Source organism: Sus scrofa, chromosome 17, assembly GCF_054392235.1.
Source record: "Sus scrofa isolate SSC_HxYL_T2T_F1_AM1 chromosome 17, Sscrofa_HxYL_maternal_Yorkshire_Landrace_v2.0, whole genome shotgun sequence".
NCBI classification, from domain to species: Eukaryota; Metazoa; Chordata; class Mammalia; order Artiodactyla; family Suidae; genus Sus; species Sus scrofa.
Window position 1 is genome coordinate 54,862,628 of NC_139399.1, and position 113,016 is coordinate 54,975,643.

The window sequence follows — 113,016 nt, forward strand, 5'->3', positions numbered from 1 at the left end:
GTCCCCCTGGTCCCTCGGCCCACAGTCCAGCTCTGTCCTCCCACAGACCACACCTACAGCCACCAGGATTCCTCTCGAGCACAATTATGGTTATGTCACTCTGCTTAAACTCCTCCAGGAATCAGAGGTGCCCTCGGTGTGGGGTCCAGGTTCCTCCCGGGACTCACTGCTCTATCTTCTAGCCTCTTCCAGCTGCACCGGATGCCTTGGGCTCCCCACTCCCGCCCAGGCCTCTCCGCAGGCTGTCCCCTCTGCCTGGGGCTCTCCTTTCCATGTGTCTTTGTAGATGCCCCAGATAATTCTTCATTGGTCACAATTTCTACATCTACCTGAGGCCAACCCTTCCCTGGCTCCCACCCCCTCTCACCTGCTCAGGTGCTGACACCTGCCATTCCCCCCTTGTTACCCCTGCATCTTCCATTTCTCCCTCTCTTCCAGATCATCCCCCTCGCTATACACACATGCTGGTCCTCTGTCCAGCGCTGCAAAGGATGCAGCCCACCAGCCCATCCTGGCTACTCCAGTAACAAAAGGTGGAGTAAGTCCAGCAGCCTCCCGGGGAGGGGATGTGCCTGGGAAAGGTAAGGCTACATATGGCCACCATATTTCATGTGCTACCAGAAAGTCGACCTGCCTCTCCATGGTTTAGGGTGTGACACATTCTTGGCAATGGGGTCGTGGCTCGGCCGATTCTCAAGAGCACATCTTTTTCCTCTTCCACTGTCACTGATGGTAACATCATATCTATAATGTTTCCTTAATAACTGTGGTTCACATACATGGCTGCTCATCAGATGGTTGTTTAAACCCTTCTGTATGTCTTTTTCTTTCTTTCTTTTTTTTTTTTTTTTTTTTGCTTTTTAGGGCCGCAGGTGCAGCATATGGAAGTTCCCAGCTAGGGGTCGAATCGGAACTGCCAACCTACACCAAAGCCACAGCAATGCAGGATCTGAGCCAAGTCTGCAACCTACACCACAGCTCACGGCAACGCCGGATCCTTAACCCACTGAGTGAGGCCAGGGATCGAACCTGCATCCTCTTAGTACTAGTCAGGCTCATTTCCACTGAGCCGCAATAGGAACTCCCCTTCTGTATGTCTTTATTAGCTAGCGCAAACCAGATTCCAGCAGTGAGTAGGCCCCCAATCCAGTAGTATACCAAAGGGCCAGGGTTGATGGTGTAAGCACTCTTTCTGGGGAAGGAAGATTTTTAGACCTTGCTGGCATGTGGTGATAATTAAACAACAGATCGAATTTAGCCAGTTTTATTATTGTTTTAAAAGTCTTTAAAGACAGAGTTCCTGTTGTGGTGCAGTGGAAAAGAATCTGACTAGGAACCATGAGGTTACGGGTTCGATCCCTGGCCTTGCTCAGCAGGTTAAGGATCCAGCATTGCCATGAGCTGTGGTGTAGGTCGAAGACACAGCTGGGATCAGGTATTGCTGTGGCTGTGGTGTAGGCTGGCAGTTGTAGCTCTGATTGGACCCCTAGCCTGGGAACCTCCATGTGCTGCAAATGCAGCCCTAAAAAGAACTGAAAAAAAAAGTCTTTAAAGACAGCATGCCACTTTATCACCTGCACTTGAGGCAGACCACTCTTGCCACCAGGACCAACCCCCTTGGCACACCACTGCTTACTAGCTAAAGCACTAACCTATTTCTCGGTTATGTAACATTCCTAACAGATGTTTCTTGTTAGGCTCCTCCACAAATGATTAAGGGATTTGGGCTGTTTCAGTCTTATGGCTTCACCCCATCCTCGTCTCATCTGCATCCGGGATGACATGAGACAAGAGGGTGAGCCATTCCATGGAAAGACTCAGGACTGTTTCTGTAACAATTGAGAAAGACTCAAGGGGGCAAACTATTAAAAGGTAAGCCTTCAATTGCTGGAGGCTATATTTGCCACCATGAGAGGAGCTGGAAAAGCAAAGTCACTGAGAGTGGAGAAATTAAGAGAAACAGATGCAAGGCAACAAGGTTTGAGCTGCTAGATTCAGCCATGCCTGAAGCTATCAGTCCCTAAACCTCCCAGTGTAGTGAACCAATAAACTTCCTTCATTACTGAAATTAGTTTGAATGGGGTTCCTATCACTTGAACTAAAAGAGTCTCTTGAACAAATATAGTTGTATATGGTAGTATGATTACTTGCCTATTCTTGGCTTTTTTGTTGGGCTTTGCTCCCTAGGAGCCATATATATTTCTGATACATCCCTGTGTCCCCAAGCCCAGCACAGGACCTAATACATGGTAAGTGCTTAATATTGGCCTGCTGAATAGTGATGGAGGCTTGGGTTCTAGCCCTGATTCTGCCTCTAGTTTGTGGCCTTGAGAATCGAATTCTCCTTTTCGAGCTCAGATTCTGACTCTGCACAATGGAGACAGTCACCAGGTCCTGCCTTGCTGGAGCACTACAGGGAGGACCAGAGGAGCCCAGGCTTCTGAAAGTGCTTAGCAAACGCTCCTGCTCTGTGCATATGGGAGATAATACAGCTGTTGCTGTATTTTCAAGGATGTACCTTTTGTCCTAATTTCATCCGCCCCACCCCCCGTAGACAGTGGGTTCTTGGGGCACCAAGCAGACGGCATGCTGGAACCGCAGAAGTAAGATCTGAGAAGGGGAGTTTCAACTGCCCTCAGCGCCACCCCAAGGCAACACTAGACTTGTTGCACCTGCGGATGAGACAAGCAAGATGGTGCCCGGTGCTTAGCCTCTGCCTCCCCCTAGAGGTCGCCAAGACAAAGGGTCCCGCGCTGCCTTGAATTTGAACCATACTCAGAACTTCTGAGCTTCCTCATTTGAGGGGATGTGAAATCCATTCGTTTGTAAAATGAAGAGGATTATAAACAGGGTACGTGTGGAATTTTCCGCCTTGTTGTTACTTTGCAAGTGGAATTGGCAGTGTTATTTGGATTCATAGATATTTTAGGCGATGGGGTGGTTTTCTGAAGACCAAAAAGCAGGAGAGTCAGTGCTTTATGTCACCACAAAAATAGTCATTCTTGGTATCCCTCAAAACTGATAAAGCTTAGAGAGGTTTCAATTGCAGACCTGGCATAACGCTGAAGAAGAAGAAGAATGAATATGCATGGTGGGTTTCGATGTGCCCCAAACTGATCTAAACATGTCACGCGTGGATCTGGCTTATTGAATAATCTGAACTTGGTGAGAGGGCGACACACATAAATGCGTCTAGTTTTTCTTCAGCCATTGCGTTTGCATACATTCAATCACATCTCTCCTTGCCCCATGCCTTTCAGTCCAGACTGAACGCCTAAATATATCCTATTTCATACTTTCTCTTAATCAAGCTTGACCCTTCACCTCAAGAATGCATTCTTTTTCTTTTTTGTCTTTTCTAGGGCTGCACCCATGGCATATAGAGGTTCCCAGGCTAGGGGTCTCATTGGAGCTGTAGCTGCCAGCCTACACCAGAGCCACAGCAACACAGGATCTGAGCCGCGACTGCAACCTACACCACAGCTTACGGCAAACGCCAGATCGTTAACCCACTGAGCAAGGCCAGGGATCAAACCTGCAACCTCATGGTTCCTAGTCAGATTCATTAACCACTGAGCCATGACAGGAACTCCAATAATGCATTCTTATTTAACTTGACAAACTATTAAATAGCCTTCCTGGTGTCCTTTACCATGCTATGAAATACAGACGATGATTAATGGCATCTTACAGATACTAAGGCCCAGAGAAGCGAGGTAACTTGTCCAAGGTCACACAGCTAGTAAGTGAGAGATCCAGAATTCAAACCCAGGCGATCTGACTCCAGAAACGTGCCCTTACTCTCTGCATCATTACAGAGATTGAGTCTCAGTGGCACTGAAAGAGTGTGTGTGTGTCTTTGGGGTGGGGGTCCCTCTAAAACCCTTTCCCATTCCCTCTTTCTGAGTTCTAGCTTCTGTTTATGAGGCCTATAAGGACCAGTGGAGCAAAGGGCAGGGGGGATGTAGCTGATGTTGCTTCGCATCCCCTCAGGGAGATGGATTCCTCGAGTGTAGCAAGAGTTAAAGGCTCGTGTTCCTGGACCACATGAGCAGCTTATTCAGGAGACCCTGTAGCGGTCTCCTGACTCTGGGGGCATATCTGGACCCCCTGACTGCTCTCAGACCCTGTCTTTCTGCCAAGTCACCGTCACACTTCTTTCTGCTGTGGTCCTTTTGCCTGGGAAGCACAAGGATGATCCCTCTGGGGCAGGGCCCTGGTCAAATGGCCCGGCACCCACCCAGCTTATGGGAACCTCATGTGTTCTTGCCCAGCCAAGTGGAGGGTGTACAGATGGCCACCCTGCCATGTCCCTAATCACCTTCTAATCACCTGATGAGAGCCTAGAGAGTCAGATACCACTCCCACCTCTGGTAGGAGCCCCAAGTCTCTTACAAGTGGGACCTCTCAGGATGGGGGGAGGGGGCGGTCCTTTCTTCTCCCAAGAGAGCCAAAAAAGTATATCATTTCTCCCTACCCTAGAAAATCACTCTCAAGTTCTAGCCTTCTGCTTATGGTGGCTGAGAGGGTGGGGATGGCGTGGGAGGGCCTTGGGGCTTTCTGGAATATGCGGTATTCAGGCCTTTGTATCCCTGCAATGGGGCTTTAACCAGAAATATGAAACAATAGGAAAAGTCCCATTTCAAAATATACATGTATATCATCTAATTTAAACCTCACAATAGCCCTATAAGGGAGGTTAATTAGTTAGGGTAATAGTAGTTGCTATAACAAGTGACTCTCAAAATTCAGTGGCTCAATACAGTAGAAATTTATTCCTTACTCACATAATATTCCAAGGCAGGTGCTCCTGATCAGAGAGTAGCTTTCCTTGCTGTGATGAGTCGGGTGACATACGCGTTACAGCTCCACCATGCTCCTGGGCCTTGGGGCCTTCTGCCTCCTTAACTGCAGGCAGCGATGGAGAAGCTCACCTGCTTCCTGAAGACCCCACCTGGAAGCGATGCCACTCCCACTCATATTCCATTGGTTGGGACTAGTCACATGGTCATACTCAGACACCAAGGACCCTGGGAAATGTAGTCTCTGGCTGGGCAGGTTTCTTTGGGGGACAACACCACACTCACCCTTGACAGAGTTAGTGAGGCAAAGACGCTCTCTTTACCAATGTCTGTTTAATCAGTTCACCAGGCTAACTGGTGCTCTCCGTTCCATCTGAACACAACACTCCTGCCCCCAGCATAATGAACACTCAGAGTAGGAGGCCACTCTCTGGCACTCTTGCTCCCTTCTGCTCTCTCCCCTAGAGTGGCGCTAAGAACTGAAAGTTTGTGTCCCCCCCCAAATCCACACATTGAAATCCTCATCCCCAGTGTGATGGTACTAGGAGGCAGGGCTTTGGGGGTTAATTAGGTCATGAGGGTGGAGCCCTTATGAATGGGATTAGTGCCCTTCTAGGAAGAGACATGAGAGAGCTTGCTTGCTCTCTCTACTCTCCACCACTTGTGAGAAGATGGCATTCTGTAAGCCAGGAAAAGGGCTTTCAGCAAGAACTCAATCATACTGGCACCCAGATCTCAGGCTTCCAGCCTCCAGAACTGTGAGAAATAAATGCTTGTTGTACAAGCCCCCAGTCCATGGTCTTCCGCTAGAGCAGCCCAAACTAAGACAAGACCAGCAACATGTTTGCCAAGAATCTGTTGGGTTTGTTCCCAAGCCAGTTTGTGCCAACACAATTGTTACTGCAATGATGCAATTTAATTAGATATTCCATAAGCTGGTGAGAAAGGAGTGCAAAAAAGGGAAGAAATTTGTTTTTAAGAAAACCCCATAGAAATGAGTTGCTAAAACAGACTGTTAAATTAGGCGTGGAGGAGTTCCCATTGTGGCTCAGTGGTTAACGAAATCCAACTAGGAACCATGAGGTTGCAGGTTCGATCCCTGGCCTTATTCAGTGGGTTAAGGATCCGGTGTTGCCGTGAGCTGTCGTGTAGGTTGCAGACGCGGCTCGGATCCGGCGTTGCTTGTGGCTCTGGCGTAGGCCGGCAGCTACAGCTCCGATTAGACCCCTAGCCTGGGAACCTCCATATGCTGCCGGAGCGTCCCTAGAAAAGGCAAAAAGACAAAAAAGAAAAAAAAATTAGGCTTGGAAGAAGCAACTACAAAAGATCTGGAAAAATTTATCATGAGAATCTAGAAGAGTTCTACACTCCAGCTGCTACACACATGTCTTCAGATCCTTGCCCCGCTTCAAAGAAGCTAAAACTAGAAAGCAGAAGATAGATTCTTGTGTGGTTCACGTAAGAAGGACAGTGTGAAAAGCCAAGCTCCCCACTCAAAGAACAGAGTGACAAATGTTCAAGGTGTGTGTTATTCTAGATAATTCCCTGCTTTTTGGATTAGCTAACTACCCCTTGGTCCCAACCGAACTGGACATGTAGTAATAATTCTACATCCAATACACAAGGGATACAATAAAGGAGGGACTATGACCCTCATTTTACAGGTAAAGAATCTGAAGCCCAGGATACCAGCAGGCAAGTGGTGAAGCCAAGATTCGAAACCAGCCAGTCCAGTTGAAAGTCTCACTCTCTATGCCAGCAATGTCCAGTCGAACTTTCTGTGACAACGGAGATGTTCTGGATCTGCCCTGTCCAGTGTAGCAGACACCAGCACCTGTGTTGAATGAGCACTTGAAATGCGTCCAGCACAACTGAAGAATTAAACCTTTTTTTTTTTTTCCTTTTTACAGCCGTACCCGAGGCATATGGAAGTTCCCGGGCTAGGGGTTGAATTGGAGCTACAGCTGCCAGCCTACGCCACAGCTACAGCAACAACGGATCTGAGCTGCATCTGAGACATGCACCGCAGAATCTTGCAGCAATGCCGGATCCCTAACTCACTGAGCGAGGCCAGGGATGGAGCCGGCATCCTCGCAGAGACTACGTGGAGGTCTTAACCGGCTAAGCCATAACGGGAACCCCTGAACTTTTAATTAATTAAATATAAATGGCCACCCTACATGTGCCTTTCTTAGCATCTCAGGCTCTTTTATGTCTCCACCTTGGCCTTTCCAGCCAATGATGCCTTTTGAAATGCAAGCTCTGTCCCCCTTTGATTCAGATGTCTCTTGATTTCAATTATTATTATTTTTTTCTTTCTTTCTTTTTATGGACTCACCTGTGGTATATGGAGGTTCCCAGGCTAGGAGTCAAATCAGAGCTGCAGCTACCAGCCTACACCACAGCCACAGCCACAGCCACTTGGGATCTGAGCCTCATCTGTGATCTACACTGCAGCTCCCGACAACGCCAGATCCTTAACCCACTGAGCAAGGCCAGGGATTGAACTTGCATCCTAATGGATATTAGTTGGGTTCTTAACAATGGGAACGATGAGCCACAATGGGAACTCCTTTGATTCCAATTCTTTCTCTTTTTTAAGGTTTGTATTTTTTATTTATTTATTTTTATTTTTTGCCTTTTCTAGGGCTGCTCCCGCTGCATATGGAGGTTCCCAGGCTAGGGGTCCAATCGGAGCCACAGCTGCCTGCCTACGCCAGAGCCACAGCAACGTGGGATCCGAACTGCGTCTGCGACCTACACCACAGCTCACGGCAACGCTGGATCCCTAACCCACTGAGCAAGGCCAGGGATGGAACCTGCAACCTCATAGTTCCTAGTCGGATTCGTTAACCACTGAGCCACGACGGGAACTCCCTTTGATTCCAATTCTTTATGTTGACTGGAGAACAGGAGGGGTGGGCATTGGTGGCAGGAGAAGGGGTTCATCCTCTGTAAGGTGGGATTGAAATTGCCTAGCAGAGCTCCCAATGTGGCGCAGTGGGTTTGGGATCCAGTAATGCCACAGCTGTGGAGCAGGTTAAAGCTGTGGCTCAGATTTGATCCCTGGCCCAGGAACTTCCACGTGCTGCAGGTGTGGCCGTAAAAAGAAAAAACAAGTGCCTAGTGCTGTGGGATTTTCACAAGGTAATACCTGCCAAGTGCCTAGCCCTGTGCTTGGATCAAAGCAAGTGCTCAGCAAGTATCCTTCTAATTCAGTCCAAGCCTCAGAGTAACCCTCCTCCTCAGACCAAAAGAAGAGCAGGAAAAACGGGGGTGGGGACGGACAGAGAAAAGGCTCTTTCAAAAACACATTTCAGTGAGAACGTTCTCCACTGTACGTGGAAGTGGGGAGAATGTAAATCCCCTTACTTCCATCAGTTTTTAAAAAATCATTGACCAAAGTTAAGGTTTCAGCATCTTCATTAACCCAAAGATATCCAGCCTTAGGAGGGCAAAGAACAAACTCCCATTGGCTTCAACCAAATGGCCACAAAGACATGCCTCTGAGCAGCCCTGGGGGGTCGCAACAGCCAAAGACAAGCGCGTGCTCAGACAGCTGTCACTTATCCGCCACCCTCCCCCTCCCCCACCCAGTAATATCTTCACCAGCCCGGGAGCCATGGTGCCCCAAACAGTGTGGCTATGATATTTCCCTAGCAATAGATTCCACCTCCCTGGTACCCCAAACCATGTGGTTTGTCTTCCAGTGCCTGGAAAATTCTGGAAGAAGCCCCCCCCAAATCCTACCTGTAATGTTCTTTAGATTAGCAAAAGGTACCTTTTAGTTTCTTGCAACCCAGATCCCTAAATGATGCTCAGACTACAGAAAGGCCACAGCTGCCATCTACCTATCATCCTCCAAGGTCAAGATCATCCATTCTTTTGGGAGAGAGGAAGGGAGATCTTATCAGGGAACATGCCCAGGACTTCTGAACTTCTGGAAGATTACTGAACTATATCCTAACTATAAAAGTCAGTCCCTTAAGATCCCAGTAGTTCTGGGGAATAGCACTTTGGAAAAGGGAAAGAAGAAATTAATTGCGTGGAGCAGGTGCTAACATTTGCTGGGCACCTAATCTGTCCTGCATGGCCCTTCATTTAATCCTCCCAAGAACACTGTTAGGCAGATACTTTTACCTGCATGTCACAGATGAAGCAACCGAGGCTCAGAGAGCTAAAGCCACTTACCCAAGATAGAACTGAGGTCTGGCTTTTTCTTAACCACTGTCCTACCATGTGCCACCTTAGACATCAGTCTTCTCTCTCTCCCCCTCTCTCTCTCTGAGCCTGTTTCTCTCCCTGACATGGGAGTGACAGGTTGGCTGGCCTCCCTGGCTCATACAGATTTCAGAAGGATCAAGACTCAACAGGAATGTGAAGTACTTTGAAAGGTTCCAGGGAGTTCCCTGGTGGCTCGGTGGGTTAAGGATCTGGCACTGTCACTGCTATGGTGAGGATCACTGCTGTGACTAAGGTTCAGTCCCTGGCCTGAGAACTTCTGCATGCTGAGGGTGTGGCCAACATTTTTTTTCAAAAGCAAAGGAAAGAGGAGCCCATTGTGGCTCAGCGGGTTAAGAACCTGACTAGGATCCATAAAGATGTAGGTTTGATCCCTAGCCTCGCTCAGTGGGTTAAGGATCCGGTGTTGCCACAAGCTGTAGTGTATGTCGCAGATGCAGCTCAGATCCCTTGGCGCTGTGGCTGTGGTGTAGGCTGGCAGCTGCAGCTCCAATTCCACCCCTAGCCTAGGAACTTCCATATGCCACGAGTGTGGCCCTAAAAAAAAAAAAAAGAAAAGAAAGAAGAAAAAAGAAAAGAAAGGTGTCCAGGGACTCTGGGGACTGGGATTACCTCTCTCACTGTCCCCAAGGCTGGCAACTTTGCTGCTCTGAAAGGAAGATCTAAGGTCTCATTGATGGGTCCTGGGTGTGAGTCTGGCATGAAAGGAGAGAGGAAAATCACTAGGTCCCCTCAGGTTCCCCAAGGAAAAAGAAGAGGGGAAGCAGAGGGCGGGGGAGCTACAGGGGGTGCCTTGGGGTGTTGCTGTTTTTGGTGACTGCTCAGCTGACGGTTCTCCAAGCTGAGAAAGACACATAACAAACGCTAACCTCCTCTGGCTTAAAATAGAGCCGCTGAACCGAAAACGCCAAGCACAGGGCAGAGTCACCTGCCTGGCAGGGCCAGACAGCTCCCCATGGCCCCAATAATACTCACCCCCAGTGGGCCCATCTGACAAAGCACCTCTCAACTGCATCTCAGAGGATGCTTACAATGGTTGGGGGGCAGGCAGCCACCATTGCTCTGCAGACCCACCTTAGAGACAAGGAAAGTGAAGTCCGGAGAGGCCACGGGAGGGTGCTAAAGCCCCCAGCATCTTGCCTGACCAGGCGGTGCAGTGTATCAGAAGGACTGTGACCTTGAGGGCAAGACAGCCCCAAGTTCAAGTCCTGACTCAGCCACTGCCCAGCTGTGAGGACTTGGCAAATGGGGTCTCTTCTCCGCAGCCCGGCTTCCCACACTGAGAAGTGAGGGGTCCCTTAGCAACATCTCTAAGCGTGCATAGTGCGGACAGCACCCCAGAGTCTCGGTCTTGCCTTGCTTCTGGAAAAAGAATTCTTGACACCTGCCGGTGACCGTCTGTTGTAAAAAAGGGAGGGAAGGTAGCTACTGGGTACCTGGAAAGGGACACACGGTGTCTTTTATAATGCTCGACATGGTCCTAGGAGGTGGGCATGACCATCACCCCCATTTCTCAGATGGGAAAACCAAGGCACAGAGAAGCAGATGTTTTCTGTCCACAGGGAATCAGCTAGAAAGGGGACAAGCTGGAATTTGACCTCAGACCTCCTTGGTTCCAGCTGTGTTCACGACCAGGACTCATGAACCGTGTGCTCCAAGCCACCCTCAGCATGCATTTGGATGACAAGAGTCTCCAAATTGCCTCCACTCTCAGCCACTGTCCCTTTTCCACGTGACAGCCAGAGTGCCCTTTTTTTTTTTTTAAATGTCAATCAGATCATTGGTGTTTATTTTCCTGCTTCCAGCCTTTCTGGGGTTTTCTACTATACTGAAGAATAAACCTTCAGGAGGCCCTGTGAAACCCTGTGTGAAATGGACTCTGTCTTCCTTCCACCGCCCCGTCCCCCAGCATCCCAATTACTGTGGCTCCAGACACACTGGCTGCTGTGCTTAAAGGACCCGCACTTGCTGCCTGGACGCTCCAGCTCCAGTCACTCCTCTGGGAGGCTGTCTCCCACCACCTTAGCTGGCGGTGCCCTCCCACCCCAACTCGCGCAAGAAACGATGTGTTCCTTCTTTTTCACACTTGTCTTAAATTATCTTTTTGTTTTGTTTGCTTTCGAGCCAACCCTCCTTCCTAGGATAATCAGCTCTATTTACACCAGGACTCTCTACACCGGTGGGTGCTGGGTAAATATGTGTTGAATGACTGATCAAAGGAAGGAATGACTTGCCCAAGGTCACAGGACGACATAGCGGGGGAGGCAGGGCCCCTGCAGACCTGGGCTTTGGGAGCTTTGCTCCAACTGTCACTATTTGCAGATGTATTAGCACCGGGGCACCACCAGGTCAAGACAGATGCGCAGGAGGCGGCGGGGAGGCCGCACCTGGAGGAGCCGGCTCGCTGCTCCTCGTCCCGCCCTATCGAGGCCCCGCCCCTGGGAGCCCGGGCCCCGCCCCCGAGAGCCGCACCCCAGCCTCCCTCAGCCCTGGCTCCGCCGACGCCAGGCAGCCGTCGGGGCGCATGGACGGGGCGGCGGCGGCGGGCGAGCTGTGGGGCCGGAGAGCGGGGCCCCGGGCTCCGCGATGAGGAAGCAGAGCTTGCGCACCGCCGCGCTCATCCTGTGCATTCTGTCCTACCTGCTGGTGGGCGCTGCCGTCTTCGACGCGCTCGAGTCGGAGGCGGAGAGCGGCCGCAAGCGCCTGCTGGCCCAGAAGCGGAGCGAGTTGCGGAGGAAGTACGGCTTCTCCACGGAAGACTACCGCGAGCTGGAGCGCCTGGCGCTGCAAGCCGAGCCGCACCGCGCCGGCCGCCAGTGGAAGTTCGCCGGCTCCTTCTACTTCGCCATCACCGTCATCACCACCATCGGTGAGCGGCCCCGGCGCCTCCCCTCGGCGCTCGCTCCGTCCCCAGCCGCCCGTGGCGTCCTGGCTTTGAATCCTACCTCTGCCCCTGCCCAGCTGGGTGCCTTTGGACCAGTCATTTCAGTTCGCCGAGCCTCACTTGCCTCCCTCTGTCGAATGGGCTGTTCCACACAGGCAAGGCTGGGAGAAGCCGTTAGGTCCCCTTAGCCAAGAGGCTGGCCGGCAGGAGTATCAGAAATCGCCCCCAGGGGCTGGGAGATGGATGGAGTGGGGCCGGAAGTCCAAGTGGCTGGAGTTGCTTCTTTGCCTGGTTGCCTCGCACTAGCTGTGTGACCCCAGACCAGCTGCTTAACCTCTCTGAGCCTCAGTTTTCTCCTCTGTAAAATAGAGGGGCCAATAGGCCCTTTGTCAAGGCGGTGGTGAGACAGTTATTAAGCAGAAAATAAATGCATAAAGTTTTAGCAGGGGGCCTGACACATAGAAAAGCACTAAAAAAAAAAGATGAATTTTTGTATTATGATGTGAAAGAGAACAGGCACCTAGTGGTTCTTAGTCACTGCTGTATGGCCAGTACCTAGCCTGTAGTAGACACTCAGTAAATATTTGTTGAAGGAATGACTGATTACTACCAGCTTTGGACCTCACCCTCAGGGATCCAGAGCACTTTCTCAGTAGCATCTGGACCGTCAGCCGTTGCCATGGCTACCGCCTGGCTGGTACCTGCAGAGCCTAAGCCTGGGAAAGCAGAATAGGAAAGAAGCAGGCTCTGCAGGACTCCACGCTGGGTGCCAGCCACTCCCCAGGCCCCAGCTGTGGATGTCCAGGCACCTGACCACCACCCTGGAAGCCAGTGCCTTGGAGAAAGTTCCTCCATAATTCTCCTGCAAGTCAATGTGAGTTTGTGGGTTTAGCAGTGGCGTTAAAAGCCTGAGTTCTACAATTACATAGACCAGAGTTCTGGTCTCATCTCTATTGCCTTCTGCCTTCTCTGGCAATTGATTGTACCTCTCTGAGCCCCAGTTTCCTCAAACACAAAATGCAGTGGTTGGAGTTCCCGTCGTGGTGCAGTGGTTAACGAATCCAACTGGGAACCATGAAGTTGCGGGTTCAATCCCTTGCTCAGTGGGTTGGGGATCCGGCGTTGCCGTGAGCTGTGGTGTAGGTTGCAGACGCGGCTCAGATCCCGTGTTGCTGTGGCTCTGGTGTAGGCCGGTGGCTACAGCTCCGATTAGATCCCTAGCCTGGGAACCTCCATATGCCACGGGAGCGGCCCTAGAAAAGGCAAAAAGACCCCCCCCCCAAAAAAAATGCAATTGTTGCTATCTTACTGGCTGATTGCCAGGTTTGAGTGAGGTCACGTGTGTGAAATGTACAGCACAAGGCCTGAGGCTAAGTAGGAGCTCTTAATTAGCAATAATAACAATTCGTTATTTGCCAACTGTGCACCCAGCTCCCCTTCAGCCCATTTGATCCCTCCTGTCAACACGAGCATCCCTACTTCCTTATTTGGGCTCAGCCTAAGACCCTCCCTGTCACTGCACCTAGTGGTATGGGGCATTATCCATCTCTTCTGCTCTCCTGCACATTTTTTTGGAGGCCTCCCAGCTGGGTTTGGCCTCTTCTCTTGGCTGCTCCCCTCGCACCTGCATCTGGGAGAGAGGAAAGGAACTGGGGGAAAAGAGCAGGAGTTGTGCCTTTTCTGGCCACCTGGGGGCGCCAGCACGGCTGTGTGGTCCCCGCTGCCTAAGCCAGCCTTGCAAAGAGCCAGGTGCCAGAACCCAGGAGTTGAGCTCTGCCTGGACAGAGAGAGGAACTGAGCTCAGCCCTGTGACCTTCCGGCAGCTTCCTCCCTCTAGCCTAGTTGCCTTATCTGCAAAGTAAGTTTAATAATAACATCTCACACAGTGATTGGGATGATTAAATAAAATCCCTGTAGAATACCTAGCGTGTTTAGTTATTATCGTTATTCATTTTCCTTTCTTCAAAATCTGACCAAAAATGTCTCCAGACATTGCCCATTGTCCCTTTAGGGGCAAAACAGCCCTCAGTTGGAACCACAGCTGTGTAGTATTCCATCTTTGGGTGGCACCATGGTATATTTAACCAGGCTCCTTTTTTTTTTTAATTTTATTGAAGTCTCATTGATTTACAGTGTTGTGTTAATTTCTGTTGTACAGCAAAGTGATTCTGTTATACATATACACAGATTATTTTTCATTTTCTTTTCCATTATGTTTCATTACAGGATATTGAATATAGTTCCCTTTGCTATACATCAGGACCTTGCTATTTATCCATTCAATATATAATAATTTGCATCTGTTAATCCCAGACTCCCAGTCCATCCCCCCTACCCCCTTCCCCTTGGCAACTCCAAGTCTGTTCTCTATGTCTGTGAGTCAGTTTCTGTTTCACAGATAAGTTCATTTGGGTCATATTTTATCTTCTATGTATAAGCGATATCATGCAGTACTTGTCTTTCTGTATCTGACTTACTGCACTATGATAATCTCCAGGTCCATCCATGTTGCTGCAAATGGCATTATTTCATTCTTTTTTATGGCTGAGTAGCATTCCATTGTGTATATATGTACCACATCTTCTTTATCCATTCATCTGTTGATGGACATTTTAGTTGTTTCCCTGTCTATTATAAGGAGTGCTAACCAGGCTCCTTTTGATGGACACTTAGGCTGAGTCTCAGTTCTGCTGTGACCAACAGTGCTGCAACAACAGCTCACGTGCATACATCACTGCGCATGTGTGTGTATTTTGAAGGACTAACTTGTTACCTGTCGAAGTGCACAGGCTGAAAGTGTTTTACATTTTGGCAGATGGGGCCAACTTGCTAGAGGAGGCATCTCCTGTTGGGAAGATCCACCTGATTTTCCTGGGTTACGGGGCCCTTTGCAAATACCATGAAAGCTTTCACTTCTCAATCCTGGAAGAGGCGGGCAATGGCACAGTGTGCCAAGGCTCAGGGAAGCCTGCTCGTGTTTATATCCCTTACAAGGGCTGAGGGGACGCAGTGAGGAACTCCATCAGACTAGGTGTTGTAAGAGAGCAGGCGCAGAGCAGGATCTGGGGAGGGAGACCTGCACTGGGGCAGGGGGCAAAGGTCATGGGGGGAGGGGAACCATGAGAAAAGGACATTCTGGTTGAGGAAACTGCATGGGGTGAGATCAAAGATGGGAGGGGGATCAGGTCACGGAGGAGCTTGGACACCACCTGAGAACTAGGACTTGGCCCTGGGGGTCCTGGGGAGCCACAGAAGATTTTGTGTTTTGGGGTTTTTTTTCCCTATGAAGACACAATTTACATACATTGAAATTCACTACTTTTTCGGTGCACACTTCTGCAGGTTTTGCCGAATGAAAACCTGTCATGTAACAGCCACGATGAAGACATGGAACCTTTCCATCCCTTCCCCAAATTCTCCGTGCCCCTTTGTAGTTAGTTAACCCCTCCCCAACCCCCAAGGACTGGCACATGGAACTGTTCTCTGTCTCTAGCTTTGCCAGAATGTTTGCAGAATGTCGTTTAAATGGAACCATCAAGTATGTAGCCTTTTGATCTTGGCTTCTTTCACTCAGCACAATTCATTTGAGACCCATCCTTTGTTGCTGAGGAAACAGTTCTATTGCTGAAAAGAATTTCACTGTATGGATGTACCACAGGTGGTTTATCCATTCCCCAGTTGAGGGACATTTGGGTTGTTTACAATTGGGGTGATTGTGAATAACCATGCAAGGTTTTAAAGCCGAGGAATGACCTCGTCTGAACTAGCATTTCAAGTTGTTCTGTAGGCTCTGAGGGATGGGGAGAGAGACCTGGCAGGATGGAGGCGGGTGGAGAGTATGAGATGCAGCTGGTCCCTCACCCACCCTCCCCTCCCCTCTCCCCCCAGGGTACGGCCACGCCGCTCCGGGCACAGACTCAGGCAAGGTCTTCTGCATGTTCTATGCGCTCCTGGGCATCCCCCTGACGCTGGTCACCTTCCAGAGCCTGGGTGAGCGGCTGAATGCGCTGGTGCGGCGCCTCCTGCTGGCAGCCAAGCGCTGCCTGGGCCTGCGGCGGCCGCACGTGTCCACCGAGAACATGGTCGTGGCCGGGCTGCTGGGGTGCGCGGCCACTCTGGCCCTCGGGGCTGCCGCCTTCGCGCACTTCGAGGGCTGGACCTTCTTCCACGCCTACTACTACTGCTTCATCACCCTCACTACCATCGGCTTCGGCGACTTCGTGGCGCTGCAGAGAGACGAGGCGCTACAGAGGAAGCCGCCCTACGTGGCCTTCAGCTTCCTCTACATCCTCCTGGGGCTCACGGTCATCGGCGCCTTCCTCAACCTCGTGGTCCTGCGCTTCCTGGCGGCCAGCGCAGAGGCGCCCGAGCGCAGTGCTCGCCAGCTCCGCCGGGGGGCGCCCGAGAGCTGCGGCCCCGCCCTGCCCCGCCGCCCCGCCCACCCTGCCGGCTCCACCCCCGCCTTCTTCCGCGTCCACCAGCTGGAGTTGTGGGTCCGCGACAATCTGGGCTTCTCGCCCCCGGCGAGCCCTGGGGTACGGAGAGGCGGCAGCGGGGCAGGCAGGGCCCCTGCGCGGCGTAAATCCATCTGACAGCCCAACCCCGGCCAGGGGGCGATTTTAGAACCGAAGGGTCTGGATCCACCTGTCAGTGACCCATCCCCAGTGTTTGGAGAGGGGCGAGGGGCTCTGGCTTCAATGTGGTCCTCTGCCGCCAGCAGTTTTTCATTCCCTTCTACGGCAAGCCCCTCCCTCTGCTCCAAAAATATATTAAAGTCGCATCATAAGCACAAGCACGACTCTAAAGTCGCCCAGTAGGTGCAAATCCCTTTTGGTCCAAATTGTTTTAGGAAGGCATTGACCACATCCGCCACCGGGGAGAGGCTCTCCACAGGACCATGTTACTAGCCAGCCCTGTGGAGAGGAAGCAGGTGCCTGTTTTTCTACTGTGTGAAGAGATGGGTTTTCCGTATTGTAGGGGAAATGCAGGGCTTTCAACACTGGAATCCTACCAGTGAGGCCAGCTGCTCCCACCAGGAGAAGTACAGGCATCAGATGGGCTGAAGGGAAACACTTACAGTCCAGCGTGGACCGGTGGGCAAATCCCTGCACTACTGAAAGGATGACTCATTCTCTTACTGAGCATAGAGAGTGGAACAGGCCCCTCCACCAAATCTAATGGTCTGTGTCCTTGGCCAGCCCCACTTTGGGATGACGGAGGGAGGCTTGTCGACACCAACCATGTCACGGGATCATAATCTCTTCTGGGAACTGTGAGATCCGGATACTGCCAGTCCCCCCAAGGCCACCTTGGGGAGTCTCATCCCTCCCTGGGCCTCAGTTTCCACATCTGTAAAATGGGTTCACACAGAATCCTGTTCCCTCCTGTGCATCTCTGGAAGCGTTTCTGGGACAGACCCCTGAACCACAAGGGGGCACTGACAATGCTGGCATCTTGCAGCACTCCTGAGATCTAACCGCCCTTAGCGTCCCAGCCAGAACCGTGTCGGCATAAAGCAGAGCAAGCCGGGTTAGAAAAGCCAAAAACTTTAATTTTCAACATGAGCTACATGGTCATGAACACAATGCAACGTGACCCGCTCTAAGCCAGGGGCCCCCGAAACCCTCCCTCCCCCAAAGCCCCAGGGGCTCCCGCTCCCAGAGAGGGAAGGGGGGAAAGATGAATGAGTGGAGAGTGGGCCTGAGGACCAGGGGTCCTGCCTTTCTGCCACCCCCTCAGGAGGCAGTGGTAGAGGTGATGCCTGAGGCCCAGGGGTTCCCGAGTCTCCACTTCGCCCTCACAGAAGCTATGAGTCAAATGGACACACTTGGCGCCTCCCTGACAGGGTTTGTGAGTCAGATGAGCTAATGGACATGAAAGCTTCCCATCTACTTGGAGTTGCTGCTGTACAGACATGGGGCCTCCTGGGAACCAAGGGAGCCATTACAGGGGAACAGGGGGTGGAGGTGGGGCACCCCAGTCCCCTGGGCCTGGCACAGAGCTGCTGCTTAATAAATAAATGCAGGTGGCCTTGCCTGATGCAACAGCTGTGCTCCGAGGCAGCAGGGCTCCGAGCTGACTCTGCACACTGAGGTGAGCTCGTGAGCTCCTGGTGTAAGGAACCGGATGGCGAATCAGCTTTTAAAGTGCCTGACGCCACTTTCTGCTTCACCCCGTGTCCAAGAAAGACCTCTGAACTGTTGGAGAACTGAGTTCTCATGCGGGTTCAGCCACCAGCTCACCGTGGGACCTTAGCGGGTGCCTCCCCCTCCCAGGGTCTCAGCTTCCTCTTCTGTTAAATGGGGCTGATAACACAGAGCCCCCCCCCCACCCAGCCAACTGCCCAGGGGCTCTTTTGAGGGTACACTCAAGGTGAAAGCACTTAGAAAACAAAGTTTGAAAAACACTACAGAAGATCAGGTGTCATTACATCTGCAGGTTTGGTGAGAGCTTCCTGAAGACAGGGTGTACCACAGCCACCTGGCTCTCAGCCCCAGGGAGGAAGTGGTGGCTTCTCTCCAGCAGGTTGGTCCTGGAGGGGTTTCTGGCCCCTTGCCGGGAGCCCCACTTAAACATCAAGGCCTGGACCAAATCCTGCACAGCCTCAGCCAGGCCAGATGCCCATGAAGGGGAGGTCTCTATGGCAACTCTTCCCCCTAAAGACCCACCCAGTTAAAGCTACTGGCCCATCAAGATGGAACCAAGCAGGGCTGGGTGGCCGAGGGCTTAAAAGCCAGAAATATTTACCATGGCAGACGCGCCCTGGAGCTAGAGTCTCCTGAACGGTGAAGGAGGAAGCCGAGTGGAGGCCCCATTCTGGCCCCATTGCTCACCTGCTGCCAGGTCTTATCTTGGGTGAGTCACTTGCTGGTTCTGGGCCCTGGTTTCTTCCCCTCTCTGATGGGTTACAATTTGCCCTGCCCAGCTTTCCAAGGTCCCCGAGAAGCTCAAAGGAGAGATGGACAGAGGCAACGTTGGGGGAGATGGTGCCCCTGCCCTGGCTCCAGCTCAGCCTCTGGTGGGAGGTGGCCCAGGTGCCAAAAACTCACAGGTGACCCCAGAGGTGGCGCTTCCTTGCCCTGGGCCTTGGTCTCTTTGTAAAATGGAAATGACTTCACTAATGGTGCCGAAGCCCGTCCTTTAGTATGACAGGCAGATTCTGCAGAAGGAAAGTGGAGATGACTCCCTCTGACCTTTGGCCCAGAGACTGAAAAAAGAATTGTCCCCTAGAGACCCCAGCCCCCCTCTCCTGTAACCCCTCCAACTCCACCCTCTCTGCTCCTCTCCTAATGGGGGCCTCTGAGCTGGCAAAGGATCAGACAGGGGCGGGCCTGCAGGTTCCCCAAAGCTAATTATGAGAAGTCACCCTTCCACAAGCCCCTATCCCTTGGTAAGGACAGACGGTGGTTCCCAGCCAAATAGTCCAAGCCCCCTGGAAGGCGGCCATGTGCTCACAACGATGATACAAAGAAAGAGGGCTCCAGCCCCCACCCCACCCCTCCAGGAGGTGAGCTGAGATTTCACAGAACAAACAAGAAAGTCATTGAGGGGGGCCCTGGGGACCACCCTCTGGATGTTATTGCTTTGGGGAGCGCCCTCTCTCTATATAAAGGCTGTGCAGACACCCTAGAGCGGGCTCAGGCTGGGGCGCAGAGACCACGCCCCCTCTCCCTCTGGGACAGCCAGGCTCCGCCCCGTCTTTGAAAAGCTAGCCCTGAACTGCAGAGCAGTGACAGCTGGAGAGAGAAGGCGCTCTCCTGGCTCAAAATATTCCGAATGGTGAGTAATAAACGAACGGCTGAGAAATCACATTGGTTTAAAAAAAAAACACACGGGGGAGGGGCTGATTCTGGGCCTCCCGAGCCCGGCTGCCTCCCGCTCCCGGCCGCCTCCCGCCCCCGGCCTTGCGACTCCAGCCGCCACAATGCATGGAAAGTCGGAAGGCCTCCGGATCAAAGGGGCACCTCCGTCTCCCCTTCCCAGCGCACGGGGGCGCTCTAACTCATCCAGCACTCTAAAGGATGCCCAGGGCTGGAACAGGCTGGGCTGGGGTTGGATTCCAGGTGTAGGGAATCACCTAGTCCAAAGGTTAGAGGGGGATGGGGGACGAGGTGGGACGGAACCCAGCCAGGCATCCTCATCGGACAACCACCTCCTCGAATGGAGCCCAGGCCCCCTCCACCGAGGGCCACATCCTCCGGAGCGCTTCCTAAATAAAATCAGTACCAAGGGTAATGAATCAGAAGAGCTGAGGATCATGGGCAGCTCCAGCTACGACCCTACATGGGGAAGGGGGAGGAGGGGGAGAAGGGGGACGAGGAGGAGGAGGAGGAGGGGCAGGCTTCCCATGAACTAGGCTCTGGATCCAGGCCCTGGCCCTGGCCCAGGCCAGCGAGAAGGCTCCTGGAATGGACTCCCCCCCGCCCCTCTCCGGTGGGGGAGACTCTGTAAGGACTCTATGGGAGCTAAGACCAGGCCCAGGGCCTGGCACACTAACTCTACCCAGCTAACCAGGCCTATGCCCTACACAGCAGGACTGGGTAATGAGGGGTGGTGGGTAGTGGGGGGGCTGGGTGCCTCCCAGGGGAGGTGGCAGAAATGTGCTTCTACAGAGAGGGGCCAGCCCGCGTCCTCCCCAGCATGCAAAAGGGCTTCCGAAGGCCCTGGGGAGGCCCGGCCGGGAAGGCAGCTTCCCAGGCCCCCTTGAGAAGGAATCTCCCGGTTCTCCTACTCATGCCTCGCCTCACTCTTTCTCTCCTTGAGCCAAGGTCACTGAGGCCGGGGCAGTGGGTTCTGCCCTTACTTTTAGGATGGTTTAAAAAGACTAAAATTGGGGAGCTCTGTTGCCTCCCTAGACCCTTAGCCTGGAGGCAGAGGGCCAGATAAGATGACCTTTGACCTCACCCAAAGAGGAAGGATTCCCCCTGCTTGGGAAATCCTGGCCTTGGCACCGCCAGTCCCATTCCCAGCTTCCCCCAGACTCCCTCTCCAACCCAACATCCCCCAAATTCAGAGGGCAAGCTCTCCAGGGCTGGGGTTCTGGAAAATCAGGGTCCCACAGCGCCTCTGCCAAAACATAGATGACAGCTCTTTTCACTCCCCCAGCGGTTTGCAAATGAGCTTGCTGCAATGCCACAGAGCCAGGCACCCTGGGGGTCTGTGCCAGGCCCCGGGCACTCCTCCCTTACTCTGGTCCCTGCTGGACCCCAAGTCCTAGAGTCACCAGAAGGGGGGCAGGCAGGAGGGGACGGACAGATGGACTCGAACAGGCTGCGGCAAAGCTCCTTCCACGGGCAGGCGGAAGGAGGCCTGAGCTCCTCTTCAAGTGGGGGGCTCAGGGCCCCCCCTGGAGCTGGCTCCGGATCCTTGCAAAGCTGCCCCGTCAGCTTTGGGGCAGGAGTAGCTGCCTGAACCCGGTGCCGCAGGAAAGACACTTGCTGGTAGTTGGCACCATGGAGATGGCCGCTGGGTTCTGGACTTGGCTCCGGGCAGCGAGCTTCCAAGGAGGCAAAAAGAGGGAGCGGTCGGACAGTGTCTGGGTCAGGAGGACGGTCTGCTCTGCCACCTCTTTCCTTTTTCTGGACTGCAGCCACATCCACCAGGTCAAGAACCGGCCAAGTCAAAAGTGCAGCCAATCCCATTGGGAGAAGGAAGGTCGCAGGGGGTAGGAGGTGAAGAAGGGGTGAGGAGGGGCCCTGGGGGGGCAGGTCTCCCCGTTCTGCTTCCCCGCTGTGGGGGAGGACCCCGTCCTCCTCTGTTCAATGTGCCCCTGGGCCTGGGGGGTCCCAGGTCGGGGCTGGGCGGTCTCCAGGCCATCTTGAGGAACCCCTCCCCCTCCCCGGCACTAAGATCGCTCGCCGCAGGGCCCCACGGTGCTCTCGAGGGACAGCTGGGACGCCTGCCGGAGCAGGGGGCCCGTGGCTGGGTCCACCATGGAGGAGGTGGGGAAGAGCTTGTACCAGCCCACGGCCAGGGTGGTCAAGTCCAGCTCCTCCAGCAGAACGCGGGCCACACCCATGAACTGCTTCCGCTCCATCCGCCCGTAGTTCCCCCACACGATCACCTGCAGGGCAAGAGATACAGTGGTTCACATCCTGCCAGTGCCACTCGCAGGCCCAGAACCAGAAGCTGGGGTCACCCCACGCCCGACTCATCTCTGAATCCTGTGAATCCTACGGCCTTGAAATGGCTCCTGGAGCTCCCATCGTGGCTCAGTGGTAACGAACCTGACTAGTATCCATGAGGATGTGGATTCGATCCCTGACTTCGCTCAGTGGGTTAAGGATCCAGCATTGCCATGAGCTATGGTATAGGTCACAGACATGGCTCAGATCCCATGTTGCTGTGGCCAGCTGCTGCAGCTCCGATTCAGCCCCTAGCCTGGGAACCTCCATATGCCGCAGGTGCAGCCCTTAAAAAAAAAAGCCAACAGTCCCATTAGATGCTCCAGGCTCCACTAAAGCCATTACTGGTCCCCAGGTGACTGGCTTCCTGCCTCCGCAAGCACCATCTTTGAGCCCAAGCCTTGAGCGCTGATCCTACACTGTGAGGTCCCTACCTGTCCCCGCCCCCTGCCACCCCCCAGCCCCTGCTCTCTGCTTCCAGATCCTCAGAAACAAAGTTTTAAAAAGTGGGTGGTGGGACAGCTACATGTAAATCAAATAAATTAGAACACTCGCTCATACAATATACAAAAATAAACTCAAAATGTTTTAAAGACCTAAAGACATGACACCATAAAACTCCTCAAAGAGAACACAGGCAAAGCATTCGCTGACATAAATTGTAGCAATATTTTTCTCAGATCAGTCTGCCAAGCAAAAGAAATAAAAGCAAAAACAAACAAATGGAACCTAATCAGACTTAAAAGCTTTTGCACAGCAAAGGAAACCATCAACACACGAAGACAACCTACAGAAATAGGAGAAAGTATCTGCAAAGGGTACAACTGACAAGGGGTTAATATTCAAAATATACAGACAGCTCAGACAACTCAAGGTCAAAAAAACAAAAACAAAAAACCCAACTCAGTCAAAAAATGGGCAGAAGACCCAAAGAGACTTTTTTCCAAAGAAGGCATACAGATGGCCAAGAGGCACATGAAAAGATGCTCAATGCCATTAATTATTAGAAAAATGAAAGTCAAACCCACAATGAAGTATCCCCTCAGATCAGTCAGATTGGCCATGCTAGAGAGGGTGTGGAGAAAAGGGAACCCTCCCACACTGTTGGTGGGAATGGAAATTGGTGCAGCCACTGTGGAAAACTGCATGAGGTTCCTTAAAAAACTAAAACTAGAGCTACTATGTGATCCAGCAATCCCACTTCTGGGTATATACATGGAGAAGATGAAAACTCTAAATCAAAAAGATACATGCAGGCCAATATTCATAACAGCACTATTTCCAACAGCCAAGCCATGAAATAATCCAAGTGTCCATCGGCAGATGAATGGTTTACACACACACACACACACACACACACACTGGATTATTACTCAGCCATAAAAAATAACCAAATATTGCTATTTACAGCAACATGGATGGACCTAGAGACTATTATACTTAGTGAAGTCAGAAAGAGAAAGACAAATACTAAATGACATCACTTATATGCAGAATCTAAAAATAATACAAATGAATCTATATACAAAACAGAAACAGGAGTTCCCGTCATGGCACAGTGTAAACAAATCTGACTAGGAACTATGAGGTTGCAGGTTCGATCCCTGGCCGCTCTCAGTGGGTTTAAGGATCCGGTGTTGCCGTGAGCTGTGGTCTAGGTTTCAGACATGGCTTGGATCCCATGTTGCTGTTACTGTGGCTATGGCATAGGCCAGCAGCTGATTCAACCCCTAGCCCAGGAATCTCCATATGCTGCAGGTGAAACCCTAAAAAAAAGCAGAAAAAATCCCCCCAAAAAACAGAAACAGACTCACAGACATAGCAAACAATTTTATGGTTACCAAAGGGGAGAGGGAGGGATAAATTAGGAGTATGGGATTAAACCACTATAGTGATATAAACCACCATATATAAGAGAGACAAGCAATAAGGATTTACTGTATAGCCCAGGAAATTATACCCAATATCATATAATAACCTATAGTAAAACCTAACCTGAAAAAAAACCACCACTGAACTGCTTTTCTGTATACCTGAAATTAACACAGTATTATAACTCAACTGTAGTTCGATTTTTAAAAGTGGCTGATGTGTGTACAGTATACGTCTAGCTTGCTTCCTTTCATCCAAGAGACTCTTTTCTGCAGTGCCTTCCCATTTCTTGGTCAACCTCCTCTCTTAGAGGGGCCAGATGGACGGTCTCTGTGGCTGCAGGATCCTCACTCCCTCTCCTGCACCTCAGGTTCCAACTCTGCCCCTGCTCTGAAGATGGGCTGGCTCATCACTCGTAGACGATGCACACACTTTGGGGTCAGACACACGTAGGTTGCAATCCCAGTCGCGGCTGGGAGATTTAGGGCAAAATCATTTGGTCTCATGGCATCTCAGAGCTTCTGTTTGTACATGGAATCATCTCTACTCCACTTACCTGGCAGGCGAGGATCAGAGGAGATGATGGATGTGAAAGTGTGCTGTGAGCTGTAAGCTGTTCCCCAAGCATGTGCGGTAATAAGCAAACAACACCGGCCACTGCTATTGGCTACCGTCTACTAAACCAGCCTTAGATTCAACAACCAACCCTACAAAAAAGGATTTCGATTTCACAGCTGTTTAAACTGGGGCTCAGAGAGGTTTAATCATTTGCCTGAGGTCATTCAACTCTTAAGTCTTCAATGCTCCTTAGGCAGCTGATCAGAAGCCCGTATCTGGTACGTGCATGGATTTGTTTTCACTGGTGTTATGGGCTGAACTGTCTTCCCCCCAACCCAATTCACACCGAAGCTCTAACCCCAGAATGGGACTGTATTTGGAGACCAGTCCTTTAAGGGGGTGATTACATTAAAGTGAGGCCACGAGGGTGGGTTGTGGTGCTAACTGATGTTGTTATAAGACACACAGCCAGACACCAGGAATGCCTGCGTGTGAGGACACAAGAAGGTGGCCGTCTGCAAGCCAAGGAGAGAGGTCTCAGAAGCAACCAAACCTGTGACACCTTGATCTTGGACTTCTAGCCTCCAGGACGGAGAGAAATAAAATTCTGCTGTGTAAGCTCCCCCCGTCTCTGGCACTTTGTTATGGCAGCCTTGGAGAATCACTAGAATCGGCATTCCTCCGTTGTGGTGGGTCTGTCCTGCTCTGACATTAGTCAGAAGGCTCGGCAGCCAGAACCCCAGGTCAGGGGGACCCCAGGTCAGATTCTGGTTTCTCCACTCCCTCTGCATCCCAGACAGGGATGTGCTCAGGGCCTTCTCCAAAGATGCTCAGGCCAGAATGCACAAACCTTTGTCCAAGGAGCCAAAGACCTTTCTGGATCCTCAGAAGGCTCTCAGTCCATTATCACCGGGCTCCCAGCCAAGCCCCTGACCTCCAGAGGATGGGTTGGTGGTGGTGATGCTGATGATGGCAGCCACTTGTAGAGCCCTTACTACAGACCAACTCGCAAATACTTTTCTGGCACAAAGCACACACTCCACTGTCATGGTAATGTTATCAGCAGGTACTATGAGTATGCCCATTTTACAGATGAAGAAGCTGAGGCTCGGAAAAGAACTTGCTCAACACCACACAGCAAGCTGTGGCACCAGCATCTACCACAGTGCCCTAGCTCCTCCAGATGAGGCCCTGCAGAGAGCACCTCCTTCTCGTGTTGGTATTGCACCCCGCTCCCCAGCCAAGCGCCTCACCTGCAGGACTTTGCCCTGGGGACTCTCAGGAAACAGCAGCACCTGGTTATAGAGGGGGTCCAGCGACTTGCGAGCGACTTTGGTCTTCTTCTTGGCAATGCAGACGCCATTCTCCAGCAGGTAGGCCTTGATGTAGGCCGCTGAGGACAGAGGCCAGCAGGATGAGGTCTAGTCTGAGCCCCAGATGGTAGGCAAACCAACTGCTGGAGATCAGTGTCCCCAAAGGATGGCGATGGGGGGGAGACAACAGGGGCGGGGGGGGGGGTGCAGCCAGGGTTGGCTGAGGCCTACTCTACCCTTTGGAGGGTCTGCCCGCCTCCCTCTTCCCTTGCTCACCCTGTGGCCTCTCTCAGTCCCTGGCTTGCCCATCCTTCCCCAGCTCACACATTCAAAGCTGACCCACTACTCGAATGTCTGCTGAGCACCCATGGTGTGCCATGCACCCTACCAGGAGCAGGTGCAGAACCGCACACAGCGAAGATAATCTCTGCCCCCTGGGAGCACGGTGGGAAAGGCTGACAAGGTCAACAGACAATCTCAGCTGGGTCCCCAGAACAAATTCCAGTTCATGGGTTACACATGAGTCACCAGATTTGGGACTGAGGGATCCCCCAGAGTTGAACCCGATTTGCTCTCCTCTAGACCCAGAGACCCCCCTCAGGACCTCTTCCCCAGTTCCCACCCCCAGCTTGCAGATGGGAGGGCAGCCCCCACACCTGGCAGTGTCTTGGAGCCTGGCTTGGCCGTCAGTCCCCGAGCCTGGATGATGTCCACTTCGAGCTGACCGTTCCGCTCCTGCAAGCCGATCTCCACGTCCCCTGCAACAGGCCCCAAGAGGTGAGACTGGGCAGGGCTTAGAAGCTCAAGCAAGGATTCAGCGTCTCCTCTCTGCTGAGGGGTAACGGTCCCCTCCCCTGCCCCCGGCCCCAAACAAGATCAGAACCAACTCCCATAGCAAGTGCCTGGTCTCCAGGCTGGGCGCTCGAATGGATGCAGCCAAGGCAGAGGGGAAGGCAGGAGAGACATGGAGCTCCTGGTGGGACCCTTCCCACATTTGGAACTGGTCTTGGGGCACTCACCCATTGGTGTGGTGGCCAGGGTCTGGCGGCCCACAAACTGTGCTGGTCCCATGCTGCCTAGGAAGTCACTGAACTGGGCATCCGATGCCAGGCAAACTCCCCCATAGTTAAGGCTGCAAGAGACAAAAACAAACATTCTCTGGGGCCAAATGGGGACTCTGATGACTCAGGCAGCCAGCTCCAGGATTCTGTCTGCATCCAGCCTCAGGCAGACCAGTATCCTGTCTCTGCCTCCTTCTTTCTACTTTAATGGCCCTAAAATCTCAGCTCTGACTCCAAAATTCTGGGGTTTAGCTTCCGTGTCCCTTTCCCCTACCCTCCCTTCCAACTTTGGGTCCTCCTATATGAGATGGGTATGGTGACACTCACCTCTTGGGGTGGCTGTAAGGACTCTCGGGAGATGCTGCTTGTTAGCACCTGGCTCCTCTGGTTTAACTGCCACAATACTCGAAGTGTGGTCCAGAGACCAGCAGCACCGCCCAGGAGCTACTCAGAAACAGAACTACACCCCACCCCACTCCCCAGCCACTGAATCAGAATCTGCCTCCTAACCCCAGCCCCAGAAGACTTGTTTGCACTGGACAGTTTGAGATGCCCAGGGCCACCGGCTCAGCCTTGGAGGTTTGTCTTTGTGCTTGCTACGGAGCTGCCCAGCGTCCACTCCCCTTCCTTTGGGAACAGGACCTCAAGTCTCCTTTGGGGAGCCCCCTCCCTAAGGCACTGAGTCCTGTGAAGCAGAGCAGGCCTAGCTCCAGGGGTTCACAGGGGCTCAGCCTGGCCAATCACGTTCTTTGTTCCTTGGCCAGTGGTTGGCTCAGAGTTGGGCAAAGGGCCCAATTCAACCCACAGAAATCCACCTGGGAAGCTTTCTTTGAACTATAGGAAGTGAGAAGCTCTTCTTCCCCTGGGACAAAAGACTGGAGCTTCTGGCAGCTCTCTTGCTGCCATCTGGAGCCCACGAAGGAAGACGTCACACAGGTGACACTGTGTGAGCTCCTGGATCACGCTCTGTCTGAAGCAAGATACTTCCTCTTTTCTTGGTTATACATAAGTCAGTAACAACAGCAACGGGGTTCTTGTGTCGTGCGGTGGGTTAAGGATCCATAAGTGTCACTGCAGCAGCTCAGGTTGCTTCTGTGATGCAGGTTCGATCCCTGGCCCGGAAACTTCCACATGCTGCAGGTGCAGCCAAACAACAGCAAAAGCAGTTACTATTATTCTATTATTCTGATGATGCCAATTTTAGTTTTTGCTTTCCCATCTCTGAAATGGGAAGAACTACCTTCCCATCTCCTAGGTCCCGTTGCATGGAAGGAGATGAAGCACCAAGTACCATCCCTGATGCACCCCTACTGTCTTTAGGAGCAAAGCACTCGTAACCCATTTCTCACAGGATCTTCACTGCAACCAAAGGAGGTTGGTTTTTGTTTTTAACCTTTGTCAGTACTATTCCCATGAAAGCAGGCTCAGGCCAACCTAAAGCCAGAACTCACAGGGCAGAGTCAGAGCTTGAGTACCAAATTCTAACACCAAACTCAGGTGACCTTCCACGTGGGCATTTCCAAGAGTAACAACTCACTTTTAGTAAGCACGCACCATGTGCCAGTTTTCACAGCAGCAGCTGCGGGTCTTTGAGGAGGACGAGGAGTCTGCCTTGGGCCTCGAGGGCACTGCATGCTTTGCTCCTGCCCTGAGGGCAGCCCACCCCTTCCCGGCCCCTAGCTCCCTCCTCAGGGAACCTGCCGGGCTCTCAGCTTTGAAGGAGCAGGAAGAGGAGCATCCAGGGGAGGGGAGGTGTCTGCTTCCACCCCACGGGTGCCCCCTGCTGCTTCCAAACCACTCTGATGGTCTACTCTTTCCCCAGTTCATTGAGAGAAAAACTCAACCATGGTCACCCAGCCCTTCACACCGCAGCCCTTCACACCGCAGACATGCGCCCCAGCGCGTTAACCACAGCCCCTGCCTGTGTACCTCATTGCTAATAAGACTTCACAGTTGGCAAAGGATTTACCCGCTTCCTCGGCAAATAGTTATAGGAAGCTGTTCTCTGACCTAGCAGACTCCCCATTTCACAGACTGGAAGACCAAGGCCCAGAGTGAGAAAAACACCTGCCCAAGGGCTCTGAGATGGCAATGCCTGCTGCCATACGAGGCTCCTACTCAATTCAAGTCACCCAGCAGTATATGCACTTTTCTGTATAAAATTCCAAGCAAGCTGCAGGAAGAGACAAAAGAAGACCTCACGCACAAAAAACTTAGCACTTCACTGGGCAAACAAACGTGATGCTCCCAAAGAAACAAGAAAAAAATCTTCTTAGGAGACACAACCATCCTCTTATCCCCGCCCCACCCTGGGTTATGAGAGCCCTGGGGCCATCAGAAGAGAGGAGTCATTGCTGGGAGCCGTGGCCCAGAATGGACCAGGAGAGGAGAATTTAACTGGGGACCAAAGGATACACAGAGTCCATCCAGCAACAAGGAGGAAGGAAGCGAGGCAATTTCCCACACGCTATCTTCTCTCTGCCCCGACCAGAACGGCCAGCAGAGGGTCCTGAGGGCCTCAGCTGATAAAGCCACAACAATAAAGGAGCCTAGGGAGGAGCAGGAGGAAGTATCTCCCTCTCTCCCAGGAGCCTGATGAAGACAAGAGAAGGGCAAGAGAGTCCAGCTCAGCACCTTGGAGAGGGTCTATGTTGCAGGTTTATACCATGTCACCGAACACAGGAAGGGAGAGAGACCCGGGAAGAAAAGAGGTAAGTCGACTGTTCTGGGCTCCGGGACGGTGAGGAGAAGAGGACTGTGTTTAGCCACAGGTGGAAACAATCTAAATATCTGACCATAGAAGAATTATGTTATAAATATGTACTGGATTATTCAAAAGAATAAAGGAGCCTGGCTGGGTGCAACAACCAGTAACACCTGCACTGAAGTTTTCACGGGCGAAAAATAAATACCTGTATTAAGTCACTGTCATAAAGTCATACATTACAAACGGAAGACACCAGTTACAGTAAGTAGCTGCTCTGACCTAAACTAATGCAATGATTCTGTCCCCTGGCCGGCGCTGGCAGATCCAGGGTCAGAAGCTGACCCAAACGCAGTCGAACAAAGACTCTCTCTGGAAAGTACAAAAAGAGAATCCCGGAGTCTAACAGTCATGAGAACTGAGCTGTGCGAATGGCCCGCCCTTGCAAAGAGCCCTAAAATCCTGCCACCCAGCCACCCAGTCCTGGCCGCCTGGCTCTTTTCTCAACCATGTGAGGTGTCCCAGCATCATTCCAATACACTGCTTTGACTGAAGTTGTCAGCAGAGTCAGTGGCAGGAGAATTTGAGATTTTAGCCTGATGCTTTTTCATTTTCATGATTACCTGCGCTGCCACCCTTTTCCCACTCAGGCGGGATCTGGGAGCCAGGGTGTCCTGGGTCTCCTGCCCCAGAGAAGGGACAGCCCAGCAGAATGCAGAGAACAAGACAGTCAGATTCTTGGCTTTCCAATCTACGAAGCAATCTTGGAAGGACAGGAGCAAATCCAGGTTTTCCTGCCCCCCCAGGAAACAAACAACCCCCAAATCCCTGGCCTGGGAGAGGAGGGGGAGACAGGAGGGGAGGGAAGAGAACTTAGGAAGGCCTGGGGCCCCCAGCAGCGCTGAGGGGTAATGGGAAACTCCAGAGGAATCTGAAAACAGAGGGAATTTCATGTCCATCCTTCCTACTGGGTGGAGCTGAGAAAAGGTGCCTATTGTCTTGTCAAGCGAACAAACCTGGAGCAACTCGGAAGCTGTGTGGGTCCCTCTGCGCCCTGCAGAGGAGCATATGTTACCACTGCACCCAAGAGAGGGCCATGCCAAGACAAGGCAGAGTAATACTGGAACCCAGGCGGTTCAGCTTCTGAATCTAGTATCTCTACAATTATGTCCCGCTGTTACAGAGAAAGCATGGATAAAATAGATTATCTGGGGATAGAAATGGGTACCTACTATTCTTGCAAACCCACAGACCCTAAATTAACAGCACCAAAGCCAAGACCTAGACTCTCTCATAGCTACAGACCTGGCCTTTCCTCCGCACCCCTCTCTCTCTTTTCCAGCCCAGCCTCCCGAGGGTCCATGATCCATTCTGTTGGGCGGGTCTGGGCTCCAAAGCCCAAGAAACGGTGGTGCCTCATGGGCTCTAAGGCACCGAAGGGACCCAGCCTCCCAGGCAGAGCAAGGCCTTCTGGAGCCTGAAATTGAAAGTTTCCTCCAACATCGTCATTGTCGGCTCCCGGGTTCCTGGTGGGATTGTGAGCAGACAATGGGGAACTGGCAGGCCTGGTAATTAGCGGTAATTGTTTATAATATCTGGGCGGCTGCCTGATTTCCCATCCCAGGGTGCCTCGCCGGCTGCCAAGGAACCAGGCTGATGCCCCAGAAACCCTGAACAGTTAGCCCATGCTCTGTGGGGCTGGGAGGAGGGAGAATAAAGTGGAGGTAGGTCCCTGCTGGCCAGAGGACCAATCACATCAGAGACCCGACTCCAACTCGGGATCTTGGAGGAGGACGGAAGGCAGAGGATACAGTCAGGGCTGACCCTACACCTCACGGGTCAAGTGCCTGTGGTGTAACCTCTGGCAGGCTGCTGGGGTCTGTGCACTTGCCTCTTCTTATCTGTAAATGAGCCCACACCTAACCCTTGAGATGGTGTGCAACCTTCCCACTGCTGGGTATACTGTACTATACCAGTTTTATTCGAAAATCTCTGCTCACAGAGGTAGGAAAGACCATGCTGAATTACTAAGTGTTGCGTAACTTGCTACTATTTAGACTGTGCAGCAGGAATTCAATAAATTCAAACCCTTGGGCTGGCCCCAAACTGGGAAGATATACTGGCTGAGGCCAGACTTCAGCATAGTACAGACCTAGGATTCCAGCGCTGTGCAACCTGGGGTAAGTTTGGTAACCTTTCTGAACTGCCTGTATAAAATGGGTATAAATTATAATCACGTGGCTGAATTGTTGGGGAAAGTCAACAGGATAACAGAGGCAAGGTGCTTAGCACAGGGCCTTCAGAGCGGCTGCTAAATTAATAAAGGATTGAGATACTGTGGCCTGCGAGAGCCTCTTCTCTCTCTCTGTGGTGTTTTTCTGGCAGTTGTGATTCCAGACCTATTAGGAAGTGCAGCATCTGGATGCCTGAGACCAAGCTCAGGCCATGGACAGGGTGGGTACAGCAGCTGATTCCCCCAAGGGGCACATGCCACACAGATGGAGGCAGAGGCCTGAAAAAGGATTAAAACTCATGTTCTGCTGGCCTTTTATTTTGTGTTAATGGTGAAATGAGATTTCCTGCCTTTCAAATCCTGTTAGTTTTGTTTGTGGAGCTGAAACTCATTTGTCTTAATATTAACCTTTGAGCTCAGTTTGCCCCTGGATGTTCTCCATGGTTAAAGAAATAATTGGGTTATTTGAGGGTTTGATTTCTACTCTCTTTTCCAGATGAATCACCTGTTTCAAAGCGCATCCGAAATTAAAAGGCAGCCCAGCGCTTGTAGTGAGTATGGGTTACATGGTTCTGAAAGATTCACGGGCTCTCTATCCATCCTTTCACCACCTGCCCTGACATGTCCACCATCCCTCCATCCATCCCTCCATCCATCCCTGCATCCACCCACCATGCCACAGCCTCTCTAAGCCTGCAACACAGTCAGTTCTGCTGCTATGCGGGACATACACTCCTAAAAATTACAGTGCAGTGCAAAGCCCTGAAACCAAAACCACAGTTTATGGGGAAAATACGGTTAGGGGCACAAAACCCAAAAAGCATGTGAGTTTATATAAAAGTATACACACACACACACACACACACACACACACATATATACATATGACAAGGACACGATAAAAATGGCAGCATAGTCTCATACGTGTAAAATGGTTAAGAAATGCAGAGATACTACAATAAATATGGTGCTTTACGTTGACGACGGCCTGACATTTGCCTGTGGAAATGAGTGTCAGAAGGTCTGCAGTGTGAGTTACTGCAAAGTGGTGGCAGAGGGCTGTCCGGAAGGGACAGATGAGAAGCCGTGGCCCCAGGTGTGGGAGGGAGCCGAGGGAGCAGGCAGATGCGAGAGGTGCGTTTTGTGAGTTCCTATATGGATGCTCTTTCCCCGAATTCACCTAAGTGTTTCTTACAGATGAAATCACACCTGAGCAAAGGCGAACTTTATATTGTGCTCAAATTATTCCAGAATATTTCCATCGTGTTGGAACAAACTCGCGTTTTCAAAACAAGTGTTTCAGCAGAATTGACTGTATGCCAGGATACACAGCCTCACACAATCCTGACTCCCGTTTCTCAAGTATTCAAGACATTCCCAAACCTGCCCCGCCCCCCAGCCTCCAGAGTGTAGCTCCTGGGCATGGAGCCAGGGATTTGATTTATTTTTTATTGATCAACAGCTTGCCATGTGCCAAGCACTGATAGTACTAAGTTATCAATATTAACTCAATTTAACCCTCATTTAACAATTCTGCGAAAGCTAGGTACTTATTATTGATACCTACTTTCCAGAAGGGGAAACCAAGAAATGTTAAGTAAGCCCATGACCATGACCAAAACCAAGACCATGCTGCCGGTAAGTGGCAGACCTAGAATTTGAACCCGGGAGTCTGCTTCCGGGGTTCACAGCTACTCTGCTGCACTGTCTCTGTGTGCCCTGAGGGAGCCTTAGCTTTGCCCGGAACAGAGCGCAGGGATTTGCAGCCCACGCTTTGGGGTCAGGCAGGTCTGGATTTCAATCTTGATTCCCCTCACTTACCAGCTGTAGAGACACATCCTTCACCACTCAGAGCCTTGGTGCCCTTTTTGGCGAAGCAGGAATAAACAGCAGTAAGACACACTTGCTGCTACTGTAAGTATTAAATGAGATCAATGTCTTAGAATCTGGCACAGTCAAGTGCTCAGCAAATACTAGTGCTTACCAAACAGGACCAAACAAATCCCTATCTCCTAGGCCAGGGCCACGTCTGGTCCTGGTTTGTCCTTTAGGCACGATGACTCTGCTAACAGCAGAGGTGGGGAAGGGGTATGGGTTCTGACCACCCACCCGTCCTCCTGGGCCTCTGGTGATGATCGAAATGCCCTCGACGGGAAGCGCCCCCGAGGCCAGGTGCAGTGGCCCTGCCATTGGCTCACACTCTGCTCTCTACAGCTGTGGCCACCGTGGCCCAGACACCCGGAGAGCTGGATGCTGAGGACCCAGACACCAGAGGACAAGCAGGGGCAGGAAGGGGAGAAGGCAGAAGGAGCACCAGCAGCCACTGTGAGAGCTTCGGATTTATTGGGGAGGATGGTGAGACCCCGAATTCTGTCTAGGAAGGAGGCTGCCGGGGTGGGAGGAGAGGCATGCGTGTGGACTTCTGCTCACAATTCCTATCCATTAATCATTCAAACCTGCAGGGCACCACCTGCGGGCCAGGCCCTAGGCCATGCAGATGCTGAACCCAGTGTCTAGTAGGATAGACAGACACATGCGACAAGCATGGCGTGCTAGGTGCTGTGGTGGAGGAAGGTCGGGCTGGGGAAGCTGCTGATACAGCCGGAGGGATGGTGTCCTTCCACCTCCCCCGCCCAGGCCCTGGACAGACACTGCCAATCAACCGCAACACTCCTGCCAAGCCCGGACGGGGCTTCAGAAGCCTCCTCAACACAGCACTCCAGGGAGCCACTACCAATTAGCTGGAGTTGGCCCCTGAGATAAAGCTTATGTGCCAATTCTCAGCTGAGATCTGGAGGTGGAATGAGTCCGGAGGTGAATGGGGCTTAGGGGAAGGAATGAGAGTGCCAGCAACAGGGAGCAAGTGTGCGCAAAGATCTGGGGGCGAGACGGAGAGAAGCGGAAGAGGGTCAGTGCTGGAGCAGGGGGTACACAGTTGGGGGCTGGGAGAAGCAGGCAGAACCCAGAAGAAGAGCTGAGTGACAGACTGTACAGTTTAGACCAAAAAGGGACTTACGGATATCCCAGCAAGAATGATGGGGGACAGAAATGGATGGAGTCACAGCCAGTGAAGAGTGAAGGCGCAGAGCCCCGTCCCCGACTGGATACGGAGGGTGGGCAAGAGAGCAGGCGCCGTTGGGGACAGCATCTGGACTGGGCAGCTGAGGGGCGGGGCTGCGCTGTCTCCCCATCGCCGGGCCCTCCCCCAGTCAGTGCTCACTGACTTCTAACTGTTGGCACCTTCATTCCTTTGCCTACGTTTCTTTGGCCTCCAGAGCCCTCGTTGCCACAGGAAGGGCAGGAGGGCTCACCATAAGCAGCCACCAACCAGCAACGGGTAAGAGTGGGAGTATCAATCCCTCTGCCCCCGGCCTCCTGGGGGGGTGACTCCAGGCACCTGTGCCGCACTGGCTCCCAGAGCCCCCATCACGATTAAGCTCCGGATGTCCGCTGGGGCAGCTGGCTTCTCAGTGCACACATTCCTAGATGCCTCCCCCGCCTTGTCTCTCCTGGGGGCTCCTCCACCATGGTTTTCTGGAATCAGCTTCCAAGTGAATGACTTGCACTCAAATCCATGTCTTGGGTCTGGTTCTGGGGACCCCAAACTGAAGCGGATGGTGACCAGGGAGTATCTCAGGATGGATGAGGGCTCGGGGGAGGGACTGTTCTCACGACCTGCTCTCGGGGTTGGGGGGAGCTTGGCTGTTCCCCTTCCATCCTTAGCACAAAGAAGCAAATGTTCCATCAGGCAGAAAGGGGCACTGGGAAGGAAAGCCCTTCCTCAGTCCGAGGGGATAAACCAGGACTGGTCACTCTGCTGTGGCCTGCAGAGGGGGAAAGAAGGGAGATTCACAGAGCCACCAAACCATCCTGGGAGCATCCACCTCCAGAAATCTTTTATTTTTGCTTATTGGGGGGGGTGGAGGGTGGGGGGACGTTACTGGCCACACCTACAGCATGCGGAAGTTCTGGGGCCAGGGAATGAACCCACGCCACCACTGCAAAACTGAACCACAGCGGTGATAATGCCAGGTCCTTAACCTGCTGTGCCACCACAGGAACTCCCAGAAATCTTGACAGAGGCAGCCACGAAATGAGCGAAAGAGCTGAGTTGACTCCAAATGCTAGATTTGAATCCCCCCAGACTGAAGCCACTTACTGGCTGCGTAACCTTGGGCACATTAATTAACCTCTCTTGGCTTTCATTTCCTCATCTGTAACATGAGGATAAAAACTGTTCCAGGGCCATCAGGTTGCTGGGAGAATTAAATGAGTCAATACACATAAAGACACTTAGCACAGCGCCTGCACTCAGCAAGTGCTCTGCAGTGTTAACTCTGAAACATTATTACCGTTAAGCCAGAGCTTCTCAACCTTAACCCATAAATCACCTGCGGATCTTGTTAGGCACCTGACATACTGCATTTCTAACAATATCCCAGAGGAAAAAAATAAATTAAAAAAAATTAAAAAGAAGTTCCCGTTGTGGCTCAGTGGGTTAGGAACCCAACTAGTAGCCATGAGGATGCAGGTTTGATCCCTGGCCTCCCTCAGTGGGCAAAGAATCCAGCGTTGCTGAGAACTGTGGTGTAGGCTGCCAATGCAGCTCAGATCCGGTGTTGCTGTGGCTGTGGCGTAGGCTGGCGGGTACAGCTCCCATTGGAGTCCTAGCCTGGGAACCTCCATATGCTGCAGGTGCAGCCATAAAAAGAAAAATGAATAAAATAAAATAAAATAAAATAAAACAAAATAAGGTCCCAGGGGATGCTGATGCTGCTGGGCCATGGGCTACACTTAGAACCGAAAGGGCTAAAGCCACTGTTAACTGGTACTGTGCAGCCTGGAGCCAAAGGATGTTCACTGACCCAATGGCCCAACCCACGTGCATCCCTTCCCCAGCCCCGAGGCCGGGTTAGGACAGAGTGTTTCCAAAGTCCCGTGCCTGTCCTTTGCAGCTCTAACCACACTGCTGAGCTGCACAGTCAGCAGAAGGCAGGGTCTCCGGGGTGCCCAGCCGAACTGTCCAGCACACTGTAGGTGCTAAAGGAAAAGCCACGTGGTAGCACCCCTGCGCCCACCTGCAGGAACACACATGCCCAAAAATCCAGGGCAGGAGCAGACACACCCAGCACCCCAAAGGCTACAGGCTGGCGGAGGCTGCTCAAACACACCGGGTCCCTGTAAGGCTCAGCTGGGCTGGCAGGAGCCCAGAGGGAGGACGGTCGCACCCCCTCCTGTTTCGGAGCCTGGCATCTGGGTCCCACCAGTGCCCAAAATACCTCCAGAACAAAGAGGAGGCTGACCCCAGCTCAATGTCCCCACCTGTCCCTTTCACCTCCCTTCCTCACCCAGGTGTTGGGCAGGGTGGCAGCACCTGGCTGGGCTCCACCAAGGCTCAGCTCCTCTCAGGAAAGAGGGCAAGACTCTCACCCTGCAACCCACCGGATCCTTTCTCAACTGGGCTTAAGACACCTAACCCAAACCTTTTAATAACCATAATTGTCACAGCCAACATTTATTCCACGCTTACCCTGTGCCAAGCACCTTCGAGACACGATCGTATTAGGGGTGGCTCACTATCTGCTAGGACACAACTAGCCACAAGGAGGAAAATAACCAACTAACAATGGCTGAATCAACAAACAACAATAACAACAGCTGATAATAATCATGCTTGCTATGTGCCAGCCACTGTTCTAAGTGCTTTTACATATATTAATTCCCTGAATCCTCATTAGTGGTCTGTATTATTAATGGACCCCTTTCTACAAATGATGGTAAAGTAAGTTCCCCAACATCACACAGCTCTTAAGAAGCAGAAATGAGGCCAAAATACAGGGTTGTCTGACTCCAGAGTCCTGGCTTTGAAACTCTCTGTAATATAATCAGACTCTCTGGTCCCTTAAAGCACATGACAGCAAAGGACAACAAAAGCCACCTCCCAAGTACCTGTCATGTGCAGGCATCATCTCATTTCTTCTTCCCAATACCATCTTATGCTGCTTCCCCTGGACAAGTCATGTGGCCTCTCCAGGCCCTCAGCTCATCTTCTATAAAATGGGAATATGGGAGTTCCCGTCGTGGCGCAGTGGTTAACGAATCCGACTAGGAACCATGAGGTTGCGGGTTCGGTCCCTGCCCTTGCTCAGTGGGTTAACGATCCGGCATTGCCGTGAGCTGAGCTGTGGTGTAGCCTGCAGACGCGGCTCGGATCCTGCGTTGCTGTGGCTCTGGCGTAGGCCCCGGTGGCTACAGCTCAGATTAGACCCCTAGCCTGGGAACCTCCATATGCCGCGGAAGCGGCCCAAAGAAATAGCAGAAAGACAAAAAAAAAAAAAAAAAAAAAAAATGGGAATATGGGTGTGACCCCCCTGCTGCTGCTCACCGCACCACGCTGTTGTCCCAACAACCTGGCCCTCTGACCTCCCAAGAGGCCAGCAGACAAGATGAAGCTTAGAGAGGAGAAGGGACATGCCCAAGGCCACTTGGGGTCAGTGTCAGGGCCAGAACTAGGACCCAAATCTCCTGACCCCCTGAAACTCAGCGGGGACCCACTGCTACTCCAATGCCTAGAATATCTTCCTCCAAGTTTCGCTGCCTTGCCAAGTTTCTCAGGTTAAAGAAAACATTTGTTCCCTTCTTCCTCCTCCTCCTCTCCCTCTCCCTTCCGCCTGTCCTCCTCCTCTTCTCGCCCTCCGGAAAGTCTCCCTAGGAGGTGGGCGGGACGGCAGCATCTGCCAAGGCAAGGCCATTCAGAGAGACCGGAGATGCCCAGTTTAGGAGGGGCTGGGAGTGGGAGGGCTTTCAGTTGGCAGGGCCCCTAGCTGTGAGGCAGAGCCAGGAGGGGAGCAGAAAGCGGTGGCTGAGCCCCAGCCCCACCCCCTGGTGACCTGACTGGGTGTCTGCCCCTGGATGAGCCACTCAGCCATGAAGAGCCAATGGGACTCTGCAATGATGGCAATATTGGAGACTGCACAGTCTGATGCCCTTGGCACTGGACATGTAGGGCTGCTGCACACTTGAAATACGGCTAGTGCGACAGAGGCACAACTCTTTCTCTCTTTTTTTTTTTTTTTTTTTTGCCTTTTTAGGGCCACACCCTCAGCATATGGAAGTTCTGGGCGAGGGGTCGAATTGGAGCTGCAGCTGCAGGCCTACACCACAGCCACAGCAACGTGGGATCCAAGCCACATCTGCAACCTACACTACAGCTCACAGCAACGCTGGATCCTTAACCCACTTAGCAAGGCCAGGGATCGAACCCACATCCTCATGGATACTAGTCAGGTTCTTAGCACTGAGCCACCATGGGAATTCCTAGAAACTTTCATCCGCCAATTCATTCATCTTTTGTCTTAATTCAGTTCACGTGTCTAGGGTCTACTGTGCTGGACAGCACAGCACTTAACTTTTCCAAGCCCCTGTCTCTTCCTGTGCTCAGCAAGGATCCTGAAACCCCAGGCCTCCTTGGCTGAGACAGGAAAGTGATACGTACCTCAGAACAAACCATAGCTGAGAGTCAGGACTCCTGGGTTCCAGACCTCCTAACATGCCATGTGATCCAAGCCAAGCCTCCAACTTTTCTGTGTGCCCTGGTCATCTGTACAATGAGGAAGTCACTTTGGATCACAGTTTTTTTTAGGGGGAATCTGGGAACTTCCTACAGTTACATGAAGTGTGTTTCTGTGACTGTGGATAAGAATGAGTGTGTGTATGTTCCAGTGCATTCATGGGAAAGCAGGCCCAAAAGCTTTCCCCAAATTCTCAAAGGGTCCATAACTGCTTCAATGATGAGAGCCTCCGCCTAGATTAGTCTTCTCCAAAGGAGCCTTTTAAAAATGGAGTTCCTGGGAGTTCTCACTGTGGCTCAGCAGGCGGATTAAGAACCTGACTGGTATCCATGAGGATGCGAGTTCGATCCCTGGCTTCACTCAGTGGGTTAAGGATCCAGCATTGCTGTGGCTGTGGCGTAGGCTGGCAGCTGTAGCTCTGATTTGACCCCTAGCCTAGGAACTTCCATATGCCGAGGGTGCAGCCCCAAAATAAATAAAAATAATATAAAATAAAATAAAAATGGAGTTCCCATTGTGGCTCAGTGGGTTAAGAACTTGACACAGTAACTGTGAGGATGCAGGTCTGATCCCTAGCCTTGCTCAGTGGATTAAGAATCCAGTGCTGCTGCAAGATGTAGCACAGGTCACAGACATGGCCTAGATCCCATGTTGCTGTGGTTGTGGCATAGGCTGGTAGCTGTAGCTCTGATTCAATCCCTAGCCCAGGAACTTCCATATGCCACAGGTGTGGCCATAAAAAGAAAAAAAAAGAAAAAAGGAGTTCCTGGGCTCCACTCTCAGGGAGTCTGATTCAGCAGCTCAGAGGCGGGACCCCAAGATCTGTATTTGTAACAAGTTCCTGGCGAAGCTGATGTACAGCCAGGGAAAGAAACACGGGCAAGGAGCCAGTCAGACCTAATGTTTTATGACTTGATGTGTGTAAAACTCCCCATCAAACAGTAGTACCTATTTTTAAAAGCTCACTGCGATTAAAGGGACTAGGAAAGTAAAGAGGAAATAATGACAATCCCAACAAAGCCCCTCTCGACCCCCTTCCTCACTTACCAAACTGCATCAGCGATTTTGCTACCTGCTTGATAAACATTAGTCCAACTAATCCTCAAACGCCCCTTATGAGGTTGGTAATATTGCCCCCATTTTACAGATGAGGAAGCTGAGGCACAGTGAGGAGACTTTCCCAGGATCACAAAGCCAGTGAACAGTGGAACCAGGACTGAAAGATCTAGGAGTTCCTGTCGTGGCTCAGGGGAGACGAATCTGACTGGCATCCATGAGGACGCAGGTTCCCTCCCTGGCCTCACTCAGTGGGTTAAGGATCTGGCGTGGCTGTGGCTGTGGCGTAGGCCAGCAGCCACAGCTCCAATTCAACCCCTAGCCTGGGAGCCTCCATATGCCATGGTTTGGCCGTAGAAAGACAACAGAAAAAAAAGAAAGAAAGAAAAGCAAGACTTACCGCACCAGGCACCAGAGCCTGTGCTCCCCTCACTCTCCCCGGAGCATCCTCGCTTCAGCACCTCCCTCCTGAGGATGAGGACGACCCAGGAGCCCTGAGCGCGTGGCCCGCCTGGCCTGGGGCGACTCTGCTGCTCCCGCCCCACCCACACTGGAGACGACCTCGGGCCCCACACTCACTTGCCCTCGGAGCCGTAGCTGTTCATGCTGTCCTCGATGGACTCGTGGCTGGCCTGGCGCAGCGTCCGGCTGGGCATCTCCACCGCCAGGCCCGTCTCCGTGCTCCTCTGGATGGCCCCCTTCAGCCTCCGGTTGTCCCCTTCTGGGCAGAAGGGCCAAGAGAGATGGGGAGAGAGACACAGGGCGGGAGGGGACAGAGAGACCAATCCTCTGGTTAGTGTTTCAACGGCGGGTGGCTGTCCGGCTTCAGCCTTCATCCCCCGCCCCCGCCCCTGGTCCACCAACCTCCTCCCACCAGTGGCCTCACCCGCCCCCTCCCTCCCTGGGGACAGCCAGGCCCTTTACACCCACCCAACAAACAGCATCCCATGAGTTCTCTCAACTGGTGGGTTCATTTACATCAACTTTTTTTTTTTTAATTGAAGTAGAGTTGATTTACAATAATTGTGATAGTTTCAGGTATAGAGCAAAGTGGTTCAGTTTTTTTTTTTTTTCGAGTATATTCCATTATAGGTTGTTACAAGATACTAAATATAATTCAACACTATACAATAAATCCTTGTTGCTTATCTATTTTATATATAGCAGTTTGTATCTGTTAATCCCATATTCCTAATTTGTCCCTCCCTCCCTCTCCCCTTGGGTAACCACAAGTTTGTTTTCTGTGTCTGTTGAGTCTGTTTCTGTTTTGTATACAGATTCATTTGTATTATCTCTAGATTCTATATATTAAGTGACATCATACAGGACTGGCCTTTGACTTGCTAAGTATAATATTCTCTAGGCTCATCCCCCATGTCATTTTTCTTGAATTGACTTCTTCCCTGCCATCTTCTCCACATCATCAGCTACTATTTATTGAGCAGCTTCTACGTATCATATTATTTGCCAAGTGCTTTTCATGGATTGAGACCTGGGTTTCTCCACCTCGGCACAAGTGGCAACTTGGATGGGTTATTGCTTTGCTGTCAGGCACTGTCCTGTGCATTGCAGGAGGTCTCACCATATCCCAGCTTCTACCCACTAGATGCTAGTGGCACCCTCCCCTCCCCCAGTCCACCTGTGGGCAGTCAAACATGTCTCCAGATGCTGCCAAATATCGCCTGGGGTGGGAGGACAGAAATCACCCAATTGAAAACTACCAAATTATCTTTTTTTTTTTTTTTGTCTTTTTAGGTCTGCACCCGCGGCATATGGAGGCTCCCAGGCTAGGGGTCTAATCGGAGCTGCAGCCGCCGGCCTACACCACAGCCACAGCAACACCAGGTCTGAGCCACATTTGCGACCTACACCACAGCTCATGGCAACACCAGATCCTTAACCCACCGAGCAAGGCCAAGGATTGAACCCACAACCTCATGGTTCCTAGTTGGATTCGTTTCCACTGCGCCACGACGGGACCTCCCAAATTATCTTTTTAATTTAATTTTTTTTGAGGAGGGAGGTGTTCTTTTTAGGGCCACACCTGCAGCATATGGAAGTTCCCAAGCTAGGTGTCGAATCAGAGCTGCAGCTGCCAGCCTACACCACAGCCACATGGGATCCAAGCCACGTCTGCGACCTATACCTCAGATCACGGCAACACCAGATCCTTAACCCACTGAGCAAGGCCAGGGATGGAACCCGCATCCTCATGGATACTAGTCGGGTTCATTACCACTGAGCCACGACAGATAACTCCCCCGAGAACCACCAGTTTAGACCACCGGCTCTAAAACCAGAATGGCCAGGTTTAAATCCTGGGCCTTGTTCTCACTGGCTATGAGACTTCGGGCAAATTCCTGGCCTCCCTTTCCTCCGTTTCCTCGACTGTAAAATGGGAGAATGACCAGCTATTGTGAGGCCGATGGCCCCTGCTTGTCTGTTCCCTCCCTGTGAACATCCTCTCCTCCGTGGGCAGCTCACATCTTTGCTCAAGTTCCCCAAGTTCCCCCTGAGCACCTCCCAGCCCCTCCCGCCCCCGGCCCCCCTCCACCCGGCACCCTTTCTTCCTGACACTTCCCTCCCCTGACCTGTTCTCCACTGCGGGTTTGCTGCCTAGCTTCCTCCAGGCAGAAGGTAAACTCTGTGAGGACAGTGAACTTCACTGTGAAGCCCCAGGGCTGAGAACAGAGTCCAGCCATTGCAGGTGCTCAGTTCATAAGCGCTGGATGAACAGGTGTCCACCCTGAGAGTGGTCTTAATCCTCAGCCACCCAGGATGCAGCTGCTCGTGCTCTCCCCACTTCAGCACCGAGGACACGAGGTGAAGGCACAGAGGTTAAGGGACTGGCAGTGGGTGGAGCCAGAAAGCAGGGGGATGGAGGGGTCTGACCCTGGGAGGACCTCTGGGCTCTAGACTCCACAGCCTGGTGAGCAGGGCAAGCTTTGCATCTCCCACCAGCCTGGAGGGACTGCAGGTTCGCTGGAGGTGGAGGCAGATCTTTAATGGGAGCTTCCCTACCTCCCCCCGCCCCCAGAGTCTGAGATGGGCTGACATCCGGCAGGGCCTTCACTATGCCTGCTGACTGGCCCACTGGGGGACAGCAGTGCCACCCAAACCCCATCATCCTGCTCAGCAAGAGGAATGGGGGCACTGGGTCTGCGCGCTGGGCAACAGGGCGATGCCTCCTGCTGGCCTTCTCCTGGCCTCCCTCCACCAACTCAACAGTGGCGTCCTGGTTTTTCCATTCCATAGAATTTTATATCTTGGTTTTTCCCTTCATGAGTTGTTTCCTAAGTCATCAAAATTTCTCATAAACACTGCAAGGGTTGCAAAATCCTCCTTTTTATGGATGCGTGATAATTTAACTATCTTCTGTTGTTGAGTATTTGTTTCCTGTTTATCCCTGTCAAAAATAAATTTGAATTTCTTGGAAAAAAACAAAACATGACCTGCACATGCGCACTGAGATACTGACACTCTGTGTTTCTCAGAGTGTGGGCCCACGTGTTCCTCTCCTACATGGAGCTGCGTAATTCAGACACACAGATGCTCACATACTCAGAAAATCACACGCGCACACACACACACACACACGCACACACACACACAGGGACACACATGCGAAGACACAGTATGGGAATGTACGTGTAAGTCTCCATATCTGTGTGTTGCCACGGGTCTCCACACGTCTGTCATTCTGTGTTTGAGGCTACATGGGCACGCGTGTCTGGGCATGTGCCAGGCACACACAGACTTGTAATGGTAAGAAGCATACACTAGCCCACTCAAGAACGCACACAGAGAAACTGAGAGTGGTGTGTGTGTACTCGCGTGCGTGCATGACCTCGGGTGTTTCTGAACACGAGGGGGAAAGCGTGGCCCTGTGACGGTTTCCCTTCATTCCTTCATCCCTTCGCCCGCCTTTGTTCTTTCCCTAATTTGTGTCTGAAGTTACCCCCTTCCCAACATTTCTGCTTTTCTGTGTCAGAGGCAGAGAAAGATTCAGAAATGCAGACTCACAGGCAGAGAGAGACATCCCTACACACGCACACCCACGCACACACAGAAGTGGAGTCACGTCCAAGGACAACCCCCTCCCTACCCTGGTCCCCTGCAGGCAGGCTGCAGACACCTGCCTGGGATCCTCACCCCCCTCCCCACTGCGCCCTGTTCTGGAGCCCCACCCAGCAGCGTCTGACACATTTCTCCCCAAAGAGGGAGGACCAGAGACGGCAAACAACCTAGTCCCCACGGGGCTGGGGTGGGGGGAGGTTTGGAGAGGTGTGTTTCACATCTGTGCAGCACTTGACAACCCCAAAGCCCTTCACAGCCAGTACCGCACGTGGGCCTCGGAACAGCCCTGGTTCACCATGCAGGCGCGCCTGGCTTTGCTCAGATGGCCTAGGCAGAGTTCCAGCTCTGCAACCAGGGGCTGTGGGACCCCAGGCAAGTCGGGCAGCACCCTGACATGCCACCTTCCTCATCCTGCAAGTCCCGAGTCTGGAGACCACATCTGTACCCAACCACACCACACAGGGCCACCCTCTCGCCTCATCCATCCAAACTTCCTTTTGTCATCTCTTGCTGATGACTCAGTCACAGTCCCCAAAGTGACTGTCCCAATGCGTCCCCACTCTCCACCCCATAACCCCATCCATCCTAATAGGTGACTTTTCTCCCACTTGGCTGAAAAGATGCATCTCTTGGTCTTGCTCTTTCCTTTTCTTAATTTTTTTTTTGGGGGGGGGTTATAGTTGGTTTACAATGATCTGTCAATCTCTGACTTGCTCTTTCTTTCTTCCAAATTTCACCATCCTCAGACCTTTCCACCTACCCCTTCGACCCACCCTTGCTCTGAAGAGGAAGGAGTGATCCTTGTCCCGGCCCAGGCTAATCGGCCCTTGTCCTCTCCAGCCTCCCTCCTCCCCGCTCACTGGGACCTCCTCCCACCATCTGAACTTTCTGGGCCTTGAATCCACCACCTCTTGGTCTTCTGGCTCCTTCCACCCTTCCTGCAAAGCCTGCTCAAGGCTTCACTTCCTCCCCCACCCCCTTTAGCCAACAAACTCCTTCAGGGAACAGCCTCTGGCCTTCGTGTCCCCAACCACACACGGCCTCCTCTTGCTTCCCCACCACCACTCCGATCACACGCCTGTCTCCAGTGACTCCGCTCGAGGGCCTTATCTCAGCTCCCAACCCCAGAGAACAGCACTTCCACTAACGCAACAAGCACCTACTGCCCTCCTGTTTGGTAGGGAGCCCTCAGGAAGATGTTACACGCACTTCCAAGGGCTGCTCTCCACCTTCAGCACACATGATGGGAGAGGGGGAGGAGTCCGAGCCCCTGCTCCAACTGAGCGCCACAGGAGCCCAGAAATAATAGATCCTGGGGTGACCTGCTCTAGCGGACAATGCTGCTGCTCCACTCACACCCCCACACACCTTCTTTCCTCTCACTGTGAGGTCCTGCCACGCTGGCTTCTGAAGGCCACTGCCTGCCAACTTTGGAGGAGTTTGTTTTTATTTTTATTTATATTTATTATTTTTATTTATTTATATATTGTCTTTTTAGGGCCGCACCTGCGGCACATGGAGGTTCCCAGGCTAGGGGTCTAACTGGAGCTGTAGTTGCCGGCCTGCACCACAGCAGTGCCAGATCTGAGCCACATCTGCGACCTACGCCACAGCTCACGGCAACACCAGATCCTTAACCTGCTGAGCAAGGCCAGGGATCAAACCTGCATCCTCATGGGGATGCTAGTTAGATTCATCTCCGCTGAGCCAAGATGGGAACTGTGAGTTTGTCTTTAGATCTTTCTTTTAGGCTCCTGAGCCCATTTTTCCCCCACCAAGGCAGAAGCAGAAGTGCCTGGGAATTTGTGGCCCCTGAGCCCCTTACCCAAAGCCTAAATGGAACAAGAGGATGAACCCTTGGGTCCTTTTCCTCAGGTGAGACAACCCTGGAGCATAACTCGGTTTAAGAAGAGCCCTGCCTGCAGGAGGGGCTGAAGCCGCCCCTGTGGACTCTGCCCAAGGATACAGCCCTGCTCGCTTTCTGTGTCCCCAGCCTTCTTGGGGAGCACTTCCTTCATGCATCACTTGCACAAATCTCATCTCAGGGTCCTTTTGGGGAAAAATGACCTAAGACACCTGGCTTAGCTGGCACCCTAAGGAAGCCTAGGTTCAAAAATCTTCACACAGGTGGGTTCCAGCATCACAATGACTATACCATTCCCTCCAAGAAGTGCCGCGATAAAAAGAGCAGCTGCACAGTGAGTGCAGGCGTGAAGAGGGCACACCTTCCCAAGGGATGGTGAAGACAGCAAACAAGAGATTCTGTTGAGTGTGGTTGTCATCATGCTGCACTGGAGGCCTGGACTCTGAGTCCTCTAAACTTTGGGTACCAACCGTGAACCTGCCCTCAAGGCTGGCCACTGTGATGCTTAAGTAAATGGAGTTTGGGTGACCTATTTTTGGCTGCCCACTCCCAGCGGCGGCACCTTGTGGGTTCTAAGGCCCTCCTCTCCCAACTGCTGCTGAGTGTGAGATGGGTGGCAGGGAGAGGCAGCAGGCAAGAGTGCGAAGACAGCCAAAGTCTCACCAAGAGGCAGCAACAACCTGGGGTACCAAGGCCGCTGTGTGCCAAACTCACACCTGATGCTGGGGACAGAAGAGGAAACAAGAGTGCCGGTGGCAGAGCGGGGGTGGGGTGTCCCTGCCTCCATGGAGCTCACAGTTCAGAGGGGGAGGCAGACAGTAAACAGATGATCACACTGATCAATCACGAGTGTGTTAAGTGCTTTAAGGAGCAAGTATAAGATGTAATGATAGCACCCACTGCAGGCTGGTGGGACGGAGAGTAACAGGCTGCTGACTACTTCATCCTTCAAACGACAGTCACTTCAGACTCCTCCCTTGGCCTCTGTGACAGTGAATTCTGGTAGATCCCCTCTCATCTCTCAGACCACTGCCCTCATCTCTATACATGTCAGGCCCTCACCGTCCAGTCTTCAGGTTCTCTCTCTCTCTCTCTCTCTAGATCCTTCCCCTTGCTGATCTCATTCCCCTCCTACAACGTAAGGACCAAGCCGCCCTAGGGAAAGGGATCCTACGCCACAGTCTGCAGCCTTAACTCTGTTGAGAGCAAGACTTTCAAGTGCATTCTGGACAGCGCCACCCAATGTGAGCAGGATCCTTGGAAGCAGCTTGGCCAAAACTAAACCCATCCCAGGTCCCATTCCCCCCAATCAATTCCTTCTGAGGTTCCCAATTTCCCCACCCACCCAGGCTCAGAACCCCTAACAACCTGACTTTCCCCAGCCCCTCATTAGATGCCAGGTCATATAAAGTCTTAGCCCTTAATATCTCTTATCTCTCTCCTTTTCTGCCTATTTTCACACCCAAACACCATAATCATCCCAAATCGAAACTATTTTAACAGCCTCCTGCTTCCAACCCACCCACCCAACAAGTCATTAACAGATGAACTATCCTAAAATAACACTTCATACCAAGATCCCTTCCTAGTAATTCATAAATTCACAAAGAGTCAGAAAAAGTACACAAAGACAGACATGAAGAGGTTTCCCATAGTATCATCTTCACCAATGAAGTGCTGGAATTAACTGTCTGTCAACAGGGAACGGGTTTACTAAATGACACAACTCCACACACACACACACACACACACACACACACGCACAATACTGTGCAAGTGTTAAAAAGAATCATCTGGACCTACATCTACAGTGACATAGAAAGATTGCCTCAACAGTCGGTGAAGTTAAAAAAGCATGTTGCAGGACAGTATGTAAAACCATTTTTGCAAAGCTATAGATAGTGTAGCTTTATCTTTCTGTTTATGCAGAGGCACAGAAAAATCTGGGAGGATATGAACCAAACCATTAATGGAGAATAACTGTAGGGAAAAAGACTGCTAGAGGCGGTGTGCGGATGATTCTTTTTTATAACTTTTCAGTCTAAGATATATACAGCAAACTGCACAAACCTTGAGTACAGAGCTCGATGAATCTTCACAAGGGAAACACACCCATGTAACACAGCCACCAAATGAAGAAACAAAGCACTACCAGGATCCCCAAAGCCCACTTGGGCTCAGTCTTCCGGGCTCTATCTCACTCCGCAAGAGAAGCCACTATCTTGACCTCAAGCATCAGATGTTAGTTTTGCCTGTTTTTCAACTTTAAATACAGAGCATGGCCTTTTTTTATTGGCGGGGGTGGGGGAGCTTCTTCTGCTCTATGTTACGTTGACTTATGAGATCCAACCATATTGGTCAATGTCGCTGTAGACTGCTTACTATCACTGCTAGCTTTCCACTCGGTGAATATACTGTACCACAATCTATTTATCCACTGTACCCCTGATGGGCATTTCATTTTTTTTTCTAGTTTGGCCATTTTTTTTTTTTTCCCAGTTTGGGGCTCTTAGAAATAATGCTGCTATGATGACTTCAGTGCATGGCCTTTGGTAAATATTTCACCTGTGTCTCTTGGAAATATACCTAAGGGTGGAATTGCGGGGTTCTAGGGCATGTCACAGGCATCTGTTCAGCTTTAGCACACATGCTGCCAAACGATCTTCCAAAGTTGTTGAATGAATGTACACTCCAGTCAGCCCATCACAGAGATTTTATTTCTCTTTCATATGCTGCCAGGTCTTTTGAATGTTTTATAGTTAAATGTATTAATTCTAGAATGAAAATGAAGGTAAAATACAAGTTTATAAATAAATCACAACTTGACTCTTGCCATGATCCTATTTAAAGCCTTACAATGGCTCCCTTGCCTGTCAAACGAGGTACAGCCTTCACACCCAGGCATTCACGACTCTCCATGATCTGAGTCCCTCCCCATCCGCTCCTGCTTTCCTTCTCAGTCTCCACACCACAGCCCAACCAGGCACCTCTTTGCTCCCTGTACCTCCTTAATAACATCCTCATCCCCATTTTCTCTACTTTCCTGCCTCCCTAACCTTCCCTGTCAAAATTCTAACCATCCTCCAGAATTAAGCTTTAAATAACAGTTTATCAGGAACTCACCGATCTCTCAGGGCTGTTGTGAGGATTAAATACAATAAGGTAATGTAATAATACAATAACATTTAATCCTCAGGACAGCCTAGGTGGGCTGTGGCAGACAATAAGCACTCAGCAAAGGTGGTTATTATCAAGATTATCACTACCACTGTGCCAGGTGCTATGCCAAGTGTTTTACGTAGGTATGTTCTCATTTAAGTTGTGAGTGAGATAGCTACTACCTCATTTTATAGGGTAAATAAAGCTAAGTAACTTTTCCAAGGACACACACAGCTACGAGTGGCAGAGCTGGAATTCAAGTCCATGTCTTTCTGACTCCAATAACCAGATGTTTTTGTTTTTTTGTTTTTTGGCCACACCCAGAGCATGCAGAAGTTCCCAAGCCAGGAACTGAATCCACGCCACAGCAGTGGCAACACTGGATCTTTAACCCATGGAGCCACCAGGGAACTCCTCCAATAACTGTTTTTTATGAACTACTGAATAAACTCACTATACGCTACCACAGAACTCAAATGCCATCTCTTCCACAAACCTTTCTCTGATCAGACTCCTTGAGATCTAGGGGCACTTTACCTTCACCTCTGTTGGGGTGTCTCTTCCACTGCACCTTGAAACTCAGTCCCTGGTCAACCCAGGCAATGGCTATGTCTGTTATGTAAGCTCATCCTGCCTTCATTTCCCTTCAGCACCACGGACAGCAATCAGCACAGCCATCCTCCCGCTGACAGTGTGTTTAACTGAATTGCTTTTATTTGTAGTGCATGTCCTCAAGTGCAAATTCTCCAGCAAAGAAGTCAGTCAGTCTCATTCGTTTGTCCACAACTGAATACAAATGTGTTTAAGGTACCTTCTTCCAAAAGCAAGTGTTCATAAAAGAATAGGATAATAAAATGATTATGATGACAAATTATTAGATGCCATGATTTTTAGCATTCACCCTGTACCAGACACTATTTTATATATGTATATATATACACATACACATCATATATTAATACATAAATTATAACATGCAAATTGTAAATTAAATATGTAAATATATACTTGTTTCAATATTTATATATGTATTTATGCTTACATAAAATTTAGCCATAATAACTCTGAGAGTCAAGTACCATTGTCCTAATTTTACAAAAAGGAACAAGGCTTAGAGCAGTTCAGCAACTTGCCCAAGGTTACACCAGACAAGAGAGCTCATTTTAAACCCAAATCTTTGTGAAAACAGATCTTACACTCTTAACCACTAGAGATCTCGGGAATGTGGTGGCAGGAAGGAAAGAATACCACCATTCTCCACCTTGGCACTGTATCCAAGATGGGTCTTTACAGCTTTGTTTTCCAGACGAGAACCCCAAAGCTGAGAGAGGTTACATGTCTCACTGCAAGTCCCCAGGATGTCCAATCCCTGACCACATCACTGACCAGGGTGTAATCTCGTCTCTGGGAAGAGGCCTGTCCGGGTCCACATCATAGCCTGTGAAGCCCTCCAGACACAAGAGCTCTGGGTCAGCAGGTTATTTCAAATCAGGGTGATCCCCCGGGGCGCATGGCTTTCCTTCCCCACAGCCACTGCCCGTCTCGCCCCTCCGAGATAAATACCCTGGAGGCTGCTGCCTCCTCTCCCTTCATGGCCAGCCTCCAGCTGGCCTAGCTATTCCCAGTGACTTCGCGCCTCACATGTCTCCCCTGCCCAGGTCTTAAAATGCAGCTGAAAATCAAGGGCTGAGCTGACGTACAGCCCTAATGCTGCCTCTGGCTGTGTCTCCAAAGGCTGGCCAAGGAAGCGCAAACCCCAAGTGAGAACCCTTTCCTCCTCCTCTCTCCAGAGCTGCCTTCCCTTAAAATCAGAGAAAATTTTATTTGAAGGGAACCTAGGGTTCACCCAGACCCACGCCCCTCAATGGAGGCGCAGAGAGGGACAGGAGAAAAAGACCCTGTGGGCACTGGGATTCGGGCCTCCTGACCGCCAGCCCCTCAGCTCCTTTTTCACAGTGAACATCCATATCCACCACCATTGCTGGAGCATCTTCAAGAGGCAGCAAAGCCTAGTGGCTAAAAGGACAGATGACGAAGCCTGATGGCCTAGGTTATAAAGCTGGGCCCAGTCACTTTATTAGCAGTGTGACCTTAAGCAAGTTACTTAACCTCTCTGTGTCTGTTTCCTCCTCTTCAAAAAAAAAAAAAAAAAAGGAAAAGGAAAAGATCATGGGATGTTTATGAGGATTAAATGAGTTTATGTTTGGTTTTTATTTTCAAAGTACTTAGATGAGGGCCTGGCACAGAGTAAGAACTACTTAGAACATGACATATAAGTATTTGTTAATTAACTAAGTACACTGTCTCCATGCCTCCTTCTGGGGACACAAATTCGAGTCTGCTGTGCATCGCCAAGGTCACAGCTCACACCCTCACCTACCCCTGCCTGGATCACCACTAGAGTCAGTTAACTCAGGGGCTCCCCACAGTTTCGAATATGTCAAGAAATCAGTCAAAACACAGACTCCCTGGTCCTCTGTCCTGGTCCTGGGGGTTCTGGTTCAGTGGTCTAGGGCGGGGACCGCGAATCTGTAGGTTTAGGAAATCCCCAGGTAACTCACCACTAGGTCAGGTGATCCGCCTCTACTCTCACTGGTGTCCCTGTCCCCAGCTGAGAAGTGCCCGTTCTCCTCTCGGGGGCCTGCACAAACTTTCTAAAACTCAGTCGTGAGGATGTCCTCTCTTTGATGTAAAACCTCCAATGGTACCCCAGGGCTGGCAGGATCAATTCCAGCGGCTCTAACATACATCGCCTTTCTGACCTGGTCTCAAGCCACACTCCAGCCTTGTTTTTTTCCCCCTTCTCCAGGGTGCTCTACATTCCACTGTACTGAAAAGTCCACATGATTTCAATATTCCATGTGACTGGCTACCCCCAAATGTCTTAACCATCATCCCGCAGAGGAAATTCTCAGAATTCTCTTCTCCTCTGGAGAAAGGCGTTTCCACAAACTGCTGTTTGTTTAGGTATAATATACAAAAGTGTACAAATACACAGTGTACAACTCCAAGCAGAGAGCTTGATGAGTATCACAAAGTGCACTCGTTTACAGAACCAGCCCCCAGGTCAAGGAACAGAGCAATGTGGAGTTCCTGTTGTGGTTCAGTGGTAACAAACCCAACCAGGATCCATGAGGATGCAGGTTCAATCCCTGACCTTGCTGTTAAGTATCCGTCATTGCCATGAGCTCTGGTGTAGGTCTCAGATGCTGCTCAGATCCCACGTTGCTGTGGCTGTGGCCAGCAGCTACAGCTCCAACTGGGAAGCTCCATATACTGCTGGTGTGGCCATAAAAAAGCCCCAAAAAAAGAAAAAGAAAGAAAGAAAGAAACAGGGCAATGTCCCCAGAAGCCCCTTATGAGTAGCAGTTACTTCCCCTCTAAGACTAGCACTATCCTGGCTTCTAACGGCATAAATTAGTTTTGCTTATTTTATACTTTTATATACATAGAATCATTTAGAATATATTCTTCAGTGTCTGACTTCTTTGGCTCAGTATTATGTTTGTGATGGGGAGTTCTCTGGTGGTCTATGGGTTAGGACTCAGAGCTTTCACCAGTGCAGCCCGGGTTCAATCCCTGTTCTAGGAACTGTGATCTCACATCAAGCCACTACTCAAAAAAAAAAAAAAAATGTGTGTGAGATTCACCCACATTGATTGTTTCATTGCAGTTCATTCATTCTCGTGGCTTTCTTGTCTTACATTGTGTCAATATAACAAAATTATTTTTATTCTTTCTGTTGCTGATGAGCATTTGGGTAGCTTCCCGTTTGGGGATATTACAAATAGCTCTGCCAGAGACATTCTTGTAATGTGTCTTTTAATGACCATCTGTGTACATTTCTTCCGGGCATTTACTTAGGAAGGAAATGACTGGGTTACAGAATATGCATTTGACATGCTCTTTAAATGGGTTAAGCATGATGTGGACTGGAAAGCTTAACACACTAGATTATCCTTAAGCAGGAAGCAATGTAAAGAAATGAGGCTCAGGACTAGAATATTTTGGGAAGGGCAGTGAGAAAACGGTTGATTAACTGTCTATCTGGCTTATATTTATATTTCTCCAAACACAGTATTTGTTAAGTGAATGTATAGAGGGCAGATGTACCCAGGACAGGAGAGGGAGGAGTGAAGAGGGCCTGAAACACAGGAGGCATTCAAAAAGCAATTATAATCAACCTCTTCAAGACTCAGGGGTCAATGCCTCACCGATACCATCTCTCACAAAACTGTCATCATTTCATTGTTTCTAAGACACACATTTTTCAACATCTCTGAAATTAAGATGTGAATGACAACAGAGAGTATATCAGAGTTAAATTCTGACAGGTTTTTATCTCTCTTGGTGGGATATAAAATAAAACAAAGCTGTGACTTGTAATTAGCCAGGGCTAGTGCACTGGGGACTGTCCATGGTGCTGACCAGGGCCTGCAGTCTGGGTTTGCCTGAGGCAGAGGCAGCAGCTCACAGGAAGGGGAGGTCTCAGAACAAAGCAGCCCTAGCGCCACCCCCCCAACCTTTTTAAAATATTTATTCTGGATTTATTAATTTTTAGTTTACTCAACAGATTGCAATTCTTTACCCTCATTATCTGGTGGTCAAATTTTACCAGATTTGTGCAGCTGATGTAAAACTTTGATTACGTTATTTTTTTGGATACGGAATCTATAAAAATGTGCTAATTATTTTTTGCTTTTTAGGGCCACACCCACGGCATGTGGAAGCTTCTAGGCTAGGGGTCCAAATGGAGCTGCAGCTGCCTACACCACAGCTGCATCAATGCTGTGGGAGCCAAGCAGCATCTGTGACCTATACCACAGCAACGCCAGATCCTTAACCCACTGAGCAAGGCCAGGGATCAAACCTGGCATTGTTGGTTTGTTGCCACTGAGCCATGACAGGAACTCCTCCTGTTTGTTTTTAAAGCACAATTCCTTCCCATGGGCTTGCTGATGGCTCCAATTCCACCCTTCCATGTAAAGACAGGAACCCCCACTTACTGGGCTCAACTAAAGCCTTTTTTTTTTTTTTTTTTTTTTTTGGTCTTTTTTGCCATTTCTTGGGCCGCTGCCGTGGCATATAGAAGTTCCCAGGCTAGGGGTTGAATCAGAGCTGTGGTTGCCAGCCTATGCCAGAGCCACAGCAACGCGGGATCCAAGCCACGTCTGCAATCTACACCACAGCTCACGGCAACGCCGGATCGTTAACCCACTGAGCAATGGCAGGGATTGAACCCACAACCTCATGGTTCCTAGTCGGATTCATTAACCACTGCGCCACAATGGGAACTCCCAACTAAAGCCTTTGATAGGTGCTTGGCATACATCACTTCATCCAAGCCTCACAAGGACTATTATCTCCATTTTCAGAAGAGAAAGGGAGGTTAGTGCACCTGCCCAAGATGGCAAAGTTGTTAAATGGGAGCATAATTCTGGCTCAGTGCAGACCAGAATGTAATTTGCCCTTTAGACCACTTTTTATGGTAGGGGGTGGGGGTGGGGGTAGGGTGAGTGCCACAAAGCTTTCTCCAAGGGGATTTGAAGAGGGAAGAGAGAGAAATCATGAAGATGCAGATGCAACAGGTGGGAGCCAAGAAGGCAGAGCGCATGATAAGGATTCGAGAACACCAGACAAGGAGAATGAAGATTTTGAGAGAACCAACTGGGTAATGTGCTCTGTGACTCTAATGGGTTCTGCTCCCAGAAAGAAATGTTACTCTCACTTACCCAGTGAAGTATATATTTATTGAGCTCCTTTCCTATTCCATACTTTTCTTGGCCTTGGGGATTCTAATAAGACATAGCCCTTGTCCTTAAGGAACTTACAGTTAGTGAATGGGGGGAGGAGATGAAACAAAGAGGAGAGGAGGCCATTCATTCAAAAAACTCTACGTGGCTATTCAGTACCGGGGCCTATGCTGGAGCTCCAAGTCTACCAGGAGACAGTCACGTAAGGCGGGCAATGTTAACACAAGGTGCATATAATTCAAGGTGCATATAATTCAAGGGCAGAGATATACACAGTATTTTGAGAGCTGAGAAGAAGAGTATTAATACAACACTGGAAGGAGAGGCAGGATCTGGGCTGTAAGGAGAACTATTTCAATGCTGCATTAGACTTGACTGCAAATAAAATCATAATTAAAGAGTTTATTGCGGGCAGAAGTGCTACCTTTTGGAAGACTATAACTGAAAGCTTTCTTGACAAGCCAAAAAACACACAGGGAGAAGGCCAAAATTCAGAAGCAAAATGTAACTGAGGACAAAGAGTAAATGAGGACACAGTAAATACAGATGGGGGAGGGGAGGCCCTACACGCAGCAGGGTGGCCAGGGGAATGGCCTTCCCTCTACTCCAGTTCCCAGTCTACTGAGGGCCTGGGAAGATTCTGGCATGGGAAAACTTGCTGGGGAAGCAGCATCTCAGCCATCATTGGAAGGAAGACAATTTACCGTCCCCACAAGTTTTCCCAGGAAGCCATTCCCACCAGCTCCTGGGACAAGCTGGGCAAGCTTTGGGAGAAGTTGGGTTGTGGGCAAAAGGTAGAGTCTATGGTCCCATCTGGCGCTAGGAAGCTTCACAATCCACACAGCTTTCAAGGCTTCCAGGATCTGACCCAAACCTATACTACTAGTCTGATGTCATGCACATACCAGGTGTTCCAGCCACACTGGATTACTCATCATTTACCGAACAGCCTACATACTTCCGTCTTCTTAAGAACACAGGCTCTGGAGCTTGAAGAACTGGGTCTGGGACTTGAGAGGTGTCCCTCTGCTACTTTCTGAGTAAACTAAAGAAAGTTACTGAACCTCTCTGAGCCTCAGTTCCCTCGCGAAATGGAAATAGTAATGGAATCCACCTGACATTGTTGTAAGGATTAAATGTATTGGTTAGGGAGGAGGAGGGAGTGGGATGGACGGGGAGTTTGGGGTTAGAAGATGCAAACTATTGCATTTAGAGTGGATAAGCAATGAGGTCCTGCTGTACAGCACAGGGAACTATATCTAGTCACTTGTGATGGAACATGATGGAGGATAATGTGAGAAAAAGAATGCATATATATGTATAACTGGGTCACTTTGCTGCAAAGCAGAAATTGAAAGAACACTGTAAATCAACTATAATAAAATATTTTTTAAAGAATTCCTATTTTAGGAGTTCCCATCGTGGTGCAGTGGTTAACGAATCTGACTAGGAACCATGAGGTTGAGGGTTCGATCCCTGGCCTTGCTCAGTGGGTTAAGGATCCGGCATTGTCATGAGCTGTGGTGTAGGTCGCAGATGCAGCTCGGATCCTGCATTGCTTAGGCTCTGGCGTAGGCCGGCAGCTACAGCTCCGATTAGACCCCTAGCCTGGGAACCTCCATATGCTGTGGGAGTGGCCCTAGAAAAAAGGCAAAAAGACAAAAAAAAAAAAAAGAATTCCTATTTGATAGACAAGAAAAAGAAGTAAACAGAAGTTAAAAGCATGAAGCTACTTAACAATAAAAGAACTGAAATGCAAAAAAAAAAAAAAAAAAATGTATTGGTCAGCTCTCCCTAGGTTCTGTTGCAACAAGTAACAAGCCCCCCAAATCTCAGTGCTTAGAGAACCATGGTTTATTTCTTGCTCATATTAAATGTCCCTTGCAAGTGAGCTATGGCTCCATCCCATAAAATCTTCTGGGATCCAAGGTGAAGGAGCAAGCTCTATCTGGAACATGCTAGTCTCATGGCAGAGAGAAAATAGAAATGATAGAACCATGAGATAGCTCTTCTAGTTATTGCATTTTTATCTATGTATGTTTCAAAAACCAAAAGAAAAAAATTAATATACACAAGAAAAGATTAAAAAAAAAAAGATGGCCCTTAATAATGTGAAAAGGCCAAAGATGTTGGAGGAAACGGCGAAGCTTTCTCCCCAGGCACACACATCGGCAAGAGAACTCATCAGGCTACCAGATGATCTGCTGTAACGAGGCAGCATGTTAGCCTATTATAGCACAAGTCGGCATTAATTGTGAAATAAATCTTCTTGTGCTCCTTGTGAGGCTGAACTCAAGGACACAGTATACGTACAGTGATTGTCATGATAAAATAAAGGCACTCAGTAAATTCTAGCCACGATTACCAATAATACTGAGATAGATGGCAGTGTCCTCAATTCCCAGAAATTCTCAGAAAGTGAGCTTCTGAGAACTGAAGCACTTTGCCCAAGGTCCCATCGCAACAGAGTGGTAGAGAGACAATGCCAAACAAACCCATCTCATACACATAAAGAGCTGAACTCGAATGTTCACAGCTTGGTGCATAACAGTCAACACGTGGAAATAACCCAAACGTCCATCAATGATGACTCTATAAACAAAATGCAGTAGTATATCCATCTACTAGAATATTATTCAGCCATAAAAGGAGTGAACAACTGATAAATACTACAATGGAGATGAACTTTAAAAACATGCAAAATCAAAGAAGCCAGTCAATGAAAACACCACATATTCTATGTATGTGACTTTTAATATAAAGAATCCATAAAGATAGAAAAAATAGACTAGTGGTTGCCAGGAGCTGGGGTGAGGGGGGACCGGAGCCTGACTGCATAACCCTGTACATATAGTAAAACCCACTGAATTGTACCTCTCTCTCTTTTTTTTCTTTTTTCTTTTTGTCTTTTTAGGGCATATGGAGGTTCCCAGGCTAGGGGCAGAATCAGAGCCATAACTGCCGGCCTACACCACAGTCACAGCAATGCAGGATCTGAGCCACATCTGAGACCTACACCACAGTTCACGGCAATGCCAGATCCTTAACCAACTGAGTGAGGCCAGGGATCAAACCCGCATCTTCATGGATACTAGTTGGGTTCATAACTGCTAAGTCACAACAGGAACTCCGACTGCACACTTTAAATAGGTGAATTGAATGGTATTTGAGTTATCTCATAAGGCTGCGTGTCTGTGTGTGTGTGATTTCCCAGGCCCTGCTGTTAACCCCTATTCTACACTGACCCCCAGAGAATCAAGGAACCAGTAGTGTCAGGGTGAGTAAAGGCAAGGGCCTCTGCCAGCGGCTGCAGAGGGTTCCAGCTGACCAAGAGGCCAGCACACAAAGCCTGTTGTGAAGACTAGACAAGGCATGGGCCATCTTCAAAGTCCCAGGTCCCCCAGTACCACCTTCCTCAGTCTACACACGGTCAGCTTTCTTCGGAGCCTATCAGACCCAGAAGAACTAGCCAAGATCACTTGAGACTTGCTGGAACCCCCAGCACAAGTACTTGTCAGAGCAAACCAAACTTAGATGAGCAGTTCTCAGCACCACAGGCTGCTGGTGAAGCTGGTAAAGCTGGCCTTCAAGGAGCACACCCTCTTTCCTTCCACCCAACTCACTCAAATCCATGGTTGCTTAAAATCCAGTCCCTCTCGGCACCACTCCACAGGGGGGCACTTGACCTGGAGCCTTCCTAAGGCTTTCCAAGTGAGAGTCTCCCTAACATACCTCTTAGTGCTTGTGGGGGGGGGGGTGTCTCATAATCGCTGGATGGAAATTCTTCCCTTTAACTTCAAACAGTTTAAACAAATCCGTCCCTTAATCTGGCCTTAGCAGAGCTGCAGAACAGCTGGGCCCCATCCTGGCTAAAGAACCTAGGTTTCTTTCTACTCCCCCAGATGAGAGCAAGGGACCAAGGCCGTCTTCTAAACTTGCAAGGGTGCCTGGCACTCAGCGGGTACTACATACACTTTCAGGAAATCAACTGCCACACAAATTCCAGCCCTGTGCTTCTCAAACTTTAACATGCAAATGAGTCACCTCGGCATCTTGATAAAATGAAGATTCTGATCCGGTAGGTCCGGGTGAGGCCAGAGGTTCTGCACCTCTATCAACTCCTAGGTGAGGCTGATGCTGCTGATCTGTGGCCCACACTTTGAGGAGCGAAACGCTGGTCCATCCCACTCACTGTCTTTTCAAATTTCTTGGCCTTTCTTGGTTGAGAAGCTGCTGGAAGCTATTCTCACTTCCCATAGAAAAGTACCTATCAGCACCTATACACAGTATGTTGCATCAAATTTTGAGCCTTGCAGTCCCTGGCTTAAAAACCTTTCTTATGGACAGAAAAACCTTAGTTCTCATGGAAAAGAGGACACTGTGGGGGACAGAGGGGGAAAAGTCCTAACAGAGTTAGGATCCTGGGTCTGGTACTAGCTCCACTGTGGACCTCCTATGTAACATCAGAACAAGTTTCTGCTCCTCTCTGAGCTTAAGTCCCACCATGAGGGGACTGGACTGGATTATGATGACAAATAGGTTTTCTCTTTTTTGCCAACGCTGGTAGCTGTCGCCTAAAATATCCCGTGTTAAGAATTCTTAGACTGTGTCTGGATTTGGCAGAAAAGGGTGCTGTGATTGATTGGTGATACCTGCCATGGTCCCAGGAAAGAGAGGCCTTAATGGATTGGTGATGTCTGCCTCGGTCCCAGGCCTGGAGGGCTATGGGCTTCCTGCCAGGTAATCGGCCTGCGCTGGAGGGCCCTTCCAGCTGTGACATTGCATAACTCATTTCAAGTCATCCCAGATTGGGGAAAGTGAGGACTGGGCCTGTCCTCAAGGGGGCAGGAAGGGATCATTCTTTAAGCTGCTGGCTTCTCAAATGCCACCCTGCAGCCCCCTTTGAGACGAGGTAGCAGAATCCCTGCTCCATGGCAGAGAAGGACAGCGTGTCCTTGCGCTCCCATCCTCAGTTATTTTTAACTCCAAGGACAGAGGCGCAGGCAGACACTCAAGTACAGAAGGGCTCCAGCGGGCCACCCAGCCTCCTAGGGAGGGGAACCACCACCCTCCCACCATCGCCAAGTTGCTCCACTGCTGGCCAAGTGAGAGTCAAGGCAAAAGCTGCCGAGGGACAGGGGAGGGTTCCTCACCTCCCACGGGAATTCCTCCACGGCTCCACCCTCCCTTGTGCGATTGCAGACCCTCTGCCAGCCCCTCTCCCACCACCCCCTGTATCTGTTCATTCATGCGTGCAGTCCACACGTCCCTGCCGGGCCCTGTACTGGTGCGGAGAACACAGCCTTGGGCAAGAGAGCTGGGGGGTCCTTGCCCACTGGGCCCTTTCAGTCCAGGGTGGAAGATGGACCACAAACAGGATGGTGTTTATAATTCAGTAGTTATAACTGCAGTAAGTGCTTGGAAGAGAACATCCCTGTGGTGACCCCACTCCACTCCCCAGGCCTGTGAGTTCTTCCTCAAGAGCTGGGATGTTCTTCATCTTTCTATCCCTAGACTCGAAGGTGAAGCCTGGCCCAGAGAAGGGTTCACACATTCATGGACTGAACATATTACCTAGGAGACCTCATGTGGAGTTTGAAGACTCTATGGGAGCCAGTCTCAGACTCAGGAGATCCACTGGCTCATTCGTTCACTCGCCGAGCATTTTTCTGAGCACCTTCTATACGTCAAGTACTGTTCTAGGCACTGGAGCTAAAGCAGGGACAAAACTAAGCGAAACCGCGTCCTCCTAAAGCTCCGATCCAGGAGAGGCAAGCAAACATCAAAGCCCACATGAAGGCGCAGCGGCGTCCGAAGGAGATGAGGGGAGGGATGGGTGCTTTGGCTTTAGACAGAGGTCAGGGAGGCCTCATGATGATTTGTGAAGGAGGTGAAGAAGTGAGTGCCATGGACATCTGGGGTGGGGGAAGAGCTGCCAACACAGAGGACAGAAACAAACAGATCCAGAGGTAGAATCCGGTATGCCCAACAAACAAGGAAGCCGGAGCGGCTGGAGCAGAATGAGCAGGGGGAGCAGGGGGAGATGACGTTTGAGAAGATGCAGCAGGTGAGGAAGAAGGATGGACGTGGGGAGACAGACATACTGTGCGCATCAAGCCTGGCACGGAGTGGCTGGAAACAATGGTGAGGATGACAAGGACGACGACGACGATGGGGAGGATGGTGACGCAAGCAGCTAGCACTCACCGGGCACCGGCTACGTGCAGGGTGCCATGCTACTCAGCTCACATGGATCTATTTATTGAATCCGCCCAAGAACCCATGAAATAGCTGCCTTATCACCCCCATTTTACAGATGGGGAAGCTGAAGCTCAACAAGGTTTATGCTACTTGGAGGTGGCAGGGCTGGAACTGAATGCTGCCAGTCTGGGGCCACCGCCTGCTATTTCCTGATCACACCAGCCTTCTGTACAGGCTCTGTACCAGTTTTCTTCCTTTCCAGAGTTCTCAACTTTGTGGACTCCTTCAAAGATCTTTCGAGAGCTCTTTATCTCCATTTTTTAAAAATTCTGGTTTTTCTCCAAAAAAAAAAAAAAAAATACAGATGCACAGTGACACAACTTGTACATAATTTCAAGAGGTTCAAGGGGGCAACTTCTGGCCCCAAAAGGAAGCACTTTATGAACATTTGTAGCAAAAGCAAGGATTGTCAGAGTTGTCCCAAGAGGCAGGAGGAGTACATGGGTTCCTATTAGATCAGCTAAATATTCTTCTACAATTTGTCAAAAGCCTACTGAGAGCAAGGCACTTACAGATCCGTTGAATTTCATTTAACCCTGAGGTGATTGTTACGGCCTGTTTACAAATTCAGACACTGAAGCACAGAGAGGTTAAGTGACTTGCCTAAAGCCACACAGTTGGTATTTGGCAGAACTGGAATCTATTCTAGATGTGGCTGGCCCCAGACCTCCGTCTCTATTCCAAACAGCCTCCTTCTGGATTCCTGAATTGCACCCCTTATCTTCCCAGAGAGGGCAAGAAACGCAGGGTCTGATAGCTAAACATATCGAGAGTGGGCTCTAGAGCTGTACTACCCAATACAGTAGCCACGAGCCACAGGGGACCACTTAAATTAATTTTTAAAAACTGAGAATTTGGCTCCACAGTCACCCTAACTACAGTTAAACTGCCAAATGGCCACATGTGGCTAACACCTGCTGTTTGGACAGTGCAGATACAGAACATTCCATCGTAGAAATTGCTATTGGTCAGCACTGGCCTAGAACTTGGGCTCTTGACTCTCAACCCGGGATTTTCCCACCACCAGAGGCTATTAGAAATTCAATGTGCCTGATCACCGAAATAGATGGAAGGGGACATAGGAACAGGGCAGGGGAAACTGCGCAAAGGAGGGGGCAAACTCGGAAAGGCTTGGAAGAGGGAAGCTTAAGTCGACGTGGTACAGATTGAAAGTCACGAGAGCCACTGGCTTGGGACCCACCTTGCCAGCAACAAAGGTGCCTATATATCTGATTACAGGGACCCTCTGCTAGCTACATTTCTTACTGCCTTGTTGATGTCTGGCCCCAAAAGGAAGCATTTTATAATGCTGCAGTAATGGGGGCCATTTCCTTACTGGGGATGGAGAGAGAGAGAGCCAGTGGGAAGAGAGCCAGCTGTGCAGCCAGTGTCCTGAGAGAGGACACTGGGACTGAAACTCCTGCTCACTTGCCTGGGACAGGAAGGAGGCCGAGAGCAGGGAGCATTCTGCAGTCAGCCTGGGACCCAACAAATCTGGTGGGGCCCAGATTCAGGGACGCCACGCCATGGGCACCAGGCAGTGACTCAGGGTGGAGGGGGTGCTGCAAACAGTGGACAAGGTGTCAGTGGCACCCACTGCTGCCAGGGCAGATGTGAAGACCTGGAATGCATTCAGGCTGCACATCCAGCTGGGAGAGCTGGCTGAGCTGCCGGACCACATGGTGCTCCCTAAGGACTCCTTTATGCCCGAGATGCTCCAAGGCAACACAGCTGGATTTCTCTGCTGAAACACTGTGGGAAGAGAGAAGAGAAAGGACCACACGGCTGCCCCTAAACTGCCTGACATGAAAGAAACCATGAGGGGGGTGGGGAGGAGGCTGGAAGAGCCCCGTAACCCTAGTGGTACCTAATGGTCTCTCCTTCCCTCCCTGCCTTTATAACTAACTGTTGCAAAAACCTACTGAAGGTGGGAGAAAAGTAGAGAATTAGATGGAAGGCATGGATTAAATTCCCAGCCCTCCTCTATCGGCTGAGGGGGCTTTAGAAACCCCCAACCCTCCGAGCTTCATCTTCCTGTCAGGAAAAGGTGGGTGACTTCACCACCTACTCCAGTGACTCTGTAAGGCTCCAATCATACTAATCACACTGAAAAGGATGACTGCCATTAGTGAGAACTGTCTGACTCATCACCTACAGCAGGGCATACACTCAGCACTCAGGAAAAACCTTTCAGATGTTGCATTTACCATGTACACATCTTCCGTAACAGTAGTAGCAGTAATAATGATAAGAATAAATTAGGGGAGTTCCCATCGTGGCTCAGTGGAAACGAATCTTACTAGCATCCATGAGGGGACAAACGCAGGTTTGATCCCTGGCCTCACTTAGTGGGTTAAGGATCTGGCATTGCCTCGAGTTGTGGTATAGGTTCGCAGATGTGGTCAGATCTGGCATTGCTGTGGTTGTGGCGTAGGCCAGCAGCTACAGCTCTGATTCGGCCCCTAGCCTGGAAACCTCCAAATGCCGTGGGTGCAGCCCTAAAAAGACAAAAAGAAAAAAAGAATAAATTATTATGGGGTGAGTGCCTTACTACTGTACTAAGTCTGTATCATGCATGTTACTCAATTCCCCCAATGACCCAAGAAGAAAGTGCTATTATTATCTCCTTTTAAGAGATAAGGACACTGAGACACGGAGAGGTTAAGTCATCTATTTAAGGACAGAGCCAACATGGTAGGACCAAAAAAGGGAGGGGGAGGCAGGATTTAAATGCGGGTCTGTCTGAATTTAAAAATCTATGTCATTTTCGCCTCTTGAATTAAATAAGTATTTTATGGGAGTTCCTGCTGCGAGATCAGTGGCATCTTGGGAGTGCTGGAACATGGGTTCAAACCCTAGCCTGGCACAGTGGGTTAATGATCTGGCATCGCCACAGCTGCAGCTTGGGTTGCAACTGTGGCTTGGATCTGATCCCTGGCCCAGGAACTCCATATGCCTCGGGGTGGCCAAAAAAGAAAAAAGAAAAAAAAAAGTATTTTGTAGACAGCAAAGGACTACATAGATTTGATTTTTAATATCATCACTGTGTTAGGATAAATAGTGACAGTGACCCTGGGTACAAGGGAAGAAGGCCTTTCTGTCATCGAGCTGCCTGTCAATGGAAGGAACCACGTGAGAGGGTGTAAGCTCCCTTCACCGCCATCTGAGGGAAAATGGACCAGAGGACTGAGCCATGGTCCCCAGACAGGAGCTGGGTCAGCACTGCACGGTCCCAAATGTCGAACATGAGAATTGCCCAGGGAGCAGGGAGCTCATGAAAAAAGAGATTTCCAGGTTTCCAATGAGGTTTTTAATTGAGTCGCTCAAGGTCCTAGTTCCAGATGGAAGAGTATGGACAGAGCAGGTTGAGAATCACCGGACCAGTGAAATGCCGAGGAGCCTTTTTACCCAGTTTCGCTGGATCCCAGGAGCCATGGGAGGCACCAAAGAAACCCAGGCTGTCCCCTCAAGAAACACATGGTCACTTACTAACAATCAAACCTTGCTCTGTGCCAGGCGTCACACCCGTGGTCCCATATACTCTTCCCAGGCCATCCCCTCCCTGGCTTCCCTGTCTCTTCTTTGCCTTTTCCAACTTCAGTGTCCCATCCTCCACGAAGCCTCTCCTGACTCCCAGGACTGGGGACCCTGCTTCGGGCTTATCCGGTGATCACATGAGTGACCACAACTGTGAGGGGCCTGGTGGCGGCTCACTCAAGTCCGTGCGCCCAGGACCGAGGCTCAGTGTGGATGCTCACTAACCATCTGCAGAGAGGGGCTTGACCTGCTCCACAAAGGACGGGCAGAGGAGGCAGCGACGAAAGCAACCACTGCAGGAAGGAAGTAATCCAGGTCACCAGGTTCGGAGGAAACAGGACCTACAAATTCTCCCCGCCACCGTTCAGAAGAAGCCTGGGCTATTTATAGCTCACAAGCCTTCTGCTTCTTGCATTTAAATGCCGGGCCAGGCATGGAATAAAATCCTGGGTAGGTCTGTCAGTTTTTAATTTTTTTTTTTTTTTTTAACAAGAACAGGAGCGGAAAGCTGGGACAAAAATGAACTGGCTATTAGGGCGAGCTGCCTGGTGCTGTCCCTGGTCCTGCCTTGGCAAGTCTGTGGTCTACAATAAATCATGCGGTTCTAGACCTGATCCTAGAAATCAGAGTGTCCCTGTAGAGACCAGCCTGTGAAGGTCCTTTAAAGGTGATTTTTAAATAGTGGCTTCAGTTTACAAAACAGTATCATAGTGTGACCCTGCCTTGGTTTATACACACATTCCTGCACACACGAACTGTACACACATGCACACACACATACACACACAACCAAAGACAAATACCCCAAATGGTTAAATATCCTGCTCTTGGATTATAGAGCTGCAGTCATTTTCATTTTCTTTCGGTACGTTTTCTCTGCATTTTCCCAAAGTTTGGGTACAGAGAGCACAGTCTGAGGATGTTAGGCTCAAGAGAACCGGCTCTGCCCTTTGTTAGCCCAGGCAACCTTGAGAGAGGTCCTTCGTTTCCTCATCTGTAAAATGGGAACAGCAACAGGACCCCCCTCAGGGGTTCGCTCTGAGGACTGTACAAGGCAACAAGCATGAAACCCTAGCACCGGGAACATGGCATGTGCTCAGAAAATGCAAGCTAGAATAAATGTACAAGCGTTTGTAACTTGTGAAAGCACAGATTGTTTTAAGAAACTAAAATGTTAGTTGAAGCAGCTCGTGAAGGGACTAGATGACAGCTTGGGAAGACTCAGAGGCCTGGGTTCCAAACCCAGCCCACCCTAAAATGCACCAAAGGACCCTCCCCTCCACGTTCAATCTTGCCTTTCCAACTGTGAAAAGGACGGTAAGAACCCCTTCTTGCAGCTGGGACCCAAGAGGCTTGGAGAGGATGACACAGCTCTGGTTTTCAAGGAGGGCCAGGTCCTGGGCGTGACACTTCAGCCTCTTCCATCTGCCCAGCCCTTTCCTGGCCCCACTTCCGCTCCGTATCCATCGCTTGATGTACTGACAAGGGAGCCAGAAACCTCAGGACGCTCCTCCATGACCACACAGGTCCCCCAAGGGCCCGCAGCGCCTCCCCCCAGGTTTGCCTGATAAGCAGTTTCTCACCCTTCAAGGCTGTACTCAGCACCCCCTGCTCAATGGGGTCACCCAGTTATCCGCCCTGCTTGCCTCTCCTCCTTGGTTGAGGGAGGCCCCAAACCTATTCCACACCCACCTTCAGCACCCAGCACCCTGGATCAGGGGGGTGGGTAAATACGCTGACTGCAGAGATACCATTTTTTAAAATGAGAATGCCCAGGGCAGAGTAGTGGTTTAGGCCCACAGATTCATTGGGCCAGGCAGACCTGCATTTGACCTTACTGTTGAATGACTCAAGATGATGAAACCCTCTTCTCTGAGCCTCAGTTTCCTCATCTGTATAATGGATGTATCAACTGTATCCCCCCCCACCCCCATATTCTGTTGCTTTGAAAAGATAATCCAGGTAAAGTGCTCAGAGCACCTGGCATGTAAGAAACACAAAATAAATAGTTGCCATCATGATGAGGATTGTTCTTGAAAAGGTAAAACAACTTAATGATTATCTTGAGATCCCAGAGCGTCAGCATGTTCCATTCCGGTCTTGCTCTTGGTTCAAGTCCCGGGGGGGCCTGTCGACTACTGGACAGGTTGTTACCTGCACAAAGGTACCCAACTGAGGTGGGCAGAAATATGGCCCATTTTCACCGGCCAGGCAGTACACCCCATTGGCATTGGAGAAGGGGGAGCCTTTTTCTAATTCATCCTTCTACAGGTCGGACCATTTTAAATTCAATCACCTGGGATGGGAGTGAGACGTGTCCTTTTCTAACTGGCACAAAGGTGCCATACAAGCCATGTGAGTGCACTGGGCCCGCATGTGGGACCACAGGGGTAAAGGCCATCCCTGGGCGGCCCCCACTCCCAGTTCAAAGGACGATGCGAAGGCCCCACCCACCATCAGGGAGCCCAGGGCAGGAGTACAATGGAGGCCATCTTACTTCTAAATATTTAAAAGTTATAAATCAGGCTATTAAATAAAATATAGCCTATCCTTCCACTCTGACAAATATGCCTTCATAATGACCTTGAAGGCCAGGACAGGTTCAAATTTAGAATCCTCAGAGTTCCATGGCGGCATGTGGAGTGAGGAACTGCCTGGGGGCCCACAGCTGAAGCCCGTCATCCCTTCCCTTCCTCCCACCCCTACCCATCAAGGGCCCCCTCTGTACATCTGTGCTCCGTCCTCACCTCCACCAACAGCTCCTTTGGGGCCAAGCATGAGGACACCAGTGACGGAGGATGGGCCTAGGGAAGGGGTCTGGGCAGACCCTGGATGCTGACTTGGGCCCATTTAGACAGGGAATTCCAGGGTCCCACATACCCTGAACATGGCCTAGAAAGAGGGGTCCAGGTGCCCCCCCTGGAGAGCTGCCCAATAATGCTGGCACCCCAGGTCAGGGCCCTTCTTGCCAAGTGTAAAGGCAGGAACAACACAGCACATTGTTCTACCAGCCCAGTCCATCGCCCACCAAACAGGTCATGAGAAAACTCATCAGCACCTGACCCGGGGCGATTCTCCTAAGGATTATGGTCCAATTTTGTATCAAACCCTTTCACAAATCAGCAGGTGTGCCAACCACCTGGGGGTGAGGTGGGCAGGAGGCTTCTCTTACCTTGCCTCCCTAGCAAGGCTCAGATTTGGGGAGTTAAATTTCCTGGGAGGCCCAGTCCTATGCTGAGCCTTTTCTGGGACTAGAGACCCCACTCTCAATCCCTGCCAGGGTTGGGGCTGCAGACAACCCTTCGAACCCAGCCTTTAACTAAAGGGTGGTTTTTCCTTTCTTATTTGTTTTAATTTTTTTTTTTAAGATGTAGACATTCACCTCTGGAGAGAAATTACGGGTTTCAAGAGTTCCTGACAAAGAGCTTCATTTCAGAAATGTAAAGCCAGCATTTTAAATTTGGTTCTTATTCACTGCTGGGAAGTATCAGAATGAAGATTACAAATTTAATAATGTAACACGACAGGAACTGGCCCGGCCTCATCTCCAGGAGAGTAATTTGTTCCTGCCTTCAAACTGGCACTTCTCAGCCTCCCAGCATCACCAGACCAGCCTAGTGACACATTCCTGACTCCTGTGTCCTGTGCTCCGGCCCACACAGTCAGCCTAGACAACACAACAGCATCACCGCCAGGGTCTGAAGAGTCAGTGCTGGGATGGTCCAACCCACCTGGGGAGAGTTGCCATAGCCGAAGGGAGCCAACCCTGGGCCTCCTGGCTCCATTCATCTCATCTGCAGCCAAAGAGGTCTTTGCAAACCCCAGATCTGAGTCTGTCACCTCCCTGCTAAAAACCCAACAGGGGTTCTCCTGTCCTTAAGCTCAAGTCCAAAATTCTTGACTTTAAAGACCCAGTGTGATCCAGTCATGCTATTTCACTAACCACATGCGTCTTTAAAACACCATGTGCCTTTCCTACCCCAGGGCCTTTGCACAGCTGCTAATAATAATAGGAGCTAATATTTACGAGTGCTAGTGTGTGCCAGGCACTGTGCTAAGAGCTTGACAGGTGTCCCGTCATTAATTCTCATCCCTATGCTGTGAGGCGGGTGGTAGAGGCAAGCAGGTAAGTTCAGACTTTGGAGTCAGACATCTGGGTTTGACTCCCGCTTCTGACTCTAACTGTGTGACCTTGAACGACATACTAAACTTCTCCATGCCTGTTTCCTCATGTACAAAACAGGGTAGTGACAGCACCTGCCTCACAGAGTAGTTGTGAGGCTCTAACAAGTTAAGGGAGGGTGACGTGTCAGAGCATGACGGGCCCCGTGTGTTAATCACCATGGTTCTCGTCGTACAGAGAGAGAGACAGAAGCAGGAGTGATTAAACAACGTGGTGACGGTCACACAACTACCAGTGGGAGTGTGATCTCCGGATGCTGGAGACTTCAATTTTGGCTATGAATTGTCCATTGTAGAAAACTTGGAAAATACCAAAAAAAGTGCAAACTAGAAAGCAAAAACTACCCATAATTCAGCCCTGCAGAAGCAATTACAGTATCTCCATCCATGTGTGGGAGAGGGAGAGGCCGATGAGAAAATGGGGACTAAGAGAATCCAAGATCTGACACCCAGACTCCCCTGACTCCCAAGCCTGTGCTCTCTTAAGGCTCCTGGCTCCCCCCCACACACACACCTTCACGGGCCAACTCCACTCCGTCCTAGTCCTGAAGTCTCAGCTGAGCTGCCTGCCCCCCTCCCCTCCCCCAGATCCATTCTTCCAGCTCCAGCCTCCCCTAGCACCCTGCACTTGACCAGTATGGCACTTAGCACCACAATGATCAATTCACTCGTGTTCCTTTGGATTGGCAAATGTCTAACCACTCCCCCACCAGACTGTAAACTTCATGAGGGCAAAGCCTGGGTTTGTCTTGGGTCACCAGCACCTGGGACAGGGCCTGGCTATCAGCAAGACTGGAAAAGGAAGGGAAGGAGGGAGGGGAGGGAAAGAGGCTGGGAGGGAGGTGGAGGGTTAGGGTTCAGCTCCACTTTTCCCAAATCAGTGCCCTCTGGGTAGGATGCAGCCGAGAACCATACAGCCCCCGACCTGAAGGGAGTTGCTCTGGGTGTGGCAGTGAAAAGAGCTGCCAGGCAGACTTTGCAACGGCTGGAGAGAGAAGAGCAGCTCCAAGTGCCATGTTGAACACCAAGGAGGAATGATCAGCTCCACTCAGAGAAGGGAGGTGTGCTTCCTGGAGGAGGTGGCATTGGAGCCCTGAAGGTGGAAGGGCAGGGCATCCCAGAAGACGCAAGTGCCCAAGTGTAGGCGTGGGAGGTAAACAGTTGGAACCCAATGGCCAAGGTCAGAGGAGTCAGTTTGTGCGTGGGAGGAAGGACTGGCTGAAAGGGCTGGAGATATGAAGTTAGGTAACCTGGCCGTACCCCAAACTCAGTTTCCTGTTCGGCCCGCCACTTCCTCTCCTGTATGCTCTCCAAACACAGTCAGGCCCTGGAGCTGCCAAAGAGCCAGCCCTGCCCCACATCCCTCCTCTTTGCCACTTCACCTCCTGCGGCCAGAACCCATTCTTCTCCGCCTGAGGGGGACAGACAACTCCCCACACCGCCTCCCACACCCTCAGCCCTCGACCACTGACTGATGGGAGCTGATGTATAAAGAGCCCAGCTCCCTCACTCCTGGGGGGATAAAGCAGGTTCATGTTCTATTCCAGGGTCTGTGAACTAGGGCCCCTGGGCTAAATCCACCTTGCTGCCTATTTTTGTCAATAAAGTTTTATTAGAACATAGCCCCACCCGTCCATTTATATGTCTGTGGCAGCACTCCATCTATGTACTGGGCAGTTGTGACAGTGACGTTACGACTCTTAAAGACAACAACGCCCACACTCTGGCCCTTTACGGGAGTTTGCCAAGCCCTGTTCTGCAGTCTCCCAGAGGCCCCCAGCACCACTCAGCTCCATCAGGGATAACCTGGCTGATAACACTGTTACTCCAACTGACTCTCAATCCCCTCCTGGAGTTTCATCCATCACCCCATGAGCCATATGAACCACATACAACTGCTACTGACTATTTCGACTCCTGAAAATGGCAGTTTCGTGTTATTTCATGTAGTTTAACCTAATACTTGCCAATACTTGTAACCCTTGTTTCATGGGGAACCCAAGCAATGACAGCAAGACAAGCGTCACTGTACCCATTTCACAGATGGGCCCTGATCTGACACTGTTCCCTGAACATGTGCATGTGTGCACACGTACACACACACTCTTCAGAGGTCAGCTCTGGCCCTGGACTCCCCACCCCCACCCAAATCAAAGCCTTACCATGTCCTTACTATATGCAGTATCATTGGAACACCTGCCAGGCTACCTGAGGCTTATTATGGCCATGGACTTATTCACCTAAAGAGGAAAGCAAGGCTCAGAGAGAAAGACTTGCCCAGGGTCACTAGGCTGGCAAATGGGCAGAAATGGGGTCTCAAATCCAGGGTTTTCTTCTGACAAATTCAGAGCTCATTCCATGACAAATCAGCTAGCCCTTCACCTTTCACCTCAAGCAGCCTGTCAGGGCCCCTGCCCACCTCTCCAGAAACAAGACCAGTGTTCCAGGAGGATCAGGTGAGATCAAGTAGGCAAACCTGTTCTGCCAGGCCCAATTGGCTTCATGCTTGCAAGGTGCAAAATGGAAAACCAAGATAGACGCCTTTCAAAGAGGGACCTGGGGAGTTCCTATTTTTGCCTCGTGCGGCAGAAACAAATCCGACGAGGAACCATGAGGTGTGATCCCTGGCCTCGCTCAGTGGGTTAAGGATCCGGCGTCGCCGTGAGCTGTGGTGTAAGTCACAGACACGGCTCGGCTCTGGCGTTGCTCTGGCTGTGGTGTAGGCTGGCAGCTGTAGCTCTGATTAGATTAGACCCCTAGCCTGGGAACCTCCATATGCCATGCGTGCAGTCCTAAAAAGACAAAAGACCAAAAAAAAAAAAAAAAAGGGACCTGGAAGGAAGCCCACTGTGAAGCACAAAATATACACATATATCCATGAAAAGGATTAAATGGAACACAGGCTGTTGGAAAGACCATAAGGGTTGGAGAGACCTGAGCTTGAGACCCTGTCCTACCTTCATTAGCTCTGTGACCCTGGGCCAAGCCAAGGGTCCATCCAGATATTCCTCCAGCCCCGCCTGACATAACGACCATGCACACCTCATGAGAGGCAACCTGTAATAGGGGTGGACATTGCTCAGCCCAGAGCTGGCCACACTTGCCTTCTCTGCTCTGCTGCCAGAAGTTCCTGGACAGCAGGTGGGCAGACCCAGCCCAGCCAGATCCCCTTAACCAAGCAGGACGACACCCATCCCACAACTGCTGTGAGTTTCTCCGGTTCTGACTTGCTGCTGCTCCTTCTTTATTTTTTTTTAATTAATTAATTTATTTATTTTTGCTTTTTAGGGCTGCACCCACGGCCTATGGAGGTTCCCAGGCTAGGGGTGGAATCAGAGCTACAGCTGCCAACCTACACCACAGCCACAGCAACGCCAGATCCGAGCCGTGTCTGCAACCTACACCGCAGCTCACAGCAACACTGGATCCTTAACTCACTGAGCAAGGCCAGGGATCAAACCCCAAACCTCATGGTTCCTAATCGGATTCGTTTCCACTGCGCCACGACAGGAATGCCACAGCTACTCCTTTAGAGAACCGCTCTTAGCTGATGGAAGCTGCCCTGCCCCCCCAAGCTATGCCCCCCCCCCAACCTGGGGGGCTTTTCACAGCTCACGACTAATACCAGAGTACAGAAGGCCAGTCAACTCTGTGACACCACCCACCCTTCGGAGTTCCCATATGTCGGGCTTGGGCTGGCCTTTGGCTGAGTACTCAGTGCCAGCTGCTGCTTCCTGACCATCCTGCACCCCGGTCTCACCTAGGAGCCCTGCACAGCACGTCAGCTGTACAAGAATCCAGGTCTCACCTAGGACAGTGGGGAAGAGAGGAAATTCTCCCTTCGTCTATATTCTTCTCAAGGTGAACGCCGCTGGGAGGAGCCTAAGAACACTACCCATGTTAATTCTTTCCTCCCTGGCAGCACCCACCTGATCCCCATCAGAACCAGGCCTCCCAGTTTTGGGGGGAGGGCCCTCCCAGGACTCAGCACACCCAACAGAAGCTAGGCAGAAGTGGCTGCAGCTTCCGGGGGCCAGACAGCTCTGGGGTGGGCTGGCCTGGGTCTGGGTGGGCCCCTGAGGCACCTGGTCCAGTCTTGGTGTCAGACCCAGGCAAATGAGAGCTGTTTCTCAAGACATTTGCTAAGGAACTAATTAATTCCCATTACAGGCCCCAATTAGTGACACATCCTCCCACCCACTCCCAAGGTGACTCCAAGTGGCATTTCCCAGAGACACTGGGTACTCGAAGCGCAGGGCGTGGACTTGAAGCCTCAGGTGTCGACAGGGCCCCGAGTGGCCACTTGGGCCACCTGGGAGAGGAAGAGGCCCTGGCAGGGAGTCTAGAAACATCAGTTCTATTCCTGGTTTTGCCAGACCTGCCGTGAGGCTCTGGGCATGTGGGATCCCTCTCTGGACCACGGCTGAAGATGCCAGAGGACTTCAGAGAGGCTTCCAGCTTAAAAGGCTCTTAGACAGTAATAGCTAACACACTTTCCATTTTTTACTGTGTGGGGGCTCTCTACAAAGCATGTCACAGATATTTACTCACTTAGTTCTCATGACACCTTGAAGACGGGGAAGCGGGGGGTGGCTATTACTAGCCCATCTCGCCATTGAGGAAACTGAGGCTCAGAGAAGTTAAGTAATTTGCTCAAAGTCACACAGCCAATAAATGGCAAAGCCAGAATTCGAACCCAGGCCACCCCACTGTGGAGTGTGTATCACAACCACTACGATGCTGTATTGCTGCTGACTACTCTTGAATCCTCACAGGGCTGAGCATCACTGTAAGTGTTTAATAAAAATTTGCTAACCAGGAAGTAAAGGAAAAGCTGGTAGCCTCCAAGACCGTGATGATGGTTTGTGGGAGCGGGACTCGGTGGCTGAGGCAGGAGGCCGACTGTGCTTGCTTGGGTATCCTTTGGCGCTGTTTGGATACCATGTACTACGCATTGTCAGTAACAGCAACATAAGAGGTCGTGAGGGCTGGAAACTGTTTGTCCTGGGGAGGGGACAGGAGACCCAGAAGTGGGAGGTGCCTGCGGCTCTTTTAACTGGATGTCTTTCGTGCTTCCTAAATGTTGTATCAGTCAACAATAAGTCCTACTACTATATAGCCCAGGGACCTATAGGCAGTATCTTGTGATAAACCATAATGGAAAAGAATATGAAAAAAAAATGTATACATGTATAAGTGAATCACCTTGCTGCACAGCAGAAATTAAACAATATTGTAAATCAGCTATACTTCAATAATTTTTTTTAAATGTTGTACCATCTGCATATATTACTTAATCCAAATAATACTCTTTCAAAAAGTATTCAATGAGCAATCAGCCAAGGATCAGCTAGAGAGAATCTCTGGCGGAAGGGGATGCTCCGGGGCTGAAAATACAGAGGCGGGGCACAGGGGAGGACTCCAAAGAGGGAGACGGGGGCCTAACAAATGTCCTCTGTTTTCCGGGAGACTCTGGTTGTATCTAAATCAAGCCCACTAGAAGCCCACTCTGCAAATGTGGATTCTGTGGCCCCAGAGACAAAGGGGAGCAGCCAGAGGAGATGCTGAGATTCAGCAGCTGAACAGAGACCTCTTCTCCTGACTCCTAAGGCAGCCTCTCAGACCTCACGAGGCACACAGTAAACACCAGCTGTCCAGACCAGAGCCAGGAGTTCCAACCGCAGGCAGTGCACCCTCGCCATCCCGCCCTTCCTGCATCTGGGAAGTCCACAGAGCAAGGAGACAGCGCTGCTATGTCCTGGACACCTTCTATCCCTCACACACGCATTATCTCTCATTCTCCCAAGGCAGAATCATTCCCTGCAATTTACAAAGGACAAGGCTGAGGCCCAGAGCGGTAACATACTGAAAGCAAGAGACAAGGGAGTTCCCGTTGTGGCTCAGTGGGTTAAGAACCCAACTAGTATCCCGGAGGATACAGGTTCAATCCCCGACCTTGCTCAGTGGGTTAAGGATCCAGTGCTGCTGTGTGCTGTGGTGTAGGTCAAAGACATGGCTTGGATCCCTCGTTGCTATGAGCTGTGGTGTAGGCCAGCAGCTGCAGCTCCAATTCAACCTTAGCCTGGGAACCTCCATATGCCAAAGGAGTAGCCCTTAAAAAGAGAGCAAGAGGGAGGGAGAGAGAAAGAGGGAGGCACAGCTAGTACTCAAATGGCAGAGACTTAAACCCAGGTCTGGGGGCTTCCAAAGTCCATGCTGTCTTGCTACCCCCAAGCCACCCCTTTCAGGGGAGTATGTCCATCATTTTAGAACAAGTCCCACCTGAAAACTATTGCAAATGCCTTTGTATTCAGACTCTGAGTTTTATGGGACTGGATGGGAATCTTATCACGTCATAAGGTTTGTCCCCCGTGTGTCCAATCTGAGCTAAACCTCAACCTTCCCTAGAAAATTACCAGCGACCCCTTTCCTAGAAACACCTAAATAAACTGACTCCGTAAAGTCCCTGGACAGCATTTCCCAGCATGTGCCCCTTAACATCGATGATTCCTTTGATTTACTTCTCCCCAGCAGAGACCTGGCCTCAAAGGAACCTTCTGGTTTTAATACATAGCCCTGCCTTTCCCCAAAGCAGGAAAAGGGACCATGTCCTATGCCCTTCGGTCAAAGGCGCTAGACCTGAGCCCCTCAGAGTCACCAGAGCTGTCTGAGGCCAAGAGTCCACAAAAGGAGATCATGGTGTGGGTGTTATTCATTTCGACTCATTTATCATTTATACGGATGACTTCCAAAAGGACTGATGGGGTCCTTCACATTAACCCCGGTGCAGAGCAGGGCAGCAGCTGAGCCTCATTTGATCTGGGACCGTGTGATGGAAACAGGAGCGCCCAAAGACGAAACCCAGGTACTAAATTTGGTACCCAATGTCCCAAGCATCTAAGACACAAGTATCCAGGAGACACCGAAAATTGAGAAGAACGCTTCATTTCTCCACAGCTTTTTTTTTTTTTTTTTAATCTTTTTGCCATTTCTAGGACCACTCCGGCAGCATATGGAGGTTCCCAGGCTAGGGGTCTAATCAGAGCTGTAGCTGCCAGCCCACACCAGGGCCATAGCAACTCAGGATCTGAGCCACGTCTGCAACCTACACCACAGCTCACGGCAACACCGGATCCATAACCCACTGAGCAAGGCCAGGGATCGAACCCGAAACCTCATGGTTCTTAGATTCGTTAACCGTTGAGCCACAATGGGAACTCCCATTTCTCCACAGCTTTATCCTCTAACCTAGTGAGTCTCTGGTCCCTGGACCAGTTTATCAGCATCACCTGGGAACTTGTTAGCATGAGATTTTCAGGTCCTCCCCCAGACTGAATGAGAAACTCTAGGGTGAGGGCCAGTGACCTATTTTTTAACAAGTCCCCTCAATGATTCTTACCCATTAAAACCAACAGTAAGCACCACAACTGCAGCAGTAACCACTAACTGAGCACCTATTATGTGCCCAGCTTTAAAGTCATGATCTCATCAGTCCCTATAACTGAGGAAACCTTAGTTCCGCAGGCCTCGCACTAGGTAACTGTGTTTTGTGTGTGCTATGTCAACGTATTCCTCACGAGAACCCTTTGAAGAACTTACTATTGTCATGCCCCTTTTACGGATGAGGAAACTGAGCTCCAGAGAGGCCAAACCACTTGCTCAAAGTCACAATTTAGAAGTGGCAGAGGCAAGATAAAAATTCAGGTATGTCAGGAGTTTCCACGGTGGCACAGCGGTAACAAACCCGATGAGTATTCATGAGGACACAGGTTCGATCCCTAGCCTCTCTCAGTGGGTTAAGGAACCAGCGTTGCTGTGAGCTGTGGTGTAGGTCGCAGACGTGGCTGGGACCCTGCATTATTGTGGCTGTGGTGTAGGCCAATTTGACCCCTGGCCTAGGAACTTCCATATGCTGCAGGGGTGGCCCTAAAAAAAAAAACAATTTTATTAAAAAAAATTAAGGTATGTCAGATTCCAAAGCCATGTTCTTTCTGTCCCACCATGGAAGCCCCACAGTGTCACAGCTATGTCACCCCAAGATGCTATACAGCCGAGAGCCATGGAGGGGAGGGGCAGGCAGGAAAGGCAGAAAAAGCCCTTCCCAGACTCCACACTACCTTCCAGCTACACTGAGAAAGGAAGCCACGTGATGCACTTAAAGACACAGCCATCTGTGTCTAAGGAACTAAAAAGACAAGCATTCAGTAAGCACGCGCTCTCGGCCTCTCTTTGACTTTACCCAGCTGAGGTCTTTTCCCTTCCACCCTGAACTTCAGTTTCCTCACCTGACACTCCTTGTCTTTGTCTACAAGGCTGAGTGATCTACCCCCAGCTTACTTCTCTGACCTCCTCTCCCTTGAGGCAGTCCAGCCCTGCTGCTCTGCTTTCTGTTCCCTAACCACCCAAATTCACAATGAGCCCAGGGCCTTTGCACCAGCTGCTGCCTCTGCCTAGATTCCCTCTATCCCCTCATAGTCCCGTTGCTGGCTCTTTGTCATTCAACTTGGGAATGTCACTTCCTCAGTGAGTCTTTTCTGCCTACTTAGTGTTATCTCCTATCCCATCTGTCTTATATTCATGTCACTTCATACAACCTGAAATTATTTAATTGCTTCCCTGTTTATTGTCTGTCTCCTCCACCCCAGAACATAATTCCATGAGAGCAAAAACTGTGTCTGCCTTGTTGCCCTGATACAGCCCCAGCACCTAGAATGCTATTTGGCACTGAGCAGCTAATTAAATATTAGTTGAATGAGCAATACCAAAGAAGAAAACCTAGCCTCAAAGGCCAGAGCCCTGGGTCCTCAACATGTGACCTTGGCAAGCTGTTCTGCGCCTGGCTGAGCCTCAGTCTCCCTCCTTGTCTAAGGAGGAGAGCAGACTAGATTGTCTGCAAGGGGCCGGTCAAGACTGCTAGTCTTGGAAAGTCACACCTGGAACCTGCCCACTTGGTCCACCCAGACAAGACAGCTGGCCAGAGTCCCTGCAGCAGCTGCCCCCTCCGCACCCCCATCCATGTCCCTGCCCAGCCACCCAGTCATTTCACTCCCCCTGCCCAGCCACCCAGTCATCTCACTCCCCCATGCCGAAACTGTTAATGAAGTGAGCACTGCTAAATGCAGTTACAATTACGGGGGCTAAGAATAAGGCGCTGACATCAGCCTTGTCAGTTTCCGAGTGAATCAGAAGGGGAGGGGGAAGGAAGGAGAAAAGGGGAGGGGGGATGGCGCTCTGGAGCTGTCAAGTGGAAATAGCACAGCGTTAAATATAATCCAGCATTGGCCTACATCGGTCTGGAGAGGCAGGTGATGGCTGGGCCCCCAGGGCCAGGGCAGACAACTGGATTCTTCAAGGAGGCCAGGCAGCCCCGTGACGGGATCATCCGGGAACTGATGGCCAGGAAGGCCCTTTGGCAGACTGGGACTGAAGGTAATGGGATGGCAGACCCTGGAAGGGCGGATCTGAATCTGAACAGGCCCTCAAACCCTGGCCTTGGTCAGTGACTGTTTTGATCACCCAAGCATAGCTCCCAAGGCTTACCCAGCCCTCTCCCTCCTGGAATCTCATTTCAGGACAGGAGGCAGAGGGTGGCCTCTGTAGTCAAACACACCTGGGTCTGAATCACTATTGTGCAATCCAAGAAAATCAGTAAACTGGGCCAAGCTGCCTGACTTTTCCTCATCTGTGAAATGGGTACATTGGCAACAGTAGCTACCCCTTCTGGTTGCTATGGGATTCAGTGAGATTACGGAAAGCAATGAGCACAGCTGAACAAGCTTTTCCATCATTTTATTTTTACAACCCCGAGAGAAGCTCTGACAAAGATAATGAACCCCTTTTTCAAGATGAGAAAAGTGAGGCCCTAGCACCAAAATGGAGTCAAATCTAAGCTCCATGGAGTAAACTGGATGAGGGAGGGAGTGAATTCCAGTCGGTCATTCTCAGGAACTTGGTGGGGGGGGGGGGGGTACTGGAGCTCTGACAGTGATACAGTGGGACTGACCAAGGGGGTGGGGGTTGATTACAGTGGGGGAGGCTGTCTGCACCCTTCTGAGCATGTTCTCCAAAACTGGTGCCTTTCCAACAACTCTTTTTTTTTTTTTTTTTTTTTTTTTTTTTGTCTTTTTGCCATTTCTTGGGCCGCTCCCCCGCGGCATATGGAGGTTCCCAGGCTAGGGGTCAAATCGGAGCTGTAGCTGCCAGCCTATACCAGAGCCACAGCAACGCTGGATCCGAGCCGCGTCTGTGACCTACACCACAGCTCGCGGCAACGCCGAATCCCTAAACCCACTGAGCAAGGGCAGGGATCGAACCCTCAACCTCACAGTTCCTAGTCGGATTCGTTAACCTCTGCGCCACGACGGGAACTCCTCCAACAACTCTTAAAAGAAATGCTGAAGCGATGGCTGTTAAGGCCACAATGAAGAGATGTTTGAAGACGGAAAGGGAAAGAAAGGCCCTGAGCTGGGAGAGAGGGTCAGCGGGCTTGCAGTCTGCTCTCCTCCACCCTCCGCGCTGCCCCTCATGCAGCCTGCAGTGAGAAGGGCTCCACCTTAGGGATGGAGGTAGACAGGAAGGAAGGCAGAGCATCATTCTTGCAGGGAGACAAGAGGAAGGGGCCCTCCTTCCCCCTTCTCCCGCTGCCGGAAAGTACCAGGTGGGCCTCCGGCAGCTACAAACGCCAAGGAAGCTGGAGCCATGAGTCTGGCAGCTGGGGACAAGGAAGAGGGGGTGCCAGAGGGAGAGAGAATTTTAGGAAAGAGCTTTAACAGCATCCAAGCAGATCCGTAGGCCAGTGATTTGTGTCACGGGGGAAGGGATGACTTCCCAGGCACCCAATTTTCCTGAGATACCGCTTTCAGGGTAATTTTAGATAAAGTAGTTTGGGTCCACATTCCCACCCCACCCACAACTTGAACAATTGGTTTGATTCTTTACTATGCCTCAGTTATCCAAATCTAGACGCGTTCTGCCCAAGTCCCAACACATACAGGAGACGACAGTGGTTGGTGGTAATTAAGGGAAGGGGTGGAGGGGAGACAGGACGTTAGCCTACCCTAGGGATGCGGGTGAGAAGGGAAGCTTCCAAACTCCTGCCTCATGCCCTCAAGTGGCTCTGCTCCTGAAGGATACTTTAAGGCCTCCCTCTGACCAGCCCCCCTTTTCCACTTGGCCCCAGTCCCCCTTCTGGGGCTGAAGTACTCTGTTCCCACCATCTCAGGGGGAAGGAGGGAGAGCGCAGGACATTTTGTTTCCCAGAAAAAGCTCAGGTCAAATTTCAAGGACAAAAGTTAGCACTTGGTCTGGGAAAGAAAACTCTGCCCAAAGGAGCAAATGGGGGGGGGGGGAATTCCAGTGCGGTCATTTCAGGTGCCTGCGGTGGGGGTTGGATTTGGAGCTCTCGTTCCCCCTGCTGGGATCTGTCTGGCAAGACAGACAGGAGCATCTCCACCCCATAAGCCTGGAGAAGTGACTCAGAGAGCCCCCTCCATTTCCCCTCGGTGCAAAACAAGGGGAGTGGGCTCTGGCACTAGCCTGCAGGACCCATCCATCACCCATCAGATTTGGCCTGAGCGGAAGAAGGCTTTCCAGCCCAGAGATGTGGCCCGAACTGCTAGGAGAGGGACTGGTAGCCGGCCGGTGTTGCCATGGCAACTTCCTCCCTGCGCTGGATCGAAGCATCCTATGGGCAAATCGGAGCTGGTTGCTCCAGCTTCTCCGCCCCTCTCCGGGGTGGGTGGGGGAGAACTGGACGCCGAAACGACTTGGTCAGACTCAGGGACACCATCCTCAATTCCGACCCTGCTGCAGCAAACCCCTTTGCCATTTGCTAAAAACTGGAGACACGCTTGCTCTCCAGCTGTGCCCAAGGCAAGGCTGGGACCGTAGATATACCGAAAATTAACTGTTAAAGAGAACAGGGAAATGGGAAGCTGAGCGCTCCCCACCCTCTTCTTCCACATGCAAGTCCACCAAATCCCCATCTTTAAACCCCTTCCAAGAGGAGGGCCCAACTCTGCCTTAATAGCTGTAACAGTGCAATAAAATTAGCTTATTAAAATTTTAAAAGCTAACATTTTGAGAACCGTCCTTCCCCTCTGTCCCTCAAACCCGTAGGTTCTTTTTTACAGTCATGCTCAGGAACAAGTCTTACTTGGTAATAAGAAAGATATTAGCTAACAGGTATTGAGTGCCTACCCAGTGCGAGGTATAGTACTAAGCCCTTGGCACAGAGCACACAGCACACCAATCAACAGCATAGATGCTTGAGTCAGATTGCTCACGTTCAAATCCTGCCTCCTTCAGTGACCTTGAGGGAATACTCTCTCTGTGCCTCAGTTTTTTCATCTGAAAATGGGGATGTTAACATGGATTGTGCCTTGGTTTTCACATCTGAAAATGGGGGTATTAAACATTAATTTTACAGAATTGCCGTGAGGAAAGAAAACATTATTGAAAGTGCCTAAGAGGATATTTAGCAGAAGGTCATCATATAAAAAATGCTGACCCTCTATGGTCCATGCTATTATTTTCTTCCTCATACAGATGAGAAAGCCAAGGTTATGTGTCTGACTCCTCCCTGCCCCATCCCTCAATTACAAACCCAGTACTGGTGAGGCTGAGCCATGAAGACACAGACCCCAAACTGCCTCCCAAGAGCGTGCCTCTCTAAAGCCCCAGCATCTTTGTGAAAACGGGCAAAAGCAATGTAAGAAATTAGTTCACAGGGAACTGTGTGATTGGGTCACTCTGCTGTAAAACAGAACTTGAAGAAACACTGTAAATCAATCATACTTTAATAAATAAAAGAAAAAAACAAATGTCTATAACTTGGGGGGAAAAAAAGAAATCAGTTCAGAATGCATGAGGGAAGATGCTCCTGGGGAGAATTCTGGGAATCTGCAATGACCAGCATCCTGAGCCCTGCAGTGGCTCAAGAGGGGTGGAGGGGACCGCTTCTTCTGCTGACATAATGGGGCTCCCAAGCCCAAGGCAGGAAAGTGCTCTGGCCCAGTTAAGGCAAATGTAAGTCTCCTCCTCATACGGTTTCTCAGGAAGCCAGCTGAAGGTAGCACATAAGCCCTTAAGATGGCTCTGAGTCAGTGCCGTTGATGAAAAAGATGCAGGATACAGGAGTCAGAAGCAGCAACAAAGGGAAGGCACCTAGATAAGCCAGAGGCCCATCAGGGACACTTCTGAGCCATCGGGGACAGAGGGGCATGAAACAGGCCAGGTGAGGGAGCAGAGAAGAGAAAGGTAAACCAAAGCCAGTTCAGATACCCCTCCAACTGAAGCAGTCTCTGTCCAGGATCTGAGAGATATTCAAACTGCTTTTTGAAATTAGTTCAGTGTGATGCTGTTCTAAAAGAATAAATCCCAAAGTCTATTTTTTAAGGAGAAAATTAATAACTTTGAGGAGAGCAAGAGAAATGAAGCACCAAGACAACACTGCCTACTTCTGATTGTCACTAGACGTTCGTTAGCTTTCCAAAAGGAAACTTCACTTTCTCCCTTCCCCTCCCAAAGCAAGCATCCCTTAAGGGGAGCAGACTGTGAAGGCGAGATGCCCAGACCAAACTCCTGGCTGCCAGCTGCTCCCTAAGGCCTCCTCACCTGGGAACCATTTTCTCCACAGTCAGGTTTGACTTTTTAAAAAATCCTCTTTCAGAGAGAGGGCCAGTGCTTTACTGGAAAGAGAACTGGAAACCTGACTTCGACCTCAGCTCTGTGCCTGCCTCACTGGGTGACCTTGGGTTACACACACACACCTGAGGGCGTCAATCTCACACATGCATACATTCACATTCACACACACACACACACACACACACACACACACACACCCATCCGTCTGGGAGCAAAAAAGCTTTGGACAAGATGATTTCTAGATCTTCCAAGTAAAAAACTTAAGAATTTGAAGAAAACTCCCCCGGCAGTGGGGGGAAAACATCCACGTGGAGATTTAAAAATCTCTGATAGTCCCCGAAGTTATCTCTTCTGACTTAAATGAAACCAGAGCAAGTCGCCTACAACCAACAATAACAACCATGACATGGAGCATGACTTTGGAGAAAAACCCAGCTGTCTCTGCCACTGATGCTCCTTGGCTCCTGAGACCCAAGTAGCCTGTTGAATTTCAGGAGCATCCCTGACCATCAACTGAGAGGTGGAGGAGCCAGCCTACCGAGGACAATGGGGCTCCCGCCCCAAGCCCCCACACTAGCCTGACTTCCTCTCTGTGATTCTGCTCCAGGGGAGGCCGCTATGTTCCGAGAGCCCCTCCATTCCTCCTCACCCTGCCTTGTCCAGACCAACACAATGTCCCTCAGCCGCATCAAGAGAGAAGTTAAGCCTTGAGCCTCAATTATTTTTTCCATAAAATGGTGATTCTATAAAATGGCTCTGCAGTAACCATTGTTACGCCACCCCCGTTTCCAGGTCAAGAGCAAGACAAGACTGTCAGGGGTTGGCCTGACATACCCCATCCATTCACTAAGCCAATCATTCGTCTGGAGAACCTTCTTTTCTCCCCACCTGCTTCCTGCTCCAGCAGGAAGATGTGAGCATCCATCAACCACCACTCCATCCCAAAGCTTATCAGACAACTGGTCAACCAGATAAAGGTCTCTGCAGGCAGAAAGTCTTAAGCAGGGCCCAGGAACTCCTAAAACTGTGGATAAACAATTATGGAATGTGCATATTTTGGAGAACCTGTCCACATTTTCATCAAGTTTTCAAAAGTGTCCCTGAAACCATTTTGCTCCTCCCCAGCACACACACCCTTTTTGTTCCCTCATGAGTTAAAATACGCTCAGATTGCAGCTTACAAAAGTCTTTTAACTTTATCCTTGTGTCTGAAGTAATATTATCCCATTTTACAGATGAGGATATGGAGACTAAGGGTGGGGTGATTTTCCCAAGGTCATGGCTAATAAGGAGAGAAACAAGACTGGAACCTGAATCTGACCCCCAATCTGGCACTCTTTAGGAAACTCAATCCAAGCCCTCTAGCTACCCCACCTGTTGGTGGATTCACTTCCTCAGGGCAGGCAGAACCAGATCCAGAGCCCTTCTGTCTCCTCTGCCCGGTCCCAGGGCCCCAAAGAGCTGGTTTCCCTACATTTCCCCGCCCCTTGGGCTCTGGCTGAGGTTGCGCGCAGGCCTGGGAGCCTGAGGTTCCGGCCACTGAATGATGGCCGGGTTCAGTCCAACCAGAAGGGCTACTCCAGGTACAAGAGCACGCGGGGTCAGGGGCACACTCCGGAGGGCGCGCAGGTGGAGAGTCGGCGCCGACCTACGCCTCCCTCCGGGACCAGCAGGGAGGAACCGGGAGGAGAGGCCGTCACCCGGCCAGTGCCTTCGCTGTCCGCTCCAGTTCTAGAGCCCGGAGCCCCCGCCTCTGGGGGGAAGAGGAAGAGAGAAAAACGGGGGCGCTCAAGGCCTTGGGCGCAGGGCTGGGGTCTTGGGCAGGGAGCCTGTGGATGCAGTCAAGACAAAGATGGAGCGGAAAGGTTGCGCGCCACCTCCAATGGGGGGGCGCGTCGGAGCCCCGGGGGTGAGGTGGCCAAAGCCCCGGGGTTTGAGGGATGGGCACATACAGGAGGTTCCGGGAGGGTAGCAGGTCGGATCCAGGGACAAGACCGGGAGCATTCAGTAGGCGCAGGTGAGAATAGAGATAAGTCTAGGTAACCCGAAGGGCCCACCTGCGGAAAGGGGGTAAATGCAGATGATCCAGGGGTCCCTGAGGGCAGCAGGAGGCTAGAAGACCAGGCATCCCAGGGACTCTGAGGTCCGGCGGGTGGAAAAGAAGACCCTGGGGGCGCATCCCAGAGTGGAGTTGGGATTGGGGGTGGGGAGAGAGAGTGGCTACCTCTAAGGGCGCACCGGGTCGAGGTGGGGGCCTAGGGATCTGGCTCCCGGGACGCTCCCATCCCCCGGAGGTCGGGGGCGAGCGGCGCGCTTACCTGCGTCCTCGTCGTCGAAGGAGTTCATGCACGGGAAATAGATGGCGAGAGCCTCGAAGGAGGCGGACAGGCTGAGGCGGCTCTGCGAGCGCTCCATGCCCGCGCCGGCGCCCGGCGCCTCGGCCGCGGCGGCGGCGGCGGCCGGCTTGGGCAGCTTGGCCGCCCCATTCTTGACGCGGAGTACGGCGCGCGGCGTGGTGGCGGCGGCCCGGAGCCGGGCCGGGGCTCCGCGGCGGAGCTGGCGGAAGCGGCGGGGCCGGCCGGCAGGCGGGTGGGCCAGGAGCTGGGGGCGCGCGGAGCCCGAGGCGCGCTGTGCTCCCGGCGGCGGCAGCAGCAGCGGCGACGGCGTTGGCGGCGCAGCTCGTTCTGGCCCGCGGCGCCCCCCGCCGGCCGCGAGGGGCGGGCTCGAGGCGCCGCCTCAGCCAATCCGCGCCGCCCGGGGGAGGGGGCGCCGCGCGTGGGGCGTGGGAGCCGGAGGGATAGGGCGGGGCCCCTCCTCGCCTCCCCGACTGGCCGGTGCGCGCGCCCGGAGGAGGGCGCGCGCCCGGCTGCCTTCCCCCAGTGCCCGGGGCCGCGCCCCGCACTCTGCCGCAACCCCCGCCCTCAGCCCCAGACTCGACCAGGAGTCCAGGCGTCCAACCCCGGACGGAGACTGGCCTTCCCCAGGGACACGTTCAGAAGGGACACACTCAGAGCGACTGGCACTCGAGACCCTCAGGTTCACACACGAACCCACAGAGGAGCTCAGACTGGCACCCACAGGTACATTCACTCTGCAAGGTACGCCACAGACACCCTCAAACACTTACACACCCAGAGAGACTCACCCAGATGCATTCACCCATAGAGACACTAGGGAACCAATCCACAGACCCCCCCCTTAGACTCCAGACACCTGAAGACCCACACATTCAACAACACGCACAGACCTACATCCAGAGACCTGCAGACACACTCAGAATAAGAACCAACAGAGAGGTTCAGATGGGCGCACACGCCCCCATGAACTCACACTACTCGGAATTCACACACATACTCAGTGACACTCTCAGATCTGAACACAGAGACACCAGTGCCCCCCAACGTTGACCCCCCTCAGTGCTGATTCACATACACCCAGAAATGCCTGACAAACACCGTCACACTCACACGGAGTCATGCTCACACCCAGGCCTCAGAGTGAGACACTCAGACACACTTCAGGGGACACACATGTGCTCACACCTGGACATGCCACACAGACTTAGTCACTCCCGATGATGGATACATTCGGAGGCACAGATGCCCTCAGACTCATACAGAGACACTGAGGGAGCCCACTGACCCACAGGTCCACCCAGACACTCCCACATATAACCCCCCAGGGACTCACACGCATGCACACGCACAGGCTCAGACATGCAGAGCCCCCTGGGTGAACACAGTTACAATTGGAAACCCGTACTCCATTCCCTGGCCTTGACCCAAGACCTGAGGTTCCCCACCTGGTCAGGCCCAGATGTCCAACTTCTCCCAGCTGCTCCCACATCTGCTTCCCGAAGCAGCCTGCTGAGGTGACAAGAGCACAGAGCTTCCATCCCTGCTGTGGCACTATCCTTCTGTGTGGCCTCGGGCAAAGTCCTTTACCGCACCTGCCGTTTCCTCATCTATACAAGGGGGATGTGAACCCTCCCTTTTGGATGGTTGTGAGGGTTAAGTAAGAGAATATGTGCATTGCTTTTCAATTGCTGTGTAATAAGGAGGCTTTTATTTTAAAAAATTATGCATTTGTTAGTTTACCATTCTCTAGGTCAGACGTCTGAGCAGGCTCAACTGGGTTCTTTGCTTAGGGCCTCACAAGATATCAGCCAGACTTGGCAATTTTTTTTTTTTTCTTACTGTACCTGCAGCATGCAGAAGTTCCCAGGGCAGGGACTGAACGAGAAGCATAGCACCCAGGCTGCTGCAGTGACAATACCAGATCCTTAACCTGTAATACAACAAGGGAACTCCCAGACTGGGCTCTTATCTGGAGACTCTGGAGAAGAATCTGCTTCCAAGCTCATTCAGGTTGTTAGTAGTATTCAGTCCTTGTGGCTGTAGGACTAAGGCCTCTGTTTCCTTTCTGGCCCTTTTTTTTTTAACCTTTTTTTTAGGGCTACACCTGCGGCACATGGAAGTTCCCAGGCTAGGGGATCTAATCAGAGCTATAGCCGCCGGCCTACACCACAGCCACAGCAACACCAGAACCAAGCCGCATCTGCAAACTATACCACAGCTCACGGCAACACCAGATCCCTGACCCACTGAGTGAGGCCAGGGATCAAACCTGCGTCCTCATGGGTACTAGTCAGATTCGTTACTGGTGGGCCACAGTAGAACCCCCATCCTTTCTGGCCCTTGGCCAGAATACATTCTAAGTTTCCAGAAGCGGCTCTTCTCCATCTTCATGATCATTATCAGAATGTCAAACACTTCTCATCCTTAAAATCTAACTTCCCTTCTGCTTACAGGCCTGAGAAAACTCTATGCCTTTTTTTTTTTTTTTGTCCGCACCCATGGCATATGAAAGTTCCTTGGCCAAGGCTCAAATCTGAGCTACAGCTATAATATATGCCACAGCTATGGCAGTTCTGGATCCTTAACCTGCTGTGTCACAGCAAGAATTCCACAAACTCTGCTTTTAAAGTGATCTTGTGATTAGATTACATCTACCTGGCTAAGTTCCTGTTGACATATAATGTGATATAATCCTAGTAGTGGTATCTCAGCATATTCTCAGGCCCCGCTCACACTCATACTGGAGGGGATTTTACCAGGGTGAGGATCTTTGGGGTCATTCTGACAAGTCTTGCCTCTGAAGATAGATGTAAAACACCTCGCACAGTGCCTAGCACCTGGAAGTCCCCCAGATCCCTCCCCCCTTCTGAGGAACCACACCTAGACCTTGAAGGCAGCCTGATGTGATTAAGAGTCAATGCAACCTCCATTGTCCCCATCATGGTAATTGGCACCCCCCCCCCCCCCGCATTGTTCAGGCCATAAATCTTGAAGTCATCTTTGATTTTTCCCTTTCTCTTACACACCACATTCAATCCGTCAGCAATTCCTATCGATTCTACACCTAAAATGTATCCAGAATCTGACTACTTCTCCCACCTCCATCATGACAACACCCAGCCAAGCTCCTATCATCTCTCACCAAGCTCCCTAAGACCAGGGCAGAGGGGAGACAGGCCAGAGCGAGAGCAGAGAAGGCTTTTCAGGAGGGCCAAGGACAAAGGGGAGGGCAGAGAAGCTTGGCCTGGAGCTGGGGAAGGAGTCTTAGGCCCCACAAGGAGTATCTGAGATACCAGCAATGAGACAGCTTTAGAGGGTTCTCTGCTTATCATCAGGGTCCCTGTGGTGGCTTTAAAATGTATGCGGCAGAAGTTCCCTGTGGCTCAGTGGGTTAAGGAGCCAGCGTTGTCACTGCTGCTGCTCGTGTTGTCTCTGTGCCATAGGTTCCATCCCCGGCTTGGTAACTTCTGCATGCTGCTGGCAGGACCAAAAAAAAAAAAAAAAGTGCATTCTTTGACTGTCCTCCCATTGAGAAATAGGATCTGTCTCCTCTTCTTAAATCTGGGTCAGTCTTAGTGACTAGCTCATAAGCAGTAAAATGCAAGACAAGTGCTGTGCATAACTTCTGAAGCTGGGTCAGAAAGTCTCTGCAGCTTCCTGGCTTGCTTGGGTTACACACTCTGGAGGAAGCCAGCCTCCAAGAATGAAGCCTGACTACCCTGAGATGGCCGTGCTGGGAAAGCCACAGCAGGCCCAGGCGAGCTCCCAGCCGATAGCCAGCATCAACTACTAAGCACAGGAGTGCATGTTCTTGGGTGTCCATGTTGGATGCAGTCCCGTTGCAGATGGCAACGGCTTGAGAGATACTGGAGCAAGAACTGCTTAGCTGAGCTCCCTTGCCCAAATTCCCAACCCACAGAGTGAATGGTTGTTTTTTACACCCCTACATTTGGGGGTAATTTTTTTTCAGTGCAAACTAGTATTTCTTCATGGCACACTTCACCCCACTTCCCAAAGATAATCACAGTTAAAATTTTTTTTTTTTTTGTCTTGTTGTTGTTGTTGTTGTTGTTGTTATTGTTGCTATTTCTTGGGCCACTTCCGCGGCATATGGAGGTTCCCAGGCTAGGGGTTGAATCGGAGCTGTAGCCACCGGCCTACGCCAGAGCCACAGCAACGCAGGATCCGAGCCGCGTCTGCAACCTACACCACAGCTCACGGCAACGCCGGATCGTTAACCCACTGAGCAAGGGCAGGGATCGAACCCGCAACCTCATGGTTCCTAGTCGGATTTGTTAACCACTGCGCCACGACGGGAACTCCCAGTTAAAATTTTGATATATTGCCTTCTTGAAATGCAAGATTAAAATTACTTTAAAAATTTAGGAGTTGCCGTCGTGGCTCAGTGGTTAATGAACCTGACTAGTAACCATGAGGTTTCAGGTTCGGTCCCTGGCCTCGCTCAGTGGGTTAAGGATCCGGCGTTGCTGTGAACTGTGGTGTAGGTTGCAGACTCGGCTTGGATCCCGTGTTGCTGTGGCTGTGGTGTAGGCTGGCGGCTACAGCTCGGATTAGACCCCTAGCCTGGGAACCTCCATATGCCACAGGTGCAGCCCTAAAAAGACAAAAAGACACAAAAAATTACTTTAAAAATTTAAAACTTCGATCGATAAAATGTTTCTTACCGTTGTTTTAATGTGCATTCCTTTGATGCCTAACAATGTAAACACTTTTTCGCATTTACATGTCTTTAGATTTCTTCTTTAGCAAATTGTCTATTCATACCTTAATACATTTTTTTCTGTAAAGCATTCATTTTTATCTTTTTCACTTGTAAAAATATTTTATATATTTGAGAATTGTCTGGGGAGTTCCCGGCGTGGCTCAGTGGTTAACAAATCCGATTAGAAACCATGAGGTTACAGGTTTGATCCCTGGCCTTGCTCCGTGGGTTAAGGATCCGGCGTTGCCTTTAGCTGTGGTGTAGGTCGCAGACTCGACTCGGATCCCGCGTTGCTGTGGCTCTGGCATAGGCCAGCAGCTACAGCTCCAATCCAACCCCTAGCCGGGAAACCTCCATATGCCATGGAAGTGGCCTGAGAAATGGCAAAAAGACAAAAAAAAAAAAAAAAAAAAAGAATTGTCTGGCGTTCTCTTGTGGCCCAGAGGGTTAAGGGTCTGGCGTTGTCACTGCAGCAGCTTAGGTCACTGCTGTGGTGAGGATCCATCTCTGGCCTGGAAACTTCAACACGCCACAGGCATGGCCAAAAAAAAAAAAAAAACACAATAGGGTATTCATGTAGCAAACATTAGCATTTTCTCCTTGTAGCAAACATTAGCATTTTCCCTTCTTGACATTTGCCTTTCTACGTTGTTAATTCCTGTCTGCATATATATATAATTTTACAAAATTTTGTATATAAACAAATCTATCCACCTTTTCATTGTGGTTTTTGCCCTGGAGGTCGTGTTTACAGTCTGTCTCAATTCCAAGATTAGGATATATTTACCAATCTTTTCTTCTAGGATTTAATCACTTTGTTCTTTCTTAAGTCTTTAGTCTACTAGGGATTTACTTACTTAAGAGTAAAGTAGGACAGAAAAATATAACCTAAAATGTTTCCTGAATGATTAGGCCAGAAGAGCTTTCACCAAAGACACATGCATATGCTCTTCCCAGGACAAGGACCACCAAGTAAGGGCTGTCACAGCGACTTAGTGAATAGCCCATTCTTCCCTGACTCGGTTAAAGTATTGCGTTTGTTATGTACTACTGCTCACAAATCTGTTTCTGGACCTTCGCTCCTGTTCCTTTGTCTGTCAGTTTTGAAAATAGTAAGTGATTCTAATTCTGTAGTCTAACTTTACAACATAGATTTTATTTTCAAATATTTTCTGGCTCCTCTTATACACTCAACCTTTAAGATGAACTTTAGAACTTTTTTCAAGTCCTCCCCACCAAGAGTGCATTGGGATTTTGATTTTGTTATTGCTATTGTTCTTGTCTTCATTTGTATCATTTTTTATCAGACTCCACATATGATATCACATGATACTTGTCTTTGTCTGACCTACTTCACTTAGTGTGATAACCTCTAGATCCAGCCATGTTGCTGCAAATGGCACTATTTCCTTCTTCTTCTTTTTTTTTTTTTTTTTTTTTTTTTGGATTTTTAGGGCCCCACCCGAAGCATATGGAAGTTCCCAGACTAGGGATTGAATCGGAGCTGCAGCTGCCAGCCACAGCCACAGCCACAGAAACATCAGATCTGAGCTGTGTCTGCAACTACACCACAGCTCACAGCAACACCAGATCCTTAACCCACTGAGCGAGACCCGGGATCAAACCCTGGCCCTCATGGATACTAGTCAGGTTCTCAACCCACTGAGCCACACCAGAAACTCCTATTTCGTTCTTTTGTGTAGGGTAATATTTTATGCCACAATGGAAGTGTGACCATGAGGAAGTGAATTATTCTCTTCCAGGCCTCAGTTTCTTTGAATGTAAACTGGGAACAGTGCCTCCCCAGTGTGTGTCATCATCCAGCGGGGAATAAATGTCGAATACTTAGGACAGCATCCAAACCGTAAGTTCCCCCCAAGTGTGAGCTCCTGTTACTAAGGACAGGACGGCACCATCTGTCAGAGGTAGACGGCCAGCGCTGGAAGGAATCTGAATTTCCTCTTGGGAAAGAGAGGGAAATCGAGGCCAGAAAATGCCAGGGCCTGCCTAACACCATGTAGCATGTGGGGCAGAGCTGCTGCCAGGACAGAAGCCTCCCAACCTGGGCCAGTACTATTCCTACTGTGCTTTGGGTAACCTGCTCACCTGGCAAGGGTGGCCAGGGCCTCCAAGGGGTTAATGGGGATGAGGCTAGCGGTGTAGGGGAGGCCAAGGATGTAGACGGTGGACTCCTCATGGGATTTCTCTGTTTTTTTTGTTTTTTTTTTTTTTGTCTTTTTGCCATTTCTTGAGCTGCTCCTGCAGCATATGGAGGTTCCCAGGCTAGGGGTCGAATTGGAGCTGTAGCCGTGGCCTACCCCAGAGCCACAGCAACGCGGGATCCAAGCCGCCTCTGCAACCTACACCACAGCTCATGGCAATGCCAGATCCTTAACCCACTGAGCAAAGCCAGGGATCGAACCCTTAACCTCATAGTTCCTAGTCGGATTCGTTAACCACTGAGACATGACAGGAACTCCCTAGGATTTCTCTGTTCTTGATTAGCTCCTCTCAAATTCTACCAGCAGGGTTTGGACCCGAAAGCTTAAATGTTTGACCCCTTTAAATATGTCATTTCCTCATGGGAAACCTAAATTGCCTGCTACTCGCACCTGAGTATGAATGACATATTCTAAGAAGAAGTTCACTGGTGAGATGCTTGAGGTTGTGGGTCGGGGACATAATGAGTTCAGAAGAGGGAAGCGGGGTCTCTTGGTGGCCTAGAGATTAAGGATCCAGTGTTGCCACTGCGGTGGCTCTGGTTATAGCTGTGACACAGGTTTGATCCCTGGGCCAGGAACTTCCGCGTGCTGCAGGCGGAGCCAAAAAAATAAAAGAGAGAGAGACGTGGGAACATAAAAGATAAACATGTCAACTTGGGCTTACAACCCAATGAGATGGAGGCTGCCTGAGTTAGGTGGCCCAGTGGACTGGAGCTGAAGTATTGCCTTTCCTTGGGATCCAGTGCTTGTCCTTATTTTAACTATGTGACCTTGGGCAAATCCCCTCGGGGATCACATTCAAAAAATGAGTATCATCAACATTCACTTTGCAAAGTCATGGTGAAGATTGGATGTCTGTATAGTGCCTGGCATGTTCTTACTTCATCAAAGTTCGGAGTGTCCACCCTGTGCTAGCCATCGAATCTGACTCTAAGAACACGGAGGTGAAGGAAACGGAGTGGTCTCTTAACTTCATGGAGTTTAGAGTCTGGCAACATTAAATGAATACTTATGCCAATAATTATTTAAATACATCATTATATAGCAGTGTAACTATAATAATAATTTTAATTAGAATTTTGATATGTCAAGATATATATATTAGCGCTTAAAAGATATATACGATACATCACATATATCACTTATAAGACATACATGTACTTTTTTTCGTCTTTCTTGGCCACCCCGAGTCATTTGGAGTTCCCTGGCCAGGGATCAGATCCAGGTCACTGCAGCCTGTGGCAATGCCAGATCCTTAACCCACTGTGTTGGGCCAGGGATCGAACCTGCATCCCAGTGCTCCAGATATGCCACCAATCCCATTGCATGACAGTGGGAACCCCTTATTTTATTTTTCTAAATAGTGCCCTTTTTTGGCTATGCCCACAGCATGCAGAAGTCTCTGGCCAGGGATTGAACCCGAGCCACAGTAGTGACAACATCAAATCCTTAACTGCTAGGCCACCAGGGAACTCTCATGACATATATATGTACTTTATAGAGTATGTTTGTTCACCTGCAATTGTGTGTGTGTGTGTGTGTATGCACACATGCACATGCACACTCAGGTATATAAGGGTATCTTACCCAGCCTGAGGGGATCTAGGAAGGCTTCTTCGGGGAGGTGACATTTAAGCTGAAAATGGCATCTGCTATGTGCCTGGCACTGTTCTTGGCATGCGGATATATATACCAGCGAATGAATAAAGTCACTGCCCTCACATTTGCATTTTAAAATAGTCTCTAGGCCTGCTCTGGGAGGAATGGATTGGAGTGAATTCAGAGGATTGCTTCCCCCCTTCTCTTCAGATAAATCCTGATTTGAACCAAAACGCCACTGATGGTTTTTAAAATGCAAATGGCAGGGGGAGGCTGAGAAAGAATGTCCCGTGGGAAGGTGAAGTGGAGGAGGTGGGGGGACTGTGGGTCCCAAGGCCAGATGGCAGGCTGTGGGCCTTGGGTGGGAGGCGACAAGGGCCAAGGCTGCGGAGAGGGCAGGAAGGGCTGAACCTGAGAAAGTTTCCGAGCTGACTTGGGCAGGATTAAGAGACAGACTGGAGGGTGAGATCGGGAAGGGACAGGAGGGACAGAGGCACTGCCAAGCTTTGCTGCACCGAGAGAAGACAGCACATATGGATGGAACTCCTCCTCTTCAGCATCTCTCCTCTAAGAGGAAGCACAGAGGGAAGTGGCCCTGAAATTCTGCATATGTAGCAAGAGCCAGGTGAGTGCCTTTCTGGAGGAAGGGAGAGGTGGCTGGAATGTAGCTAAACCCAAGAGGGCCCTTGCGGCTGCTTTGTCACCAAGAAAAAGACTGACCCTGTTTATGTTCTATATGCTGGGGTAGGGGTGTGTGTGTGTGTGTGTGTGCACGTGTGTGTAAAACATCTCTGTGAACATGTTTCTGAATAGATGGCCACATCTGCATATCTGTGTCCTTGTCTGTGAATGACCTTGTCTCTAAATATGTCCTCGCAAGATGCATGTTCTTGTGCCAAGTGAATCCAGTCTGGCTTTAAACGCAACATGCATCCTGGTCTTTGTGTGCATTGGGTGTGTGTTTGGGGGTGGGGGGGAGAGGGAGACAGAGACAGAGAAAGAAGCAAAGACAGAGAAGGACAGAGACGAACGCAAGAGAGCGCTTGTCCATTCTCTGGGCACAGGACCCAGGTGTCCCAGTCTTTGTGTGGGTCTGCATCTGCTTCAGTGGGTGTGAGCTGGTATCTCCCATTGACAGTGTGTCCTTGTCTGTGTCTGCTTTATGTCTGGGTGTATCAGTGTCTGAATGTGTGTGTATGCAGCTGGGCTGGGCTGTGTTGATTACATTTGGGTATCGCTGTCAGATTTCTGTTCTGTGTGTGTGTGTGTGTGTGTGTGTGTGTGTGTGTGTTTTCTTCCCAGCATACTGGTCAGTGTGAATTTATCCTTGAGTCTGTGTGAATGCTGCTGTGTATGAACTTGCCCATGCAGACTGGTAGCTTGAGAGAACACTCATATTTTCTTGGATTCATCTTTGCCTTTAAGTGACTAATACATGACTAAGCTGATGGAAATAGAGATATTAAGGTCTTTTATTAAGTCCAAGTCCCCTAGCCAACTGCCCAACCATCCTAATCCTTAATTTATGCTTCATCCATCCATTCAACCATCCATCCATCCATCCATCCATCCATCCATCCATCCATCTATCCGCCCACCTACCAAACCATCTCAGCTGCACTGACGTTAACTAGCTATATATTTATCTCTCTTAGACAAATTACTTAATTTCAGGAGTTCCTGTTGCGGCTCATCAGGTTAAGAACCTGACTAGTATCCATGAGAATTCAGGTTCAATCCCTGGCCTCACCCAGGGGGTTAAGGATCCACTGTTGCCGCAAACTCTGGCTAGGTCGCAGATGTGGCCCCGATCTGACATCGCTGTGGCTGTGGCATAGGCTGGTGGCCATAGCTCCGATTCAACCCCTAGCCTGGAAACTTCCATATGCATGGGTACAGCCCTAAGAAGACCAAAAAAAAAAATTACTTCATTTCTCTGTGTCTCCGTTTTCTCATCTATAAGATGGGGATGATACCTGATAGGGCGGGGAGTGGGGGTGTGAAGAGTTAAGAGAGATATTGCATATAAAACACTTAGCATATTGCATGGTGCATAACAAGTGCTTACTATATTAACTATTATCATCATCATTGTGGCAGCCAGTATATGTCAGCAAATTCTCATCACCACCTTCCTAAGAGCCAGCCCTGAGCGGAAGCTGGTGAAGCCCTACCGGTAGAGGCTATTAAGTACCTCTGCCACCACCTTCTTATGTGACCTCGGATAAAGCCTATGCTCACTCTGGACCCATGGAATGGATAGAGCACACTTGCCTTACCTCCCTTATGGAGATTCTGAGCATATTCGCCCTTTAAAAACTGCAAAGAGCTGTGCACAGTTATGAAGTAGTCTGGGGATGCCCCAGAGCCTCAGAATGGCAGGGGGCCATGGAGTTCCCATTGTGGCTCAGCAGGTTAAGACCCAACTAGTATCCATGAGAATGCGGGTTCAATCCCTGGCATCACTCAGTGGGTCAAGGATCCAGCGTTGCCACAATCTGTGGCATAGGTCACAGATGTGCCTTGGATCTGGCCTTGCTGTGGCAGTGGTGTAGGCTGATAGCTGCAGCTCGGATTTGACCCCTAGCCTGGGAACCTCCATATGCCGCAGGTGCAGCCCTAAAAAGAGCATCTTCATTTACTATTTGGTGAGGGACCTTGTGGTGTAAAAAATAAATACATAAAGGAACTGGGTAGGCTGTGTGACTTCTGCCTTAATAAAGCAACCCTTGGGACAAGAAACAGAGAAAGAAGGAAACAAAGGGTCCAAAGAGACAGAGACTGCGACATAGTAACAGAGAGACACAAGAAGCAAAGGACAAAAGAGGCAGAGGCAGAAACAAGAGAGAGGGAGGGAGAGAGAGACAGGAAGACAGAAGGAATGAAGTCAGGCTTTATTGCAGAACTGCTTGGGGAGCCCCAAAGCAGCTTCCTGTAGCAGCCCCTGCATCGAGGGCTGCTGTACTTCCTGATTCATCCTCAACAAACACACACAGACACACTCACACACACACTCACACACACACACACACACATACACACACACACACACACACAGAGCACTGGGAGGGGAGGTGGTGAGGGTAGAGGTAGGGACAGATTCTGTCCATAAGCAACTTTCTGTGTGACCTTAGGCAATGCTAAGCAATAATTTGGGTCTCAGTTTTCTCATTTGGAAAAATAAGCCCACAAACCTCATTCTGTGGTTTCAAGGCTAAATAGGAGAATGCGTGTCAAAGATTTTAGAAATAATGAGGAAAAAATGGAAAAGAACCTTTGGAACTAGACAAGCTGATTTTACAGTTCATAAAGAAAAACAACCTTGTAAAAATTGTAGGAAAAAATGTGGAGTTGGGGAGAGTACAGAAGAATCACAGGAAATAATGAGCTCTGTCAGAGAATAAAGTATTATAAAACTCCAGTAAGTTTTTTAATGGCTAAAAAATGATGGATTTCCTTAATAAATAAAGAGCTTTTACAAAGCAATGTGAAAAGGCCATTGCTCCAATAGGAAATGGAGGAAAGGCATGAACAGACAGTTAACAGAAAAAGAAATACAAATGATACATAAATAGCAAAACATTGCTAATATCTTTGAATACAATTAAGGGAACCTCAATTAAAACAAAAGTGAGCCATCATTTTCCAGCCATCAGTCTAACAAAGAAGAAATTGCTTGACAATAAATCGTATGGTAAATGGACATGGTCACACGTCGATTGATGCAAATTGATGAAAACTCTTTGGAGATTAATTTGGTGGTATCTATTAAATTTTCAAACCCACAAATCATTTAATTTAGAAATTCGCCATTTTACTTAGCAATTCCACTTCTATGAATTTATTCTATAGTACAGTTGCATATATGCACATATATAATATGTATAAAAATGTTTGTTGCAGCATTGTTGCAGTAGCAAGAGATTGAAAACAAGACACATGTTAATTAAATAACTATGGTACATCTATGCAGGGAATTCTACAGTCATTTTAAAGAACAATGTAGGTCTCCATATGCACTGATATCCTAGATATACAATTAAATAAAAAAGCTAAGTCTGAACAGTATATATAGTATGAACCCATCTGTGTATATGTGTTTATATATGTATATGCATGTATACATATATATTCATATTTAAATATTTATCTTTGAATAGACATACAAATTTCAGGAGCAATATATAGGAAGCTCCTAACTGTGGTTTCCTCTGGGAAGTAAGACAAAACTTTCAAACTGGAGTATCTTTTGCTTTGTGCTCTTCTCTATGATAGGAATTTTTTTAACCACAAGCATGTATTATTCTGAATAAAATAATTTAAGTACATTTTTCACCAAAAAAGGGGTGAGTATCAATGATTAGTAAATAGTTGAAGTGTTGTTGTGTTAATTGGGCCACACTTACATACTAACTCCCTGTTAACTCTGACTCCAGCAACATGGGTTAGGTGGGAACATGCTTCAAAGTCCAGTCTCTTGGGAGCAGGGAAGTAGGCCAAGCTGCCCCAAATAACTGCCTGCCATCTCCCAAGCCATCACCTGCTCTCCCAAGCCAAGGGAGGCCCTACCTGGGGGCAAATGGTCAACTCTTCTTACTGCACCCCTTCTCTCACCAGGCAACCTCCACATCTGAAGCTCTCCTTTGATGACACTTAGATCAAAAGAAGGAGGCAGCTGGGGTCTGGAAGCACGGAGCAAGATGAAGATTTGCTCTGTCACAAGTTCATGGTGTGACCTGGGGAAGCCATTCTCTCCCTCTGGGCCTCACATGTCAAAAGGGTGTGGCAAGGCATGACCACTAAAGGCCCTCCCAGCTCTGCCATCTTGTTGAGTCTAATTTGGTTTGGGTGTTCCTTCCACTTCTGTGAGTGACTCCCTTGGGTTGGAGAGTCTTGCGTTCAAAACTGAGCCTCTGAAAGTCACTAGCTGTGTGATATTGGGCAAGTCACTTCTCTCTGAGCTTTAGTTTGCTCATCTGGAAACCAGGGAAAATAAGAATATACCTCATAGGATAGTTGGCAAAGAATAGCAGCTCGATAAAGACTAACCTTCATCAGTTTTCTTCTCCTCCTTCTCCTTCCCTTTCCCTTTCTTCTCCTCTTCCTTCTTCTTCCTCTTCTTCTCCTTCTTCACCATCCAGAGTCTCACTTAGACCTGTCCCTCTCTCAGAAGTAGCCCCAGTTAAGGACTTTTCCCATCTTACCTCCTACTCCTGACCAGATAGGAGTCCGTCAGCCTAAAACCCAGTACTTGCTGCTGAATTCATGTGAAATCATGGCTTAACATGCGGCCTCCGTCCAAATTACCCTTGAGTGTTACAATTAACTCACAAAGGTTTAGCATCCAAGATGGGCAGGAAAGGCTGGTGGGTGGAAAGAATTTGGGGATGGGGCATCTTGAAATTCACCTAGGCTTCATTAGCAATACATTTTCCAGGAGTGATCTTTTCCTTCAAGATACAGTGACAATCTCTTAAGATTCGGGGAAAGTTTAATTTTGGCACCAAGTAAATTATGCTACATGGGTCAGCTCTGTTTTCACCTCTATGTCCAGTTGCCCCCACTGAGAAGTAGCTGAATATTCCTCCACTTCCAAATATCCCTCCCATCTTGATAGTAAGGGAGTGGACTCTCTCTCCCTGTTGTATCTCGTGCCCTTTTTTAACCATGGCACTCATGTCCTCTTGGGGCTCCATCTCTCCATCTTCAAAAAAGAAGCAGTTTCCAAACTGCTTTCCTGGCCGTAATTTCGCTTCATCCTTGTAGCGGTCATTGCTGGGTAAATAAGTACATGAGGTATGGCGGGAGCGAGGGTTCATTCACTTGGGATCAGGGTGACATTGGCTCCATAGCATGAACTCTCCTCTCTTTATGACGTTTCCCATGTTCTTGGACACTCATGTTAGTGGGGTCATATATTATTTAATTTTTTTCTAATTTCTTTTTCTCATCAATGTGTGTATGAGATTCTTCTACATCATTGCACATAATTCTAACTCATTCTCTTGTATTGCTGTGTAGTACTCAGTTATATGACTACAGCACAATTTACGTATCCACTCTACAGTTTGCTGGTTGATTCCAGGTTATGACCACAGTCAGCTCTCTGTATCCATAGGTTCTGCATCATTTGTGTTCTTCACAGAGTCATTTATCATATTTTAACAATTTATCAATGTTAGACACATTGAATCCCTACATCATGTGGAAGCTGCAGATTTGGAGACCCAACTTACTACAGCATTCAGATAAGGGACTTGTGGGAGTTCCTGCTGTGGCTCAGTGGAAACAAATCTGACCAGCACCCATGAGGACGAAGGTTCCATCCCTGCCCTTGCTCAGTGGGTTAAGGATCCGGCATTGGTGTGAGTTGTGGTGTAGGTGGCAGACGCAGCTCGGATCTAGTATTGCTGTGGCTGTGGTGTAGGCAGGCTGCTACAACTCTGATTCGACCCCTAGCCTGGGAACCTCCATATGCCACGGGTGCAGCCCTAAAAAAAGACTAAATAAATAAGTAAGTAAGGGACTTGAGCATCCATGGAAGTTGGTATCTGCAGGGATACTGGAACAAATCTCCCTTGGATACCAACAAATCACAAATGAGCTACTATAGAAAATACTACGATGAAAGTATTTGTACATTTTTTGGTAAATAATACATGCACCCATCTCTCTAGGATACATAGCTACAAGTCAAATTGCTGAATCAGAGTGTGGTCATGTTGATTTTTAATGGGTACTTCTAAAGAGTTTCCAAAGTATTCTCAATTTACACTTTCATCAGCAGTATGTGAGAGTTCCAGCTGCTGCCTATCCTCACCAGCACTTTGTATTGTTCGTCTTTTTAAATCCTACATATTCTCCTGGTTTTGTAGTGATATCTCTTTGTGGGTTTTCATGTTCATATTTATCTCTGTGATGCATCTTAAATTGTTTGTTTTTTTTTTTTTGTCTTTTTGTCTTTTTTGTTGTTGTTGTTATTGTTGCTATTTCTTGGGCCGCTCCCACGGCATATGGAGGTTCCCAGGCTAGGGGTTGAATCGGAGCTGTAGCCACCGGCCTACGCCAGAGCCACAGCAACACGGGATGCGAGCCGTGTCTGCAACCTACACCACAGTTCACGGCAACGCCGGATCGTTAACCCACTGAGCAAGGGCAGGGATCGAACCCACAACCTTATGGTTCCTAGTCGGATTCGTTAACCACTGCGCCACGACGGGAACTCCTTAAATTGTTTTAATGTATAAGGTAATGTATAAGGTAAAATCTTAATGTATAGCATTTAATGTGCAAGATAAAAAGTCAGAGTTTTTTTCCACATAGAAATCTGATTGACCTAGTAGCATTTATTGAAAAAACCATCCTTTCCCCATTGTGGCCCCTCTGTCATCAATGAGGGACTATACAGGTGTGTTTATGGACTTAGACGACTAATATTTTGATGAACTTCTTTCCGGACCTCTCATCCTGCAGAAAAACGCATGCATTTTTAAATAAACAAGGTCAGATTTTGTTACCTCTTATAAAGTATCCATTATTACATGAATCAACAAATAAGCACAGGGCTCCATCATAGGGAGGCCTCTACGTCCCCGTAATTTAATCAACCCTTTTTGGATGACAGTTGCACTGTGTCTAACTTAGAATATTATAAACATCCCTGTGAAGACCATCCACACATATACCTCATTGCGCTGTTGACTTATTCCTCCTCAGAATTGATTCCCAGAAGTGGCAACATCAAATCAAGGGGCATGTGTTTGTTACATACGGACATTTACTAAAATTGCCCTTCTAAAATAGATACTCAGAGTTCCCGTCATGGCGCAGCAGAAACAAATCCAACGAGGAGCCATGAGGTTGTGGGTTCGATCCCTGGCCTCGCTCAGTGGGTTAAGGATCCGGCGTTGCCGTGAGCTGTGGTGCAGATTGCAGATGAGGCTCAGATCCCACGTTGCTGTGGCTTGGCATAGGCTGGTGGCTACAGCTCTGATTAGACCCCTAGTCTAAGAACCTCCATATGCCGTGGGTGTGGCCCTAAAAAAATAAATAAATAAAAAATTAATTAAATAAAATGTTGTATCCTCCACCAGTGTATAGGATTTCATGGCAGAATTAAAAAATACCTCATCCCCCAGACCCTGATCTTCCCAAGACTACATTTTTCCCACTTGGCTTTAATTATCATCTTTTTTTTTTTTTTCTTTTTACCACCACACCCATAGCATATGGAAGTTCCCAGGCTAGGAGTCGAATCAGAGCTGCAGCTGCTGGCCTACACCACAGCCACGGCAACGCTGGATCCGAGCTGCATGTACAGCCTATGCTGCAGCTTGCGGCAATGCCGGATCCTTAACCCACTGAGTGAGGCCGGGGATCGAATCTGCATCCTCAGCTACACTATGTCAGGTTCTTAACCCACTGAGCCACAAGGGGAACTCCTAGTTATAATCTTTCTAAAACGGAGTAACTAAATGTGGCACAGTCTTCTCAGAATTTAGAGAAACTAGGAGTTCCTGTCGTGGCGCAGTGGTTAACGAATCCCACTAGGACCCATGAGGTTGCAGGTTTGATCCCTGGCCTTGCTCAATGGGTTAAGGATCCGGCATTGCTGTGAGCTGTGGTGTAGGTTGCAAACTCGGATCCCACATTGCTATGGCTCTGGCATAGGCTGGTGGCTACAGCTCCAATTAGACCCCTAGCCTGGGAACCTCCACATGCCATGGGAAGCGGCCCTAGAAAAGGTAAAAAGACAAAAAAAAAAAAAATTTAGAGGAACTATACAATTTCTATAACGTTTTCTCATAGGCACTGCTAGATTGTACTCCCCAGCCTCCTTTGTAATGAGAAAGGGCCCAGGTGGCTTAGATCTGAGTAGCGGAAGGTAGCAGGCAGTGAGAGATGTCACCTCCAAGCCTGTCCCATAAAACCCTGGAGCCTTCCCCATCTCCCAGCTGAATTGAGAGGGCTCCACAAACTTAGAGGAGGACAGAGCCAAAAACACAGGAGTTAACTGGGTGACTGAATGACTACCTAGAGCAGAGTGCCTGCGTGTGTACACACACACAAATTGGATTGTGATAGAAGCAAGAAATAAAAATTTAGGAGTTCCTGTTGTGGCTCAGTGGGTTAAGAACCCAACATGGTGTCTATGAGGATGCGGGTTTGATTCCTGGCCTTGCTCACTGGGTTAAGGATCTAGTGTTGCCACAAGCTGCGCCATAGATCGCAGAGGCGGCTTAGATCCACTGTGGCTGTGACTGTGGCATAAGCCTCAGCTGAAGCTCCGATTTGACCCCTAGCCCAAGAAGTTCCATATTCCGCAGGCGAGGCCATAAAAAAAAAAAAAAAAAAAAAAAAGATAAAATGTTATCATCTGAAGGCACTGAGATTTTAGACTTCTTTGTACAGCCATTAGCCTCTCTTGGCTAATACATTCACTACTGGGTCTTGAACTTGAATTGGGAGGAGAAATTAAGTTGGGGCCAAAGAAGCCTTGTCTGGGCCATGGGCCATGGGCCGTGTGGGGTGAGGAAAGCCAGAATTCCCAAAGAAACAGGAGAGTGAACAGAGAAAATCAAGCTGTGGAAATAGGAAGGGGCCAACCTTGGTACCTGATTCCTCAGTCGTGAGATCATCTGAAACATACATGTTGGGTTGCTCCCCAAATCCATCGTCCTGCCCCTTCATCGTCCTGTTTATCTGGGTAATTCATCCTCCACTACACAGCCCTTCCTCCCGCCAGTGTTTGGTTTACGTGTATGACTCAGTTCTGGCCAGTGTGAGATGAGTAAAACTTTAGGGGCAAGTAGCTCCTTGGAAAGCATCCCTTGCTCTTCAAAAATAGACATATTAGACAGAAACATTATCTTTCCCATTGCTGAATGTATACTAACTGCAAGGAGAGAAGCAGCTAAATTAGGACAAACCTGAAAAACTGGATGGCAGAGCAGGTGAAAGAAAGAACCCAGATCCTTAATGACGTCATCGAGCCACTGAATTAACCAACCTTGGAACTGCCCTACTTAGCGGCTTAGTGTAATTGTTAGCATGTACATTTCATTACTGTTTAATACATATCACTTTGGGCTTTTTGATTTTGTTTTTGGTCACCAGAAAGCATCCCAGTGGATACATGCATCTGCCAACGATTCTTTGACATTCCCCTGCATCCCTTCAAAACATCTTGTCTTGTTTCTTAAAACCAAGTAAACCCAGACACAACTGGAGCTTCTCAGAGCAACCTCTAAATGTAGATTTTAATGTCAGGCATCCTTGTTTCTGATTCAGGGAAGAAAGGGGCAGGAAGGAGGGAGGAATGTGGGTTCAGGTCCTGGACCGGGAGAGAAACGTGGGAGAGAGGAGGAAGGTAAGAGTAGCTATCCCCAGCCTTGTACCCCCAAATCAGGCCAACTCCCTCGCATATCCCAGAACCCTTAGATAGTAAATACTTACTGAGAGGAGTTTCCACTGTGGCTCCGCAGGTTTAGAAACTGATGTTTTTCTCTGTGAGGATGTGGGTTTGATCCCTGGCCTCACTCAGTGGATTAAGGATCCAGTGTTGCCACAAGCTGTGGCATCGTTTGAAGATACAGCTCAGATCCCAAGTTGCTGTGGCTGAAGCGTAGGCCAGTGGCTACAGCTCTGATTTGGACCCTAGCCTGGGAACTTCCATATGCCATAGGTGTGGCCCTAAAACAAACAAAAAACAATGCTCAAACAAAAAAATATCTGTTGTCATGAAGATGATATTCTAGTGGGGAGAAACGGACAATGAAGAGAAAAGCTAAAAACTGTGATAGTGTGGAGCTCCCACTGTGGCACAACAGGATTGGAGGTTTTTCTAGAGCACTGGGACACAGGTTCGATCCCCGGCCTGCCACAGTGGGTTAAGGATCCAAGTTGCTGCACCTGTGGGGTAGGCTGGAATCTGATCCCTGGCCCTGGAACTCCATATGCCTCAGGGCAGCCAAGAAAGAAAAAACAAAAATCTGGTAGTGTTTAGATGGTATTAAGTGATGTTGGGAAAAAAAAGCAAATAAAGTAGAGAAGGAGTCTTGGGAGTGTCTGGAGAAGGATTTATAATGTTATGCAGGATGGCCAGGGAAAGTATTATGAGAAGGTGACATTTGAGGAAAGACTTGAGAAGGTGATTCATGCAAATAACTGGAAAAAGTGTTACAGGCAAAGGAAACAGTGAGTGAAAAAGCCCTAAGGTGGGCATGTGCCTTATGTGTTGTGGGAAAGGCAATGAGGCCAGTGTGACTGGTGTGGATGAATGAAGGTTCTGGAAGGTGGTACAACATGCGGTCAGAGAGGCAATAATGGAGAGTTTGGAGAAGAGAGTATAAAGCCTTCTTGATTTGTGCAATAGTCATAAGCCACAAATATTACTGTTTTGTTATTTTTCCTCAAATAGATTTATTTCTTGTGGAGATGCATTTTTGAGATGATGATTTTGTACTACCACCATCAATGAGGAACCAGTATCACATGCCGTAAATAGAAGGTGACCAAGTAAATAAATAGGACAAAATTGAAACGACATTAAATTGTAGGGAGATAATGTGGCCGGCAGAAGGCGTGAGCCTGAAGTTATCAATCTCTTTGATAAAAGGCTGATTGACAGTCTAGGGAAGTGATAAGACACAGTAGCACCAAACGAAGACTTTCTCGGTGAAATGGAGACTACTTAAAATCATCTTACATTGTAGGAAGTAGAGTGACCAACAGTTCTGGCTTCCCTAGGATTAAGGGTTTCCCAGGATGTACTTTCATTGCTGTGGAGAGTCTAGAAGAAAACAGGATCGTTGGTCATCCTCCCACCAGGGGGCGCCATACCACTCTTTGGTCTCGGACCATCTTGCTTAGGCTTGTCTTCTCTAAGTTGCTCTCTGGGATGGGCTGACCCTAAGATGATCCTTGCCTCTTGGATTCGTACCCAGGCACAGGGCACCCATGAATACCTTTGAGTCTGGGTACAACCTGTGACTTGTTTCTAATCAGTAAAACATGGCCAGAGGGTGGCCAATCAGTCCCATAATTAGATTACAAAAGATGGTGACTTCAAAAGCCTGGTATACTCTCTGGCTTGACTTCCCAGCTTGCATGCTTAGAGCAAGTGGCTGAGGGCAACTCTGGCCAGCAGCCAGCTTGGAACAAAGACCCTCAGTCCCAAAAGCCCAGAGGAATCAAATGTTGCCAAAAAGCATGTGATCTCAGAGGCAGAGTCTTCCCGTCAAGCCTTCACAGCAGAGCCCAGCTCTGGCCAACACCTTGGCTGCAGCTCCGCAAGAGACCCTGAAACACAGGACCCAGTGAGCCCTGTCCTAACTCCTGGCCCAGAGAAACTGAGATAAAAAAATATATCTGTGTGCATTTTTAGGACATTGTGGTAATTTGATACTCACCAATTCAGTAGTTCCTTCCTTATCTGCGGTTTCATCTACCTGCAGTCAACCATAGGTCCAAAAATATTAAATGGAAAATTCCGGAAATAAACTATTCATGAGCTTTAAATTGCATAGCTTTCTGAAGAGTGTGATGAAATCTCGTGGCATCCTGTGCTCCGGACATGAATCATCCCTTTGTCCAGGGTACCGCCTGTCCCGCTTATCAGATCAGCTGTCATGATATTACAGTACTTGTGTTCAAGTTACCTGTATTTTACTTAAGGATAGCCCCAGATTGCAAGATTAGTGATACTGGCAATTTGGATATGCCACAGAGAAGCTGTTAGTGCTCCCTCGAAGTGAAAAGGTGAAAGTTCTCAACTTAATAAGGAAAGAAAAAATCATATCCAGAAGTTGCTGAGCTCTAAATTAAGAACAAATCCTCTATCCACAAAATTGTGAAGGAAAAAGAAATGTGTGCTGGTTTTGCTGTCTCATCTCAAACTGCAATTTGTGGCTACAGTGTGTGATAAATGGTTAGTGAAAATGGCAAAGACGTTAAATTTGTACAATAAGATATTTTGAGAGAGAGGGACCACAGTCACATAAATTTTATTTATAGTATATATTATAATCATTCTATTTTATGAATAGCTGTCATTAATCTCTTACTGTGACTAATTTATAAATTAAGATTTATCATATTGGAGTTCCCATCGTGGTTCAGTGGTAACGAACCCAACTAGTATCCATGAGGATGCGGGTTCAATCTCTGGCCTCACTCAGTGGGTCAAAGACCTGGCGTTGCCGTGCGTGGTTCACAGACTTGGCTTGGATCCCGAGTTGCTGTGGCTGTGATGTCGGCTGGCAGCTGCAGCTCTAATTTGACCCCCAGACTGGGAACTTCCATATGCAGCAGGTGTGGCCCTAAAAGAAAAAAAAACAAAAAATGGATATCTCAAGTTGTAAGGAATTTAGTGCTTTTCTTTGTATGAGAAGATGCAAGAGTCTGGGCTCACTGAAATCAATCCTTTGATATGCACCTGTGGAAGGTAACGTACTGTCTTTTCTATCAAAGGAAATCTTGGTTACTCCATTTTGCTCCGGTTTTAGCTGAAACACCTTCCTGCGACCCCCCTCCTCTTTCCCTCTTCTCCCAGTAACAATTTGTTTCAAATTAGCCAACTGGGAAGAATGTGTGCCCTGACCTGACCAATGGGAAGGGGACAGCTACATCACCTGCGTTAGGGATACATAGGGGAGGGTCCTTTGTTCGGCGCACCTGCTTTTTGGAGTACCCTTCTGCAGAAGGAAAGAGCCTTGTCGCAATCTCATGTTCATGTGTCTCATTTTTTGACACGGACCATCCGAGCCACGTCCCCAGCACACTTCAACTCTCTGGGGCCAGTATCCTCTGCCTTCTCATCCCGAGTCTCCTCAGGGTGCACCATGGGGGTGGCAGCAGCAGGTGACTACTAGAGGGTGGGCATTCTGTTTCCATCCTCAGTTCCTTTAGGGCTCACCATCAGGGCAGCTGCAGTGTGACAGCTTGATGGCTGCGACATCCTTTGTTTCTTGATATGGCAGGCAGGATATTTTTCATTGATACTTTCTCTTGTAAACATTTTCCCACAGCAACAAGCCCACCTCTATGTCATTATTTTAAATTATTGAATAACATTCTGTATTGTTTAACTCATTCTTACTGTTTTTTGCTCTCATGTTAAAGTTTAAAGAAATACTCTTCCAGCTAAATTGCTGGCACAGCCATACTAGGTTCACTGGAAGTGGAACCCCTGGGTGAAAAGTGTGGCCTGAACACCTGTGCTGAATAGAAACTCGGAGCCAGAGTTTTGGGTGAAGGAGGAAAAAAAATAGCTTTTATTGCTTTGCCAGGCAAAGGAGGCCACACAGCAGGCTAATGCCTTGAAGACTGTGCCCTCCCTTGGGGAAGAAATTCAGGGAGCTTTACAGTCTAAAAGGAGAAAGACAGGGGCACATAAGAATCAGAATTGGGGCAAACATGCATTCTTCTTTCTTTGGGGGAATCTTAGTCATCAAAGCTGGAGGCAGGAGATCTCAGCCTGATCCTAATGGTAGTCTTCTGCATTATCGCCTAGAATAACAGTACTTGCGAAAAGGCATATCAATCAGAGATGAGAACAAACTAGAAAGTTCCCGAAAAACATCATGTGCTAATAATCTTTAATCCATAGGCAGTTGTGCTCAGGGTGCCTACTATTTAGCTCACAGGTGCTTGTATTTAGGGTTCAATCAAATGAGGGAGAAGCACAAGGAAGGGCTCCAAGCTGTTCAGTTTTTCAGCATTCATTTCTTTTTTTTTTTTTCCTTTCTTTCTTTCTTTCTTTTTTTTTTTTTTTTTTTTTTGTCTTTTTGCCTTTTCTGAGCCGCGTCAGGGACCTACACCACAGCTCACGGCAACGCCGGATCCTTAACCCACTGAGTGAGGCCAGGGATCAAACCCTCAACCTCATGGTTCCTAGTCGGATTCGTTAACCACTGAGCCACGATGGGAACTCCCTACAGTACTCATTTCTAAAAGAAGCATAAGGAATAGAACTTTTCTCTTAGGTGTATAAGATGCCTACGCCATCATGTGTATCCCTTGAGAGGGAACCAGGATCCTGCCCCAAGGCGGTGCTATTGTTTCTGGGTGAGTCCGCCCTTGTCTTTGCAGCCCCTTTCCTCCCTGATCAGCCACTGTCTGAACCCGCCCCTTGGATCTCAGGGAAGGTCATGGAGGTGAAATGAGACCCGTTTCCTAAAAACAAGAATTGGGGACACAGAAAGGTCTTTGTGCCCAGGAGCCCCACAGGGGCCTGCTTGGTGATGTTCCCCCCTTTTTTTTGCTACTCCTCCATCTTGGAGAGAACAGGTGTTGGGAAAGAAAGGGAATAATCTTTTTTTTTTTTTTTTTTTTTTTTTGTCTTTTTGCTATTTCTTTGGGCCGCTCCCGTGGCATATAGAGGTTCCCAGGCTAGGGGTCCAATCAGAGCTGTAGCCACCGGCCTACACCAGAGCCACAGCAACGCGGGATCCGAGCCGCCTCTGCAACCTACACCACAGCTCACTGAGCAAGGGCAGGGACCGAACCCGCAACCTCAAGTTTCCTAGTCGGATTCATTAACCACTGCGCCACGACGGGAATTCCGGAATAATCATTTTGGATGGAGACATTAGCCATGAACCTGGCAAAGGAGTTCGGTTTTAGGGGAACTTGGCTTGACATCCCCGCTTCTGTTTGAAAAGGATGTATGTTTTCAAGGCTTCTGATAACTATTGACAATCTCCCCTAATAATATTACAACACTCTTTATGCTCTCCAGGAGCCCGTACGTTATTCCCCATTCTCCAAAACTAGCTCTGCTCTTTGCGATTCTTTTGTTGCTGTCTGCCGTCACAGAGCCAGGATTTCACAGCTCCCACCGCTGCCAGACACCCACCCACTCTGATGTGTCAAATGTATAAACGCAGACAATCCACCCTCAAAACCTTTATGCACATGTATGTATATCCACAAACAATATGTAATACTGGTTTGGGAGAGCATTTTTATTTTTTTGTCTTTTTAGGACCGCACCCCTGGCATATGGAAGTTCCCAGGCTAGGGGTCGAATCAGAGCTGCAGCTGTGGGCCTACCCCACAGCCACAGCAATGCTGGATCCGAAACCCACTGAGCAAGACCAGGGGTCGAACGTGCATCTTCATGGATACTAGTTGGGTTCATTACCACTGAGCCACCACAGGAACTCCTGGGAGGGCGTTTTTAAAACCTCCTGTAAATGCTGTTGTGTTAGTATTTTATTCTATTGCCCCTTTTTGTTCAATTGATACTTTTTTGAGATCTGTGTTTATTGAACTACTGTAATTTTTGTCTTCACCTTTTATAAATTCATTTTCAGACAGATGTAACTAGGGGCCATCACTTTGCTGTTATAAACAGTGCTGTGATGGTTGTCTTTATACTTTTCTCCTTTTTCTGAGCAGAGGTGGAATTGCTGGGTGGTAGGATTGGCAGTGTCTTTCAAACGTACTTGGCTGTGACTCACAAGGAGAAATACATCTTACATCAAAATCCGGTAAGGCCTCCTCCATACACAAGAAAAACAAAAGTTTCATGAAATAATACTTATCCTTATTATGAGAAAAGCTTTTTGATGTGTTTTATTCTATTTAAGTCAACTTCCTTTTTGGATGTTGATCACAACCTACTAAACAGATTATTTAACATATTAATGGGCCGTGACTCACAATTTGAAAAATAATAGATTAAAATGTATTCGGTCTCACTACATACTTTGAAATTACTCTTTAGAGTGGCTACACTAATTACAAAGCATTAGGTTCTTTTTTCTGTACATCCTACTTGGCACTTGAATTTTTTTTTTTCAATCTGATGAATGTAAAGCAGTATGTCATTGTTGTTTCAATTTTTCTTTCTCTGGTTACTAATAAATTGAGTTTCTCTCCATATGTTTATTCACTATTTGACTTCCTCAGAGAGTGAGTTTGCCTATTCTTCTATTGAGTTGCCAGATTTTTTCTTGCTGACTTACTGAGTTTCTTGTATAATTTAGATTTTTAATCCCCCCCCCCTTTTTTTGGCTGCATCCACAACATGCAGAAATTCCCAGGCCAGGGATTGAACCAAGCCACTGCAGTGTCAACACCAGGTCCTTAACTCACTGACCCAGAAGAGAACTCCTGGATTTTTATTCATTATTGATTGTTGTTGCAAATATGCTGCAAGTGGCTTTTCCCAATCTGATAATTACTTGTTAACTTTGCCTGGGATGTCATTTATTGAATAGAAATCCATCAGTCATTTTCTTTATGATGTTTTATTTAAGAAATGCTTTCTTCACTCCATAACAATTTGCTTTTCAATTTTTTTTTATAGCTTCTTAAACCATCTGAGGTTTGTCTTTATATGGTATGAGATAGGATGTAATTTTATGTATTCCATAGAGTGGATCTACTTTTCCCAACACAATTAAAATAATCCATCCTTTCCTCCTCTAATTAATGTTGCCACTCCCATCACATACTGAATAGCCGTATACATTGGTCCATTTCTGGATTTTTCTCTTCTGCTCCATTGATCTAACATTAATAGAATACTTTGAAAAACTAGACTCTATGTTTTAATATCTGGTAGGGTAAGTTTCCCACCTTTGCTTTTATTTTATTTTGTTTTTTGTCTTTTGTCTTTTTAGGGCTGCTACCCATGTCATATGGAGGTCCCAGGCTAGGGGTCTAATCAGAGCTTTAGCTGCCGGCCTATACCACAGCCACAGCAATGCCAGATCCAAGCTACGTCTGTGAACTACACCACAGCTCACAGCAACGCTGGATCCTTAACCCACTGAGTGAGGCCAGGGATTGAACCTGCAACCTCATGGTTCCTAGTCGAATTCGTTTCTGCTGCGCCACAACAGGAACTCTGGGTGCTTTTATTTTTGTCTTAACTACTTATGGAAACTTATTTTTCCATGCAAATTATAGAATTAGCTTATTCAATTCCTCTCTTCCAAATATTAGTGAGAAATATATGAATTCACACCATTACAGTGCTTCCAGGAACAGTATGTTTTTCCATTAGGAGATAAAAATCTCCTTTAGTAGGTCTTCTCTGGCATGTTTGGCTAAGTTAATTTCTAGATACTCCCTTTTATTTCTCTTTTTCTTTTTCTAAAAAAAATTTCTCGAATTTAATAGATGGGAATGGTACCTTCTTTCAGGACAGCCAGGGTTTTCTATAAACTTCCCTTCATGACTCTGTCTCCTGGATCACCTCTTTGGCAAGGGATGACCCCAAAGATCTCAGAAACTCAGGGCCCTAAGGATGAAGCAAAACCAGTACCCCTCGTGTTAAATGGGCAGTTGCCAAGAGTATCAGAATAATAGAAGATCTACAGCATCCCTGAGGTGCCACAGCAACTCTGGGTATGAAAGTGAGATGAAGAGAATTACATTGACTGGAATACCTCTCAGGGATATCACTATACCTATTTGAAAGTAATATTTTTAAAAACTACTTGGGGTGTTAGGAGAGGAAAGAGATGCTTTGGACTGTTAAACTGCCTTCTAAGGAAGATGGGTCTGCTTCACTTCAGGGCACAAACCTCAGTAAGCCAGATATGCAAGTTTGGGGCCAGAGCTGAATTGCTTGTTGCCACAAGGAGCCTTCCTCCTCAGCTGTTCCCTCATGTTTCATAGAGCCTCTCTTCTAAACAAACAAATAGCTGGGGTCCTAGCAAGCAGGAAGCAGAAGCCCAAACGTAGAGGAACCAGGATATCAGATGGGAACTTGAGAACAGGGACCAAGACCAAAGCCCTCTTACAGGGACTGCAGCCTACGCAGGGTGGAATAGGACCTCTTGAATTGAGTCGTGACACAGTTATTAGAACACCAGCACCTTCCCCAAAAGAAAAAAAATGGCCAACGACCTGACCAGGCAGATTTCTAAATGAAGAAAAACAAGTGGCCGGTATTAACAAAGATGTTCCACTTCACTAGAAAGCAAGACAATAAGAGATTTTGCCCCTTTCTGATCGGCAAGGTTGCTTTTTTTCTTTTTCCTTCTTCTTGCTTCGTGTTGTTTCTTGCTTGCTCGCCTCCTTTTTTAATGATGATACTCATTGTGGAGAGAGAAGGGAAAGGGCATTCTCACACACAGCTGGTAGTTCTGTGAATTGGCACAGCTTATCGGGAGGGCAATTTGGCAGATTGTGTTAAAAACCCTGAAGACAAGCAATCTTTCTGATCCAGCACTTCTACTTCTAGGAATTTTTCCTACA

The 113,016-nt window shown here is 49.5% G+C and overlaps 2 protein-coding genes across 2 annotated transcripts; one reads left to right on the forward strand and one right to left on the reverse strand.

Moving 5' to 3' along the window:
• The first annotated feature begins 11,553 nt into the window (after positions 1 to 11,553).
• On the forward strand, positions 11,554 to 16,720 carry KCNK15 (potassium two pore domain channel subfamily K member 15). Its single transcript, XM_003483962.5, has 2 exons — positions 11,554 to 11,913; positions 15,817 to 16,720. Exons 1-2 carry the CDS (start codon positions 11,631 to 11,633, stop codon positions 16,518 to 16,520), a joined length of 987 nt encoding a protein of 328 aa, XP_003484010.3. The 5' UTR covers positions 11,554 to 11,630; the 3' UTR covers positions 16,521 to 16,720.
• A 738-nt stretch (positions 16,721 to 17,458) lies between these two features.
• On the reverse strand, positions 17,459 to 85,586 carry RIMS4 (regulating synaptic membrane exocytosis 4). The gene is made up of 6 exons (XM_021077796.2): positions 85,219 to 85,586; positions 41,000 to 41,138; positions 26,815 to 26,927; positions 26,452 to 26,553; positions 25,736 to 25,875; positions 17,459 to 21,991 (listed from the first exon to the last, which is right to left on the reverse strand). Exons 1-6 carry the CDS (start codon positions 85,313 to 85,315, stop codon positions 21,773 to 21,775), a joined length of 810 nt encoding a protein of 269 aa, XP_020933455.1. The 5' UTR covers positions 85,316 to 85,586; the 3' UTR covers positions 17,459 to 21,772.
• Positions 85,587 to 113,016: the final 27,430 nt, after the last annotated feature.

Bases quoted from the DNA above. Each gene is read 5' to 3' on its own strand.
- KCNK15 (XM_003483962.5), top strand. From the start codon at position 11,631: ATGAGGAAGCAGAGCTTGCGCACCGCCGCGCTCATCCTGTGCATTCTG. The intron at 11,914-15,816 runs GTGAGCGGCCCC...CTCTCCCCCCAG, and splicing joins CACCGTCATCACCACCATCG to GGTACGGCCACGCCGCTCCG.
- RIMS4 (XM_021077796.2), bottom strand. From the start codon at position 85,315: ATGGAGCGCTCGCAGAGCCGCCTCAGCCTGTCCGCCTCCTTCGAGGCT. The intron at 41,139-85,218 runs GTAAGCGCGCCG...TCTGCCCAGAAG, and splicing joins CTTCGACGACGAGGACGCAG to GGGACAACCGGAGGCTGAAG. The intron at 21,992-25,735 runs GTGAGGCGCTTG...CTTGCCCTGCAG, and splicing joins CCCAGGGCAAAGTCCTGCAG to GTGATCGTGTGGGGGAACTA.